The sequence below is a fragment of the Meriones unguiculatus genome, chromosome 5, assembly GCF_030254825.1.
Source record: "Meriones unguiculatus strain TT.TT164.6M chromosome 5, Bangor_MerUng_6.1, whole genome shotgun sequence".
NCBI classification, from domain to species: Eukaryota; Metazoa; Chordata; class Mammalia; order Rodentia; family Muridae; genus Meriones; species Meriones unguiculatus.
Window position 1 is genome coordinate 39,907,969 of NC_083353.1, and position 125,937 is coordinate 40,033,905.

Below are 125,937 nucleotides of genomic sequence, written 5' to 3' on the forward strand. Positions count from 1 at the left end.
ATACAAAGCCAAGTGCAACAGAGGTAGGGCCTGGAGAATCCCTTACCTTGCTTACCAGCCAGTCTACACAAATTAGGGTGATCAATGAGAGACCCTGACTAAACACCTAAGGTAAAGGTGGCTTAGCAGCTAATAATGCTTTCTACTCTTGCAGAGGACCAGCATCTGATTCGCAGCACTTGTGCTTGGCTGCTCATGACCACGTGTAACTCCAACTCCAGAGGATCCAGTACTCTGTTCTGGCTTCCCTGGGTACCGGAATTCACATGCACAGATGCACACATATACACATAAATAAATACTAAAATAAATATTTTAAAAAACATAAAGTGGAGAGCCAGGTGTGGCGGCTGAAGTCCCAGCACTCCAGAAGCAGAGGCAGGTTGGTTTCCGAGTTCCAGGACAGTCAAGCTACAGAGATGAACCCCGTTTTAATAAACAGAATAAAACAAAACAAAACTAAAGCAAAACAAAAAACAAAAAAGATGGAGAGCAATTGAGGATGACACCTAGATCATGCTCTCCACATACGTGCGTGTGCGTACAAACACATTACACCCATACACACCACATGCACGTATTCACACACATACATAAACGATGGTTTTATAGGGGACGGAGAGATAACTCAGTGGTTAAGAGTGCTTGCTGCTCTTGCGGAGGGCCTGTGCTCAGTTCTGAGCACCAAACAGGGGCTCAAAATATCTGTAATTTTAGTCCCAGGATATCTAGGCTCTGGGACATGTGTTGCACATTCATACATGCAAGCAAAACACACATACATAGGAAATGAAAATAACAATAAAACAAATCTTAAAAAAAGAAGACTGTGCTATCCGGTTGTGGTTGTGCAAGCCTTAATCCCTGAACTAGGAGGTAGAGGGCAGGTAGATTTCTGAGACTTGGAGGCCAGCCAGGTCTACATAGTGAGTTCCAAGTCAATGAGAACTACATAGTGGGATCCTGTCAAAAACAAAACAAAAGTCAACCAACCAACAAACAAAAAAGATAGAGCTCTATACTTGATATATTTTTATTAATATATGCTTATCTCAAGTCTGTTGGTTAAAATATATAACAGAAACCAGCTGTGACTGCTATACCTCATGAAATGGGGAGATGAGTTTGGTTATTCATCGGGGTTACAGTTAAATGTGCAACAATATATTTAACATCAGAGGATACCTTAAAATGTCACTGATTCTTTCTTGCAAGCAGAAGCCCTCTCCGCTCCACCCCACCTGATCTTACCTGTTCTTGGGCAGTTTGAATCCCTTTTCTTTCTTTCCTTCCTGGTTTCCTTGCAAGTAGGTGCTAATCCTTAGATCATGTCTCCTTTTCCTTTCTCTCATTAAATCTAAATCTTCAAGTTGAATCAAACTGTCTCATCTCCCAGGGGGCCAATTATGAAGCCAATTCCTATTTAGCAAATAAAATGCAAGATTTTTTTTTTTTTTTGCTAATTTATTTCAGCAGACATGGATAACGCACGTGGACACGAAATCCAAAATAATTAGCAATGTGCTTTTTAAAAAGTAGTTTACAAATGTTTAATAGGTTTTATGTTTATGTTTATATGTACGTGTATACGTCTGAGTAGGTATATATGCATATGTGAAGGCAGGTGCCCTGGAGTTAGAGGTGCTTGTGAGTTACCTGATATGGGTACGTGAAGCTGAACCTGGGTTCTTGGCAAGAAAAACAAATGCTCTTAACGGCTGAGCCAGCTGTCCAGTGCCAGCAACACACTTTTAGGTTGTCTTCAATTGATTTAGCTTTAGAGGGTCTGACTGCTTGGTTGTAGTGCTAGCTTAGGCCATGTGTAGTGGAGAAATGAGTGTGTATGTGTCCCTTACCCCTTTCCTAATGATCTTACCCAAGAAGGCTCTGAAAATGTTCCTTTTTTCTGGGCTTACAAAAGTGGAAATAAGGGCTGGCGAGATGACTGAGCAGCTAAGGGCACATTTGCTGTTCTTTGAGAGCCCTGGGTTTGGTTCCAGCGCCTATACATGGTAGCTCACAAATGTTTAGAACTCTAGTTCCAGGAGACCGGATGCCAGCTTTTTATCTCTACAGGCACCAGGCAGAAGAGTGGTGCACAGACAAACATGTAAACTAATCATACACATAAAATAAAAATAAATATATCTAAAAAATTGAAATGGAAGAAAAGGGGAATCAAGGTATGCTATTGAACTCTTTGGATTTGCTGTACAGATGAGCGTATCACAAGAAGCGGGCTCTTCACCTGGAGAAGGGGGTCCTGACTACCTGATGGCTTTGTGTTTAAAGTACTAATCAAAATAGTTGAGCCACAGAAAACTTTGGGGTGATTCCTTTCCTGTCAGCACCGAGGGCCAAATGGACAACTTGATGAGGTTGTACTTAAATGATAAAACTTGAAAAAGGAGGAGGAGGAAGAAGAGGAAGAGGAGGAGAGCCTGTATATGAAGAGTCCTGATTAATAAAACAGAACAACAGAAAGTTACGGCTTCTCCTCTCTTTCCCATTTCTGAGTCAGGACTTTGAATGAAAGTGATCTGGTCTCCTGATGTCACTTAGAAACACACAGCAAGTCTTACTCGCTGTCTTTCCCAAAGGGACACGTACCTACTCACCATGGTAACAGAACCTGGAAAAAGAGAAATAAGCAGACCTCCCAGGGATTGTCGCTGGCTCTAAAGCAACGCTGCTCCCCGTGCTGAGTCTGAGCTCACTGTGGCACATTCTTTGCGGTGGACTCAGGAGAGCCTGGTGATTGCTCTCGGGTTGACATTGTGTGTGTAAAGGTTTGTATACAGGTGGGTGCAAGTGTCCAGAGGTCAACATCAGGTGTCTTCCTCACTCGTTGTCTGTCTTATTTTTCTCTTTTATTTATGTTTATTTTTTATGGGTATGAGTGTTCTCCCTGCATGTACATATGTGCACCATGCGCATTCCTGGAGCCCTTGGAGGCTCCCCTGGACCTGGAGTTACAGGTAGCTGTGAGCCACCATGTAGGTACTGGGAACCGAACCCTCTGCAAGAGCAGCCGAGTGCTCTTAACTGTGGAGCCATTTCTCCAGCCCCTCTGTCTGATTTTTTGAGAGAAGTTTTCTCATTGAACTTGGAGCTCAGCTAGACTGGCTGGCTGGTGATCCCAGATATACTCCTGTCTGCTCTTCCCCAGCCCTAGGAGTACAGGTACTTGCTGCAACACCTGGCTTACACATGGGCCTGAAAATCCAACTCAAGTCCCGGTGCTTGTGGAGCATGCCCTTTACTCACTGAGCCATCTCCCCAGGTCCTTGACATTCTTCTCACAGAGGACCAATGGTCAAACACATGGCTGTGATTTTTTTTTTTTAAATAGTTTTTGAGTTTTACAGCTCAAGTAGAGATATCCAGCTACTGACAGAAAAATACAGCCTGTTCCCTGACCTTAAAATTGTCTATTGTGGTAGAAAGGGCTTACTGGAAGTATTTAGTAATTCCCTTTCCTACTGCAATTATAAATTAAAGAGAGTTTTTGTTTGTTTTCTGAGACGTCTCATTATGTAGACCTGATTAGCTTGGAACTTCCTATATAAAAAAAGTACTGGCTTGGAACTTGGAGAGATCTTCTGCTTCCCAAGTGCTGGAATTAAAGGCACGAACCCCCACTTGTGCTTCTAGAGAATACCATGTGGGTTGGTGGACTGAGTGAGGAAGATTTTTTCCTTTGTGTAGGTTGACATTATCTAATCGGCTGGGACCCTGGGTAGAACTCTTTGGTGGAGCCCAGATTATTTTTGTTTGTGTTGTTTGTCGAGACAGAGTTTCTCTGTGTATCCCTGGCTGTCCTGGAACTCACTTTGTAGACCAGGCTGGCCATGAACTCATAGATCTGCCTCTAGAGTGCTGGGATTAAACCAACGCCTGGCTAGTGCAGTCCAGATTCTTTATGCTTTTGCTCTTGAACCACAGAACTCCAGAATCAGAATCTTGAATCTTTACTCTTCAAATTGAAAGCTAGCCAGGTGTCGAGGCCTGTAATCCCATCACCAAGGGAGGCAGAGGAAGGTGGATCTCTGTGAATTTGAGGCCAGCCTGGTCTACAAAGCAAATCCAGGACAGCCAAGGTTCACAGAGAAACCCTGTCTCAAAACAAACAAACAAACAAACAAACAAACAAATTATATATAAGATTTGTTGGACTAGCTGGGCATGGTGGCACACATCTTTAGCCCCAGCACTAAGGGAGGCAGAGGCAGGCAGATAGCTGTGAGTTTGAGGCCAGCCTAGTCTAGTCTACAAAGCAAGTACAGGACAGCCAAAGCTACACAGAGAAATCCTGTCTCAAAAAAAAAAAAAAAAAAAAAAAAAAAAAAAAGGTTTGCTGCATTGTCTTTGAATTTTGCCACATTTTTTTTGTCTCTCAGTCTCTGGGTTGATTTAGTTTCTAACATGGAAAAAACAAGGGCTCATATGAACTGAAAGTTGAAACTGACACTAATGATCTACTTTTCATGCACCTGGCTTAATAGGCCAGAAAGGGGCTTTCTGTTTGGCAAAGGTAATTGATTCTGATTATCAAAGGGAACTAGAGAGAGTATTACAAAATGGAGTGAGGAGAGAATGTATCTGGAGAGAGCTGGTTTATGGGTTAAGAGCACTTGTTTTTGCAGTGTCCTGGGACCCAGATGGTGGCTCACAACCACCTGTAACTCCAGGTCTAAGGGACACCACACTCTCCTGGTACCTGAGGAGATCAAAGGAGGGTGTGGAATCCCTTACAAGTGGTGCACATACATAAATGTACATATGCAGTTATTGTGTTGCTCCTTACACTGTACATATAAACTGTGGGTATGTAATTGTCTCTTTTGAGTTACACAGCTTTACGTTCCTTGTTAATTTCATTCTTTTTCATAAACATGGTTTAGTTACATGATGCTGATGTCTTCAAACAGCTTTTTATTCAAAATGTCCAGACTGAATTAACTGAGAGGTTCTGCTTTGCAAGGTATGTGAGCTACATTGCTTCTTTCCGATACATTTCTTTTTCAATTGTGTTGACTAGAGAAAGCCAGGCATGGTGGCCAAGCCTATAGTCCTAGCACTAGAGAAGCTAAGAAAGGAGGATCCCCACAGGTTTGAGGTCAGCTACATAGTTCCAAGAGAACGTGGGCTGCAGAGTGAGATCCTATTGCAAACAAACAAGCAAGCAAACTGACCATGCTAGTCACTTCCATTACTTGTTTTTCTTTCTTTCTATGTCTGCAGGCGCTAGTTTTTCGAATGCTACTTTATTTTGGGGGTTCTTTAAAGCTTATACCTCCCTTCCAACCCCTAACCCCAGATAGAGGAAAAAAGAAGGTTATAGGGAAAGCAGACATAGACGTTTTTACTTCTTCCTGCTGGGTAGGGTTGTAGGATTCTTGTGGGGGTAATACCAATATTTGTTGTCAGGAAATCCAGAAGTCCAGCTAACCAGCAAATAGCAAATCAGCAAGTAGTCCTCTGCCTCCTGCAAGACACCACACCTTCTTCCTCTGGGCTGTCACTGTCATATTTATATTCTCAAAATCCTCAAACTTCAACTAATCCCAGCTGGCAAAGACCACACTCCAAATGAGACAATTAACAGGTGTGGACAAACTAAAATCCCACACTTGGGATTATTACAAAACATGTTTATATATCATAAACCAAAATGTTTCACAACATACATCTTTTTTGTTTGTTTGTTTTTGAGACAGGGTTTCTCTGTGTAGCCTTGGCTGTCCTGGACTTGCTTTGTAGACCAGGCTGGCCTCAAACTCACAGAGATCTGCCTGCCTCTCCCTTCCTGAGTGCTGGGATTAGAGGTGTGTACCACCAAAAGTAGCCACTTCTATTACTTATAACCAAAGAAGAGTGCTAAGTGAGTTCCAAACAAAAGGTCTTGAAAATGTGGACTATCTGGAATTGATCGTCAGTCTTGAGAAGACCAGGTCTCAGTTACTTTTCTGCTGCTGTGATAAAATATCTTGACAAGAGCAACTTAAGGGAGGAAGGATTTAATTTGGTTTGCAATTTGAGGGCATAGTCCATCATGGTGGGAAAGTTCTGGCAGCAGGACCTTAAGACAACTAGTCATATCACATCCATAGTCATGAGCAGAGAGAAATGAATGTATGCATGTGTGCTTGATTGCTCTAAGTTCATTTTTCTACTTTTATCCAGTTCTGGACCTCTTGCCTAGGAGATGACATCACCCATAGTGGGCAGGGTCTTCCCACATTAATTAACTTCCCACATTAATTAACTCTCACAAGCAAGCCAGGAAGCATATATGTATTCTTTTTTCTCTGTTCTAGACTGTGGATGAGGTGTGACCTGCTGCCTTAGCTTTCCTGCTATGAGGGACTACAAATAGTCTGAGATTATGAGCTAAAATAAACCCTTTCTTCCTAAATTACTTTTTGCTAGGTATTTTATCACAGTAATATAAATTAAAACAAATGGGAATTTACTGAATACTTCATTTTGCCTTCATTGATCTATCATAAATTTCTTTTATGTTTTTCTAAATTTTCTGATTATATTTTTGTATGCATTTATCAGCCTATTTTTCCAAACACATAGATATACACACATATGTCATATACATAAATAGTAAAAATTTTCTATATATGCCATATATAATTATAATTTTTGAAGCTGTTAGTGGATTTCTTTAGCCATTTGTGGCAATGATCCATCATACATGAGGGTTTGCCACCTGGAATCAACTGGCAGTTATAATCAGCTTCCCTTCACCCACATAAACACCTGGAGATGCACTTCATCAGCCCCCAGTTGCTAGCTGGTAGCAGAAGTCAAAAGTTCTCCAGTGGGCAGGCAGCTAAAGGATTCCAAGGAAAGCCAAATTTGTTCCAGTATTCTTTTTATCATCTTTTGACCAGTCAATTCAATCTGCACTCTGTTCTTTTCATTTGACAGTGTTTGCTGAGCATCTCCTTACATTCCAGAGACTGTTCCAGACACTAGGCACACTGTTGTGGCTTTTTCTGGGGAGTCACGAACAAATGTCTGTGATGGTTTAAATTAGAAATGTCTAATTCAATGTCTCAGTCATTTTACTTGGTTCCCAGTTGGAGACGCCTTAGGCTTAGGAGGTGCAGATTTGCTGTTGGCAGCCTGTCATGCAGGGTGGAGGTGGGGGTGGGCACTCGCCTTTACCTAAGTCATCTTACCCCCTTCTTTTTTAAAGACTTTCTTTCTTTCCTTCCTTCTTTCCTTCCTTCCTTCCTTCCTTCCTTCCTTCCTTCCTTCCTTCCCTCCCTCCCTCGCTCCCTCCCTCCCTCCTTCCTTTTTCTCTCTCTCTCTCTTTCTTCTTTCTTCTTTTGAGACATGGCTTCTCTGTATCACCGGCTGTCTTGAAACTCCTTAAGTAGACCAAGGTGGCCTTGAACTCAAGAGATCCATTTGTCTGTGTCTCTAGAGTGCTGGGATTAAAGGCGTGTGCCACCCAATTGAGGGGAGTTGGTTTGCTCCCTCCACTTTTATTTGGGTTCTGGGAATCCTGCTCAGGTGTTTAGGCTTATATTGAAGATGCCTTACTGGTAGAACCATCTTGGCAGTCCTTTAGAGGGTCTTTTAACTTCAATTTATAGATGCTCTGTCTCACACCACTGCATGTGTTAAAGTCAGATCCCAGCTCCTTTTTGTTTTTTAGCAGTAAGCTGTCACTTAAGGCACTAACCCTTTAAGAATCTGTAACTTGCAGCCGGGTACATGCCTGCAGAGGCCAGCCTGGTCTACAAAGCGAGTCCAGGACAGCCAAGGCTACACAGAGAAACCCTGTCTCGAAAAACCAACAACCAGAAAAACCCTTGTAACCTGCGAACGTGATAACAGGTTTATTCTAGGGCAAGAGACAAAAAAAATTAGTGGTGAATTGCGGAGGGCTCCTAGCGCGGCCAGAGCCCGGTCTAGGTTTATTGTGAGCATACAGTGAGCAGAGCCCCGCCTCTTCCGCGGTCTTCCCGCGCGCCCCGCGGGGCGTCCCTAGCAACGCGCGCGCTCAGTCGCAGCCCCGCCCCGTGAGAGGTGGTGGCGGCAAGCGCGCCTGCGCGCGGCCGCAACCGCCAGTCAGCTCGCTTCCCCTCCCTCCCCGCGCCCCTCCCCTCTCCTCCTCCTCCACAGCCGCCTGGTGCGAGACGCCAATATGGAGCCCGAGGACTTGCCGTGGCCCGGCGAGCTGGAGGAGGAGGAGGAGGAGGAGGATGAGGATGGGGAGGTGTTGAAGAACGAGTTAGGGGCTGCGACCGAGGGGGCGGAGGAGGCCCGGACCTCTGAGGAGACCACGGGAATGGAAGAGTTTAACGAGGCGGAGCCCGAAGTGGACTTGGATTTTAACTGCGAGTCCCAGCCGCTGGAGAGCACGGACGAAGAGGAGGACGAGATGGCTAAAGCCTGGTTGGAGGCTCAGCCTGTCCAAGCTACTAGACTTGTCCCTCCGCCCCCGCCCCCGCGGCACCTGTACCCTGCTCTGCTGAAGCACCAGGACCAGGCGAAGGTAAGGGGCGCCGCTGCAGCCGGGGTCCGGGCTGTGCGGAGGAGCGGGGCTGAGGGCCAAGTGCCGGCCGAGGTGCTTCATCTGCTGAAATTGGTCCAGGATCTCAGGGCCTGCTCCCTGCGGGACTGGACACCAAACTCTTTGCAGTCTCGGGTTCTTCCTGCCTGTGACATCTCTGGTGTCTCTCCCGCCTCTTAGTGAGTCCGTTTTTGTTTTTTTGTTTTTGCTTTTTGCAGTAGGGCAGATATGACAGATGCACTGGGAGCCAGTACTGCCAGGGCGTGCAGTTAGAAAGGCTTTTTTGGCAGGAGTTGGGAGCTTGGGGGGTGGGGGAGGCTAGGGATAGCTAGCTAGTGGAGAGACATTTAGCACCCCAGTTTTATTGAAGTACAAGAAGCCCCCCCACCCTCCCGGGAGGAATCAGTGTAGGTTTTGCGTGAGCTCTTGAGAAGCTTCCCGCCCGTTGTGTGTCTCTGAGAATGCATTTGTAGCATTTAATGGGTGGAACTTAGAATGGAAGTAGCTTGTGAGGCAGCTCTACCCTAGAAAATTAGAAAGCAAGGTTAAAAACCAAATGGAGGAAGAGAGTTTACAGAGAGATCCGGCCAAGATCATTTTGAAACTAACCATGCTCTAAATGCTTTTTAACTATCTGGAACTGCGTTGTTCCTGACGGCGACGTGTGGCTCTTTACATGTTAATTAGTTAGTAAGAAGTAAGACTAGAAGGGCTGGTGGTGTGTTTAAGTGGTGGAGGTCTTGCCTAGTGTGTTCAAGGTTCTGAGTTCAAGCCCTAGTACTTGGGGTGGGGGCGGGGGAGAAAGAATAAAATTAGGAATTCAGTGCCCCTGTTTTAATCGCTTCTCAAATGCTTAATGGCCATGCTCAGTTAGTGGTTGTCACAGTGGATATAGTTACAGAACGATTCCATTGATCACAGTGATAGTGTGTGCCGTGGTGGCTGAAGAGCAGTGCCTGATGTTTGCTTGCTAGACTTTGCAGGGGGTGTTTAATTCACTCAGTTCATGCTTGAAGCATTCATCTTGTACTTGATGAAAAGGAAATCTTGACAAACCAAACTGCTGCCTTTCTGGTGTTATTCTAAAGAGAGAGGCAGATAAAATTCACATGGTCTCTAAGTAAAACTGGTGTGTGCTAAAATGCTGTGAATGCATAAAATAGGTAACCTGGATTTGCCAGTGAAGGTTGGGGGGTTACCTTGAAGACTATAAAGCTAACTAAATAAGGATTTTAAAAAAGTCTAGATGAGGAAGGCACTCATTTTCACATTTTACATTTGTTTTTATTTTTATTTTTGTAGGACTAGGATTGAACCTGGGCCTCTGGGCACGCTGGGCAAATATTCTATCTACCACTGGGCCACATTGTTTAAAGCATGCCATTTTCAAGGTCAAGTCTGGACTACAAGGTTTTATATGTTATGCCAGGGATTTCGAGGCATTCTCCCCGGAATTTGAGAAGACAGTAAAATGTTCTAAAGAAATTTATGAATAGATTTGTGCTTTAGCAAGATAACTAGTAGTAGCTAATGCTAGTAGGGGGAGATTTAAAGCAGCCTGAATAAGTGAAAGACACTAATTAGAGGGTCAGACAAAAAGTTTTTTAGAACAAGGAAGTGAGTAGCATGTACTTTTTAATTCTAGGGTTTAGTTTTTTTGGTGTTTGGTTTTTTAAGACAGGATTTCATTGTGTAGCCTTGGCTTCCTGGAACTTGCTCTGTAGACCAGGCTGGCCTCAAACTTATAGAGGTTTGCCTGTCTCTGCCTCCGAGTGCTGGAATTAGAGATGAGCACCGTCATGACCAGCTAATTCCAGCATTTAGAAAAGTGGGCCTCAACCTTTCTAATGCTGCCACCGTTTAATACAGTTCTTTATGTTGTGGTGACCCTCAACCATAAAATTATTTCATTGCTACTTCATAACTGTAATTTTGCTACTGTTGGTTGGCTAGTTGGTTGGCTGATAGGTTGGTTTTTGGAGACAGGATTTGACAATTTTGCTGCTGTTGTGAATTGTAATGTAAATTCAGGGTATTTGATATGCAACCCCCAAGGGGTTGAGGCCCACAGGTTGAGAACTGCTAATTTAGAGTCAAAGGTGGGTGGTTCTCTTGAGTTCCAGACCAGCCTGGGTCTGTATACAACAGGGAAATTGATGAGAAAAGTAGGTTGTTTCAATATATATTTGTCATGCCGTGGACAGTGTTGACAGACTGGTATACATGGTGCTGTGAATTCACTGAGACAAAAAGCCACAAGTGGAAAATTTAGGCTCTTTCGTGGGAGACTTTTCTGGCATTGTTTCAGTGTCATGATGCCATGGTTGTTTAGGTCTTATCTAGTGGGACCCCGTGTGGGCTTTTTTTTTCAACTGGTTATCTGTGCAGGGCAGGTATGGGTCACTCAGGGTCAAATTTCTGATGGTCTAATGTACTCATTCAAGAGTGGAGACAGTCCTGTCAGTATGCCCTGAGACAGATTGCAGCCAGGGCTTGTTAAACCAGCTCTTTCTGAAGGCAGCAGGGGCTTTGCTTTGAAGCCTGGCCTGTTTTGGGGGCCAAAACAAACCTGCCTTGCTCTGAGATTAGACTGATTCAGTTTAACCATCCATCCCAGAACAGCATGGACATTTAGAAAGCAAAATCGTCACACTTCATTATGGATTGGATGTGGAAAAGGTGTGAGCAGGTGTTAGGTTAGTGAGTAAATGCTTGTGCTGATTTTGAGATGTAACCAGGTCTTTGTTGGCCTTGAGCAGGGGATGGATTGGCTAGGTGAGTGCTAAGATCGAGTTTGGTTTTGAAGAGTAGAGAAGTGGGCCAGACTAGAAAATTTAAGTAGTACATTATCTACATCTAGACCATAGAGAAAGCCACTGTGCATTTGAAGAACTCTCCTAACTTAGTTTGTTCTGACTTCTTATTTTAATAACTGAATATTTAAATTGTCCAGTTGTGGTGGAAAAATATTGCCTCTTAGCGCTCAAGGTGTCTTTCTCCTTCCCTGGAAGTTTGGTTTTGTTTTTGAGACAGGGTTTCACTATGTAGCTCTGGCTGGCCTGGAACTTGCTGTGTTGATCAGGCTGGTTGAACTCTTAAAGAGTTCTGACTGCCTCTACTTCCCAAGTGCTGGGAATGAAGGTGTGGTTATTATGCTCAGTTCTGCTTACATCAGTTATTTACATTAGAGAATATATGACGGTATAGGTTGCCCTTCTTTTGTTTGTTTGCTTTCTGAAGTTGATTTTGAATCCTGATCATGATGCATGTTAGGCAAACTCTGCTGTTGTTGTAAATAAAATAATGAGTGTTGGGCTATATAAAGTTTATTATTAGCTGTAAGATTATCACGGTGGTATTATCTAACCCGCTGTTACAAATGATAAGACAGACACATGTTAGATTTTATAATTGCCTTGTTTACCTTAAACAAGGTAATTACACTGTCTCAATATGCTCACCATCCATTGCTGTCCACCTTGATCCGCATCTGGTCTACTTTCCATCCGTAATCCCATGGTATTTGTTTGTATTTGTTGGGCCTTTCCACGCCATTATTGGAGTCTTTCTCCCAGGCATGTGGTTTCTTCTCCATGCTAACCCATTAAGGCATCCTCTTTCCTCCTCTCTTTCCATCTTTCTCTCCTGAACCTAAAAGCCCAGGAACCTCAGCCACACCTACCCCATTCTGCCCTGCCCAGGTATAGGCTGTTTAATCAATCAAGTATAATGACTTAGGCAAGTTTACACAACAGGGATAGGTATAACCAGATCTTGAGTAACATGTGTCAGACCAACCTCCAAAACTCTGCCTCATAGCCCTGCTCTCCCAGATCCCCCTCCCCACAACAGTGTCTCACTAGGTAGTCCTGGGTATCCTGGAACTTGCTCTGTAGACCATGTTATGTTGGCCTGGTCTGCCTGCCTCTGCCTCCTGAGTGCTGAGATTAAAGGCATGTGCCACCACTGGCTGTCTGTCTATTTTCCTTTTTTAAACAGGTAAGTTTATTGATATATAAATAAAATATGGAAAAGTAAACTGTTATACTCAGATGAGCTTCATCAGATGAGTTTTAAAAAATAGTCTTGTAAATACCACTATGCTTGAGACATACAGCATTGCTGTTATGTACAAAAGTTTCTGAGTGCTGTTTTAATCATTGCCTTCTCCAGTTCTTGACCTTGCAGTAAGCACCTGTAGTTGGTGGGTGGGCCTTTTCAAAATTACAGTGTGTAGACTTTTAAAATTTGATTTCTTTCCTTCTGAAATTAGCCCATGTTGCATATATCAACTCTTTAATTTTTATTGTTGAATAATATTCTTTCAAGTTTTTGAGTAAACATCATAAAATAAAATGATTTTATTTTAAAATAAAAAATAAAATGATTTTATTTCTGTTGAGTAAATACCTAGGAATAGATTAGCTGAATTATGTACTTTACCAGAATATGCTGGTATTATTTTCTGAAGTACCTGTTCTATTTTGCCTTAAGGAATACTATAGCTAGGCTTGGAAATATTTGTTCAGCTTTTTTAAAAATTATCCCAGTATAGTACCATATATTTGTCATATAGTAGCAAATATATTGATTTAACAATGAGAACTTAGGACCTAGCACAAGCGTCAGTGACTACCTTGGTACTAGGAGATGAGAGTGATTAGAAGAGACCTTCAGGAGGTTAATGTGGGGAGAAGGGACAAGTTTCGTTCTCCACTGTGGTGAGGACCTTGTTTAGTATGCTGTGAGTAAACAGTAGTCTAAGGATTAGTGTGCTGACTCAGTTAATGACCAAAATCCTTTCCTTTAAAATTGTTTCAGGGAGCAGAATCTTGGCATTGTCTTCCTCAAGAAAGGGACTCTTCCAAAACCGTGGATACATATCAGACTGGGACTAGTAGAAGAGAGGGAACGGAAGAAATACAATTCTCTCTGGAGGAAGGTGAATTGGCTCAGTCACAGCTTCCAGTAAAGGAACTCTTTTGTTCTCCATTGCAAAGTATGTTTTTTTTAACATTTTATTTTATTTCACGTGTATGGGCGTTTACCCTACCTGTGTGTCTGTGCACCATGTTTGTGTCTAGGGCCCGTGGAGTCTGGAAGAGGATGTCTGATTTCCTGGAACTGGAATTATGGATGCTGGGAATCAAATCTAGATTCTCTTGAAGGGCAGCCAGTGCTCTTAACTGCCAAGCTGTCTCTCCAGACCCAGTGCCTCTGTGTCTTTAACCAGAGGTAATAGCTTATATTTTTGTTTTATTTTTTTAGTTTTTTTAAAGACCAGGCTGCCTGCTTCTGCCTCTTGAGTGTTGGTGTTAAAGGCGTGTACCACCACTACCTGGCAGTAGCTTATATTTCTAAAAACTGTGTGTATATGCGTGCTTGTTAGTTTATTCCTAACAATCCGTGTTAGTTCAGGGTTTCACGTGAGGATCTCTGTGGATCTATACTCAGAAGAATAAGTTGGTTCTGGTTTTCCACACTGCCTGGTTGGCTTAGCTATATTAAATATGCTACAGATCCTCATTTTAGCATGCCCCATTGCTAATAGAAGGCCGAAAGGTGATTGCTCGTGGGTATTTGTTGTTAGTCTTCCGTAGCACAGTTGCTCTTGGGAAAAGCACTTGTTATCTTTGGTTGGTGGTCTCTCATCAATGGAGTCTCAGTCTTTCCTCACAGATAAAATGTTTGTCTGTCTTAGTTTGCTTTCTATTTCTGCCTCCTTTTCTGTGAAGAACTTGGCATAACTAGACGACAGTAGTACTATGGGATTAGTGTTACTATAGTCTTCAGAGCAGGAGTCAAAAACTGTAGCCCATAGGCCTTAGAACCCTTTTGTATAAAATTTAAGAATGCTTATTTTTCTTTTCTTCTCTCTCTCTTTTCTTTTCTCTCTTCTCTTCTCTTCTCTTCTCTTTTCTTTCAGTTGTTCTCAGAAAATGTCTTGTGGTATATCCCATCCTGCTGAGAACTCTAGATCTTCCTAGTTCAACCTCCCGAGTGCTGGGATATATGTGTGTACCAAGCATGGAAACATTTTTTGTTTTTTACTTTTATTGTGGTGCTCTGTATTTAACCCAGGGCTTTGCACATGCTTGGCAAATACTTTACTACTAAGTTAAAGTCTCTGCTATATGAATTTTTAAAAGATTGTGAAAGCAAAATATATGTGACAGTTCATATGTTATCAACAGGCCTAAAATATTTATGCTCTACCCTTGACCAAATATACTTGCTTACTTGTAGCTTAGAGGTTAAAATGAAGACAGGTGAAATATGAGATGCTGCATTTAACTTAATGTAAGATCATCCTTAAAAAAGTAATATACTAGCAACAGAAAATAAGTCTGCTATAGCAAAATGTCAAGGGAAATTCTATGATAGAAAGATTCCAGCATTTAATGATAGACTATATAATGTAGTTTCTAGTATCCTAATGTATTGTACAGCTGCAGTTTTCCCTTTTACAGTAGATAAAATAGGACATTTAAAGCTACTGGTTCTTGCATCTTATGGCCAGTGGACATGCCATTTCTGCTCTTCTGTCCTGCTGGCAACATGTATCCTAATGTGAGGAAACAGTTGAGAGCAGTATAAGGCATTGCTGATTAGCTGTACAGCCTTTCTTTCAACTACACACATATACATGACATGCTTGAAAATTAATTATTTGGGCTTGAGAGACGGCTCAGAGGTTAAGGGTAAGAGCACTGGCTGCTCTTCCAGATGTCCTGAGTTCAATTCCCATCTATAATGAGATCTAGCGCCCTCTTCTGGCAAGCAAGTATACATGCAGACAGAACATTGTATACAAACTAAATAAATCTTTTTTTAAAAAAGACAAGTAACTGTTTAATTCTGGCTTGCTCCTTCAGAAATTGGATTTTCTACTTACCTGATTTATCTCTCAAACTCCACTCACATATCTTTAAATATTTAAAGAGATAATCAAATGGTGCTTCTAACTAATTACTTATGATTTCTTGATTACATATATATTTATGATAATAAAGATTTCTGATCTTTTCTAGCTCCTACCATTTGCCTGAAAATTTCATGATTTCCTTGTTTTTAATTGCTGAGTTGTTTTCCATACTAACTCATATGTACCACAATTTCTATATCCATTTCTCAAATGAGGGACATCTGGGTTGTTTCCAGCTTCGGCTATTACAAATAAAGCTGCTATGAACATGGTTGAGCAAATGTCCTTGTTGTATACTTGAGCATTTTTTGGATATATGCTTAGGAGTGGTAGAGCTGTATCTTGAGGAAGCGTTATTCCTAATTGTGAAAGCGCCAGATTGATTTCCAAAGTGGTTGTACAAGTTTACATTCCCACCAGCAATGGAGTAGGGTTCCTCTTTCTCCACATCCTCTCCAGCGTGTGTTTTCACTTGAGTTTTTGGTCTTCGCCATTCTGATGGGTGTAAGGTAAAAATCTCAGGGTCGTTTTGATTTGTATTTCCCTGATGACTGAGGATGTTGAGCATTTCTCTAGGTGTTTCTCTGCCATTCAGTGTACCTCTGTCGCTGCATCTCATTTTTAAAATTTTTAAAATTTTTAAAATTTTTTTATTTTTTATTAATTATAGTTTATTCACTTTGTATCCCAGCTGTAGCTCCCTCCCCAATCTCCTTCCAATTCCACCCTCCCTCTTCTTTTCCTATGCCCCTCCCCCAGTCCAGTTATAGGGGAGGTCCGTGGGCTACTTCTGTACCCCATTTTTTAATTGGGTTATTTGATTTGTTGCTCTTTAACTTCTTAAGTTCTTTATACATTCTGGATATTAGCCCTCTGTCAGATATAGGGTTGGTGAAGATCCTTTCCCAACCTGTAGGCTGTTGTTTTGTTCTGACGACAGTGTCCTTTGCTTTAGGGTATCAAAACATACACTGAGACTTATAGCCAAAGTTTGGGCAGAGTGCAGGGAATCTTATGAAAGAAGGGGGAGCTAAGACCTGGAGGGGACAGGAGCTCCACAAGGACAGCAACAGAACCATTTTATCTGGGAACAGGGGTCTTTTGTGAGACCGATGCTCCAAACAAGGATCATGCATGGAGATAACCTAGAGCCCCTGCACAAATGTAGCCCAATGGCAGGCTATTTGATCGCCTCCCCCTGAGGGGGGGGGGAGCAGCCTTACCAGTCCACAGAGGAAGACAATGAAGCCAGTCCTGAAGAGATCTGATAGACTAGCATCAGAAGGAAGGTGAAGAGGACCTCTCCCCTATAATTGGACTAGGGGAGGGGCATAGGAGAAGATTCAGGAGGGAGGGAGGGAGGGTAGGATTGAAAGGGGGAGTGGGGGAGGGGCCTACAACTGGGATACAAAGTGAATAAACTGTAATTAATAAAAATAAAAAAAATTTCTGTAAGTTCTGGAACTTGGTCAGGGATAACTACTTTTTAATTTTATTGTTTTTTTTTTCCATATTATTTTATGTGTATGTATGTTTTGTTTGCATGTATGTTTGTGTACCACCCAAGTGACCAGTGCTGGAGGAGGCCAGAACAGCGTGTCAGATCCCTTGGGACTGGAGTTTCAGATGATTATAAGTCACCAATTGGGTGCTGAGAATCAAACTTAGGTCCTCTGGAAAGGCAGCAGCCAGTGCTCTGTTTTTTGTCTTGTTTTGTTTTGTTTTGTTTTGGTTTTCAAGACAGAGTTTCTCTGTGTAGCCTTGGCTGTCTTGGAACTCTTATGTAGACCATGCTGGTCTTGATCTCAGAAATCTACTTCTGCCTTCCGAGTGCTGGGATTTAAGGCATGAGCCACTACTGCCTGGCTACAACCAGTGCTCTTAACCATTGGGCCATCTCTCCAGTACTTCTAGCTAACTTTTAAAAAAGATCAACAGATCATTGAAATGACGAGTGTTCCATGAAAATAATTTCTGCCCAGTTTGTAGGCTGCTCTTGATTTTTCCAGGGATGAAGACCATATGTTTTAAAGGTTTAAAAGTGATTTTCTAATGCAGTGGCAAAGATGAACCATATTAAATATTCTCTTACTTAAAAGGCTTTTCTTTGTGTGTGGGTGTTTCAAATGTATACTGTGCATGTGCATGCCAGACTACAACATCTGGGATTGTTCCTCAGGAGACATTCATTCACTTACTTGTCTGAAACTCAGTGATTTGACTCACTCACTGGTTGGCTAGCAAACCCCAAAGATCTGCCTGGTTTTATCTTTTCAGTACTGGGATGCAAATGTGCACTATCATGCCTGACTTTTTTACATCAATTCATAGAATTGAACTCAGGTTTTCATGTTTGAGCATGAACACTTTACTAACTAAAACTGTATTATATATACTATCCTTTTTGGTTTTTCAAGACAGGGTATCTCTGTGTAGTCCTGGCTGGCCTGGATTCGCTTTGTAGACCAAGCTGGCCTAGAACTCACAGAGATCCACCTTCCTCTGCCAATGCACCTGGCTTCCATATCTTATTTTTAACCAATTCGGTAAATAGTTTTAATTTGAATACCTACTAAGAGTAACCAGATACTTTGCTTGTCACTGAGGATACAGCTGTGATATCGCAGCTTTGTGGAGTTTGAACCAAGCAAGTGTGTCAAGAGCAGTGAGAGTACTAAGGGTACTAAGTGAGGGACCATAGCACCACTGTGAGCAACAGTACTGTGTATAAGAATACCACTGTGAGCAAACATTCTTTGAGGGCACCCCAGGGAGAAGGCTGGTGCCAGGGTAGTAGTTGAAATCAAGAAAGTGTGCTGTAGCAATCATTAATTCCATGTTGAAAAGCAGTTTTCTTTTACCAACACATCACTAAAATCAATTTTAGTAGGTTAATGTTTCAGAAATAAAGTTCTGTTTCTATGAATATCTAATTTTTGGTTTGTAATTTTGTGTTATAGGGAATACAGATTTTATGCTAGTTTATACATATTTAAAGACATAAGAATGACTTAAGTTTGGCATCGTGGCACATACCTTTAGTCCTAGCACTTAGGAGGGAGAGGCAGATGCAGAGGAAGGCAGATCTCTGTGTTTGAGAACCCCCTGATTTACATAGAGAATTCTAGGACAGGCAGGAGTAGGAGTACACAGAGAAACCCTGTCTTGAACAAAACAACTCCCCCAGTGCCACCTCCCCCCACTGATTTGGGAATTGGCAACAAATAAAGAATTACTTAGGTAGGAAACCATAATGGTTTTTTTTCTTTAAAGCTATTTTACAAACTCTTTAGGTAACATACCTATTTTATACATTTTAGAAACAGAAATCCAAAGAGCATTTGTGTTTGTGATATCTTTTCATACTAGAGCTAAAACAGAAAACTTAAATGTTTGTTTAAAACTGCCTACCTATTGCTTATATATTAATATCATACATAGTTTTATAGACAACCATTTTGTAAGACAAAAATATTTTTTTAAAAGGAAGGCCTTGTTTCAATAATATATTGAAAATAATTTTGGTCCTTATCACATCCTAAGAGTGGGGCCTACTTTGGTATAATGGCTTTATTTTTTATATTACTTAAGATTGAGGAGCTAACAAGATGACTCAGCAGGCAGAGGCACCTGCGGCCAAACCCGATGACTAAGTTTGATTCTTCTCACATAGTGAAAGGAGAGAAATGATTACTGCAAGTTGTCTCCTGACTGTCATTTGAGCACCAATGCACACACACACCTTTCTACCCACCTAACCACTCACACAAAATAAAAATGTAATAGAAAAAAGACATGCTTTAATTGTTAATGAACACCTGAATTGTGTAGTAATTTGCAAAGAAGTTAGAATGTGACACTTAAGTAAGAAATTATTTAATAATAAGTTTTAAAATCATGTTTCCTTACCTGTAAGGTAGCTCTGGTAAGTGGTACTTATTCTTCAGTGTTGTCACGGATTAAAGAAAATGCTGTATGTTAAATGCTTGGGCTTTTCATGTTCCATAGATGGTTGCTGCTGCTGCTGTTATATTGCTATTGTAATGATGTAGAATTTTTTAGATGGTAGTATGTTTATGTGCATGAGTAAGCCAAACACTGTACTTTTCGATTGCTCATCTTTTTCCATTTGAAACTCTGCAGTGATACAGGATAATTTTGCAGCCCCTGATTTGCCTTTGCTGACGTATTTGACACAAGACAAGGAGTTGGAGCCTGATTCCTTGTTTCAACAAAATGAACTAGAATTTACACCTTTGAGGTATTGTGATTCATTTATTTGCCTTCTAAACTTCTGTTCTTTATTATAAGTTGTTATTAATGGCTTCAGGCTAAAGTGGATTGGTAGTAGGGGTTAGGTGTTCTTAGCACATTCTTATGTATTAAATTGGTGTGATATTTTACATTTAGAAACTTACCACTTAACTATAGTTCATTTAGAAATAATGTATGGTTTTCTGTAGACTTTTAGGCATACTTTTTTTTTATTTGCTTTTTTGAGTCAGGGTTTCTCTGTGTAGCCTGGGCTGTCCTGGACCATGCTGGCCTCACAAGAGATTCACCTGCCTCTGCCTCCCTGAGTGCTGGAATCAAAGGCATGCACCACCACACCTAGTTTAGGCATTTTTTTCTTTATCAGTACCCTGAGTTATTTCTAGGATATTAATTTGTCTGCACTTTCAGTTTGCTTAGCTGTTATTGAATCAGTCTAGTTAGCTTTCTTTATATTACATACAAATATCAAGTAAGATTTTTATATTTCAAATTGATGTCTTTTATAATAATCAAAATGGAAAGACATTCTATAATTCTTCAAAAACATATTGGAATTGTCCAAGGCTTTGTTTTCTGTTAAAACCAAAAGAAAATTCTACCTTAAACTCAAAATTCTAGATGTTTAGAAATAAACTTGTATACTCCCCTGCCATTATGCTATGTATTACTTTAGAATTACAGTTGCAAGGTTCTCTTTTCTCATTAGATTGTCAAAGTGATTAAGCTATGTTGTCTTTTGGGAATAGATCATAAGCACAATAACTGGTCAGTAAACAGGAATATAAGGTAGATGAGTATTAATTCACAGTAGGTAGCATGCATTAAAATAGTAAACCTTATTAAAAGGCTATTTCAAACTTTTAAACTTTTTGTAATGTTGAAATTGATTCTGTTTTAGGAGAATGCTGAGACAATATCAGGGTGGTTGTTCATTTACTGGTTGCAAAGTTTTTGTTTAATCTTTAGGTAAAGATTGAAGATTAGAACTTTTAAAAATATACTTTCACGTAAAACTGATTTTAGGTTTTTTTTTTGTGTGTGTGTGTGTGTGTTAGTATTTTTAATTTTTTTCTTTGTAACTTTGTATTTTCAGAGGTATTTCTGATAAGTCTGAAGATACTGAATGGCTTTCTCGACCATCAGAAGTTAGTGAAGCTTTAATCCAGGCCACCTCAGAAACATCTTCAGACTTATTTAACAGTTGCCTTAGTATATCACAACATCCACTCACAGGTAGCATAACTTTTGGGTCTCAGCGCTCTCTTTTTCTATCTGAACAAGAGAATAATGGAGGGATTGCGCCACCTAATGCTCGTGATGAACTGAAAAGCCCGAATGACTCTGATCATTATGATGCCCTGTATTCATATATGTCATGGCAGACAGAAAAGGACACTCAGCAGCCAGAAGACAACTTGGCTGAAAAAGACCTAGTTTCCACTTCAGCTTTGTCTGATGTTAGTGATGAAAGCATAGCTGCTAAAAGAAAGGACAGTTTTGATGCTTCTTGTTCTCGTGTTCAGTATTGGGGACTGGAAGCCTTACAACATACTGAAACATGTCTAGCCAGTGAAGATCAAGCTTCCTTCCCATTTGAAATTACTCCTCCTCCTAATAAAATGTCATACTCTTTCCTACGATCCATGTTGGAAAGAAGAAAAGCTTCCTTGACCTCTGTTCACCATCTTGAGAATGTTTGTTTAAGGGCTTCTGCTAAGGATGAAATGAGTCAAAAGAATGATGTTTTGGAGGGTTATGAAAGAAATGAAGATATGCAGAAAGAATTATCACAATTTTTTAAGCAAAAGGAGTCTAGAAATAGTTTGGCATTTTCTCAGGTGCATGTCAAATCTCCAGAGATAAAGTATACTGGGATGGTCACCATCCGTGATAGTCATGAACAAGTTTCAGAAGCAAATATACTCTCTAGAAGACTTCATACCTCTGAGCTGGAGGGTTCTAGTGGTCCTCTTCGGACAGTTAAATCCAACTTGGGTGATACATCAGAACAACGGTATTTTCAAGAGGAAAGAAACCAAAATGCAGCTTCTACTTTTGGTGAGAAAAATGTTGGTGCTACTGAAAATGTAGCCTTTGAGGCAGTTATTGCCTCAATTGAGCCTTCTAAGCAAGAGAGTCCTATAAATGAAATCCAAACTGACAACAGGAAACCATTAGCAGATGACAGCCAAGAGAGAGAATCCCCAAAACCAGATCTTTCCCAATTAAATTGTAACGATGAAAACTCTTTCATTGATAAGCTTAAGCGTCCAAAATTCCAGTCTACTCCTGGAGTGTTTGAATCAGCAGCTTCAAAACTATTCTTGCATAAAGAAGATGATGCTAGCTCCCTATATGGGCATCCAAATTTATCACCTCCTAATGCTCTTCAGGACATGCTCAGTAAACCGATTTCTGTCATTCCAGAGCTTAAGTTATCTACTTTAAATGAAAACGCTTACAGCCAGGCTGTTGGTCTTGAGCAAACACAATCAGCTTTATTTCAGTGCGCGCTAAACAATCTAAACCTTACAGAGAAGGTAGGACCTTCAAAAATTATTTTTGCAATGAAACTGTCAACTTCAGATTCTTGGGTTTTACAAGATTTAAAGCTGCAGACCTTTGAAGAAGTTGCAGATTCCTCAGACTTTAATTTGGGTAAGGATGTAAACTGTAGTAACTCCTTTGAGGGTCTCATTTGCTGCTGCATGTTGCAGCTTTTTAGTACCCTTGGCAACATATGATGCAAGTCGCACTTTGCTTTAACACTAATTGGTGATGCATCACTGATTAGAGTCAGCCAAGAGGTATTTCTGGAAGCTGATGAAGGCCAAGGTGAAATACCTTCACCTGTGGGGGCTGAGTCTAGTCACTATATACACAATTATGCAACATGAGTTTAAAAGTTTTTTTTTTTTTTTAATAGAGAGCCTGCAGGGGAAGGCTGAATCTGCTGTTTTTACTCTGTGTGGTGATGCTGAGTATTCCAGCCTGTATGGAAATCCTGGTGTATACAATGAAAGAATTGCTGAATTACAAAGAGAGGTGAGATATAATGAAGTGATAATTGTATAAATAAGTTTCTTTCCAGTACTGATTTAGGAAATGGTGTTTGTTTTTCACTTTTTACTATTTCCCAGACATGGGGCCTACAAGGCTTAACTGGTGAGTACTTGGAGCTTGCAGATTTAGTGAATTTGCTTGATGATCTTTGCGACAGCACCTTGTTTTGGCTGCCTACTTCACAACTGTCATCTGAGGAGAGCCATTTTGAAAAGCCTGTAAGTTACTTGGCATTTTTCATGGATAGGTAAAAGAATATTTTAGTTGAAAAAATATGGTAATGAAAATTAAGGGCTCATTTATCTTTTGTTACCAATTCTGACTCAATGTGGTCTTCATCTCATACCCAGAATATGAACTCTATCAAGTGTTGACGGAAAGATTGTTTCATAGCCCATAACACTTCACGAGTTCTTTGGTGTCTTAGAAAAGGACACATCTTGGAGGTCTATTTATTTTTATTTTTATTTTTTTTTATTCTTTGAGACAAGGTCTCTATGTAGGCCTGGCTGTCCTTGAGTTTGCTGTGTAGACCAGGCTGGCCTTGAACTCAGAGACAGCTCTTGCCTCTGCCTCCTGAGTGCTAGGAGTGAAGGCATCCACTATCACCGTTTTTTGTTTTTGGTTTTTGGTTTTTTTTTTTTTTTTGAGGCCAGGTTTCTCTGTGTAGCCTTGACTTGGCTCTCCTGGTGTGTACACGCTTATGCTGCTCATTTGAGGAGCCTGTTGGACCCCTTCAGAAGACTTACTATTTTGGATTCTACATACTGCAGTATCTGTCCCAGGGAAACAACAATGCTTGACATTTTCTTAAATACTTGAAGTCAAAGTTTTCAAGAACTTCTAAACAGAAATACTTGAGTATCTCAAGGCTGGTACACTGACAACCAGAGAAATCACTGTTGAATTGCTCAATGAATGTGTCCAAAGTCTCTTGCTAGCCTAACATGAAAAGAATACCTCAAGTTAGGAACCTAGAGCGCCAAGCTGGACATGGTGGCATACTCCTGTAATTCAGCACTCAGGGAGGCAGAGGCAAGAGGATAACTGAGTTCCAGGCCAGCCTGGTCTGCAAAGTACAGGACGGCCAAGGCTACAAAGTGAAACCCTGTCTCAGAAAAAAAAATAAAGAAAGAAGAAAAAAGAAAACTTCTTGGGTTTAATTTTGTGTTCTTCAGTATTCTAAGGTAGTCACTGTTTGAATTTTCAATCTGTTGAGAGTGGGGATTGAAATAATGGCTGATACTCTGCCCAAGTTCAGTGCTAAGAGGTTCACAGGTATACAGCAATTGGCTTGGTCCATTCAGTCAAATCAGATTAGTGTGAATTGTTTTCATCCACATTTTACAATGAATACTTCTGGGATTATGATTCTCAACATACAAAAATACCAATAAGAAAGTAACCTTATATTCTTAAATACTGTATCTTGAACTAACTGCCTTATACCTGTTAATGCTCCTCCTCAAGAGGTCTAGTTTTCTCTGGATTGCTTTTAATTAGGCTTTTAGATGATAGATGATAAATGTTTTCTGAGTTAGGCCCCTCATGTTATGTTATCTTATCTTATTTTATTTATTTAGAGACAGGATCTCTTTATGTAGCCTTGGCTGTCCTGAACTTGCTTTGTAGACCAGGCTGGCCCTGCACTCACAGAGATCCACTTGCCTCCTGAGTGCTGGGATTAAATGTGTGCACCACTACTGTCCAGCATGATTTTAAAGTGAGCATTGTACTCACCTCAAATTCTATTTGTTGGTATTAAAATAGCTTATACTTTCCCATATATCAGACTGATCCTATAGACTCTGCTTTTCTATGGAAATGTTATCATTTCTCTAGTTTCTTACTGATGATTTTTTTTTTTTTTTGTTAATTAAAAAATAGGAATTTCCAAAGGGTCTTGGGTTATTTTTCCACTGGTATCAGGTCACTTACAATCACTTCTAAGCAGAGTTCCAGAGATCCAACACCATCTTCCGGCCACTGAGAGCACATGCATTCATGGAATGAACATACATATGTACATATATACATACATACATGTATAAATTCATTTTTAAAAATAATAATAATTAAGGGGCTGCAGACCTAGCTTAGTGGTGGGGCATTTGCTTAGCATGCCCAAGGCCCTCAAGTTAGGAAGCTGGGTTTATTATCCAGCATCACACTCAGATTTAACAATAGGAAGTAAATCTTAAGATTTTCCTCTCATTTTTATATAGTTCCTCAGATCTGTTCTCATTCTTTCCATTCTATTTTATTGTCTCTTCACTTGGCTGTAGCCAACAGGCCATGAAGTTATCTGTATTTTTTCCTTTATTTGGAAAAAGTGGGAGAAAACTAATTCACTCTTGTGTATCTACCTATATCTTCCTCCCTTCTTCCTACTCTGCCTTCCCCCCACAATTTGTACGTAAAAGAAAAGATCTTTAAGGAATGGGATTCTTGCCTTAAAATTTTTGGGTTTCTCACCATTTATATTTTGGACTGTATATTCTTTGATCTAGAGAACCACTCAGTATTTTAGCCTGTTTTTTAGCATGTTTGGCCACTATTCATTAGGTACTACCAACTCTTATCTACCCTCTGTTCTCACCAGTTATGACAGTGAAAAATGTTTCTTGACATTGCTTGATTTTTCTTTGTAATGGACAGGATTTTCCCAAGTGAGAGCGTTTAGGCTTAGAAGAGCCTTTAGGGAAACAGTGGTAGAATATTAATTCCTTCACCTGGCTGCCAACTTCTTAAGAACTGAAAGCTCAACAAACAAAAAATATATGTAATGTATGCCTGTAATCCCTGTATATGAGAGGTGGAGACAGGAGCCACAATCAGGAATTCACAGCCAGCCTCAGCCATGTAGGGTGGAGTTTGATGTCAACCTGGGTGACATGAGATCCTGTCTCCAAATAGACAATCAGACAAAATAAAACTAAATAATATTATGCTTATGTGCATTTTTGGATTCTGTCCTGAGAGGGCACGACTAGACTAATCTTATGTCAACTTAATAGTGCTGTGTGTTTTTTCCTAAGTATCCTATGGATTTAGTGGAAATTTGTGTGCATTTATGCTTTAATGTCACCAGTTACTGATATGTGATACCCTGTAAAGCAGCATTTTAAACCACAGAACCACTGCTGTTGTCTTCACCAAACAAAATATGATCTCTATATGAATTCAGATGGCTTGAGAATATGAATCTCACTGTGTTGTTGTTTTTTGTTTTGTTTTGTTTTGTTTTATTTTGTTGGTTTTTCAAGACAGGCTATCTCTGTGTAGCCTTTGTCTGTCCTGGACTTACTCTGTAGACCAGGCTGGCCTTGAACTCATAGAGATTGACCTGCCTTTGCCTCCCGAGTACTGAGATGAGTCTCACTCTGTCTTTCTTTGCAATGCTAGAGCATGTCTGTCTGTGAACCACATGCATGCAGTGCCCTTGGAGAACAGAAGAGGGTATTGGGTCCTCAAGGACTAGAGTCAGTTGTGAGCTGCCATGTGGTTGCTAGGAATTAAACTCGGGAAGAGCAGCCAGCACTCTTAACTGATGCAATATTTCTTCAGCCCCAACTTGTTCTTAGCAAAGACCCTGGTTCTATTTTCAGTATCTACCTTGGGCTCATAACCATTTGTAACTGTAGTTCCAGTGGATCTAACAACTTCCTCTGACCTATGTACCAGGTGGACGTATATACACACAGGCAAAACATACATATAAATGAAATTAAGTAAAAAATTTAAAATAAAAACTATTAAGCCTCATAAGTTTCATTTTTTTTTTTTTAGCCAACTAAGTGTCAAATGAATAGAATCTTTTTTTTTTTCATTTCTCATTTCATAGGTAGACCGTTCTAATCTGGCCATTAGCGAGCCTTTTCCATCTCAAGAGCCATCCAGTGAGTCAGAATGTCATTCTTCCAATCTCAGAATGTTGAGGGTATCTCCTGACACTCTGCCAACAACTCTTACACGTTCAACAGGTATGTAGAAAATGAAGGCATTAAATGTCCTCTGTAGCTTATGAATATTATCTTGCTATGCCTTCCTAACAGTTTGGATGGATTAATGGATGCCCATATGTCTTATTCTGTGTTTTTATTACGTTGATAACACCGTGGCCAAAATCTGGGTGAGGAAAGGCCTTTGTTTATTTCATCTTACAATTCTCTGGCCATACTCCATAACTGAGGGAAGTCAAGGCAGGAACTGAAGCAGCAGTCTTGAAGGAGTGGTGCTTATTGCTTTGTTCCTCCTGGCTTGCTCAGTTTGTTTTCTTATACATCCCAGGATCAGTTGCTCAGGCCTAGCACCATCCACAGTGGGTTGCGCCCTCCCTTCCTACATCAATCATTAATCAAGAAAATGTCCCACAGCTTACCTAAATAAATAAATGTAGCTTGTGTTAAGTTGACAAAAAATTAACCAACACACCAGATAACTGGTAAAGTAATATTTCTACACATACTGTAAGGGTATCTGAGGAAGAGGTGTGAATAAGTGGACCAAATAAGGCTGACTGGACAGATCTTTTCAGTAATCCAGTTGTCTTTGTCTCTTCGGTACATGTGAACCTGGGCCTGGAAGGTTTCAAAGCCCACCCCAACTGACACACGAATTTCTCTACTCCTTCCACACCTTCTAATCCTTCCAGTCCTATCAGAGTGTTCCACTACCTGTTGATTAGGCATGCGAATATATGAGCTTATGGGGGCCATTCTTATTCAAACTACTACAACTAGTATTTGTGTGTACACACTAAATTTCAATATTAAAACAAATACTTTAAAACGATCTGATTGGCTGGATGGTGATTGTGCACACCTTTATTCCCAGCACTTGGTAGGCAGATGCAGGTGGGTCTTTATGAGTTCAAAGCCACCTGGCCTACAGACCAAGTTCCAGTTCCTGTATTGCCAATGCTATACAGAGAAACCCTGTGTTGAAAAACAAAAAAACGAAACAAAAAGTCCAATAGAATTCAGCAATGACAGTATCTGAGCCTGGACATTTTTGATCTCTCTCTGTCTCTGTCTCTCGTTTTTTTAAAGATTTATTTATTTTATGTATATGAGTGGTCTATCTCCATGTACACCTACATGCCGGAAGAGGGCATCCGATCTTATTATAGGTTGTGAACTACCATGAGGTGGCTGGGAATTGAACTCAGGATCTTTGGAAGAACAGCCACTGCTCCTAACTATCTTTTCAGCCTGGGCCTGGACATTTTTAGTTGACTTTTTTTTTTTTTAATCCTTTAGACTCATTGCTTGTTGTAGATCTGTTTAAGTTATTTATGTCTTCATTTAATTTTTGTAGTTTGCATGTGTAGTGGTTTGAATGAAAATGGCCCCTCATAGACTCATGTTTTTGAATTCTTGGTCCCCAGTTGTTAAAACTGTTTGGGAAGGATTAGGAGGTGTGTCTTTGTTGGATATGATATATTACTTTGGCTCTTAGGTTTGAAAAGTCCACACTGTTTCCAGTGATCTCTCTCTTGGCTTGGTGGTTGTATCTCAAGATGTTAGGTCTTAGCTACTACTCTGGGAGCTATGCCTGCCTTGCCTGCTACCATGTTCTCTGACGTGATAGTTGAGGATTCACCCTCTGAAACTGTAAGCTCCAGATTAAAATGTTTAATACAAAAAAGAAAATACTTTAATAGGTTACCTTGGTTCACGGTGTCCTTTATGGCAATAAAAAGTAAGAAAATATGTGCTTAGAAATTTATGCATTTTTTTTTTTTTAGATTTTTCAGTTTACAGGTTTACAGTTTACAGATTTTTCCAGAATACAGGTTTTCATATTAGTATGTTTTAGTGATCCTCTGAATTTTATCATTATCTGTTGCAACATATCCCCTTTTCATCTTTAATTTTATTAATTTAGGTATTCTTTCTTTTGGGTAGTTTGACCAAGGATTTGCCAACCTTCTTTATCTTGTCAAAGAACCACCTCTTTGTTTCACTGCCTCTTCTGTTCTTCATGTTTCCATTTCAATAATTTCTGTTCTGATCCTTATGCCTCGTTTTTATTTGTGTTTCATGTTTTTTTTATTTTAAAGCTCTGACCTTTTAGATGTAGGTATGTGTAGGTATGAGGTTCCTTCTTAGAGTGGCTTCATTGTATCTCACAGGTTTTTGTTTTTGCTTTTATTTAATTCTAGGACTTGTTTATATTTTCTGTAGTTTTTCTTGTTGGTTTCTAGCTTTTTTCCACTGTGGTCAGATGGAGTGTAAGAAATTATTTCAATTTTCATGTATTTGCTACGACTTGTTTTGCTATAGTATGGGGTTTTTGAAAAAAAAATTGAGGGACTACTAAGAAGTGTGTTTTGTGAAGTTTGGTGCATGTTCTGTTGAAGTCTTTTGATTTATAGTCCATTTAGCTTTTGTTTGGTTATATTTATTTATTTATTTATTTATTTATTTATTCTGATAACCTGTCTATTGGTGAGTGAAGTGACCCACTATTACTGTGTTTAGTTATTGTGTCAGAATTATGATAATGAGGGGTGTAATTTTCTTTTTGTTTCCTTGTAGTCAAATTTGGGCTTTTCCTAGTTTTTATTTTAAAAAGTTACTCATCTAGCAGAGTTTATTTTTAGTCTATGACCTTATGATTGTGCTTATCTCTCTTCAGTGTCAGACGCCTTAGTGGTCATTAGTCCCTTTACTTTATGTTTACCATAGAAAGTTTCTCCTTATTAAGGAAGGACAGTATTGCTGGTTAGAGTAATCTCAGTTGGCAGTTATCTTTCAGAACTTCACATACATTCCTCCATGTCATCCAGGCTGTTGGAATTTCTTCTGATAAATCTATTTCTCTGTTAGGTTTGCCTTTTGTGTGACTGGCACTTCTCTTGTGTAGCTTTTAATGTTCTTTCCTTAATTTATATACTTAGTGATTTAACTACAATATATCAATCATGTCAAGGTTCCTTTCTGGCCTTGTCTATTTGGTTTTCTAAATGCCTCTTGTATTTAGATGACCGCTTCTTTTTCTAGATGGGGATTTTTTGTTTGTTTCATTGAATGCATATATATTTATACATATATATATATATATTTGACTATATGTTGTACTTTTTCTGTGCCCATGATTTGTTAATTTAGCCTTTCAATAGTCTTGTGTGCCCTGCTCATACTTTCTTATTTTTATTATCGTCTAAATGTGCTACTTTATTTACCGGTCTTCAAGCTGGGATCCGTTCATTCATTTGATGTATATTTCCACAGTGTATGTGACTTTCAGAGCTTTTCATTTACAAATTTTCAATTTGACTTTTTCAGTATTTTTATCTTTTTATTGAGTTCATCTTTTATCTTATGACTTTCTTATTTTAGTTGGCTGGTTGGTTACTTGTATTCTCTTTGAATTCAGGAATTTGTTCAATGTTTTCTTCAATTTTGTTGGATATTCTCAAAATCTTTTTTGGGAATTCTTTGTTTTAGTCTTATCTGCTGTATTCTTATTGGAATTTATTACTGTGAAAATGGGAATTTTAGCGGAATCAGTCTCTTGGCTTTTCATGTTTCTTATATTCTGTATTGAAACTTGCATATGCAGAATTAGATAGGTTTCTTTTTTTTTTTAAGGTGGGTTTCTTTAGTCACAGTATTTTTTCAGTTGAAGTGTTTTTACTACTTATCATTAAATCACTGTAATAAGGATGAAGAATAGTTTCTCCTCAGAGGACTCAGGATCCATTACTCTTGTAGGTTAACCTTTAGCACATATGCTGTGGGTACTGGGCACAATCTTCAGCCCCTGCCAGCATAGACTACTAACTGTAGTGATACTGATTGGTAACACTATTATGAAGATGCAGTAATAGCCAAGGAAATCTGTCAAACTCTTAACTCCAGTAAGTTTTGGGAAATGGAATAAGGACAGTATAGTGCACACTAAGATATTATTTACTAATAGTAGGACAAGAAAGAAAACAGAGTAAGACCAGTGATTATTAGAACAATAGAAAAAATAGAAAAGAAAGAAAGGCATAAAATAACAGAAGAGAGGAGAATAAGGCAGCTCCAGTGAAAGGTAGACTGGGAAGACACACACACCTCAAGAAATACACTTAGGCAATTTCTCAGCCCTCAAGAGGCTCAGTCAGGGAGATCAGTAGCTTCAACCAACATGTGTCTCATGGGAGAGCCTGTCTCTAAAACAGAAGAAAATAGAAAGGGTGAGAAACAAAAAGGGGCAGGTCAAAGCTGATTTAAAACATTAGGTATTAAGTAAGGGAAGCTTAAAAAATGAGTGAAAGAATAAAAGAAAAATAAAAAAATTTAATTAGGTATTCTGTTGTGGTGGCACATGCCTTTAATCCCTGCACTTGGGAGGCAGAGGCAGGTGGATTTCTGTGAGTTCCAGGCTAGCCTGGTCTAGAAAGCAAGATCCAGGACAGCCAGGGCTAAACACAGAGAAACCTGTCTTGAAAAACAAAACAAAAAAAGGGAGGGAGATTGAGTGAAAATAGAAACAAATATTAACTAGAAAAAAATAACAATAGCAAAAACAAAAAATAAAGAGGACTGATTTCCCATCTCCCAGTTATGTCACTTGTCTGGGTAGAGGTACAGAATCTGTCTCAATGCTTTAAGCCACTTGGTGTGGGTTATAGTATTTGTTCTCCATGGCATCACTTTCCTGGTCTCATTTAATCTCTCTGATTCTGAGAAGAAAGAAACATTTGCAGAGCTAGCCTGCTAAGATTTGATGTTCTGAGAGTGGTATGTGAACCTTCTTCAATACCTCTTTAGCTTTTTGAAACTCCAGTTCATAGCACATTTATACTCTGGAATCTGTTGTTGTTGTTGTTTCTAAAATTTTATTTTAATGTGTCTGAGTGTTTTGTATGCATGTATAGTACCCTAGCCTGTACATACATGGTATTTTAAGAGGCTAAGAGGATGTTAGATCCCCTAGAACTGGAGTTACAGGATGTAGTGTGCTGCCATGTGACTGCTGGGAATTGAACCCAGACCCGGAGCTCTGCAAGAACTGCAACTGCTCTTAACTGCTGAGCCATCTCTCCAACCCTCTGAAAGGTATTGATGTATTTTTGTGTGTTAGTGTTAATACTCAGAACACCTGAGTTGGAACGATAGCGAGTAAGCAGCCCTTAGTCGCCTGTAGAAAGGAAGTCTGGAATGGCGACTCATGTTGTCTGTGAGAATGCAGACTTGCTTTATTACTCAGGCTGAAGACTGCTTCAGTTCATCATACACTGATCTGTCTCCTAAAAGACCTCTATGGTAATAAGCATTTGCTTTATGGGAAGAGTTCTTGAGCAAATCCTGACTAACTCACATTACCTTTCATACGTTGTGGTCTGTTACGGCTTTCTTCTGGCAGTCTCCTTCCCTTTCTGTAATCAGAGCTTCAATCAACCCAGTTCTGAAAATGATCTTTGTGAACTCAGGAGTTAAGTAGTAATGCTTAATGTGTTTATTTCTTTCTCTCAGGGTTGAGAGAGTAAAAAGCACCCTACAAGTATATCATCTGTTATCATGAATTCTTTGCCCATGCAAACACTTCCAAATATAATTATTAGACTTATAACTATGGATGCTTCTGACGTTTTGAAGCACATGTCTGTAATTTTGCACAGAGCTGGCAGGATTTCTTCTTTAGCACTGAGTCTCTTCATATTCTTTTAGCAGCATACTCTGAACCCCTCTTCAAGTTTCCTTTACTAATTTTTTCCTTTCTTCCCAGGTCTCATTATCTCATGGAAACCTCTATATCTAAGGTTTGGGCTGTGTCTTAACTCCTTGGCTTATTCATCTCATTTGCTTCCTTCATTGTGTTACTACTACTTGGAAATGATTGAAAGGGAGTAAAAAACTTAGATAAATTGGGAAATCCTTTGGGGAAATAAGATTTTGCTTTGTTGATCTGCTCTGGCTTATTAACTTCTTGAGACCTTCTCACAAAAATATTCATACCCAAATTTTCTTTTTAGGTTATAACCATATTGCATATTTTCTTTTGCTTTGAGTTTTCTTGAAGAGTTAATAATTTCTACTTCTACGTCTTTGCTTTACAACTTATTCCTAAACTTTCACCCAACATTAAGCTATCATTTGAAGCTCAACAGTGGCTTTAGAGAAGGGGAGTCAGTTGCAGTAGAGAGGGTCCATAAGTCAGAATTAGAATTGAAAGTTTAAAGTACTCAACAGCTCTAGACAGTGATATTGGGTCACTGTGAAGCATGTAGAAGTACAGGAATTCAGGTTTTACCTTGAGACCTGCTAAATCAAGAGTGCACATGCTAGCAGGAAACAGTCCTAGACTTAGAAGCACCATTATGTAGTTCTTTTAGAGAGAGAAAACTTCCCTTGTATGTAAACAATAGATAATAGAAGGTATTTAATAACATTCTTGCCAACATTTGATAAACCATGTTTTTACCAGTTTATTTATTGTGACTTTTGCTGTCATCATGTATAGTATGTCAAGTAGGAGTATTCTCTTGCTTTGTATTCTGTATTTGGAACAGTATGTGAACACATAGTAAACATATTTCTTTTTTTTAAATTTTTTATTTAACTTTTACTAATTACACTTTATTCACTTTGTATCCCCCCATAAGCCCCTCACTCCTCCCCTCCCGGTCCCACCCTCCCTTTCCCTTTTTCACGAATGCCCCCTCCCCAAGTCCACTGATAGGGGAGGTCTTCCTCTCCTTCTTTCTGATCTTAGTCTATCAGTTCTCATCAGGAGTGGCTGCATTGTCATCTTCTGTGGCCTGGTAAGGCTGCTCCCTGCTCAGGGGGAGGTGATCAAAGAGCAGGCCAATCAGAGGCAGTCCCTCTTCCCATTACTATGTAACCCACTTGGACACTGAACTGCCATGGGCTACATCTGTGCAGGGGTTCTAGGTTATCTCCATGAATAGTCCTTGGTTGGAGTATGAGTCTCTGGGAAGTTCCCTGTATTCAAATTTTCTTGTTTTGTTGCTCTCCTTGTGGAGTTCCTGTCCTCTCCAGCTCTTACTATTTCCCACTTCTTACATAAAATTCCACTCACTCTGCCCAACAGTTGGCCATCAGGCTCAGCATCTGCTTTGATAGTCTGCAGGGCAGAGCCTTTCTGAGGCCCTCTGTGGCAGGTTCCTAGGTTGTCCTGTTTTCTTCTTCTGGCTTTCAGAGGCCCTCTGTAGCAGGTTCCTAGGTTGTTTGCTGTTTTCTTCTTCTTCTAATGTCCATCCTCTTTGCCTTTCGGGATGGGGATTGAGCATTTTAGTCAGGGTCCTCTCTCTTGCTTAGTTTCTTTAGATGTACAGATTTTAGTGGGTTTATCCTATGTTGTATGTCTATATGAGTGAGTAGATACAGTGTGTGTCTTTTTACTTCTGGGACAACTCACTCAGGATGATCCTTTCCAGGTCCCATCATTTACCTGCAAATTTCATGATTTCCTTATTTTTCATTGCTGAGTAATACTCCATTGTATAGATGTACCACAATTTCTGCATCCATTCTTCAGTTGAGGGGCATCTGGGCTGTTTCCATCTTCTGGCTATTACAAATAAAGCTGCTACAAACATGGTTGAGCAAATATCCTTATTGTGTACTTGAGCCTCTTTTGGATATATGCCTAGGAGTGGTATGGCTGGATCTTGAGGAAGCGCTATTCCTAGTTGTCTGAGAAAGCGCCAGATTGATTTCCAGGTAAACATATTTCTTAAGTAAATTACTGGATGATTGCCCAACCCATCAGGCTTTTTACATTTGTGCTGTGATTTATTTAAATGGCTATTCAGACCCAACCTCATTTAAAATTATGTTTTAAACTGAACTAGAACGTTTCTGTTATCATAGAAAGTTTTGTTAGATTGTGTTGCTCGATGTCCACATTTCCTTTCTACCTACCTTGAGTCCATATTTATACAGAATGGTTCTATAATTATCAATAATTTCCTGTGCCACATAGTTCAAACTTCTTAGAGACGTGTAAGTTTCACTTATTTAAAAACTGAATATGAGAGAGGGAAAGCTCTGTGGTGCATGGCCTCCACTGCAGTTGAGGGCCAAAGGAATCACTTTAATTTAATTTTTAGATTTATTTTATTTTATGTGTATGGGTGTTTTGATTGCATTTTGGAACCATGTGCATGCCTGGTGTCTATGGAGGTCAGAAAAGAGGATAGTTACAGATGTTTCTGAGCTGTGTGGGTGCTGAGAATAGAACGGGGTCAGCCAGAGAAATCTTGAAGCTAAGCTAGCAGTTTGTTGTACCATGGATAGTAATTTTTTCCCCCGAAGGCCTGCAACTACTCATGATATAATAGCAAGCTCTTAGATTAAAAGTAGGGAGAAATCAAATCCAACACTTAACATTTTTCCATCCAACTGAAAGTTCTTAAAAACTCCCAAATTTTAAGACTCATAATATTTCATATATTAATGAAATCCTGTTATTTTATGCTATTAATCCTGTTGTTATCATTTTTACTTTAGTTTGCTTTATAGTTAATCTTTTCTTATATATGTCTCATTTAATGATTCTTTTCATAGAATTAATTTCTAATTATTTAAAGGCCTGAGATTTACTAAAGGTTCTTTCCTTTACTTATATTTGTGTACAAAAAAAGGGATTTTTAAAGTTACAAATTTTTATTTGTGTGTGTGTAGATGGGTATGCCCTGGCACGTGAATAGAGCTCAGAGGAAAACTTTTGGGTTTTTTTCCTTCCATCTTTACATGGGCTCCAGAGATTGAGGGCAGGTTGTCAGGCTTGTTCAGCAATTGCTTTACTTTCTGAGTCATCTCATTGGACCAAGAAAAAAATATATGTAGAGAAATCGGTATTTAAATAACATTAACAAATCATTATATTTTTGCTTTTGTTTCTTTTTAAAGGAGACATTTCTAAAGGAAGCAAAGCTACTCATTCCAAGTTGAAATCAGATATCACAGACACTCGTGGAGACTCAGACATTGGAACACACTTATCTTTGCCCCTTGAAGATTTCACTCGGTTTGCTGTAAGTTCTCGTGAAAGCACTGTTGGTCACCACAATTACACAGTCAGCCAGAAGGCATTGGCAGATAGTCATCTCCCTGAAGACAGTCTCAGTCTGAACATTTCAAATATCCCTTAATCAGCTGATCAGAAGGTATTATCAGAACCTTCTGCTTCTTACCCATATAGGGAAAAGCCCAGTAGGTTTTTCAGGTTTTATCTAATGGGCCAGTCCTTAGCAGTTCCCACTGTTACTGTAGCCAACGACTTGAAGATTGTGGCAGTAGCATTGCCCTCTTTGTACTCACAGAGAGAGAAGCCCAGTCTTTTCTCAAAGTAGATAGCTATATTTCCAGATAGCTATCCTACTGAGGAGCTCTGAAAGAGTTGTTTCTGGACTGGTTGACCAGAAATAGCAATAGTATCCTCCATTTCTCACTCACATAGAGAAAAGCCTGAAAAGTCTGTACTTTCTATCAGCAGGTTGTTCCAGAAGGCAGTCTATCTGAAGAGGCTCTCAAAGGTTCAGTTCATCTTGGACTAGCTACCCAAAGTACTGGAGTATCACCTGTAAGCTCTTCTTCCTATTCACAAAGAGAAAACCCCAGTCTTTCATATCAAGAGGGCTTGCCAGATGGTTATGAATTTGGTCAGGAACTGACAGTTTCAGCATTTCCTGGACAAGCTGATCAGAAGAATGGTTTTTCAGTAGTGACTCCTACTTTGTATTCACAAAGAGAAAAGCCTGGTATTTTCTATCAACAAGCCAGGACAGGTGGTTATTTACCTGAAGAGACTCCAGAGGCACCAGCTGCTCCTAGGCTGGGTGACCAGAAGAGTAGCTTTCCAACAGTAACTTCTTCTTACTTACAAAGTGACAAGCCTGGTGTTTTCTATGAACAGGCCTTGACAAGCAGTCATTTACCTGAAGACATTATAATATCTTCAGCTGCTCCTAGGCTGGGTGACCAGAAGAGTAGCTTTCCAACAGTAACTTCTTCTTACTTACAAAGTGTCAAGCCTGGTGTTTCCTATGAACAGGCCTTGACAAGAGGTCATTTACCTGAAGAGACTGTAAAATCTCCAGCTGCTCCTAGGCTGGGTGACCAGAAGAGTAGCTTTCCAACAGTAACTTCTTACTTACAAAGTGACAAGCCTGGTGTTTCCTATGAACAGGCTTTGACAAGCAGTCATTTACCTGAAGACATAAGATCTTCAGCTGTTCCTAGGCTGGGTGACCAGAAGAGTAGCTTTCCAACAGTAACTTCTTCTTACTTACAAAGTGACAAGCCTGGTGTTTCCTATGAACAGGCCTTGACAAGAGGTCATTTACCTGAAGAGACTATAAAATCTTCAGCTGCTCCTAGGCTGGGTGACCAGAAGAGTAGTTTTCCAACAGTAACTTCTTACTTACAAAGTGACAAGCCTGGTGTTTTCTATGAACAGGCCTTGACAAGCAGTCATTTACCTGAAGACATAAGATCTTCAGCTGCTCCTAGGCTGGGTGACCAGAAGAGTAGCTTTCCAACAGTAACTTCTTCTTACTTACAAAGTGACAAGCCTGGTGTTTCCTATGAACAGGCCTTGACAAGAGGTCATTTACCTGAAGAGACTTTAAAATCTTCAGCTGCTCCTAGGCTGGGTGACCAGAAGAGTAGCTTTCCAACAGTAACTTCTTCTTACTTACAAAGTGACAAGCCTGGTGTTTCCTATGAACAGAGTTTGACAAGCAGTCGTTTACCTGAAGACACTGTAAAATCTTCAGCTGCTCCTAGGCTGGGTGACCAGAAGAGTAGCTTTCCAACAGTAACTTCTTACTTAAAAAGTGACAAGCCTGGTGTTAATGAACAGAGTTTGACAAGCAGTCATTTACCTGAAAAGACTATAAAATCTTCAGCTGCTCCTAGGCTGGGTGACCAGAAGAGTAGCTTTCCAACAGTAACTTCTTACTTACAAAGTGACAAGCCTGGTGTTTCCTATGAACAGAGTTTGACAAGAGGTCATTTACCTGAAGACACTGTAAAATCTTCAGCTGCTCCTAGGCTGGGTGACCAGAAGAGTAGCTTTCCAACAGTAATTTCTTACTTACAAAGTGACAAGCCTAGTGTTTACTATGAACAGGCCTTGACAAGCAGGCATTTACCTGAAGAGACTATAAAATCTTCAGCTGCTCCTAGGCTGGGTGACCAGAAGAGTAGCTTTCCAACAGTAACTTCTTCTTACTTACAAAGTGTCAAGCCTAGTGTTTCCTATGAACAGGCCTTGACAAGAGGTCATTTACCTGAAGAGACTATAAAATCTCCAGCTGCTCCTAGGCTGGGTGACCAGAAGAGTAGCTTTCCAACAGTAACTTCTTACTTACAAAGTGACAAGCCTGGTGTTTCCTATGAACAGGCCTTGACAAGAGGTCATTTACCTGAAGAGACTGTAAAATCTTCAGCTGCTCCTAGGCTGGGTGACCAGAAGAGTAGCTTTCCAACAGTAACTTCTTCTTACTTACAAAGTGACAAGCCTGGTGTTTCCTATGAACAGGCCTTGACAAGAGGTCATTTACCTGAAGAGACTGTAAAATCTTCAGCTGCTCCTAGGCTGGGTGACCAGAAGAGTAGCTTTCCAACAGTAACTTCTTCTTACTTACAAAGTGACAAGCCTGGTGTTTTCTATGAACAGGCCTTGACAAGCAGTCATTTACCTGAAGACACTGTAAAATCTTCAGCTGCTCCTAGGCTGGGTGACCAGAAGAGTAGCTTTCCAACAGTAACTTCTTCTTACTTACAAAGTGACAAGCCTGGTGTTTTCTATGAACAGAGTTTGACAAGCAGTCATTTACCTGAAGAGACTATAAAATCTTCAGCTGCTCCTAGGCTGGGTGACCAGAAGAGTAGCTTTCCAACAATAACTTCTTACTTACAAAGTGACAAGCCTGGTGTTTCCTATGAACAGAGTTTGACCAGCAGTCGTTTACCTGAAGACACTATAAAATCTTCAGCTGCTCCTAGGCTGGGTGACCAGAAGAGTAGCTTTCCAACAGTAACTTCTTACTTACAAAGTGACAAGCCTAGTGTTTCCTATGAACAGGCCTTGACAAGAGGTCATTTACCTGAAGAGACTATAAAATCTCCAGCTGCTCCTAGGCTGGGTGACCAGAAGAGTAGCTTTCCAACAGTAACTTCTTACTTAAAAAGTGACAAGCCTGGTGTTTCCGATGAACAGGCCTTGACAAGCAGTCATTTACCTGAAGACATTATAAAATCTTCATCTGCTCTTAGGCAGACTGACCAGAAGTTTGATGTTCCAGCTTCAGCCTCTACTGGTACATATACTGATTTCTACCAACAGGAGTTGCCACAGAATCACTTAAGTGAAGAGTCTACACAAGGTTTAGCTCTTCCTGTGTCACCTGTCCAGAACATTGGGATAACTGCACTGCCATCTACTTCTCATCCACAAGGAGAAAAGCCTCATACCTTTTATCACCAGGCTTTGCCAGAAAGTTATTTGAGTCATCAGGCTTTCAAAACTTCTAAGTCACCTGATGAGCTATCTGGTATGTCAGCTCTAACCTCTGCTTCCTACTCATATAAAGAGAGGCCTAGTATTTCTCATATGCAGAAGTTTCCAGACAGCCACCTAACTGAAGAGACCCACAAAGTCTTGGGTACTACTGGATCAGTAGACCTGAAAACAGTGACACAAACAGTATCCTCTACTTCTGGTTCATCAAAAGAAACACCTAGTATTCTCTACCAGCAGGCCCTGCCAGGTGGTCTTTTGCCTGGAGAGTCTCTGAAAGTTTCAGCTGCTCCTAGACCACCTGACCAGAGCACTGGAGCGTCAACAGTATCTCCTAGTTCTTACCCCTCCACAGAAGAGTCCATTATTTTTTACCAGCCTGGCTTGCCAGGTAACCCTTTATCCACAGAGTCTTTCAAAGTTGCAGGGATTTCTGCACCAACTGAGCAGAGGACTGGTACACCAGCAGGACCCTCCGGTCCCTACCCAGTTGGGGAGAAGCCCATTATTTTCTACCAACAAGCCTTACCTGAGGAGATTCTGCAAGCTTCAGCTGTTCCTGGCTCATCTGCCCAGAACACTACGACATCAGCCATATCTTCAAGTTCCTACCCCTCTGGACAGGAGCCCCTCATTTTCTACCAACCTGGTTTGCTAGACAGTCCTCTAACTGCAGAGAAGTTAAAGGTGGCAGCTGTTTCTGGATCAGCTAAGCAGAAGACTGGTATATCAACAAGGCCTTCAAGTTCCCTTGCAGTTGGAGTTAGAGAGAAGTCTATTATTTTCTACCAACAGGCCTTGTCAGATGGTCATCTTCCTACAGAAGCTTCTGCAGGACCAGCTGATCTGAAGAGTGGGGAGCCATCAGTACATTCTACTTCCTATTCTTTTAGAGAAAAGCCCATTATTATCTACCGTCAGTCAGCTAGTCAACTAACTAAGGAAGGTCACAAAGCTTCGGTTGCTTCTGGACCAACTGATGAGAAGAGTGGGCCACCTGTCATCATTTCTTTTCCGTACTCAAATCCAGAGTATGAAAAAGTCCTGAATGCTTCTTCTCACCAAGAGTTGCCATATACTCATCTAACTGAAAACACTAAGAAAGGTTCAGTTGTTTCTGGACCAAATGACCAGAAGACTGGGATACTAACACCACCTTCTACTTCCCACTTATCCAGAGAGAAGCCTACCATATCTTACCAGCAAGAGGTTCCAGATCTTAGTGAAAAAGCTTTGAAAGTTTTAGGTGGTGTTGGACCTACTGCACAGAAAACTGAAACACCTTCTGTTCCCTTACTTAGAGAGAGGCCTAGTGTCTCTTACCAGCAGGATTTACCAGATCTTACTGAAGAAGCCTTGCAAATTTTAGGTGTTCCTGGAGTAGTGCCTTCTGTCTCTTACTCACATGATGAGATGCCCCTCATCTCTTACCAGCAGGAGTTAGCAGATCTTACTGAAATATCTTTGAAAGCAGCAGGCTCTGGCTCTACTGATCAGATGACGGGGTCACAGGTAGTCTTCCACTCAAGTAGAGAGAAGCTTAGTGGTTTTCATCAGCAGGAGTTGCCAAATACTGGTAGAGCTGCAGTAGGTGCTTTTGTTCATCCTGGACCAGCTGTCCAAAAGGCTGAGAAACCGACAGAACCTTTAAGCTACTACCCACAGACAGAGGCCAATGCTTTATCTCCACAGGAGTTTTTGGCCAGCCACCTAACAGAAGAGGCTGGCAAAGCATCAGCTGGTTCTGTGCACTCAGCACAGACGCCTGGGGCACCAACAGGACCTTCTAGTTCTTATGTCCATAGAGAAAAGTTCATTGATTTTTACCCAAAGGCCTCACTAGATCACAACCTAACTGAAAATTCTCTGAAGGCTTCAACTGTTCTTGAATTATCTGACCAGAACAGGAGACCTTCAATCTCCTTTGGTTCCTACTCACACAAGGATATTTCAGTTGCAGATCCACAGGACCAGAATACTGTGTCGCCAACAGTTACTCACAGGTTCTACATACATAGAGAGAAGCCTGCAGTTTCAACTGTGAACAGGCCAGATGACCAAAAGACTCCAGTACCAACAGCTGTTCATGATTCCTACGCTGAAAAAGTAAAACCAGTTAATATTGTTCAAAAACAGTTATCAGATAGAGATCAAAGTGGAGATATTCCGAAGATTTCAACTGTCTCTGAACCAACTGTTGTAAGCACAGCTTCACCAGCCCCTCTGTCCGGTTACTATTCTCACAGAGAGGAGTCGGATACGTTTTACCCACAAGAACTGTCAGACAGACATCTAACTGAAGATTCTCTGAAGGTTTCAAGTGGCCTTAGTCAAGCTGACCAGATTTCGGGTTCATCTACAGTTTCTTTTGGTACTTATTCACACAGTGAAAACCACCAGGTTGTGTCAGAACATGCCCAAAAGCTGATAGATCATTTGAATTCTCCTGAGTCTTGTCTCAGTACAAACAGTATACCCTTAAATTCACAAATTGATGATGGAGTTACCATGTGTAAGCCAGAATCTTCAGGTTTTGGCGATGTTGGCTATGAAGAAATCCGGGATATAGATCCTGGTTCCAAAACTCTTAAAGAAATTCGGACTCTTTTAATGGAGGCAGAAAATATAGCACTGAAACGATGCAATTTCCCTGCTCCCTTAGTCCCTTTCAGAGATGTTAACGATGTTTCATTTATACAATCCAAGAAGGTGGTTTGCTTCAAAGAACCCCCCACAACTGATGTTCGTGCCCAAAGGGGGCTGTTTACAGAGGAAGTCCCACACGTGGAGTATGAACAAAAGGACATTGGCACACAGACGAACCTTATGTGCCAGAGGGGTGTTGAAAATTGGGAGTTTATTAGTTCAACTACAATTAGAAGTCCTCTACAGGAAGCAGAAAGCACAGCTAGAGTGTCATTTGATGAAACTTTCAGGCCGTATGATGCTGCCAGGTCTGTAATGAGGTCTGAAACTGAAGGTTACAGAACAGGCATTGGGAATAAAATTATTATCCCTATGATGACAATCATAAAGAGTGACTCGAGTAGTGACGTAAGTGATGGTTGCTACTCATGGGACAGTAATTTACCGGAGACTTTAGAATCCGTTTCTGATGTTTTTCTAAACTTCATTCCATATACTTCAACCAAGACAAGCATACCAGATAGCAGAGAAGAGGAGGGGTTGTCAGAGAGTGAGGATTACTGTGGTAGTGTAGATTCATTGGGTGCACATGTGAAGTACCTTCTGCAGTGCGAATCCTCACTGAATCAAGCCAAACAGATACTTAAAAATGCAGAGGAGGAAGAGAGTCGGGTCCGAGCCCAAGCCCGAGGTAAGAACTAGCTGTCATACAGGCGTGTTCGTGGTTGTGAACATTATAGCGTAGCAATTTAAAATGAGACATTTGGAATTCTAAATAAGATATATGATCAGTAGTGCTAGTCTGAGTTTATGGGGACACAGATGTTTTTAATTTGCTCTTCTGTAAGTTATTTTGTATACTAAAGCTATATATGCTTTCTGTTTGCTTTTTAATGAAATTTTTGGAGCTGATTTAAGGTCTAGGGAAAATACTTATCAAGGTTTTTAGTACTAGTTAGAGGTGTGTGTCTAAAAGAGGATATCTTTAATCTCTTATAGAATCTTTGTAAAAGAGATATAACAATCTTTAAGACATAAGGAAATGTGTTTTGGGTTTTAACTTACAAGTGGTTCAGGACTGGCTTGGAATCTTGAGGTTAACTGCCTGTGCTATTTCTTGTACATTTTGATCATGTCAACATCTCCCTAGTATTGTTTGTTAACTTAAAGTATTGGATATCATAGAAGCATTAGTAACTATAGCAGGTACCAAGGGGAGATAAAGAGACTTTTTGATTAGAAGAAAAATTCAGATTAATGATTTAAATACTATATGTAGAGTGGCTTCTTTTAGAGATATATCTGTAGAGGTTGGTTTAAAAAAAAAACTCAGACTTTAGTTTATGTATGGTGGCACATACCTGTAATTCTCTGCTCTGGCAGGTGGGTAGACTTTTCAGTGAAATTGCCTCTTAGGAACTAGTGTGTCACATAACTTGACCACATGCTCAGCTTTTTGGTATACAGTAAGGGGCAGGTATTGCTGAGTTTTTCTTTTTTCTTTCCTTTCCTTTTTTTTTTTTTTTTTTTTTTTTTATTAATTTGTGTAGCAATTGAAAAATTACCGGTTTCACAGTTTTTTAATCTCAACTGTTTGTGATTTTTCTCCAGCCTGGAATCTAAAGCTTAATTTAGAACGTGATTATGGATACTCCATTTCAGAATTAAATGAAGATGACAGGAGGAAAGTAGAAGAGATAAAGGCAAAGTTGTTTGGTCATGGAAGAGCAACTCACTTGTCTGAGGTATAAAAGAAACCTAGAAATGAAAACTGAAACTGTGAAAGGGCAGTAAAAATTAGAGCTCCTCCTTGGCATTGATGACCCCAGATGAGTTGCTGATAATCTTGGGGTAAAGTGTTAGAGTCTTAATTTTCTAAAAGTTAAGATTGACAGACTAGATTCTGTAAGTTTTGATTTAATTCCAAATTTATTATAGTAAAAGAATCGAGTTGTTTTGCCAATGCATTTTTACAATTGAAATATTAAATGTCTCCTTTACCTCCTTAAATTCAGAAGTTGGAAGTTGTTTCAGAAGTATATGTTCTTTAAAGAAGAAAGTAGTTTTATGTAAACGGCTTTCTTTTTATGTTTTTGTTTGTTTGTTTGGTTGGTTGGTTGGTTTTTTTGAGACAGGGTTTCTCTGTGTAGCCTTGGCTGTTTTAGACTCATTTTGTAGACCAGGCTGGCCTCAAACTCACAGAGATCCGACTGCCTCTGTCTTCCTGAGTGGTGGGATCACAGGTGTGTGTCACTACACCCTGCTCAGCTTTCTTTTTAATAGGGTTTATTTTTCTTCTTTAGTGAACTATTTCTTGAATGAAAGCACTTATCTAAAGAGAATTTATTCTGGTGTTTCCTCTCCAGCTTGAGAAATAGAACATTAACAGATGCCACTGAGCTGGATATGGTAACATGCACTTTAATTCCCATATTTGGAGGCTAAGGACAGAGGATGGCAAGTTCAAAGAAAGCCTAGGCTATTTAGCAAGATTACATTTCAAAAACCAAACCAAACCAATACTCCTCCACAAATGCCATTGTTTGGCTCTCCTTTCCTACCCTTGTCTTTATTTCTTATCCTGACATGTATTGGTTCTCTGCTTGCTCTTCAGTGTGCTTTTGAATTTTATATAGACATGATACGGGGCTGGAGAAATGCCTCAGTGTTTAAGAGCATTTGTCCTTGAAGAGGATCAGGGTTCAGTTCCCAGCACCCAGAATCACAGCTATCTATAACGCCAGTTCCAGGAATCTGACATCGTCTTCTGGCCCCCGAAGTTACCAGCATGTGTTACCCATACATACATGCAGGCAAAACACTCATATACGTAGAAAAGAATCAGCAGATGTTTTCATTCCTTATGAGTGATAATTTTCCATTCTGTACATATACCACATTTTTTTCTCCATCCATATTGGACACTTAGTTTGATACCATTTCTTAGCCATTAACAGTAGCTTTTATAAAAAGAGCCTCTAATATCTGTCAATATGTTGGCTTATCATAAGATTTTAGGAAGAATAGTTTAAAAATAATGTTTGACAGGTACTAAAGCATTATGAATTTAGAAATAATTGACATATATTCATTTTGTGGGGGTGCCACAGCATGCCTGTGAAGGTCAGAGGAGAGCTTGTAAGAGTCGTCTGTTCTTTTCTCCCGTGTCGGTTCTGGGCATTGAACTGAGTCAGGCTTGGCAGGAAGTCATGTTGCCATCCTGGAATCTAAAGAGCTTTTAAAGTGAAAAGATCACTATGACATTTGTTTATTATGGAAACTTGAAAGCTGCCACAGGAAGAGGTAGGCCATAGAGTGGTAATGAAAAGAAGCCACAGGAGGAAGTAGGCCAAGAGAAAGAGAAACACATTTTAGATGATTATCAGTCGGTAATGATTCTCAGTTTTGAAACTGGAGGACATTTATATTTTTCAAGTTAGGGCATTTATATCCCAGTGATGTGTTTAGAGGTTTCAGGGTAATTAGAAGCCACAGATTAAAAAATGGCAACTTAGCCAGTTGCAGTGGCACACACCTGTAATCCCAGCACCCAGGGAGGCAGAGGCAGGTGGATCTCTGTGAGTTCAAGGCCAGCCTACAAAGTGAGTCCACGACAGCCAAGGCTATACAGAAAAACCCTGTCTCGAAAACCAACCAAACAAACAAACAAAACCAACCTTGGTGTACTTAATTGAGTTAAAAAAAAAAAAAAACCCAAATATTGTTTTAAGTTGTACATGCAGAAATAGTCTAGAGAGTGCATGTGACCTGCTACATCCAGTTTCTTCAGTGATCATGTCCTACAAAGTTTTTGTTTTGTTTTGTTATGTTTGTTTGTCCTGGAACTCATTTTGTAGACCAGACTGGCCTTAAGTTGACAGAGATCTGCCTGCTTTCCTCTGCTTCTCAAGTGCTGTGATTAAAGGCGTGCACCACTATGCCAAGCCAATATCTTGCAGAGTTTTAATGATTTGCCCCAGTCATGATGTTGGCTTTAATACAATCAGGATACTAAAATCTGATTTTCACAAACTAAGGCTGCCCTGTCATAGCTACATCCATGCATCTTTCCTCCTACCTCTTCTGTAACATTTGCCAACCCCTGTTCTAGTCCCTTTTTCTGTACTTTGTAATCTCAAGAATGTCATTAAATGAAGTCATATAGCATGCAGCTTTTTATGTTGACCTTTTTTATTCAGAATATTTGAATTAAGGACAATTCTTTAGAGACTCATTGGGATGTCACTTTTATTAATAGCTTAATCTTTGTGTTGCCCACAGTTTGTTTAAATATTCACTTGTAAAAAACATTTTAGTGAGTTCTCAATTTTAGGCTTTATAAACAGAGTTGTAACTAACACTTACGTTGCTTTGTATGTGAATGTGCATTTGTTTCTGAGGTTTCAATGTCCAGGAGTTCAACTTGGGCTCGTGGTAGCCACATCATTTAAGGATAAGTGATCCACTTGCAGCATTTGGTATTGTCATTGTAACTGTAGCTATTCTGATAGGTTTGTAGTAAAACTTTAAAAATTATATTATAGTTTATAGGGGGACACAAAGTGAATAAAGTGTAATTAATAAAAGTTAAAAAAACCCAAAAAAATATATCTATGTCTATATATTATATAACATATAAAATACAGATTGTGTATGTGCATGTGAGTATACCTGTATGAGTTTATGTATATATGCATGCAGGTGCCCGTGGAGGCTAGAGAATGTTGTATCCCCTGGAGCTAGTCTGATGTGGGTGCTGGGAATTGAACCTGGGTCCTCTGCAAGAGCAGTAAGTGCTCTTAACCACTGAAACATCTGTCTAGCCCCTAGAGTAACGTTTTACTGTGAATTTGTTTGTTTGATTTTGGTGGGGTTTTTTTTTTTGTTGTTGTTGTTTTGTTTTGAGACAGGGTCTTACTATGTAGCTCTGACTGTCCTGGAACTCACTGTGTAGACCAGCCTGGAACTTACAGAGATCTTGTCTCCCAAGCATTTATTGTGATTTTGACTTACATTTTCTAATCTTTTTTGTTGTTGAACATTGTTTTAATTTTCTTTTTCCTCATCTTTATGTTCTGTTTATTGACATAACTATGTTACCCTCTTTGTTTGTTTGTATGTGTGTTATGCTGGGCATCAAACCTACACCATCAGACATGGTAGGGAAGCACTTTACCACTGAACTACACCCACAGAGTTCTTGTGTGTGTGTTTGTCATCTTCATCATCATCATCATTATTATTGGTTTTTCAAGACAGGGTTTCTCTGCATAACTGTGGCTGTCCTAGAACTTATTCTGTAGACCAGGCTGGCCTTCAACACAGAGATCCATCTGCCTCTGCCTCCTGAGTGCTAGAATTAAAGGCTTGTATCTCCACGCCCTGCTATTTTTATTATACGTGTCTACATGTAGGCATTTGTACATGAATGTAGGTGCCCTTGGAGGCCAGAGGTATTGAATGCCTGGAGCTGAATTTACAGGTAGTTGTGACTTGCCTGATGTAAATACTGGGAACTGAACATAGGCCCTCAGGAAGGGCAGCGAGAGCTCTTAACTACTGAGCCATCTCTCTCGTCCCAAGTAGAACATTTTAAAAGAGTTTCCTAAGTGTTCTTCATTACCATGAACCATTTTATTATGTGAAGTTTCTTTTTTTATTCCTTCTCTTCCTTTGACCTGTGTTATAGACAAATAAGATGACCATAATGGTCATTTTTAGCTTGGATATAAAACGAATCAGTATATGACTATTGGGTTACTTTAGGGTTACTCTAAGTGGGAACCTATTTTTATTTTCTAGGGCTTGCAGAGTCCACGGGGAATAGGATGTGTGCCCGAAGCTGTATGTAGTCACATTGTTATTGAGAGCCGTGGGAAAGAATGTTTCAGGACTCTGACTGCTGAACAACCACGACCAGACAGCCGCCGTTGTGTTTTCCGGTCTGTTGAACCTGCAGACTTGATTAGAGGACAACGGAGCCCATCATCATGGAGAGGCAGGCACATCAACCTTTCCAGATCGATAGATCAGAGCAATTCCCATTTCCAAGTTTGGAATTCCTTTCAGTTACAAAATCATTCCCCATTTCAAAAACTTGCACCCAGTGACATCAAAATTAGCAAGGGTCTTGGAATGTCATTCCATGCAAACATGGACTCCCAGCCATCAGGATTAGTAGAACCTACTTGTGTGCCAGCTAAAGAAATGGATTTTCCTTCCTCATCACAAATGCTGCCCCCTGACCCCAAGAAGCAGTTTACTACCTCCATCACTTTTTCTTCTCATGTACACTCTAAGTGCATTTCCAGTCCCTCTGTTTTTAAGGTTGATGTTACTGCAGGTAGCCAGAGTATTGGACCGTCAGCCTCAGGGGTATTTAAGCCTCATATCCCTGAAGAGTACATTTCTCCTAGAACTCTTAAACAGAAAACCTTTTTCCCTTCATCACTTAAAAGACATAGTCATTCACCAGTGACTGTAGGTAGTAGGCAAGGGCAAAATTTACCTCTTGGTTTTGAGCATTTTCATCAAAAAGAAGAACTCTTAGAAAAATCAGATTTTAAAGTCAGCCGTTCTGAATCTTGTGTCAGTACAAATTACAGCAGTTTCAGGGGAGTTCAGTTTTCTGGTAAGGATACCGTCATTAACCAGGACAAACTAAGTCCCACACTAGAGGTAAAAGAGAAGAAGGTAACTATAACTCCTGATCTTCCTTCTTGCATTTTTCTTGAACAACGAGAACTCTTTGAGCAAAGCAAAGCCCCCCATCATGAAATAAGAGAAGACCTCTCTTTCTTTCCTAAGTGCCAGGATTATATAGTTGCAGACCTTCCTTCTGATTTTCTTGATGAGCAGCAATGTGATGCCCCAGATGTAGATGGCCACATGAGAGCACAGCAGTACCCCCTTTCTCAAGGTCAGGATTGCTCAGTAGAAAAGATTGAGCACGTACCTCAGTCATACTTTTCTAATATGGTAAATATTGAAGCCAAGGTCAGTAATATCTCCCAGTCAGCCCCTGACCACTGCACAGATCCATGTTCTCCATCAAATAGAAAAGCACTTTCATGTGTTCGTATAACTCTTTGTCCCAAGACTTCTTCCAAGTTGGATAGTGGAACCTTAGATGAAAGGTTTCATTCATTGGATCCTGCTTCTAAAACAAGGACTAATAGTGAGTGTAATGCTGATCTGCGAATTATATCATCAAGGTCATTGGAACCAACCTCCAAATTACTGACCTGTAAACCTGTAGCACAGGATCAAGAATCTTTAGATTTTCTAGGACCTAAATCTCCACTGGACTTGCAAGTCACACAGTCTTCTCTTCCAGATAGTAAGACTATTTTTCAGGACTTGAAAGCCAAAACTTCTCAGACTAGCCAGATAGTAACCTCAAGGCAAACACAAGTGAACATTTCAGATTTGGAAGAATATTCCAAACCAGAGGGGACTCCAGTATCTGCAGATGGGTGAGTCATTGTGATAACAGGCAAACTGATGGAATTTGTAACAAGATTTTAAATAGTTAAGCGAACAGAAAGACTTTGGGGTGGGGGTGAGGGCAGTGTGATTTCTTCATAGGAGATTGAATCTAACTGGTCTGGTAGAACTCTTTTAAGACGTATGTAAGTAAGTAAATGTGTGTAGGAAGGTAATGTAAATAATAGAACATGTGAAAAGTTTTTTTGCAAGACTTGATGTCAGATGTAAGAAATGGAAAACGTTGAAAAGAACCTTTGGTCACCCAGTGGTACAGTTTACCACCTCCCCCCCACCCCAGACAGTGTTTCTTTGTATATACACAGGCTGTCCTGGACCCCCTGTGTAGACCAGGCTGCCAGCAAACTCACAGAGATCCGCCTGCCTATGCCTCTCAAGCACTGGCATCACGGGTGTGCATCACCACGCCTGGCTTACTATTTATATTTATTTTGGAGATGCACTTAAGATTTCCTTAGAGGTTGTAACATAAGTGGGGAGAGATTTATTTTGGTCATGGTTTTAGAGGGGTCAGCTGATATTTGTTTGCTTCAACATAATCATGGCTACAAGATGATGAGGAGACCCTTGAAAAAAATGCCCATAGTGCTCTAATTTCTCCAGCTATTTCTCATCTTGAATAGTTCTACCATCTCATTTTTTTTTTCCTTTCTTGTTTGTTTGTTTTGGTTTTTTGAGACAGGGCTTCTCAGTGTCTCCATCTTTGGCTGTCCTAGACTTGCTTTATAGACCAGGCTGGCCTCAATCTAACAAAGATCCACCTGCCTCTGCCACTGGGCATGTGCCACTATGCCTGGCCCTCTCATTTTGAACCCATCAGTAGTTTAAGCTATTCTTAGATCAGAGTTGTCATGATCTAATTAACTCTGTAAATACCTCAGACACATCCAGTCATTTCTCAGTCCAGTTAAGTTCATGGTTATGATTAACCTTATTTCCTTGCATGTTCTCTGTGTACTTCTCTCCTCCCTTTCTAGCTCGATTTTTCTATTATATTTATTATTTAAAAGAGAAATTTTAAAAAGTCCCATAACTTTATAGTGTTGACTGTTTTGGCACATAAACACTTTAGTCAGCCCAACAGTGATGTGTATCATTATGATGTTCCTGGATATGAAGCCTCCTTCACCTTGTGTTACAGGAATAGAAACTAAATTCATGGTCAGACTAATTAGATTTGTCTTACCAGCCTAATATTAGTAATTCATCACCGATTATAGTTTTACCTTTATAAGTCTGTTGTATTTGGCATTTAATATTTACTATTGAAATGTCTTTTAGTAAAGCTGTGGTTAATCCTAAATAGCTACATAACCAAATCACCCAGAGACTGGGATTTATTTAATTAACCTAGATCACAATGCTGGGCAATAGTTATTCCATCCTAAACCTTCAAGCCCACATAGTTTCCTACTGTTTAGATTTTACCCTTTATACTTGCTTTTAGTGATATCTTAGGTCTGGTTCATCTCTGAGATCTCTCCTCCATCCTCTGCTCTCCCAGCTTCTGCCCTCTTCTCTGCTCTTCTGCCTCCCATTCCTTCCTGTACTCTGGCTCCTTCTCTCTCCCTCCTACTCCTTCCTCTCCATTGCTCAACATTGTCGCTGGTTGTTTAATTTTGGCATGTTTACACAAAGTTGAGACAGGTGATGCTTAGAATAAGTATCACAATGCAATGTCCGGGAGAGAAGTGGGGGAGAGAAATCAGAATTTGAATGAACAAGGGCAAGGTGTATACATTCCAAAAGAACATTATACCAACATAAGTCTTCTATCGCTAAAGAGAAAATCACCTGTGTGTTGAGAAGGTATGGTTGAGAAGGCTTGGAAAAGAGAAAGGGGAAGTGTTTATTCAAAATCTACCGGTATGAGTGACATTGGTTCACAATCTCATTTAGTCTTCAAGACAACTTAATTTTATTGTCTGGGAAACTAAGACATTGTTCCTTGTGCCAAATGACACTGGTGGGAAAAGAATGGCCCAGTAGCAGTTCATTGAAGCAAAGCAAGCACTTGTTTCCCTGCATAGTGTGTCTTGTACATTCTTGAACACTAATTGCAACTTACTTTCATCCATAATTTTGGGCAAATCATTTAATATCTTTGACACTCCAGTGAGATGATGTAGAAGGAAGGGAATCGAGAAGTTGAAAGGTTCTTTACAAAGCTGAAGTGATTAAGGACTAAATTTGGGTAAAAAAAAAAAAATCAAGGTGTCAACCTCTGGGTTGAATATTAGACCTCCTAGGAAGTGATGGATTTTATTTTCATGTTTAGAAATTAAAAGTATAGCAGTTGTGTGCAGTATTCATTGTACACATCGAGGTTTAAATGTCAACTTCATGGTCAGTGTTTACAGTGCTTAGACTTATAAATCTCATTAACTCAATTTTTTGAGTTTTAAATCTTGAAAGTTAGAGAAATTGTGTTTGTGGTCTACGGGGGGTTAGAGCTGCTAGAAAAGTGCCCTGAAAGCACAAAGAGCTGAGTTCGAGCTCTAGTACCCATAGACTAGAAAAAGCCAGACCTCGGGTTGGGCATGTGTAATCCCAGCATTGTGGTTGCAGAGACAGATATATCTTACATCTTGTAAATAGTTTAAACACTGTGCTCCATAAGAAAAAAAAAAAGTTGTTTTTGTTTTGTTTTGGAGAAATGGTTGATTCCAGCCTAGAGTGGGAGTCAAGGGCAAAGCTCTGAAATCACTCTCAGGAACTGAATAACTTAAGTGCTGATTTACAAACTGAAGTATGAAAGAGATATTCCTGAGTCTATACAGATTTAAATAATTAAAAAGAAAAATAAATGATCGGAAGAGGAGCAATACTTCTTACAGAGAAACATCATCAGGGTTAGAGGTTTATTTTGGCTGGAATTATGACTGCGGGAATATTTGAGGGCCCTTGTTCTATCTCAGTAGACCAGGGAGAAGAGAGACTTGGGCCAGAAGTGGGCGTGGCTACAACTGCCAATACCCACTCCCTAGCAACCCACTTCTACCATGTGGATACAGTGCCCACAAAACTCGGAAGAAGGTGCCGGATCCCTGGAGTTGCAGATAGGTGTGAACCATGTAGGTGCTATGAACCTAAGTTGGGTCCTCTGGCAGATCAGTAGGTGTTTCAACCACTGAAATCTCTCCCATCCTCCTTACAGACATCTTTACATTTTTTTTCATGGTTGATTGGTTACCCTGGCAGAAACGAGATGGATTCATATTCATAATTATTGTTTTCTTCACACCAAGAGAATTTGAAAGGTTTATTAATCATTCACACAAAAAATTCTCAGGGAGATCTGGCCATTAGCAGATCTGGGTTAGCTTGAACAAAGCAAGTGGGTTGGGCTAATAGTAGCTAGAAGAGAAGACAGGCATGAAGGACCTAAGTTTCCTGTTGTTCCAAAGGAAGCAACCTATGTAGCTAAGGTACCAAAGTGGGAAAGGAGGGAAACTATTATTGTGCATGTTGTAGAGATTGCACTCTACATCCTTCATTCATGGTAGCCTGTGCTGATGTGGTTGCCAGATATTTAAAGATTTTTGCAACTGTGCTTATGGGAAATATTCACTTGTAATTTTCCAACCTTGAACTGACTTGATGAAAGTATTGGTAGTCTATGAAAATTTAGAATTAGTTTTGTACATTTGGTAGAACCCATTAATGAAATTGTCATGGATGGTAGTTTTTATTACTAGTTCCATTTGCTTAATGCATAGGACTATACTGTTTTTTTTTTTTTTCTGGTGTCAGTTTTGAGAAAGTGCTTTATAAAAATTTTGTTTATTCTAAGTCAACATGGCATTAGCTTTTTTTTTTTTTTCTTATACTGGCTATCTCTGTTTGGCCATTATTAAGGGTTTAAAATACAGGTTTTTGCTAAGCCTCTTTAGTGTGTTTTCATTAATTTCTACTTTTATCTTTTGTCTTCTATTTTGTATCTTAATTTGTTTTTTCTACCTTCTTGAGAATAAATAGTTAATAATATATTCATCATTTTTTGTTAATTTTCTTCATTCTTTTTAAATAAGTTTGTTGTTGTTTTTCCAAAACAGGATTTCTCTGTGTAGCCATGGCTGTCCTAGACTCACTTTGTAGACCTCCCTGAGTGCTGGGATTACAGGCATGTGCCACTGCATCTGGCTGTTTAAATATTTTTATAGAGAGTTTTTAATGTAGATTTCAGTTTCTTCTTTGTCCCATTGACTGGTGCTATGTGTTTCTTAAGTGGATTGTATTCATGGCAATTACTCTGAATGACTTCACTGTATATACGAGTCCAGAATTGCCTCATGATAGTTTTCTTTTTACCAGTGTATAGTTGAAAAGATTGTGTTCTGATACTGCTGTGTAGAGTAGAGAACAGCTGGGGTTAGCTGGTCAGATGAGCTGTTGAATCTGTTTTGCTGTATTTGTCTACTTGTTAATCAGCACGTGAGAGGAACATATTACATGTTAACATGTAACCACACTTCAGGTATGAATTTTTTAATTTCTTCCTTTGATTTTTCTTTTCTTTCTTTCTTTTTATTTATTTATTTATTTCTTTCTTTCTTCTTTCTTTCTTTCTTTCTTTCCTTTTTTTTTTTTTTTGAGTTGAAAGTTGTGTGAAAGTTGTAAGTTTTTCTTATACTTAGTCTTCTGGGAAGGAGCTGTTGACCTGCCCCGTCACTTAATATGACATGTTTTCATTTCATAAAAGATTTTCTACATGTTGACAGTGAAAACATCCAGGTGAGGAAATTGATGCTGCTTCATTACAGGTGTCATTCTGACTTCTGTACTTCGCCTACTAATATCTTTTATAGCAGAAGAGACAATTAAAAGTTACATGTTATGAATGAAGAAATAGGCACTTGTATGTTGCTGCTAAGTATTTCTGGTCTTTATCTGTTTTTCATTAATGTCCTTTTCCTGTTCCATAGACTCATTTGGTATTTTGCATTTTGTTCAGTTGTTCCTGTGATCTGAATGCTTCCATCATTGAAACAAACAAACACACAAAACAAAAACAACAACAACAACAAAACCGTATTGAACCTTATTCCTTGATAAGATTATTGGAGGTGGGGACTCTGGGAGATGATATCAAATCATGAGTGAAAGTAGTGTCTTATAAAGGGTTCCTGGAGAGCTGCCTACATCTTTATGCCATACAGTGGCATGGCAAGTAGAGAGCAGGCCTCTTACTGTGTGAAAAATTAAATTTAAAAGATTAAGACCTGGACATAAGGCTTAAAAAAACCTTTGAAACTACTGTAGCAAATGTAGAGGAAGTATTTGAAGGCATAGGCTTGTGTAGGCTTTGACGTTCTGAATAGTACTCCAGTGGCTTAGGAGGTCAGAGCAAGAGTTGAGAGACTACATTTCATCAAGTTAAAAAGCTTCTGTAGAGCAAAGGAAATACCAGCCACAGTGAAAAGACAACATGCAGAATGGGAGAAAACCTTTGCCAGCTATTCGTCTGACCAGGACTACTATCTGGAAAATAGTAGGCACTAAAAAAGTAAGCATCAAAACTCAATCAGTAAATGGGCAAATGAGCAGTTCTCTAAAGAGTAAATAAATGAAAAAAATACTTGGTATCTTTAGCCACCAGGATATGCAAATTAAAACTATACTGAGATTCTATCTCACTCTAGTCAGAGGAGCTAATATCAGGAAATCAAACAAATGCTGGCAAGGATGTGGGGCCAGGGAAGGAACTCTTTCATAGTGTTGGTGGGAATATACATTTTATGACAGCTGCTGTGGAAGGTAGTGTGACAATTCCTCAAAATCTAGAACTGTAATACCATTATGGTTCAACTCTGCCAGTTCTGGGAATATACCTGAGGACTCTTGAGTTAGTTTACCACTGAAGACACCTGCAAATATTTGTTCTAACTGTTCTACTGAGACATCTCCAGTAGTCAGGTCACAGAATCAGACCAGATGTCCAGGAGATAAATGAATAAAGAAAACATTCGGAGTTCTATTCAGCTATAAAGAAAAATGAAGCTATGTCATTTGCAGAAAAATGAGTAGCGTTAGAGACTATTAAGCTATGTTTGAAGCAAGCCACACTCAAAATCACAAATATTACATAAAACATTTTCTCATACACAGACTTGACATTTTAAAACAATATTGAAGAATATTGAAAGACATTTTAGGCATTATTGATGCCATTTCCTCTGATGAGCCAGAGTGCAGGGACTTTGGGGACATAATAATTTCAAAGAAGACATTTTGGGTTCTTGTGGATCTTCTGTGCTCATTGCTCAGTGCTGCTTCACAGGTTCTTCCTTCTCATACTCTATGTCACTGTACTCCTGAGCCATCTCAGGTGTGGCTTTAGGGCCCACATATTGTATGTTCTATACCTAGCAACACTGTGGTGATGTGATTTAGCAAGCCACTGAAGTCCATTGTTTGTCGAGTCATGGTGAGACTGGAGGACAGAGCTTCTGTTGAAGATTATTCCTGAGATTTAAGATTTAGGACTTGCTTGGGACCTATTTCTCCCATTCTCTTTTTCCCTTTTGGAATGAGAGTGTCATATGCTGGTTCAACTGTTGTATTCTGGAAGGACATACTATGTTGTATGTCATTGATTTACAGCTGGAGAACATTTTGTTTTGAGATAAGTTGTACATTGAATCTGCCTCTGATGAAGATGGTATTTAGATAACATTCTTCAGAGTTGTTGCTGCAATGAGTTAAGACTGTTGGGATGGAAAGACTGTATTTTGGATGTGAGGACATGAATTTTGGGAACTGAGACCAGAATGCGATGGTCTAAATACTTAGTCTAAATACTTCTCCAAAATTTACATGTTAAAATCTAATCCCCAGTAGGACAGTGTTTGGAGCTAAGGCTCAAGGAAGCATTTAGGTTGTGAGAGTGAGTGCCTCAGGAATAAGATTAGTGCCTTTACCCAAAGTTCTCCCTCCTGATAGCTGTCTAGTCCCTCCCGCCATGCACGAGCATGTAAGAAGGAACAACTATGAACCAGAAAAGAGGTCCTTACTAGACGAAGACTCTGTCGCTGCTTCATCAGCCTTCTCAGGCTCCGCAATGGTGATCAGGAAATTCTTTTGAAAGGCCGCACAGTCTGTGGATTTCGCTATGACAATGCAAGTGTCGCTTAGCTTTCTGTGGTATATGACAATCCTTTTTTCCTTCCTTGTTTTTAATGAACTTGGAAATTTTTAAGAATACTAGACATTTGCTAAATAGATCCTCCATTCCAGTTTGCTTGATGTTTTTTGTTTGTTTGTTTGTTTATTTGTTTATGATAAGACTGAAGTTTTAAATTTTGGGGAAAGCGTATCACAGGTGAAATTCACCCTCACATCACAGGGAAATTTATACCCACAAGTCATCATTGTGATGTTAGCCTTGATCACTGGGGTGGTTGGCTTTCTCACTACTTAGGCAGTATTTCTTGAAATCTAGCCACTAGGTCAAGCTTATACTTGGGGTTTGGAAATGGGAGTTAAGCTTTACCATCTTTGGTAAGAGGTGTTTACATGTTCTATAGAATTCTTCATAAGCAAAACTGGCCGTTCTTCCTAGATGTTTGTTTATTCAGTCATTCATTTACTTTGATTTAACATAAATTCCCAATCTTGATTATACTCTCTCTTTCTCTCTCTCTCTCTCTCTCTCTCTCTCTCTCTCTCTCTTTCTCATACTCTCTCTCTCCCTCACCTCCTTACCCTCTACACCGTTCTCTATTTAGAACTTGTGGTTTCACCATTGGCTGGCTCTTTGACCACCTGCCCCTGAGTGGGGGGCAGCTTTACCAGGCCACAGAGGAAGACAGTGCAGCTAGTCCTGATGAGATCTGATAGGCTAGGGTCAGATGGAAGGGAGGAGGTCCTCCCCTATCAGTGGACTTTTAGAGGGGCAGGGAGGAGATGAGGGAGGGAGGGTGGGATTGGGAGGGAATAAGGGAGGGGCTACAGCACGGATATAAATTGAATAATTAATATAAAAATAAAATTGTAAACAAGCAAAAAAATATAAACTTATTGTGGGAAGAGTTTATTTCATGTTTATCTTTGTCCTCTGGGCAATTTAGTAGTACAGTTTTTTAGTATTTGTCAAATTAAATATAAATAATGTGTTAATTTCTACCAAGAAGTACTGTTTTCTCAGTAAAAATATATAATGGTATTATAAATTAAAATTAAAAGTAGATTTTGGGCTGGGTGTTGTTGGTGCATACCTTTAAGTTCCAGCATTTGGGAGGCAGACAGATCTCTGAATTAGAGGCCAGCCTGGTCTACAGAGTGAGTTCCAGCATAGCTAAGGCTACACATATGCACACATATACACACACACACACAAACACACAAACTTTGTCTTAAATATTTTGGAATAAATAATAAACATTCTTGATCACTTTTAAGTGTATATCTAAAAAGTATATATCTAACCAAATGAAGGGTACTGTGGAAAGCACTATGTTTACAGTTGTCTAATTACTTAAATATTTCTTGCCAAAGATATGAGCTGTTTTGTCCTTTTTTGTTGTCATTAGTTTACAAGAACAGAGTAAGGCTCCCTTTCTTACGTCCTCTGGGAAGTTATCGTCTGATGCAGTCACTCAGATAACAACAGAAAGTCCAGGGAAGACCACATTTTCATCTGAAATTTTTATTAATGCTGATGATCTTGGACAGGAAGTTCTAGGCCCTGTGGTCCAAAAGTTATCCAAGTTTGCCTCATCATCCTCAGTGCAGCAAATCACAGCTTCTCATGACAAAGACGGTAAGAGAATGTGACTGAGTTTTACATCATTACCCAACTTTTGTGTGTAATTATCTTAGAAATGTTTCTGTCTTTCTCATTGTTAAACCTAATTTTAATATAATCATTATGCTCCACAATTAGTATATCTAGTTTTTGTTTGTATACCTCTGAAAAGAATAAGATATTCATCTCAATTTTAAATAGAGTTAATAAGATAAGGTGGAATTCATGCTACATATGTCTGGCTGTCCTGGAACTCAATCTGTAGACCAAGTTTATCGACAGAGATCCACCTGTCTCTGCCTTCCGATTTCTGGGATTAAAGGTTTGTACCACCACCTCCCAGCTGGCTGGCTGACTTTTGTCCAGTGATTTTTGTAAAAATACAGTTAGTCGGCTAGAGATTAAGTGGGCTCAGCGGTTAAGAGCACTGGCTGTTCTCCCGAAGGTTCTGAGTTCAACTCCAAGTAACCACATGGTGGCTCACAGCCTTCTGTATTGAGATCTGGCGCCCTCTGCTGGCCTGCTGAGGCATAATACTATATAAATCTTTTTTTAAAGTTAGTATGTAAGAACTATGTTTAAGGCAGGCAATTGAGTTATTGGCATTTGGCTCATAGTAATGTGACGTGAGACTTTAATAGTGCATAGTAATGCACAGTTAAACACAAAAGTGTTTTTATTATTGTTTGTTTGTTTTTTGATGCAGGGTTTCTCTATGTAACAAGCCCTAGCTGTCCTGGACTTGCTTTGTAGACCAGGCTGGCTTCGAATTCACAGAGATCTCCCTGCCTCTGCCTCTCAAGTGCTGGGATTAAAGGCATGTGCCACCATGCCCAGCCTGAGAGTATTTCTTGCTTATGCAATAACTACCTGTTATTCAGATTGATCACTAATCTTACTGTATAGAAATGTGAACACATACGTGCACACATGCTGTGTACCCCCACACATGCGAACATGAACATACACATGTATATATAACCACAGGCACACACACATGAAGAGAAAAAAAATCTGTATGGGTGCTGGTGATCTAGCTCAGCAATAGTGTCTGTGTAAGCCTAATATGCACCAGGTCCTAGACGAGTCCATGGCACTACCAAATATAATTACATTTACACATACTCACATACAGGTATGTATGTATTTTTACAGTTTAAAATAACAAGAATTTCCTTCACATCTCAGGCTTGTTAGCTAGTTGGGACCTTGGCAGAGTTTGGCTCCAGGTGGCAAAAGTCGTCTAGGTGTGCCTCCAAGTGCCTGTTTCTGAGATTCAGGCTATGGGGTAATTGCTGTCTTGCCTTAGAATATGTTGCTTTCATGACCGTGGCAGAAGCACAAGAAGGGAGACCCAACTGAGAAAAAATTTTAAACCTACATTTATATCAGAGGTCTCTGTATGAACAGGATAAAATTAATATTATTGTAAAATAGAAAATCTGAATTCTACCTTTACTTATTTATGATAATGAGTATGTAAACAGAAGAATACCATGGATAGGGTCTATATTAAACTGATGGTCTTTGAATAGGCAGACCTTGTGTTTTTTACTTGGAGGTATGTATTTTGATGTATACCTTATAACTTGTTAAAATACGAGATAATTTGCTTGTATAGTTTAATTAGCTGTGCTATGTATCTCCCATCTCTAGAATTCTGGCTCCTATTGAAAGCAAAGATGAATTTCTGTTTACTTCATTCATATATTCCAAGAAATGTGAGCACTGGCTGGCAGGTGACGGGTACTTGGTATGTGTTTGGAGAGTGAGTGTTTTCTTACTAACAGTTCTGATCTTTACTCCTCAGTCCAGCCTCAAGTGTTGCCTTATAAGCCATCTGGTACTTCGAGGATGTACTATGTTCAACAATTAGAAACAGCTCCTTCATATTTGGATTCCAAGTCAGATACCACTGTTGAGAGCTCACATTCAGGTATTACGCAAAAATTATTCAAGATTTTATTTTTAGAAATACTGTTGGCTGGTTGATTTTAGTGAAATATGGAGGTTTTCATGCCTTAACTGACCTCTGATTCATAATAAGTGAGTTATATGAAACTTTGTTTAAGAGAAAAAGAGAAGGCTAAAATGAAGTTGGCAGTGGCTTAGAGCCCCTTTATAATAAGCACAGAGCCAAGGACTTCCAAGATTTAATGACTTAAGTTGTTTAAGGCAGTCCAGTCTTCATGCAGGCATTAGCTCTCCAGGATGCTGATCAAATACTTTAATGGCCATGCACAAGTGGAGTCTTTACAGCCTGGACTCAGGAGTTACTAAACAATCTTCTGAGATCTTTTGAGGTGGGAGTAGAATCTGACTAACAATTGCTATATTATTTAAGTGTTCAAATTTGCTACAAACATTATAAAGGAAAAACACAAGATATAGTATGTTCCATACACAGGAAAAAAGTGCCTGAGGAATCCCAGAAGTTGTACTTACTGGACAAATACTTAGCTATTTAAAATATATTCAGTGATTTAAATGAAACAACTTATGAAGAACTAAAGGAAAAGTATGGGAACATTGCCTCCCCAGATAGAGAATGTTATAAATAGAAAGAAATTATAAGAAGGGGCCATGTTATAATTCTGGACTTGAAAAGCATAGTTGGAAAACTTATTTTTCTAGAGGAGCTCAACAGAAGATGGGCAGAAGAAATAAAGAACGTAAAGGTAAGTCCAGTGAGATGACTTAGTGGAAGAACCAGAAAAGAAAAGAAGAAATAAATCTCAGCATTCTGTTGGACACCATTAAGTTACCAATATGTACACAATGGAGGAAGCAACGTGTAATAGAAATGATGTGCCTTCTTAGTAAGAAGGCACTTAGAAATGAAGGAAAGCGTTTTGCTGAAGCATATGGCTAACTGAGGCTAAAATCCAAGAGTTGTCATTGAATAGTATATTTTATTAATGTATGTACACTTTAGACTCTTCTACTGATAATCATGCTTATTAAGTATTTTTCGGGTCCCTGCCCCAGGTTACACTTAAAACAGTTTGAATAGAGATAGGAGACTGCAAGTCTGGTCATTTAGGCAGATATTTACACAGCAAAGTTATTACATACTTCCAGAACTATCTTAAGTACACCAGTGTTCTTTTTTCAAATAGTTGTCACCCAGAGTTATCTTGTCTACATGGCAGAATTATGTCTTTCCTTTTAAGAGCACAGGGGACTTAACAACAGAACTGGACTGGTCCTCTTGAGCTTCTCTTTAGAGCAGAGGTTCTCAACCTTCCTAGTGCTATGACCTTTTAATACAGTTCCCCATTTTGTGACCCCAACCATAAAATTATTTTTGCTGCTACTTTATAACTGTAATTTTGCTACTGTTATGAATTGTAAGGTAATATTTTTGGAGACAGAGGTTAGCCAAAGGAGCTGAGACTCATAGGTTAAGAGCCCTTTGCCTTAGCGGCAAGTCTTTGCTGTGAGTGGCTGGCCTACACGAATGAATGAACACCTGTGTCCTCGCCTCCTAGACACTGCGCATCTCAGAGGCCTAGTCAGCACACTCGTAATCTCCACAATGTTACTTTGGAGGCTAAATTCCACTTGTATAACTTTTGTTTTGAGACAGGGTTTTTCTGTGTAGCCTTGGCTTTCCTAAACTCACTTTGTAGACCTGGCTGCCCTTGAACTCATAGTGGCTCGCCTGCCTCTGCTTTCTGAGTGCTGGTATTAAAGGTGTATGCTACCATCGCCTGACTCTACTTGTATATAACTCAAGAAAATCTATTAGTAAGTCCTTTATAATACCAATCCTATCAGTTTCAGCTTCTTCTAAATCAAAAGGAAAAGAGAGAAGAGTAAAAGAATATTTAAACATGTAATGATGCCAAATTTCTTAAATTTGGTGACAACTGAAAAACTTAAAAGAGCTCCGAGGAGAAACACAGGACAACATGTAGATGTGTACTAGTCAAACTTTCAAAAGCCGCAACAGAGAGAGGTTTGAAAGTATTCAGAGAAAAGTAACTCCTTATGGCTAGTCTTCTTACCAAGACTCAACAGATAATATCCAGAAATCCTGAGCTCAGGAGGAAATGGAATGACTTCCTCAAAGAGTTGATAGATAGGGGGTAGAGGGAGGAAGGGACAAACAGACAACAAACCTTAAAAAAACAAAACAAACAAAAAACAGACAGCAGGAAAACTCTACACTTCAACCAAGATTCAATATCCAGCAAAACTACTCTGTAAAACAAAGTCTACACAGGAGTGATTTAAATTTTTTATAACATTCGCATTTACCCAATTACTTGTTATAAATTAAAGTGCAAATGGTAATTTCTAAGACAGTTCTAAGAAACTAATAAATGCACAGTAATATATATATATATATATTTTTTTAAACACAAAAGAGTGCTAGGAGATAAATCAAGGAACAGACCTAGACATAAAGATTTATTAAACAGGAAAAATGGTAGACTTAAGTTCTACATTATCCATAATTAAATATTAGTGAGTTAAACCATAAGACAGATATGAGTAGAGTAGATAAGACATGATCCAGCTGTGATTTGTCTACAGAATGCTCATTTTAAATTCAGAAACAAATAGGAGAAAAGTAAGAAGATGGGAAAAAATTATGCCGTGGAATAGCTGTAAAATAATAAGTGAAGTGGACCTTAATAAAGGCTGCTTCTAAAAGGCAAAGACACTTTCTACTTAAAAAAGGATCAGTAGTCCAAGAAATAACGTGTATGTACCTAACAATATGAGAAAATGTCAGATTAAAAAAAAAAAACTAACATAATTGAAGGGAGGAGTGAATGATAAATAGTTCAGACCACTCACAAAAGGTCATGTAGTATATGAGTTGATGCAAATAGAATGTGTAAAATAGATAAAGCTTGTGTAGACTGAATTTGTGGTTGCTGGGGTGATGGGGAAGAATAGGGATTCTTTGTGGAGTAATGAGAATGTTACAGAATTAGATTATCAGTGTTCATTGTGAATGCATTAAGTTCTTCATAATCATACAACTTTGTTATATGAATAATAACTCAATTAAATTTCCTTTTGGTTTTTGAGACAGGGTTTCTCCATATAGCCTTGGCTGTTCTGGAACTAACTCTGTAGACCAGTCTGTCCTCAAACTCCAAAAGATCCACCTGCCTCTGCCTCCCAAATGCTGTGATTAAAGGCATTACCTGGCAATTTTTTTCTAATACGTATGAGTGGTGTATGCCTTTAATCCCAGCACTTGGGAGGCAAAGGCAGGCAAGGCCAGCCTGGTCTACAGAGTTACAGGACATCCAGGGTTACACAGAGAAACCCTGTCTTGAAAAACAAAACTAAAACTAAAAACCAAACCAAAAGCAAACATTTGCGTTTTGCCTACATGTGTGTACCCATACACACTAATGTGCCTGAGTGTGTTTGGGTGCATGGATGTGTGAGGAGGCCATAAGAGGGTCCCCTAAAACTGAATTTAGGTATAATTGGGAGCCTCCATGTGATGTTGGGAATCTAACCCAGGTCCTCTGCAAGAGCGACAAGTGCTTTACCACTGAACCATCTTTCCAGCCCAGTATCTCAAATTTTTAAAAGCAGGGGGCAGGAATGAATAAAAGAAAAACTTCCTAAAACTTTAAAGATTTAATTTCACATTTAAAATAAAATTTTTAAATAAACAAAAGGTTAAAATTAACATGAAAGAAATTGAGTTGGTGATGTGGTCAACTTGAAACTGTCTAAAAATACAAAAAAGGAAAAACAAAATTGGAACATGAGGAAATAAGATCCATTAGGAACACAGTGTTACCACCAAACCAGGAAGTTTGTTGTAGACAGCACAGTAATGTGAGCAAAAGTAATACTTGAGGCCTAATTGGACCTTGAGCTTGCTTGGAGGTTCCAGCAGGGGAGCACAGCTACTCTCTGCCCTTGACCGAAGACCTGGTCCTTCTCTATTCAGGGAAGGTCATCCTGAGGGTGCAGCTTGGGAGGGACACACATGGAGCAGTGAGCGAGGAAGGGGACACCTGCCTAGCCAGCCAGACCAGCAGAACCAACCCTGTTCAATAGGGTGACAGATATCACAACCAGATTGCTCTCACATCCTCAAGGCCTAATTGGAAAATTTTTTTCTTTCTTAAAAAAATTAATCAAAAGAACATACTATATAGATTGAAACATCTGTTATAATCCTAACCAAAATCAATAGCAAGAGACTGAAGTGTTACATATTTTAGCCTAAAAATCTTGTAATATGTAAGTTGTTATGGGTTTAGGAATAGCTGCACAGTGACTACTAGAACACCAGACTCAGATTGATGAAGCTTATTGAATGTTAAACAAAGACTGGTCAGTGGTACAATCTGGGAGACTGTGACACCATTCCATTTCTAAGGTATGTTTTCTATAAGAAAAATCGTAACTTGCTAACAACCAAGTAACCGGGTGGGAAGCAAGGGGGTGGGGCAGCCTTACATCATTTTGACTAGCTAAACATCATTGATTTTGTTCCAAGTACATTATATCTAGGTAGCTTGGCAAAACACTTTAAGCTGACTGGCTTGGGGACTTTGCAGTTCCTCATTGTTCCAGGAGAAAGATGCATAACAGGGTTTTGTGGTTTTAAGTAGAACATATATTATTAATTCAAATAGAACAATCTACAAATATTGAATTGTAAGTAAAAGGCTGCTGTGGAAAACAGCATGGTAGTTTTTCAGAACTCTAAACACTTTACCATATGTTCAAGCAATTCTGCTTATAAGTATATCCTTCAAAAAATAAAGAAAACTGGATCTCAAAGAATCACCTAGGTGTACCCATGCTTACAGAGCCAAAAGGTAGATCCCATATGTCAGTTACCATGAGTGGATAGGCATTGTAGGGTGGACTTAGAGTGTTACGTGGCGTTTGTAAAGCAGTGGCATTCTGATACATGCTGTATTTGTTCTTGTATTAGTGAATATTAAACCTATGAACATGTTCTAGTCAGATGCCATGCTAGGTATAGCAATTAACAGGTGTGCATAAGAGCCCTGGGTTTAATTCCTGAACTTCTGAGCTATGTACCCACCTTGGTTTTCTTTTTAACTTTTTATTTTCAGATAGTATCTCACTGAGTTGCTTAAGCTGGCTTTGAACTTAGTCTATAGCCAGACAGTCTTTAAACTTGTGATCCTCTTGCCTTAGCCTCCCAAGTAGCCTTAATGAGAAGTCTGAGTTGCTTCTGGGTTGTTTTAAAATGTTCATAGTTTCTACAAATTTAGTTCAAAGACTGAATATGAACAGACTCTTACAAAATAATCACAAATGAGTCAACAGTCTACAGCATCACTTTGAAATACTGTTCTGCTGAGCATGGAAGAACAGTTGGTTTCTATAAGCTGGAATAAGGAAAGCAGATTGCTAAGCATGTTACTTTCCTTGTAAGGGTTAAAGAAGAGCCTTGTTTTGTTCCCCTACTTAGGCTGACTTGACTCTTTTCAACTGGTTGGTGAAAATCTGTTATTTTGAAAGCTGATCTCTTCAGGATCTTGCTTTTTTTAAGTTTCAATTTGCTTGCATGTCACTTGCACAAATGATTCCATTTTGGTCTGCTCTGCTGAGTCCTAGTACAGGAACTAACAGGAAGAAAGCAGGATAGTGGATAAATACGATTGACAATAGGTCATACAGTAGCTTGTAAGCAATTTAAAAGCATTTGTGTTTTGCTGTTAGTAGGCACCTTTGGTTTGATTTATGTTTGTAAATTTTATCCTTGTTTTTATAGAGAGAAATGACTGGTAGGTGGAGATTCAGAGTCAAAATGTTAGTGGAGACTTCAGTTAGTTAGAAAGCTTTGCAGTGGGGCTGGAGAGATGGCTCAGAGGTTAAGAGCACTGGCTGTTCTTCCAGAAGTCTGGAGTTCAATTCCCAGCAACCACATGGTGGCTTACAACCATCTAGAATGAGGTCTGGTGCCCTCTTCTGGCATGCAGGCATACATAATAAATAAATAAATCTTTTTTAAAAAAAGAAAGCTTTCAAGTACTCAGTACCAGAGAAGGCAACTTCTAGGATTGAATTGGCATCACAGAGATGGAGTATGTAGACAAAGGGAACTGAGTTTTAGAAAATACTTCCTCTGGACTTGGTGTTAGAATGCTGCAAGTATAGGATAAAACGATGGGGAAAAATGACTTCTAGTTTTCCACAATGAACAACTGGGTAAGTAGGAATGCTATTGATTAAGGTGGAGATTGAGGAAGAAGTACATGGGAAGATGATATAAGTATCTTCTTTGGGCATGTGATTAAAGAGATCTTCTAATATATGTATACAGCCACATAGAGATGGCAAATGGGACCACAGGAAGTGATACTACTTGCATTGTAGATGAATGCTTTTATGAAGATACATAGATGAACACAAAGGGTCCCAATCTCTAGTTACTGTCCTGGAAGAAGTATGTTAACTGTTTCTGCCCCAGACACAAATCTACACCCCAATGTATTCCAAAACTGCACAGATGTTGGAAAATAAGCGATGCTTTCCATTGTATGCATACTTGTCTGTACTCTTCTGCAGCTGCTGCAGCTGCCTCTCAGCTCTGCTGGCATTCATTCTCTTGCTCATCCGCTGCAACTGTCAGAAATTATCTGTTCTTCTCAATCCAACTGACATGTCACCACTCTTGGGGAGAATGACCAACAATTAGAGTGGGGTTGAGCCAGAGTATAGTAACTTATATAAAGAAGGGACAGGATGTTAATTTTCATTAACTGCTAGAATTTGAAGCATAAAAGAAAGCTCTTGGCCAGTGATAAGTATTCAGTGTGTGTGTGTGTGTGTGTGTATGTGTGTGTGTGTGTGTGTGTGTGTGTGTAGTCATGTAGTTCTGGAATTCACTGTGAAAACTAGGCTGACCTCGAACTCAGAGATTTGCCTGTCTCTGTCTCTCAAGTGCTGGAATTAAAGGCATATGTTGCTAGGCTTGGCTTAAGCATTTATTTTTCACAAGCCATTCCTTGGTAGTTACAGTACACCTAGGAAGAATAAAGGTGGGGTTCTAGAGGAACTCTAGCACTGGAGACTTGGTAGAATAAAGGATAATAGGACTGGCCAGAGAGCTAAGAGGCGGGAACAGAAAACGATAACCATGTAAGCTGAGAAGATCCAGGTCATCTGTAGACTTGAGCCAAAAGACTTGATAGGAAACTTGTAGGCTTGTAGGCTGTTCTGGGAACCCTTTGTGGCTTATTTATATTGCATTGAATTGATGAGACTGGTACTTGGTCAGCACTTACTGTCATATACATAGTGTTACTATCACATATATATTAATTACACAATAATTAGGAGCCAGGAAATATACAAAGTGTGGCATCCTGGGGTAGAAAGACAAACCATTTTAAAGCATTCTGTAGTTAACTATAAGCTGTAGTTACTACAAGCCTTTATATGTCCAGAAATGTTTTTTGACTATCAGGTAGGACATGAATAACAGATCATTTCTCTTGCTAGTATATATAGGAATGTTGAAACACATTTAAAAGAAAGTTTAATTCTTTCAAATCCTTGTCACATAAATTACTTCTTTTAGTTTTCTCTATTTTTTTAATTTCTTTTTTTAATTTTATGGTTCTGGGGATTGAACTCAGGACCTCACATAGACTAGGCATATATATGCGCTTACCTCTGTTTTGTATTGTTAGACAAATCTTCCTTAGTCAAAACTTACAAATTACTTCATGATTAAAAATAATCTTCATTGATACTACATTTCATGTACAGAAAAACTTATGGTCTTGGATTAGGATTTCATATGCTGCTATGTTTAAATAAATAACTTTACTTACTGTATCCTGTTGTCCAGCCTGACCACAGTGTGTATTATTCATATACTTGCCTTCATGTGTGTTTGTATAGTAACTGCTATCTAATGTGTCTTTTGTGTCTTTGTATCCATACCAGAAAACATCCCCAATCATTTTCCTTTTCAAAAGTTTTCCTGAGCTGGCAGTAGTCCCATGAACTAATCGCTGTTTCACTTTTTGTGTCAGGTCTTCGGTCATTTGCTTCCTTGCCTGGTAATTTTGCCATTTATTCTGCCTGTGTCTGAGTTTCAGTTTGACTGACTCCTTCTAATTAGCCTGCAGCATTCCAGAATTGTCATGGTGCTCTTTTCATAGCAGTGGTCTAAGGGAAGAAAAAGTCTTTCTTGTCTTCAAAACTATTTTAGTGTTAATTGTAATATTTTCTCGTTTTCCTGTAGGGTCCAATGATGCTGTTGCCCCAGACTTTCCACCTCAAGTGCTAGGCACAAGAGATGATGACCTCTCTGGCACTGTGAACATTAGACACACAGAAGGGATCTATAGCAAGAGGACTGCAGCAAAGGGGAAGACTCCCTCTCAGAAAGGTAACAAGGGACAATGCATGTTTTGCAATGTGTTTCTTGAATCTTTTTATTTGAAGTGGGAATATTGTTTATTAATTTTCTAGTTTGTTATGGAAACCTATGCCTTACCACTACACAGGAAAGTAAAATGCTAGAATATTTTAAAGTGCTTCAGAGGGATTGTAAACTTCATTTTCAACATAAATAAAGTGCATTCCAGCTGTTGAAACAAAACACAAAATCAAGCTTATTTTAGCCACTAAATATTAGAAAATCTTGATTAAAATTCTCATGAATTTATCTCGGTCAGACATTGCAGAGTGGCATTTCAGGCAAGATTTGATAAAAGAATCAGCAGTTAACATGTTTGAATTTTTACTTTGCTACCAATGTGTGAAAATTCAATTTCGGGCTTATTGGGGGAAAAAATCAGAATGTCTGATTGTCCTTAGCTCACATTCCTCGTGACAGTAGTCACCTTCAGCCGAGCCCTGGCTCCTGCCTGCAGATAGGACATACTTTCTCCTGTTTCCTGCAGTCCCCATCCCACTCACACATCTGGGCTGTCTGCTCAAAGTGCTGAGTTTTCAGTTTTTTCTCTAGATAGAAGACAGCCATTTTCTAAAAGTACAATATATTTAAAATTGCAGGAAGATCACTAGTTCCAGCAAGACGCTGTTCCAAAACAAAACATAGAAGCATAGATTAATAGGTAAGTAGATGGACAGATAGCTAGATCTTCTATAAGAAAATAGAGGAGTATGCCTTCCTTAGAAAAGGAATTTTTTTCTCCTCTCCTCTCCTCTCTTCTCTTCTCTTCTCTTCTCTTCTCTTCTCTTCTCTTCTCTTCTCTTCTCTTCTCTTCTCTTTCTTCTCTTCTCTTCTCTTCTCTTCTCTCTTCTCTCTTCTCTCTTCTCTCTTCTTTTTTTCTTTTCTTTTCTTGACAGGGTTTCTCTGTGTACCCTTGGTGGTCTTGAACTCACAAAGATCCGCCTGCCTCTGCCTCTCTGAGTGCTGGGATTAAAAGCATGTGCCACCATTCCTGGCTCAGAAAAGGGAAATTTTCATTAAACTGGATTCCTCTCCCCAAAACAAAACTTTCAATTCAATAGAAATTGGGCAAAAGAATTGAAGTTATTCTCTAAAAGAGAGTATGTAATACTAAATAATTGTATGTAAAATTTTTTATTTTGTTGATAATCTGGGAATGCAAATTAAAACAGCAGTAGCTTTTGCTTTTTCTTCTGCCTCCTGAATGCTGAGACTAAAGGTATGCGCCTTAGCAGTAGCTTTCTATACTTATTAGAATGGCTGAAAGAAAAATGCTATGACATTAAGAGTGGAGAATAAAAACTCATTCACTGCCAGTGGAAAGTGTAAATTAATACCTTGACTGCGTGTATGTTGCTGGGCTTTGAATCTAGGGCTTCACATAGTCTTAAACATGCATTCTACCACTGAGCTATACCCTTAGCCCACACATGTTCTTTAAGCCATATTTGTAATAGTTCCAAATTGAAAACCACCAAAGTGTTCAATATTTGTTTAGTAGAATAGATAACTTTTAATATTAATACTATTGAATACTTGCTAGCACAGAGAATAGTGAATGAATATATATATATGTTCATGTAATAAACTTTACAAACATAGTGAAGCGAAGAAAGGAAAACTCATGTTGTATTATCCATTTATACAAAATTCAAACACCCCTGATGAATTTGTTGTATTTAAAATTGGGAATTAATCTGGTTTCTTTTCAGATTGTATAAATCTTAAAATCAAATGTTGGAGGAAATGGTAAGGAAGAATAAAGGATCTATGTACGCTTCTATTCAGATTTTATTTCGTGACGTGGAAAAGGCAGTAATTAGTAATAATTAGTAATAATTCCTGCATTTTTATGCAAATGTTTTCTAGGACAGTAAAATCTTTAAGAAGCTATGCAAAAGATTGGGCTATTAGAAATGGGCTGAAAGTACATGAAATACTACCATAGAGAAAATTCTTAAATTACATTGAAATTTATTAAGAATGGCCATGGTGGCACATGCCTTTAATTCCAGGCCTCGGGAGGCAGAGTCAGGTGGATCTTTGTGAGTTTGAGGCCAGCCTGGTTCTACAGAGTGACTTCCAGGACAGCCAAGGCTACACAGAGAAACACTGTCTCAAAAAAAAAAAAGACTAAAACCAACAAATACGAAATTTATTAAGAAACTAGATAATTTGAGAATTGTATAATACTAATAATTGAATTGTCAGTTGTCATTAAATTAATCTCTGAATGCATAAGAGAGCTTGCTGTACCAGCCATCAAAACTGTATAGGTTGTTTGTTATTTATATTATTATTATTATTTATAAAGGATTAAACAGAAATGTAGGAGATAGCCATATTGGTAAGACTTCAGGGGTATAGAGTTTGACATTTCTAGAAGACGGAATCAGCAAACTTCTGATCCTCTTCCTCTTACAATCCTTCTAATCCATTTGTTGGGATCCCTGACCCTTCAGTACAGGAGTTGAATTGTAGATGGATCAGTTGTAGCTTTCTTATAATGGTCTCTGTCGTAAAGAGGAGTTTTCTTTATGAGGGGTAAAAACTATATGTACCAATGGGTATAATAAAGACAATAAAAATAACCATACTCACATGGAAGGAAAGCTTATGAGGAGGCCTCAACCCTAGACAAAGAACTACAGGCAAATAAGGAATGTTGAGAGCTGGAGAAATAGTGTTCAACAGAGAAGAGAACACCAATTGGTTGTCCAGTACTAAATGGTAATCCCTGAAAACATACACATACAAGTAACATAAGGCTGAGTAGGTTGTATTTATGTATTTACGTATACATACACACCCATACCCATACACACACCCTACTTCCCAGGAGGGGGTTTGGAGAGGGAAAGGGAAGGGAGAAATGTTGTAATTATATTATAATCTCAAAAGATTTTTGTAAAAATAAAAAACATAACAGAATGTGACCTAGAAACAAACTTAATATGGAAACTTATGAGGGATGGTGTGCCAATCCATGAAGTTTGAGAATGAGCATCAATAGTGTTATATATCAATAGTTCAGTGTTATCCGATAATTGATAACATGTAAGAAAAATCAGATAAATCCTGACTTCACACTGTATAAAAAAATGTATGACAGCCATATGTGATTAAAAAAAAAAAAGAAAACTTTTAGAATTTACATCCCTTTGTGACCAAAAAATAGTTCAGAATTTCATCCTTTCTTTGAGACAAGGTTTCATATAGACTGCACTAATTTTGAATCTGCTCTGTAGCTCAGTGTAGCCTCCACCTTCTGATAGTCTTGACTCCAACTCCACCACCTCCCTGCAAGCATCACAGACACATGCCACAATTCCTAGTTCGTGTTGTACTGGAGATCAACCCTAAGAAATGCATGCTGCTAGGCAAACACTCCAACAACTGAGCTGTGTCTCCAATCCAGAATTTTATAAGCAAGTCACATGAAAGATAGATCCAAAGGGGAAAAATGAAGTTATTAACCATGAAAAGCTTGGTACCTAAAAGATACAGACTATTAAATGACAAGACATAGATTGGAAACAAGATATTTTCAGTTTGTAAAAATCAATGGGAAATGTTACAGGAATGCTCACTCTTCTGCTTTTTGGTATAAAAAATAAAACAAATAGTCATATGTTGATCAGTAGATGAGTTCAAACAAAAGAATATTGTATATATTGTTAGACTCATATTAATATGGCTAAATCTCAGTCATTGAATGAGAAGCTCCTGAAGATACAGCATTGTATTTTTTATGTAAGAGACATTTAAGATAAGATTGTAAATTATTAGTAGAGATTACTAAAATTATTACTGTTGTTTAATATTACTGTAATGCTATGAAAAGACAGAGAGAAACTCAAGTTCAGTATACAAGCTGCTACTAAGAAGGGGAATAGCATCAGGGAACCATGTCTATAATGTTTTATTTTAAGCCAAGTTTTCAGTACATTGTTAGGCTCCTAGTGTGCCTAAAATATTAAAAATGCCAGAGAATTAGATGAAAAAATTTTGGACTAAAGTAATAGCAATAAGAAAAAAATTGATTTGAAAGAAAAGAAATTGTGGGTAAACTAAGCCAAGGCTGATTTGTTGTTGTTGTTGTGTGTTTCATAATCTGCTTACTTTCTGATTTCGTTGTTGAGAAATAGAGATAAGAGAGGATATATGACCAAGGAGGTAAAAAGAAAACATAAACTATTAGACAGGTTTAAGTTATAGCTACACGAGATTTAGAGAATGCTGTGTGTAAGATATAGATGGTGTATTTTTCTTGACATTATGACGTATTAGCTCTGCAATTGATTAAAACTTTGAAAAGGCGAAAGAGCTTCAAGGAGTTGTTTAAATCTATCTACATTTTTATTTTGAAAACATAGTTTGATTTATATTTTTGTGGTTGTATCAGACTAGTAATATTTAAAGTGTTACTTTATTTAAACTGATGTTGGATAGATAGATGTGGCAAACTTTCTAATTCATATTAGTTGTCAAAAACAGAGCCTAAGAGTTTTTTCCCCCTCATTTACAAAGGGCTTGGGGTCTGTGTTTGGGGGAGGTGGATAGGAGGGCTCCTTGCCTTTTGCTTATTTTCTTCTCCTTCTCTCTGGGATCAATGGTGTCCTTATCCAGAGGCCCCGGTTCAAGTGCCTGTAACTGGGGATGAAACTGTCTCGGATAGAAAACAGAAGGAGATCATCAGTAGAGGGGTTGTGATCAAAATGGCAAGACCTGAAGAAAGAACTTCCCTGCAGAAGGACCCTGCAGGTAGCTAGACTGGATTGTATTGGCTTTGGTTTCCTCTGCTCTCCTAAAAGGCCTGAAGGTCACAGGCAGCAGTGTGCACTCCACTCTCTGTGTGACTCCATTCCCCATCCTGCGATGAGGGGTTGCGAGCGGCTGTTTTGGTTGACTTTGGAATGAATAAAGTTGACATTTTTAAAACTCTTCAAGATATTTCTAGAGAACGTATGACTATAATATTACAAAGTAATTTTATTGTCAGAAATAGGCTTAATGGGCCATTTCCCTTTTCAGTAATTTATTTCAACATTCCTCTGCATGATATGTATATAAGTCCTGCAAAGTAGATGGGTTTTTTGTTTTGTTTTGTTTTTTGGTAACCATGATCCAAGCAGTTAAATTTTTAGGATTGTCTGGAACTGTTTTCCTTGTTTATATTCTTGTTTTTGTCTTTTCCTTATTATTTATAGAAATTAGTCCTGCATTTGATAGACAGTTAAATTTCCCCCTAAGTTTTGGTTTTTCGGCATGCAAAGTGTATGTTAATCATTTGAATATAAACTTTCTTTCCCTCAGTCTCTCCTCCTTTTTTATTTTTTGTTTCTTTTTTATTTATTATTTATTATAATTCCTCCTTTCTTACTTTGCATACAGATACCAAGTCACTATTATGAAACTCTTACCATGCTTAGACTATGCCTATAAGGTCTTGTTTTATCAAATTTTGTAGTTGCTTTTAATTGTTTTACACTTACATTTTAGAGAATATTTTAAAAATAAATAGCGGTGGTCCCAGTTGTTGAATTTATTAAACTATGCTGTACATTTTAACTGAGTTAAAGTAGTCTGACATAGATTACCATTGTCATATTAAAACTATTTACTTTTTAGAAATTCAACTTGTTTACTTTGGAACTAATGTGGTTATTACACTTCAATAGGATTATGCTGAAATTGCTTGTAGTAGCATATTTAATTTAGGATTAGCTTTGTTTAAAAACCACCCCAAAATATAACAGGATTTAAAGAAGACAGAGAAACATTTCTCTTTCTGTATTGTTGACATTTCTGACCTTCGCTCTAGGGAAAGAGAAGGCCTGTTGTTTAGGGGAGATTCTCAGAAGTTACACTCCTATTTCATCTTAGATGCCAGCCTGAGTCAGGTGACACATCAAGGTACATTGCCAAGGAGGCCAAGCCTTTATTCTGGTGATGTGCTCAGCTACTGTAGTGGAAAAAGAAAATGTGTCAGAGGGCCGCTGGTATTTCTGCTGCAGTTATGAACTAGAGACGTATTTTAAAGCAGAAAACACTTCTCTTTTTTACATACTTTTTTTCTTAAGATTTTAGATTTGTATTTTGGGAAATACTGTAAGATTTTACCACTTTTTTATTGTTGCTAAATGAATGTTACTGAAACCATTTTGATTATTAATCTCCTGATACACTTAAGTCTCCATTGTCCTTGGGAATAAAATCTAATCTTTTTTAGCAGTCTTCCAGAATGTTAGGACCAGCTCCAAAATAAGCCAGCTCTAGTTTTCCCCTCTTTTGCTTATAGATACTGTAATCTGTAGATGTTTGGTGGCTTTCCTGATTCCACTCTTGTGTTGTGCAGACACCTTTGCTGTTAGTGACTTCTGATTTGTATTTCAAAATGTTTTTCATCTTGAGAGAAGATGAGAACATCCAAGTTAGTTGTCTAGAGTTTTCTATGGTAATGCTTGCTAGAATTACTATTTTCTTTGTTTGAGTGCTTAATATGTCTTCATCTGTCTCTTCATCTGAGGTGATTTTTTTTAAAGTTTTTTAATAGACACTGTGTTTTTTAATTGATTTTATTTTGTGTATATGGGTGGTGCTTGAGTACCTGGTGCTCACGGAAGTCAGGAGAGGGTGTCAGATTGCCTTGAACTGGTATTGTTTGTGGTTGTGGGCTGGAAACTGAACTCAGGTTTTCTGCAAGAGTAACAAGTGGTTGTAACCACTGGGCCGTTGTCTCCAGCCCCTGATGGTGACTCTTTAGTTCTTTATGGCTTTAGTGTAAATTTTTTTTTTTACGGTTTTCTAAACAATGTGGTGCGATGTTTGTTTTCCAGCACCACTTAATGATGTCTTTCATACATTAGATGATTAGAGGGTTTTTGGAGCGGATGTCTTGTGTTTCTTAATGCATTCATTTTGTTCTCTTAGGTTCCAGTAGTAGCACTGTACAAGTCAGAAAAACTAAAAACCTGCCAGACACTAAATCCACTAAACAGAAGGAAGAGATCCATGTTAAGAGGACCATCCCTCAGGAACTCTGCCCAGAGGACAGATCCTTAGAGATAGATATTTCAGGTAATACAGTGGATATTAGCATGTGTGCCTGAGTGCTAGTGTCTGCATTTCTGTTTCATTCTGACAAAAACAAGACCCTTTTCTGTTTCAGTTACATCATTTCAATACTGCTTTGTATGTGTGGATATATGTATGGATTTGTAAAATAAGTGTTAATTCTGGGGAAGTATACGTAGAAGCTGTATTACATGTAAATACATTCAGTTCTCCATATTCAGTTTAGCCAACTCTGTGCAGAAAACATTTGAGAAAAATGTCTTCATTCCTCATCTCATTACTTTGCACAGATAGCACAGGATAATGTCTACTGGCTGGGCATTTACCTGGTTTCTGGTATCAAAGATAGAAATGCCGATTGCTGCACATGCCAAGGTGCATGCAAGTGTCTCCCTGTTTCGTGAAGCACTCGGGTCTGGGAGAGGCTCGGGAACCAGTGCTACCATACCCTGTGTGTGGGATGACTATACCCCTAAGGCTGCTGCTGCTGCAAGTGTAGTATTATGTCTTAGTACTGAAACATGGAAACCTAAAGCTATTCTAGAAGACGGAAAAACAAGGATAACATATATAACAGTTTAGTCAAATTAAATCAATTTATGTTTGTCTTTGGTCCCAATATTATGATAAAAGAGAAGAGCATACTGAACATAAATCATTACTGTTCAGTTGTCAAATTTTACCTGTTAGAAGATGAGCATTTCCATTTAAGGGAAATGAGCAACAGGGTGAGTCTACTGACACTGTCCTGAAAAGTTTCCATCAGCTACTCACATTTAGAAGTATGAAGTCATTTTTACCAAGGGTGTAACTACTATGCAGTGGGGAAAAGATACTCTTTTCAACTTACAGTATACAAAAACTGGGTAACCACATTAAAAGAATGAAGTGAAATCATTACATAAAAATTACATCAGGAAGTATTAGATATATAAACAGAAGGACCTGAACTCGTAAAACTAGTGGAAGACATAAAAGAAAAGTTCCAGGAAACTATTTGGTAATCAGTTCTTTGACATGATAGTAGAAGCGTATATGGACAAGTGAAACTGAAGCAAGCAGGAATGGAAATAGATTAGCAACAGAATTGGTAAAATAGTCACAGTGCATTTGTCTGTTGAGAGTTAAACCCAGAATGTGTAAGGAACATGTGTGCCTTGAAAACAAAAAAACAATCCTGACTTTAAAATGGACAAGGAATTAAGCATATAGTTCTCCAAAGAAAATACAGACATGACCCAAGAGAATATGAAATGACACTCAGTAACTTAAGACATTCCGTTCAGAACCGCAAGGAATGGACAGCTCACACCAGGAGAATGGCCACTGTCAAAGGAAAGCTTTCCAAAGAATTCCAGCTTTTGGGAAAAATAGGGAAAATCTGGAATTTATGCACCACTAGCAGGAATGTAAAATGGTATAGTTGTTCTGGAGAACAATGCTTATTCACCTGCAAAATATTAAGAATTATCCTATAAATGTAACAGTCCCACTTTGGGGCATATATTCAAAAGAATTCAAAGCAAGATCTCAAACTTCCCAAAGATGTTTATCATAGTTATTCATTATAACCAAGAGGTAGGAGTGATCCAGCTGTCCATCAGATAATTGGATAAGAAAAAAAGCACATTATTGGTCAATAAAGATCTTTCATAGAGTGGTATAGGCCTATAATCTGGAAACAGAAGCAGGATTACAAATTAGAAACCACTGTGGTCTACATAGTGAATTCAAAGTCATTATGGAATATATAATTAGACCTTGTCTCAAACAAAATAATAAAAAAGAAAATGTGTTACATATTTAAAGATGGTAATTATGCAGCCTTAATGAGGAAATTGTCATGTGCTACAACATGAATGAACCTTATAAGGTCATACACTAAGCAAAATAGCCAACCACCAAGGCACAGTTATTTTTTTTTTTATTCTACTGATATAAAATATCTCAAGTAGACAAAAAAATCATAGGAAAAGAGAGTAGAAAGGTGGTTGCCAGCCACATGGTGGTGCACACCTTTAATCCCAGCGCTTGCAGAGGCAGAGGCAGGTGGATCCCTGTGAGATCGAGGCCAGCCTGGTTTACAAAGTGAGTGCAGGCCAGCCAGGGCTATACGGAGAAACCCTGTCTTGAAAAACCAACCAACCAAACAAACAAAAAAAATAGTTGCCAAGTGCTAGGGGTGGGAAGAAGATAACCAGAGAATAGTATTACCCAAACTGATCTTGACCTTGTTATTTTATGTCTCAGTTTCCTAAGTACCTGGAATTACAGGCTTCTGGCTTATTTTTGTAATAATGTTCTTTTATTATTCTTGTAATAATGTTATTCTTGTAATATTATTCTTGTAATAATGTTCTACAAAAGTTTTCAATTTTGATAAAATGTGGATATTCATTTATCACATATAACACTAGCTGTTTAAACATTATTTTCTCATCAGATGATCCTGAATCTTTTACCAAAAATCAACTGACTATAGATGTATAATTTTATTTCAGGACTGTCAATAGTATCTGTTAGTCTATGCTTTGATCCTTGTGATAGTACCTGTCTGTCTTGATTACTGTTGATTTATGGTAAGGTTTGACCTAGAGATGTGTTAGACCTTCACCTTCGTTTTACTTTTCAGGATCACGTTGTCCCCTCTGGATTCCTTAAAATTGCACATAAATTTTAGAATCATTTTGTCAGTTTCTACAAAAGAACAAACTGGGATTCTGATGGGGATTGTATTGGCTCCATAGAGCAATCTAAAGAATGTCACTGTTTGATATTTTCTTTTACTGTATGAATGAGGTGTTTCACACTTATTTAAATATTTAATTTCATAGCAATGCTTTGGAGTTTTCAGAATATGTATTTTGTGGTTCTTTTATTATATTCTTTTGTAAGTGTTTTATTTTTATGCTATTATGATTAGAATCATAGTTTTTAGAATTTGGATATAAAGTGTTGAAGGCACCCTGCTGGTTGAGGTTGTAGTTCTTGTCTAGACAGCCATTCTGATTTAAAGGCAGGACTCCTTCTTTCCCAGCAGGGTGCCTTCCTCTCTGCCTGACTTCATCTGGAGAGTGTCTTTAGACACAGACTCCCCTAACCACATTTGATATATGACCTCTGACACAGCTCCCTGCTAGCTCTCCCTTCCTTGAGCCTACATGATAGTTAGGCACTGTGTTTCCATTCATGTGATAGGGGTATGCTGTGTAATGCAAATCAAGCATCCTTAAAGTGCCTAGTTCCAACCAATTATGTATACCTGTTCTTGGAACCTCCCACCCACTCCCCAAGAGGTATATAACCTTTGTTTTCTGGAATTAACGTTGAATTAGCCATCAGCTGGTTCCCAAGCTGTGTGATCCCTGTGTGTGCTCACCACCCATTCCAGGCTTGCTTCTCGTCCCCTGCCCCTCCTGATTTTGTGGGCTGCTGGGAGACAGCCAGGAGGACAGGCAGGAGGACCACAGAGTTTAATAATTTTATATTCATTTATAAGTCACCATATTTTTATAGAGAACCTAATTTTCTTTCTTTCAGTGGTTGTATATGTTTGTATATGTGTATGCATATGCATACATATATTGCTGGAGCCCAACAGCAGAGTCAAACGGTTGTTGAGTCAGGAGTGAGGATTAAAATTAATAAACTAACACACAATACACGGGACCTTTCCGAGATGCTCTAACGGAAACTAGACTAGCCACTTTGCTTTATTTCAGACTGCTTTTAAGCCAGAGTCAAAGCAGCTCAGCACAATGAGTTAAATCCACAAGGAGGTGAAACCAGAGGGGTGATTTTGACAAGCTATCCCACCTGCTGTCACAAACAAAAGGAGATGGACTTGGAAATTCTTTACTAACTCCAGTGAAAGCCTGGTAAAACCAGTCTTTCTGCTGAGATTTAAATATCAAAGCAGCTGCTAGAACAGCGGCTCCCAGCAATATCTGCATACACATTACATAAAATTTATATAAACTGTAGTCAGACTGGTAATTAGAACCACTTTGGTATCAGTTTCTTTTCTATTGCTGTGGTAAAACAAGACCAAGGCAACTTACATAAAGAAGGGTTCATTTGGGCTTCTCGTTCCAGAGGGATAGGAGTCCATCATCATCATGGTGATGAAGTGTGGTGTACCAGGCAGGTATGGCAACTGGAGCAGCAAACTAAGAGCTCATATCTTAAAACTGCAAGCATGAAGCTAGAGAGCGGAGTGGGAATGATATAAGGCTTTGAAGCTTCAAAGCCTGCCCCCCCAGGGATATGCTTTGCCTAATAAGGCCACACCTTCTAAGCCTCCCAAACAGTGCCTCCATCTGAGGACCAAATAGGCAAATAACTGAGCCTCCAGGGGACATTCTCAAAACACTAGAATACATTCACATAGCTATATTTGTTGAATATTTCTTGTTACACGTTTATGTTTGTGCTAGAATTGGTTATTTTATTTTCAGTTTACTTACCGTACATAAAATTCAAATTGTAAACACATTTTTATCTTGAAACCTTGTCTAATCTGTTTTATTAGTATATTGTTTTTATGTATTTCTTGGTGAAGGCTAGAATAGAATTCAGTTAAGGACATTTAAAAGTTAAGGCGACTGTACATCTAAGTGATATATATGTGATACCTAGATATGAATCTGGAATTGAGAGAAATCATGGCTTGAAACTTAAGTCTGAGAGTAGATATGGACAGTGAGTGGAGACTATGATGATCGTCTTGAAAGGGAAAGTAGCTCTCTGAGTAGACCATGGGCCATGGGCACATCACTGGTAATAATCAGTGGTGTGGCTAAACTCAAGAGAGATTGGAAGAGAATATTGATTTGGGAAAGAGCTAGAGAACAGGGAAATGGATATTTTCTACTTTAATAGCTTGACAGAGGAATGAGCCAGTACAAGGATTTTGTGAATGTCGCTGCCATGATTTTGAATGGTCCAGTAATCAGGGATGAACTTTTAATAGCAGTTCAGAGAAGCACGTTCAGACTAGTTAACTGTGGTATATTACTGCATTCAACAACACCTATTTTGATATGGAATGATGATTGCCCAAAAGTGAGGCTTAAAAACATTTTTTTTTTACTCTACCCACTTAACGCTGATGGTGAAATGCCAGTTGATCCTTTGTTTTTGTTTTTGTTTTTTTAAGCTGGAAATACCCATTTAAGTCTAGTATTAGGATGAAAAGTTTTTACAACAGAGAACACATGTAAAAAGTAGCATATATAGAACAGGTGCTGTATACATAAGGCAACTCATAGTATAAAGAACTAAAGGGCTGTTTTTGAGGTTACATAGCTTTATCACATGATGACAGTTCACTCCAGATTTTTATTTTATTTTATTTATTTTGAGACAAAGTTGTCTTGGCTGCCCTAGAACTCACTGTGTAGACCAGGCTGGCCTTAAACACACAGAGGTACAGTGCCTTCTGTATTCCCCAATGCTTGGACCACTTGTGTTTAGTCTTTGATACGGAACCACACAGTTAGGCCAGGCTAGCCTTGAACTGGTTGTGTAACAGAGGATGACCTGGAACTCTTGATCCTATTGTTTCAACATTCTGAGTGCTGGGGTTATCAGTGCAGTTTATACCATGCTGGGAATTGAACCCAGGACTTTGCATGCTGAGCAAGCACTCTTTCAGCTGAGGTCCAGCCCCAGCTCTGTTGCACGATGGTGGAGTTTACCCAGAATTCTTAGCTTTTTGACTCCTGCCAGTCTGATTGTTAAGCACATGTTCTATGTCTAAAGGAAAAACAACAGTATTTATAAAGGGAATTGAAATATTTCTAAATTCTTTCAAAATCTTTTTCTTTTTATTCTTTCTAGACTCTGAGTGTCATTCAGCATTTGAGAATACCACTCACTCTGTCTTCAGATCAGCCAAGTTTTACTTCCATCATCCAGTGCATCTGCCCCACGAGCAAGATCTCTGCCATGAGTCTTCAGGAAGAAGTGTTTTCATGCAGCATTCTTGGAAGGATTTCTTTCACCATCATTCAGAACACAGCTGCCTTCCTCCTTCTGACCCATGTGTGGACAAGACCAAGATGGATTACACCAGAATTAAGAGCCTCAGCATCAATTTGAACTTGGGAGACAATGAAAAGATGCATACTGTCAAGCATCAGGCCAAAGATCCAAAAGGCAAAAGACAGACAGATGACCAAAAAAAAGATCAGAAGGTCACCCCAGAGCTAACAACACAGTGCACTGCAAATTTGAATGAGCTCTGGAACAAGTACCAGGAGCGACAGAAGCAGCAGAAACCGCCCGGCGTTTGCGAGAAGAAAGAACTCTCTTTAGTGGAACGACTCGATCGTTTGGCTAAAATGCTTCAGAATCCCATCACACATTCACTACACGCCTCAGAAAGTACACAAGATGAAAGCAGAGGGGACCAAGGAGTGAGGGGGTGGACTGGGAAGAGGCAACAGAAAAGCAAGCAGCAGAGAAAGTGGTGTAAAAGCGAAGAGTGGGATCAGAATGCAGGTGAACATAGGAAAAGCAGAGTGCTTTCTCCTTATCCTACTGGGAAATCCAGTCAGATTAAGATTGAGCGGATTAAATTAGATAAGTACATCCTGAGAAAACAGCCAGATTTTAATTATGTAAGCAATACCTCCTCGGATTCTAGACCCTCAGAGGACAGTGAGTTCCTCACAGATAGTCCCAACATTTTTTCCAGCACTACTTCTCCCGTGGACTCGGATGTATTGACCCAAACTGATAGGGATGTGACTTTAAACGAAAGGAGCAGCTCCATATCCACCATTGATACAGCCCGGTTGATACAAGCTTTTGGCCATGAAAGACTGTATTTGTCACCCAGGCGTATTAAATTATATAACAGTGTCACTGATCAACAAAGGAGAAACCTTCAGGCGCAGTGCAAGAACAGCAGGATGGCAGTGAACACAGGCTGTCCCCAAATGACTTCTGAGAACCCCAGAAGGAAGCACATCCAGGTACAGCGCTACAAATTCCATCTGGCACTGTGACTGCCTTTTTTGTGGACTTTTTGGTTAATCTCTTCACCACAGGTGGAAAAAAAAAAGTCATCCGCCCTTTCCTCACTATAACGTTTCTTCCCAGCTGGAAAAGAGTGAGAAAGTGTAGCACAGCGCTATTGTTTGTTGTCATTCTTTCCACCAACACACCAGTCACCCTTTAGATACAGAGCTTTGCACTAGATGTTTTTCAGATCTGTGACGTAAAAGGAAGCCCCTGACACGGGAGCTGCAAGCTTAGCATGGCCTCTGCATGGCCCAGGGGGGTTGTCTCTTTTTTATTCTTTTCTTCTGTCCTGTGAGAAGGACAGGCTTGCCTTTAAACACCTACACTCACACACAAATAATACAGCATGACTTTTTTTGTTAAGTAAATGAAGCACTAAGATGATATAAAAATTGGAAATGGGGTAAGCCAAACATGACTTAAAATAAATAACTAAATGAAGAACTAAGAGATGGAAGGACAAGTTGAAGCCAGAGGGGGATAAATACACTGGGTAGATGTGTTTACAAGAAATAAGCTACAAGTTTGGTGTTACATGTTCTAGAAGACAAGCTATAATCACATAACATTATATTATAAAAGCAAGTCAGAATTTCAAAATTACTAGTTATTTCCATTACAAATACTAAGTGAAGTTTCTTCCTCTGTCTTCATAAAGAAGACATTACAGAGTAACTGCCCTCCAGTCCCCTTGTGGTACGTGCCACAGCAGGCAGAGGCTTTTAGGGCCACATTTCTTCCATAACAGAGTTGGTAAAGGCAGGTGCTCTACCCAAGAGTGAAATTAGAGCCATGAACTTGATGGTGCATACCTGCTATCTCAGCACTCAGGATGCTGAAGCAGGGGGTATCATGAATTTGAGGCCAGCCTCAGCTACCAGTGTAAACCTGTCTCAAAAAAACAAAGTAAAATGGAGAGAAGGGCTCTTCAGGGGAGAGATGCTCTATCCACTGGGGTAGGGAAAGTAGAATTTATTTTACGCAAGCTTTCAAATTTTCTATTTTTGTATATTTTATATGGTTAGTGAAATAATTTATAAATAAATACCTATTTTGGCAATTTGTGCTCAAAATATTTTGTCAGTAGAGGACTGCATGGCGATGGTTGGTCCAGAGGGAAGGAGATAGGAGATGCTCAGTTTACCATAAGCGGTATTTCTCATGATCAAGCTTGTGATAGATATAAAGTGACAGTGATCACATACGTTAATTGATGGGTTTGTTTTAAGTAAGAAAAAACTGGAGACAACACTGGAAAGAGGGGGAAGGATCCAAGTAGAAGGTTTATGTGTAACCACGTAACACAAAGTTTACACTTTTGAGCTGGGCATTGTGGTACATATCTGCATTTGAAGTACTCAGGAAGCTGAGACAGGAAGATTGCTGTGAGTTTGAGGCTGTCCTGAGAAACTTAATAAGATCCTGTCTTGAGTCCAGATGGTTTTCTTTTTTCCACTTAATTAAATGACATTTGGCGCTTAGCATGACAATCCATCCCTACCCTCCCCTCTAGCCCTTGGCAGCCAGTAATCTGGGGGCTTGCCTGGTCTGGCCATTCCGCACAGACACAACCATACAGCATGTGATTCTTGTCAGGTTCTCCTGCCCCTAAGGACTGAATATGGGACATCATCCTTTCAAGGCAAGCGCTTTACAACTAAGCTGCAGTTCCAGCCTTTTTTCTTTTTTTTTTCAAGGCTTATCTAAGTCAAAGCACAAACAGTAGTTCAGTTTTTCATGTTTGATAATATTCTGTTGTATGTGTATACAATATACTGTTTTTTATCTATACATCCAGTGGTAGACTTTTGAACTCTTCAGCCACTGTGAGCAGGGCTGATCCTGGAATCCCAGTGTAGTTCTTTGAGGTACACTGAAGAGTGGAAATACCAAATCATATGGTGGCAATTCTTTTGTCTTAAGGAACTGCCCACCTGGTAACCACAATGGCTGTCCGTTATGCTCCTGCAGGCCTCCTCCTCTGTTGCTGTATGACTTCACAGTCTCACCATAACTGTACAAGGGTTTCCATTTCAACATACCCTTGCCAGGCCTTTTTTTATTTTATTAATGTTATCTCCTAGCTGTGCTATTAAGTGTAAGGTGGTTTCTCCCTGTGGTTTTGATTTACATTCCTGTAGTGATTAGCCATGTTGAACATTGTTGTATATGCATTTTAGCATTTGTATATCTTTGGAGAAATGCCTTTTTTTTTTTTTTAAGTCCTTTGACCCTTAGGAAATTAGCTGCTTGGCCTTTTTTTTTTGTACTGGAGTTGTTAGACCTTACTAAGTGTGTGGAGATATATATATATATATATATATATATATTATCATTCTGTAGCTGCCTCTTATACCATCACTTTTGTTGATTGTATCTTTTGACAGATAGCAGTTTTAATAGTCCAGCATGTGCTCTTTGTTACCTGTGTTTTTAGGGTCATATTCAGGAAATTATTGCCAATTTTGTGGTAAGATTTTTGTCTTTAGCCTGGCGTTTTATATTTAGAAATTCAGTATTTTGAGTTAATTTTGTATATGGTATACAGAGAAGGTCTGCTTTTATTCTTTGGCATGTTCGGGTCTAGTTCTAGCAAGATCATTGGTAGACTATTTTCCTCATTTGTAATTTAGCACTATCATTAGAAATCATGTGAGGTTTGTGTGTGTATGTATAAATGGAAAGTTGTCTGTGTGTCTGTCTGTCCACATTTGGATACTCTATTCTATTCCATTGGTTTGTTTCCCTTATGCTAGTACCTCAGTTTGGATACAGTATATCTTCATCATAATTTTTAATAGAAAGAATTGCCCTATTTTCAAGATTGTTTTGACCACTCAGTCCTTTAAGAGTATACAGTTGTAAATATTTTATTCTTTCAATGTTATTGTAAGTATAATTGTTTTAATTTCATTTTTGGATTATTTGTTGATGTATAGATGCATAGCTAATATTTACATGTTGATCTTGTACCTCTCAGCATTGCTGAAATAATTTGTTAACACTTAATTTTCTTGTAGAGGATATAGAATTTCCTGTCATTTGCAAATAGAGACAGTCTTTCTTTTCAGTTTGGATGGTTTTAACTTTCTACCTGACTTACTGAGTACTTCCAGTAGAGTGTTAAATGGTAAAAGCAGGTACCCTTGTTCATGTTCTCAGGAGGAAGACTTTCTTTCAATCTTTCACAGTTGAGAATGTGTTACTGTGGAGTTTTCTCTTGGGACTTTTATTATATTGTGGAAGTTCCTTTTTGCTGGTTTAGATTTTATTTTTATTATAAAAAGATTTTGGTTTTAGTTAAATTTGGCATCTATTGATATGATCACCTCCTTCCCCTTGTCTTAATACTATGGTATATATTAACTGATAATCACATGTTAAGCCAAACTTGAATTCCTGGTGTAATTTCCATTTTGCCATGTTATGCAATCCTTTTCAAGTGCTGTAGGATTCAGTTTGCTAGACTTTTGAGGAAGACTTTTGGATCTATATTCATATGGCGTGCAGTTTTCTTGTGATGTATTTGCTTCTGTTGTTATCAAGATAATGCCAGCTTTGTGGAATGAGTTTGTTATTCTGCTGTGTTTTGATGATCAGTATTAGGATTAATGCTGTGGTTAATGTTAATTCTTTATGTAGCTTTGTATTCAAAGAAAACTGCCTGTTTCCTGGGATTAGAGACCTATGCCACCACACCTGACTATATTTGGGTTTGTTTTTTTTTTATAATCATACAGAAAAGTAGAAAGTTTTAAATTGGAAATATAGTTATGCTGTCTCTTTAATTTACTGTCAGTTGGCTTTAGGAGTGTTTCTTTAGTTGAGTTGTGTGGGTTTTCTACAAAGCCTAATTGCAAATCTTGTAATGGGTTTGTGATTTGAAAACTTTTTTGCTGTTGTTGTTGTTGTTGTTGAAACAGACACTTTCTGTGGAGCCCTGTCTGCTCTGGAACTCACTGAGTAGACCAGTTTAGCTGGCCTGGAACTCAAGAGCTCTTCCTTCCTCTGCCCACCAAGTGCTGAGATTTAAGGGCGTGTGCCACCACTCTGAGCTTGTTCTTACCCTTCTCTGCATTGCTCTCCAGACTGCTGACTTCCCTTTCTGTGTAGCAAAGTCCTTTTACTGTACTCGTCACGTGTGCACTTCAATGTCCTGTCTGAAAGAGTCAACCCAAAGTCACACACAAAAATACCCTTTAGTTTAGTTTTCTTCTAGTGGGTCTATAACTTTAGCTTTCATCTAGTTTATGTCAGCTTCAGCTACTTTTTAAAGACTTTCATCCACCAAGTATTTGGATGCCCTTGCAAGATGTATTTTCTAATAAGATGACATAAAACTTGTCTGTGGGCTGATGTTTGTTATTATTTTATGCATGTAACTTTTGTCTGCATGTAAGTATGTGCACCACATGGGTGTGCCTGGTGCCCATGGAAGTCAGAAGAGGCATCAGATCTCCTAGAACTAGAGTTGCAGATGGTTGTGAGTCCACATGCAGGTGCTGGAAATCAACCCCCAATCCTCTGCAAGAACAAAAGGTGCCCTTAACCACTGAGCCATCTCTCTAGTCCCACATTCCCACAAAAAAACTTATTTTTGCATTGATAGGTGAGCGGAGAAAGTAGATTTCCAAGTCTCATTAATTTTCATTTTCTGCATGAAGGATCATCTGACCCTCAAGTTTTGTCATATGAATCCTCTCAGAAGTGTGGTGACAGAGAAGGATGAGAGAAGAGCAGTGTAGTTTCCATGCCATTTCTATGTTCTCCTCTTTTTCATCATCTTCATCATGTTTTTTTAATATGCATGTTTCATTGTGTAATACAAAACTGATCTCAAGTTTATAATCTTCCAACCACAGTTTCCCAAATTCCCAGCAGGTAGACAGTACTGTGCCTGGTAGGAAAACAAAATGAAACAAAAAACTTTAGTGCTAAGGATTTTGATTGAATTAAATGTACTCATGGCCTCCCTTTAAAAAAAATTTCCCGGTATCCATTCTCATTTCTATCGTGTAACTGCCCTTTTGGAAATATATTTTGAGTCACATGGGTTTTTACAAATACTTGTGTGTTTGTAGGTGTGTGTGTGTGTATGTACATGTTCATTTCAGTTTGTATAAAAAGCTTGCCACTGTTTTGATTTTTATGTTCATAATCTCAGAATCCATTGACATCTAATCATAGGTATATCTAATCCAGGTGTCTAATCACTGCATAATAATCCATGGAGTGTGTGTGCATTTACATGAGTTCTGCTGGACCCTCAGCCCAGCCGTCCAGCATCCAAAACAAGCAAATCCTGTCTCTCTGTGAGTCTTTTTGCATGTATACTGAAAATGGGATTATTGGATCAGGAGACACAAATGCTTAATCTCATATAAGAGTACAAAATTTCTTCTTTTAGTCTTTATTCCTGCCTGAACTTTATAAAAATTTCCATTTCTACTTTCTGGCTGGTAATATCTGGTCTTCATTTGAAAATAAGAAATACAGATTTCTATATTATGTAAAGATGTGTGTGTGTGTGTGTGTGTGTGTTGTATGTGTGTGTGTTTTGTTGTCTTCTTGAGTAAATTCTACTTGTCTTTGAGTGTCTGTCATATCCCCAACACTGTGGGTATGGCACAGTGGCACACTTTTCAAGTCTAAAAAAGGCTTTTAAGGGATTTGCTTTATTTTCAACTTTAACACATTGACTTGTACAGCCAAACACAGTTCTGATATGGAATGTGACCAGAGGTGTGAGATGCTCTTTGAGATTTACAAACACTTGAAGAAAGGATGGGAGATTGTGGTACAATCTTGTATTAACAAGCTTGTTTTAAGATAGCTCTGTAGGTTGGGCATGGTCGTGCACACCTTTAATCCAGCATTTGAGAGGCAGAGATAGGTGGATCTCTGAGCTCAAGGCCAGTTTGGTCTACAAAGAGAGTTCCAGGATAGCTGTGCTATACAGAGAAACCCTGTCTTGGGGGGAGGAGGAGACATATCTCTGTAAAACTCCATTCTCAAAACACAGCATCCATAGTTAATTCCAGACACCTGCAGAATATTTATCAGCAGTTATTGTACATTAGGCAAATGGTAACAAATTTCAGAGTAGCTTTATAAGTAAGTTCATATTCTTTTACTACAACACAGTAAAACTAGGCTGAACCAGTGTAATTTTTAAATTAAATATGAGAGGAAAAAATTGCCTTAGATTTCAAAGTAGTAATGGTATGTCAAAACTTGGCATTTGTGGCTAAGTCTGTGGTAAGAAGGCACATCCACCATGGGAATCCATTCCCAGGACTGACTAATCAAAAGCAGATCTTTTAAAAGGACAGTAGTTCCTTCTCTGGCTATTCTTGCCACAGAAGGAAATAATATCTAGACTACTGATAATGGAGACACAAGCACAGACAAAAGGGACGTTTCTTATATTAATGTACAAAGTGGCTTTGCCTGCATATATGTCTTTGCATCATATGGATGACAAAGATAATCTTTTAAAATATTATTTTGCATTGTTTTAGGCAGATATATTTTAGAATCTAAATGGATAATGATTGAGGAAAGTGTAACTGACCATCTACCTAGTTAGCTAATAAAAATTGTATAGCTATCTATAATCTATACCGTACTCCCTCCTGTCTGTAAACATACACCCTCCACATGTGGAGTTCCCATTCAGCTGGTCTGAGAGAGTGTGCTATGTTATCTCCAGGTCCACTCTGAGGACTTGGCTTTTTAATGTCTGCTGACACACTGAAGTATGTTTTTAAAAATTTTTAGTTTCAGTCTGGATAGTTGCATGAGCAAAAAATAAATTTATATTGTTTATTAAAAAAATTTAGTTTCAGATTTGGCATTTATGCTTATGTTGTCTTTTTATTAGCCTCTTTCATTTTTCTCTGAAAATTTTTTTGATTTTTAAACATTAGTTGGACTGTAATTGTGTTGTTATACACATTGTTTTTTTATTCATTCTTGACCAGGAAGCTCTTCCCAATCTCCAGATTATAAACACAGACTTCCTACTTTAAAAACATGTAGGAATAGGGAAGCAGTACATTTAAGCTGTTAATGTGCATACAGTTTATTTTATGCACATTTCTAAATAGTCAATTATCAATAGATTTCTCTTAATAAGTAATATAAAGTTACTAAGAAAACCTGGTGTCCTTTTGTTAAGCTAGACTGTCAATCATTAAGACTTAGTAATTGAGTAGCATATGGTTCTTTTGAAATTTTAATACAAAAAAATGGAAATGGGGGGGCGTGATCACAATGGGAAGATCTGAAGAGGACATTAACTCTGAATGAAGTATGAAGTTTTATTTCCTAAATCTAAAGTTGCGTCAGAGCCTCCAAGTAAACCTAATGGATGAGGTGCAGCTGCTACATCAGTAAAAATGTCCAGTCACCTTGAGTGAGCATGATCCCTGGCAATATTTAGAGCCAGAGGGGAAAGTATTTAAGGGAGTACAAATTTAAAAAGGCCACTTTCAGACTGTAGTGTTTTCAGCTTGATAGAAAACCTTTGGAATCCCTGCTCTCCTGCTCTGCCACTCTGCATGGCCGTCGTGACCACAGGTAGACATACCCCACTTGTTGATGGAGGAGTTTAGTGCTGGTTCACTGTTGCCCTGCTTCTGGGAAGCTTTCCTGCCCTCAACCCTGATGACCTCCATAGCATGTTAACCATCATGGTAGCTACAGCTTGAATGTTGATGTCACCCTCAGCTGTTCTCCTGTCATCAGTCTTCACTCATGGATACCAGAGAAAACAAAATCCCAAGAACTTATTCAGATACAATGCCTGTTTAACCTTCTGGTGAAGTTTTACACACACACATACGCTCACATGCTCACACACTCTCATTTGTTTTGAACTAATAGTGTCTTTCTGCATAGCCCTAGCTGTCTAGAACTCACCATGTAGACCTGCCTGGCCTCAAATTTACAGAGATCTGGCTGCTAAGTGCTAGGATTAAAGGTGTGCTCTACCACACCTGGTATTTTTCATAATTTCTTCATCTGCTGAAATTAGACCCTAAACCTTTGTAACTTTTGTCTCTAGGCACATAATTATGTCACCCTTAATGGATCAGTAAATTTTACTAGACTGTAATTATCAGTTGATCTGGACATTTCTAAAAACCTTTTAACAAGAAAAGCTGTATCTAGTGACATGAAGTCCCTCTTGTTTTGACTGACTGACTATAGTGTATTTCTGGCATTACCATCAATCCATTCCTCAGAAGGAGAAACCTTTCAGGTGCCTAGCTGAGTGAAGGCTATTGATACTAAACTTCCTGCATCATAACAAATGTGCTCTCCCAAAGCTTAATTTTTATAGTAAGAGTAATTCTCTCATTTTAGATAGAGCCTCATGTAGCCCAGGCTGCCCTTTAACTTGCTGTGTACCCAAAGATGACTTTGAACTCCTGATTCTTTTGCTTCTACATCCCAAGTGCTGGAATACAGGTATACTCCATCACACCAGCCAGTTAGGTTGTCTGTTTATTGACTGGTATGAGTAATTTAAAAAACATTAGAAGTAATTTTAGACTTTTAAAAGGCTTAAAGAAGCTAAGGGGCTTAGTGACAAATGCCTGTAATCCCAGCACTTGGGAGGCTTGGATAGGCAGACGAGAAACTCAGTACACAGCAAGTTAAAGGCCAGCCCGGGCTGCACGAGCTTGTGTCTCCGTAAATACATAGTTAATGTAAAGGCTGCCTTTCAGGAGCTTTCTGATGTCTAATCAATAAATGTGGGAATGGTTCTTATCTAGTACTTTTTAAACATAAAAGGAACTACAAAAGTCTAGAAACACTCCTGAAATGGTGGCATTTTTTTCGCTGTGTAAAGCCAGGCATCAGCAGGTGAGTTTGCTCTCATGATAAACATTAGGAAGAAGCAGCCAGCTAAAATATGTTTTCTTCCAAGATGGCTCACAACAGAAAGTTTACACCATGGTAGCTGGTATCATTTAACTTGGAAATACTTAAATCTCCATGTGGAACTCCATTTTGGAAAACAGCCAATCCACACATACCTGGAGGTTGATCAGGTGCCTGTAGCCCTCTGTAGGCAAAGGGATGTGGTCTGTTGCAGGCCAGCAGCATCTGCCAGTGAATTTTTTAAAATGTATCGCATGGTGGATCCCAAAACCAGCTGAACACAAGTGCAGGTCTTTGCATGGTGTTTTGGAACCTGGGTAGAAGTCAGCATTCCTGCAGCATTGCTGACTGGCCGCATGCCTTGGGCTTTGCTCTAGGGAGTGAGGTGCATGCCACCCAGTGCCATAGCACACATTCTTTTTTCTTTTTTTTCTTTTCATAGTTCCAGGGTTTCTTTTAAAAACAAACCTTTCAATACTAAAGTCTCGCCTCGAAGGACAATTACTTTTAAAAGACTGATATTTTATTTTTACGTGATATGCGCTAGAAATACAGTCCAGAATAAACATTATTTTTGTTAATAAACTTAGAAGAGCCATCATGAGGTGATCTTAGGAAATTTCCTTCCACTCTTAAGGTCATCTTCATTATTTTTATGACCAAACACTGCACTCTATTGAATGCCACATTTTATTTAATATTCAGCTCATAGATATTGGTTTTCTAATTTAAAGGCTGCCTTTCAGGATCTTTCTGATGTCTAATCAATAAATGTGGGAATGGTTCTTATCTAGTACTTTTTAAACATAAAAAGAACTACAAAAGTCTAGAAACACTCCTGAAATGGTGGCATTTTTTTTTTGCCTGTTTTTGCAATTTTTTTGCCTATTTTCAACAAAGCTGTATGAGCATGTACATGTTTTTAATGTGTTGGCCTGTTTCCCTTTCTCTTGAGAATATACCTAGGGGTGGAATTGTTGATCTGATGAACTGCCAGACTTTCAAGTGCCTTTACCAGTTCACATTCCCATAAGCAGTGTAAATGTTCCAGTTTCTCAGCATTCCAAGTTCATATTTGTTTTGTTTCATTTGACTTTTAACCACCATAGAGGGTCAAATAAATACATTTTGTTGGGAGGAATAAATGTAAATGTGGGGTTTTCCTGACTTTTTGCATTTACAACTGGTCTTTGGAACCGGATCTTGGAAATGCAGGAGGCATTTGGTCCTATCCATTGCTGTCATACCTGGAATGAAGCAGGTCATACCAAACGTCAGCAGCTCCTCTGCACCATCTCCTTAAAGGGCAAACCAATACATGTCTTACACTCTTAATTATCAATGGTTTTTACTATTAAGATTGCAAATCCACTTGCTTTGGGAATTCTGGCATGGGAAATAGGTCTAGCTTTCTCCTTCATAGCTCCCTGATCACAAAGGTTTTCCTTTAGGTGTCCACTGTAACCATTTCTCACAGATCTGTGTGGAAGAACTTTTCACTTCAATTTCCAAGTACAGCAGCTTTCTTGGGGATACATTTGTGGGTATCCTACTTTAAAACTTGGACCTTTGAACTAAGCATGTTGATGAAATCAGTTTATCACTTTTATAGGGCTAAAACATTTCTTCAACCTAAACTCATTACATCTTTATTGCCACACTCACCACTTCAAGCCTTTGTTTTGTTGATTCTCTTTTGAAGTGGTAATACACCCCAATGAAACATTAGGAATAATGTAGCATTTGATGAGTGTCCTTCCTACTCTCGTTCCCAGGCATCAACTCACCAGAGGCAACTAGTGTTGTTTCTACTGCAAGTGAGTTGTGCAGTCATCAGCGTACCCACTTTTAGACTATTTCTATCACTCTAGAAAGCTCCTTGGTTTTGTTTACAATTTTTCCTTAGTCCCAGCCTTAGGGACCCTTACCTGCCCATTCTGCAACAGTTTACATAGTCACTGACGATGCAGCTTCTGCATTGAGTTGCTTGCTTTCATGTGATGTTTTCAAGGTTTACTATGCTATCAATGATTTCTCCTTCTGAGTAGTGGTTTGTTTTTGTTTTTGTTTTTAAACCACATCAGATCTATTAGTGAACATTTAGATTGCTTTTAGTTATCGGAATACAACTATGGCCGTTTATTGGGAAGTTTTATGTAAGCATTTCTTTTAGATGTAAAATAGTTTGTGATAAATTTTTAATGTTTTAAGAAAATGCTTGTGTTTTTTCTTTTTGGTTTTTCAAGACAGGTTTTCTCTGTGTAGCCCTGGCTGTCCTGGAACTTGATCTCTAGACCAGGCTGGCCTTGAACTCAGAGATCTGCGTGCCTCTGCCTCTCTGGAATCAAATGTGTGTGTCACATTGGCCAGCCCTTTTTGGTATTGTGTGTGTGCGTGTGTGTGTGTGTGGTTTCCCCGTAGTAGCTATGCTCTTTTAAATGCCCACGTGCAGTGTGGTGAGCATCCCAGTCCTCCCACATCTTTACAAAACTTGTCATTACTCACGTTTTGGCCTGACCATACTAAGTGACGCGAAGGCACTGCATTGTGACATTATCTGGGTATTCTGGCAACTAGATAGTGAAGATCGTTTTGTGTGCTTGTCTTTGGTGATAAGTGAATTCACATCTTTTGTCCACTTTTAAACTAGGTCATCTGTCTTCCTGTTCTGCTCATAAGAGTTTTATTTGTTTGGGGTCACTTGTTAGCCTTTTGGGTAAGATCAAGGATGGCATCTATTCCTTTCTGCTCTGTGCTCTTATTGTAAGTCTTATCAGGTGTATAACTTGAGGAAAGTTTCTCCCATTCTGGCACTTCTGTTTATTTTAAAAACAAAATTTGAAGTTCACATGGTGAATAATGAAGTTTTGTTTAACATTTTATTTATTAATTATGTAGGTCTGCATCTATGCTCAGTGCATTTTTGTGCATGTGATGTGTCTAAAGTCATCTTTTGTATGTGAAGATTCTTTTGTTCTAAATCCTAGCTGACCATAACCATAAGAGTTTATTATCAGTCTTTCTGTGTTGACTGTTGTCTGCACCTAGTTTTCACCTCAGTTTACACTGTCTTAATTACTTTAACATTTTTAAATCAAGAAATGTAATTTTTTTCCTGCTCTTTTTTTTTCCTAATAATTTTTGGTTCTTATGATCCTTTGCCTTTCCATGAAAGCTTGAGACCAGCTCATACATTTTTTCAGGAAGGTTCATTAAGGATTTTTTTGGGTTTATGGAGAACCTACAAATTACTTTGGGGAGACTTACTAGCAGTTTTTGCATTGTCTAAGTCACGTATGAGTGTCTCACAATTAATTTAGATTTATAATTCTCCCATAAATACGTTATAGTTTTTGCTGTTTTGAGTGAAGTGTTCAATACAGTTTTCAGATATCTCAATGCTAGAATATAGAAATGACCTTTCCCTCACTGCTCTTACATCCAAGAGCCTGGCAGAACTTATGAATTGCAGTAGCTTCTAAATTCTTTAGGCAGGACCATGTCACTTGCGAATAAAAAGTTTTACTTCTTCTTTTCCAGGCTAGATTCTTTCCTTTCAAATATTTTACATATATATATATATATATATATATATATATATATATATATATATATATATATACACACACACACACACACAGCATAAGCATTCTATTTAAAACAAACAAACAAACAAAATTGGTGGCATATTTTGTTTTTATCCTTAAATTTCTGTCTTGAAAGCCAGCCCATTTTGGAACCTACTGTGCTTTGGCTACACAGGTGTGGTATGTTACCTGTCATTGTATTGACTTTACTGCCCCTTTTGTACTTGTGCATTTTTGCTTTTTAACAAACATCATAGCATTCTGAAAGTTTTACACTAGTTGAGTTTTTGTCTTTTTTTTTTTGTAGCCTCCCATCAACCATCAAACCTTTTTTGTTTGTTTGTTTTGAAGATGGTATCTCCCGTTCTTGCCCAGACTAGGCTTGAACTTGGGATCCTCTCACTGTAATGTGAAGAGCTGAGATTTTATCTTTTCTAGTATTTCTTTTGTTGATTTTTGTAGTTCTTTTTTTTTTCATGTTTGCCTTTATTCATTTGTTTTGAGACAAGGCCTCACTGTGTCAGTCAGGCTAGCCTCAGACAGGACACAGTCCTCCTCCTGCAGCCCCCCAGTTGTGGTTATAGGTAAGAGCCAGCAAGTCAGCCCTTTCTACACTTCCTGTAACTTCAGGAATAAAAAAATTTAGTTCCATTGTAAGTGAGGAAACTGGTACAAAGAGACAGTTTTGTGTCTTGAGAGACAGAAGGCAGGACCTAACATTGGCTCAGGTCTTAGGAGTCTAGGCCTAGTGCTGGCTTTGTGTGTCTCTGCTGCCCCCAATCCTATATCAGATTCTTTTTACAATTCTGTCTACACAGTGTTCCTGCCTTTGATTTATATAATTATCTCTACTAAACATTCTTTTATTTGATTTGGGCCAAAGCTCAAAAGTTCCTTGTGAGCTTTTCCACCACTGAGGCACTCTGTATGTCTTATTATATAGAAATTCTACTTTCCAAATCTCCAAGTCATTGACACAAAAAAAGTCAAGAATGGCTGCAGCTGTACCTAGAGACTTAGGACATGCCCTGGGGATTTGTGCAGTGCAAAATGTACATTCAGGCAGGCTTCTGAATGTTGAAATAATGCTAGGGTAAGGGTGGACTAACTGACTATGGTCTACCAGTATGTATTGTCATTTCAACCCTTAGGACTCTATCTAGTTCTCAAACATGCTGTCCTTTTGTTGAGATATAAGTATACTAGACATGCTGCCACTCAATGGCTCTGTCTACCAGGAGGACAGCTAACTTGGCAGGCCAGTTTTTGTCGTCTTTATCATGCTTGGGCATTTGCTCACCTTTGGCTTTCACATTCCTGTGGATTATCATATTGATGATCAATTCTAAATTTGACAGGTCAGTGATGTTAAACTCACCAGTTTACAATTTTTACCTTTCTGAAAATCAAACTGTTTCCTGCCTTCAAGTGTTTCCCTTTTTCCAGGATTCTGGGCTAAGTTTCCAGAGGCCTTAGTTTAGCTCATTCAAAGGAATAGATACTTTGCTTGAGCTGCAACATGCCCCTATCAAACTTGCTTATGAAAATGTCCTTTGACACTTACCAAAAATGAAGGCCAAACCTCTCCTTAGAGATGGTCTTCTTCTCCTCCCTAGGATTCTCTCTCCCCCCAGGACATTTTATGATGAGCAGGCTTAAGAAACACTCTTGGGCTGGAACGATGTCTCACTGGAGAACACCTGCTGTGCCATCATGCCAAGCAGTGTTCAGGTCCCAGCACCTGTCCAACAAGCTGAATCCCTTATATGCCTATAGTCCCAGGTCTGAGGGAAGCCAAGCAGGATTGCTGGAACTTCCTGGCTACCGATCTAGCTGTGGATATGTGAGCCCAAGGTTCAGAGAGACACCTTGCCTCAGAGGAATAGATTGAGACTGATGGAGGAGGATGCTGATGCCCTCTTCTGGCCCCCATGTTTGTGTACTTGCTTACAGACAGTTACTACTTTTTAAAATTTATTTATTTTTATTAATTACAGTTTATTCACTTTTTATCCCAGCTGTAGCCCCCTCCCAATCCCACCTCTTTCTTCTCCTCCCATGCTCCTTCCCTAGTCCACTGATAGGGGAGGTCCTCCTCCCCTTCCATCTGATCCTAGTCTATCAGGTCTCATCAGGACTGGCTGCATCCTCTTTTTCTGTGGCCTGGTAAGGCTTCTCTCCCCTCAGGGGGAGATGACCAAACAGCCAAACACTGAGTCCCTGTTCCCATTACTAGGGAACCCAATGTAGCTGCCATGGGCTACATCTGTGCAGGGGTTCTAGGTTATCTTCATGGATAGTCCTTGGTTGGAGTATCAGTCTCAGAAAAGACCCCTGTGCCCAGATTTTTTGGTTCTGTTGCTCTCCTTGTGGAGCTCCTGTCTCCTTCAGGTCTTTCTATCTCCCCCATCTTTCATAAGATTCCCTGCATTCTGCCCAAAGTTTGGCTATGAGTCTCAGCATCTGTTTTGATACCTTGCTGGGTAGTGTCTTTCAGAGTCTTTATGTGGTAGGCTCCTGTTCTGTTCCCTGTTTTCTCCCTCTTTTGGTGTCTATCCTGTTTGCCTTTCTGAATAAGAATTGAGCATCTTACCCAGGGTCCTCATTCTTGATTAGCTTCTTTAGGTGTACAGATTTTAGTATGATTATCCTATGTTATATCTCTAATATCCACTTATAAGTGAGTATATACCATGTGTGTCTTTCTTCTGGGATACCTTACTCAGGATGATCTTTTCTAGTTCCCACCATTTGCCTGCAAATTTCATGATTTCTTTGTTTTTAATTGTTTTTAATTTCTTTGTTTTAAATTCCATGTGTAAACTTACCACAATTTCTGTATCCATTCCTCTGTTGGGACATCTGGGTTGTTTCCAGCTTCTTATTATGAATAAAGCTGCTATGGACATGGTTGAGCAAATTTCCTTGTTGTATACTTGAGCATATTTTGGATATATGCCTAGGAGTGGTATAGCAGGATCTTGAGGTAGCACTATACCTAATTGTCTGAGAAAGTTTCAGATTGATTTCCAAAGTGGTTGGAGGAGGATGCTGATGCCCTGTTCTGGCCTCCATGTTTGTATACTTGCTTACAGACAATTATTCCTTTTTTTTTTTTTTTTTAAGAAACAGTTTTATGGAGTATTCAGTTACATTTTGAACTTTTCCTCACCTACCAGTGTCAGCTTTCATCTCTTAACCTTCAGTGCAACTCATTTGAGATTTCTTAAGAGGCACTGCAGCTCTTTGGTATCTGCCTGCCATATAAGAAGTCTGAATCTGCCCTGATTGAGGGCTCCTCTGTGGACTTTATCACTTTAGTCAACATCTTTTTTAGCTTCAGAATTACCTACATGTGTCAGCCAAGAATTTCATTTTGGAGATGTGTCCAGCTAAAGGTTAGCTACCAACTTCTTCAGTTCTCTCAAATCCCAGGGAAATGCCCAGCTATCTTTGTATTGCAGTTGCCTGGGCCTTCCAGCAGCATTCTCCCCATCACAGAGACACAGTCCCATCACTCATAAGCTGCTTTCAGCTGTGTCTCACCAGTTTGAAGAGAGAAGGCTTCGGGGGCTTGCAGGCTCGCATGCCCATGGGTAACTATACCTCTGGCTGCAGATCACTCTGAGAGAGTCTCTTTTCACTTTTCCAGGTGACAAACCATATGATTTCTTCTGACTCCGTTTCAACTGCTGGTAGTTTCCTGAGCTTGGATTCTACTCTTTCCAATGAGGAAAATGTGCACGTGTTAGACAAGGGTGTGCAAGCTGGTAAATCTTTTGAATTTAACTTTTGCATTGATTCAGTAATGCCTCTTCAACATATTTAACTCAGATAAAGGGTACAAACAGCATAATTCATACTTCACTCATGATAAAAGCTATAAAGATTAAAAGTACCTGCCTGTTGAGATGCAATTTTCCTGTATTAATTGCAAAGAAAATCCAAGTTTATAAGCAAGAGTTTAGGGAAACGAGTGTCTTCATAGCAGAGGTGCAACTAATTCACAAGTCCTGTGAAAAGCAGTTTGGCAGTTCTTATCAAATTCACTTTGACCCAGCGTTTTTGCTTTTGGAATTTGGCCAATAGATAGATACACTTAAATATGTGTAAAATAGTAATTGTAAAAACTAGTGTTGTTATAGTAGAAATTTAAAATCAACTTTGATAGCCATCCGTAATGGTGGAATTAATTATTGTAGTTTCATACAAACATTATTGTATATTATATAAAGAAGTTTTATATAGAATGAGGAAGCTCTGTCTACGGGCTGGAGAGATAGTCAAGAGCACTGGTTGCTCTTGCAGAGGGCCGTGATTCACTTCCCAGTACACGGATAGAGGTTCACAAATACCTGTGATTCCAGTTCTAGGGAATCCAGTGCCTCCGCAGGCACTGTACACACATGTACACACATGGCGCAGACATACCTGCAGACAGAACCCTCAAAAACTTACTTTGCCAATACAAAGGCATACATAATTTAAAAGAAAACTCAAGGTACAGAACAGTGACAATTTACTGCTGTGCATTTTGTAAAAACAAAGGAGAAAAGAGAATGGCTCAAGTGAGTAAGTTTTCTGAGGTCCAGAGTTGTAAACAAAGGCTGGAGAGCAGGCGAGGAGGATTTGAAGCATGCTTGAAGAGAGTTTTTGATTTTGTAAAGTCAGTCTCTTTTTTCTCTTCCTTCAAGTCTTGAGCTCAGTATTATCACCTTTTCCTTACCGGGTGATTGGCAGCAGGTCCGGAAAGTACTTACTGTCTTGCTCCCTTCGTGTCGGAGTTGAAGACCTAAACTCATAAATCAGCATTTCTTCTTTCTCTCTCATAGTTAAACCCACTTAGGAATTAACCCTCTCACTCCCCTTTTTCTGCACCTGTCTCCACCGCCTTTTTCCTCTCTTCCTCTCCTTTGCCCTCCCCTCCGTGCAGCATATCTTTGAGTTGCTAACAAGGGCTCACCCCCTGACTGGAGTAAGCCTGCCAGCCAGGCAGCCAGGCTTTGAGTGTGCTCCCAGAAACATCTGTCTTTCCCCTCAGGTAAATTGGAGATTGTGACTGGTGCCAAAAAACACACTCGGGATGTTGGGGTGACTTTCCCAAGCCCGGCTTCTGGTGAGGCCAGATTGGAAGAGGACAGTGGTGTGACTTCCTGGCCAATAGAAAAAGCCAAAGAGAAAAAGTTCCTTACCCACTATCTGCGGGCCAGAAACTTAGGGAAGAAGCAGCCAAGTCCCCATGAAGGTCAGTTTCTGACTCCAGGTAGCAGGGAAATGCAGAGCCATGTCCCAGAGTCTTGCAACACTGAGATCCCTTGCTTTTGAGGACTCTATGTTGACTCCACCCGCCACTGACCACCACATTGCCATGTTTTGAAAGTAACTAGAACTTCATTTCGAGAGTCCTACTGTGGTTAAGAACAACTCAAGGGTTGTCATCCCCGACAGAGGAGTCCCTTTTAAGTCAGTATCACATACATGTCTTTGATATAGTTGGGCAGTTATTAAAAAAATAATAAAACTTTTCAGTTTCTTCTTGAAAATATTTCCTGTAGGAGTCTCCTGGTTTGTTCCTGTGGAAAATGTAAAGTCTGGATCTAAGAAGGAAAATCTGCACAAGATTTACAGCCCTGGCATCTCTTGGTTTGAACCAGTAACCAAAACCAAACCCTGGAGGGAGCCACTAAGAGAACAAAACTGGCAGGAGCCATGCCTGATGAGTCATGGGGTTCAGGGAGGCCCAGATGGAGGAGGTGGCCCGGTTTCTCTTAGGCCATTTGTGAGAGTCACCCTGCAGGTGGGTACAGTAACTTCAGGTTGACTGTAGCCACACGTGTGTGGAGATGTGTGGCTGGCATGCTGGGGGTTTAGTTGTTCAGTCATCCTCAGGATCTGAGGCGAAGGGAGGGTTCTGATAGGACATTGCTCGCTGTGTGCAGGGTTCTCCATGTGCGATATCAAGCCTAGTGTTTGGATCAACACTGCATTGTCGTAGGACCTTACCATTTAGCCACAAACTCACCCTTGAGCTCTAACCCCTTGGTGGCTAAAGAAAATACTTAATGATGAATTTGAAGGGAATGAACTGACTTCTGTCTCATAAACATTTGGAAGAGTTGCAAGTGACCCCACTTTAGTTCTCAGCTTTTCCCAAAGGCATTTTTGTGCTTCCTTTGATTTTTCCTGGGGCCCCTTCCCTTAGGCTCTCTAAACCTCTGGGGCAGGTGCTGTTTTTTTCTGAGCACTTGGGGCATGTCATTAATATGAGGCTTTTTCTCACCCTTAGGAAGCACTTCAGCTTCACAGACCTGACTTCATCTCCCACTCTCGGGAGCGGATGAAGCGCCTGAAGTTTCTAGTCCAGGAGAGGAAGCTACAGAACCTGCTCCAGAGCGAACGGGAGTCTCTGTTCAACACTGTGCAGCCCCTGCCCAGGAGAGGTACACCCTCATGTCACTTTGAGAGTGGCTGCTGCTGTGTGAGGAACACTGCTAGCTGCCAGTCCTCGGCAAGGATGCCAAATGTGGCTTTGCTTGCTGAGACTTCTGTCTCCTCACTAACTGGCCCAGCCTAGCTTTTCACACTTGGGTGACCCCAGTAAGCCAGCTCTGCAGGCCTTCTCACCGCATCCATGCTACCATAAAGATGGCTCTTTTGCAAACTAGTTTGCGTTCATAGTTTCAGAGTGTGATAGGAGAATAATAATAGTCCACAGACCTGAGGTCTGCCCAGCACTGTTCTCACACTGTATTAGGGCACTGTATTAAGACTCACTTCGCCATTTAAGTGAATAGCTCACCCAAATTCCACTCTGCTTAGTGAAAGCCCAGCTTTGCAGCCAAGGTCTGTTCTCGTAGTCGTGGAACTGAGTGGCAGTAGAATAACACAAGACAGCTGTGAACGTGTCAAGCACTACCTGCAGCTGCCTCACCTATCAACTACTCTGGGCCTGCCACAGTGGGTTTAGGTTGCCGTCGCCGTCCCTCTAGTGCAGTTCAGGCTTGGGCCTTGCCCTTGATCTTTACACATGTGCATGTATTGCCAGCCCAGGTCAGGGCCCAGGGCCCAGCAGCTTCTTGGCACAGCTATATGCGCATTGCCTCTCCTTACACTCACTATCTGCAAATGAACCTCTTCTCTTGTCTAGTCCACCTGGCCATCCAGAAGACCAAGCCTATTGGAAAGAATGAAATGATTCAAAGGACCAAGCGGTAAGCCCGAAAGAATAAGAGTAATTACGCAGCTATAGGCCAACCACCAGGTGATCAGGAGCTCTGCTTCCCAGCCCCCAGATAAGGTTGCATGCTCAATTGGAAGCATGTGAGGTTAGCTGTGAAGTTGGTTCTCACAACACACATAAGCAAGAGAAAAATACAAGATAGTCTTCAAAAGGGCAAGGGGAATGCGTGGGATGAGCTTGTCTTTATTAGAAATCTGGATGAAACTAGAAGATACTTTGAAATAAAAGTAAATATTTATTTTGGGCCACCTTCTTTATCTTAGCAATATCATTTCTAGGAGTTTTTCCAACAGAATAAGAAGTAATGGATTGCTCTCCACGATATTAAATAAAGCTTAAGAATGTGGGTTCCAGAGGCCTGTTTAGTTTCAGTCCACCGCTGCAGTGGCAGTCTTTAAAAGTCTTTGCTTCCAGAGCTGTGTAGACCTGTGCATGGATAAAATATTCCTGGAAATTCCAAAAGACTTGATAATAGTGGTTACCTTTGGGAAACAAGAACTGAATGGTTGGGGTGCAGGGGTAAGGGGTGTTATTGTTGTAGTAGGATTTCTTTACTTTTTGTGGTACAAGACTGTAATCCCTGCACTCAGGGAGGCAGAGGCAGGTGGATCTTGGAGTTCAAGTCTGGTCTGCAAAGCAAGTCTAGGACAGTCAGGGCTACACAGAGAAACTCTGTCTCGAAAAAACAAAACAAATTATTTATTATTTTGTGTATATGAGTGTTTTGTCTGCTTATATGTAAGTATATCACATGCATGCGGTGCCCTCAGAGGCCAGAAGAGGGAGTTGGATTTCCTGGAGCTGGAGTTAAGACATTTGTGAACTGCCACATCATTGCTAGAAATTGAACCTGCAAGAGCAGCTGGTACTCTTAACCATTTCTCCAGACCGCTTTCTACAAAGAGACTTTTTTAATCTTGATCCATTGCAGGCAGTTGATTGTGAGAATGCCATTGAAAAACTAAGTTACAAGTTACATTTCTAGGGCTCACTAGGAGATGGCTTTAATAAGAAGTCATGTAGTTGTGTGGCGCTTCTGAAGGGATGGGTTGTTTGGTTTTTGGTTTTTTTGTTTTTGTTTTTATTGACATAGGTTTGTTTGAGACAAACAAACAAATGTATATGGCCTTAGTTGGCTTGGAACTTGCTCTGTAGACCAGGTTGGCCTGGAACTCATAGAGATTCTCCTGTCCCTGCCTGTGCTTCTTGAGTGCTGGGATTACCACTCTTGGCACTGCTTTCTAGCCATTGGTGTAGAGAGAGTCATTGTGTACCTTTGTGCCTGATAACCTTGCTGCTTTCTATCTTTCCACTCATGCCATTTCTAAGGATTTATGAGCAGCTTCCAGAAGTGAAGAAGAAGAGAGAAGAGGAGAAGAGGAAATCAGACTATAAATCCTACCGGCTGCGAGCTCAGCTCTATAAAATGGTTGGTTGAGTTGACGCTGTCCTTGGAGGGATGGATCAGGCTCATCAGCGGAGGGAAATAGAAACAGCCTGACTCACGCTTTTGAGAGGCAGAGTGACTGAGAGCTGCGATTTCACACACCAGGTAGTAGTTAGCCTTCAAATCAGAGTGAGCTGTGAGCCACCCTTTCTGTGTCTGCAAGTACACCAGACTTCACACAGGCAGTTAAGCCCTCATAGCTGAACTGCACAAAGTACCAGACTTATGATCCCTTACAGTGAGTCTCTAGAACTATGTAAACACACTGGACGGTGTCCCTGAGTCATCAGGGAGTGAGGGCTAGAGAGTGGAGCCTCTAGGGCAAATTTTATTAGATGCCACACTGGCTACTTGCGGGAAGGGTCCTGTCCTTCACAGTTTCTGTTTTCCTTACTGTAGTTTAGAGGAATGTGAACGTCACAAGCTGAATACCAGACCAGACTATTTTGAGTTTTGAAGACTGTGTCTGGAGCACCCAGAAGCCTGGGCATTGTGGGGGAGACCCCAGGCACTGCATGGCCTGCCTGCCGTGTTAGCATCACTCAGGCCCTTGCTGTGCTGGTCAGCCTGTTGGCATTCTGGATTATCTGTTTCCATGGAGAAGTGATAGGTATGCTTATAGACCATCTTTCTAAAATGCTTCAGGAAACACTTTTTTCCTGATAGCCACTGTCAGTAGGTAAGATTCACAAGGTTTAGGGACAGTCGTCTAAGACTCCTCAGCAGTGTGCTAAGATGAGGATGACCAACCACCTGTGCTGGTAACCACATCTGACTTCTTTCCTGTGTTTTCTTCCACAGAGAATAACCAATCAACTCCTGGGGAGAAAAGTGCCTTGGGACTGACATAAGACTACTTTCCTCAGAGCCTAAGAATAGTTTTTTATGAGTCCAAAGAAGCTAATTTATACTTTAAATGAGTGTGATTTAATAAAGCTTTGTGTTTGTCTATGTGTGATTTAGTAACTGTGGGGTCTGGGGCAGCAGCAGAGAAGCTGGTGGTTTGGAAGCAGACCTCCCTTCTCCACTGAGACCTTGCCCACAGGCTGTGTGTAGGCATACTTAAATTTTTTTATATGTTTCTTATATCTTTTTCTCCATACTCTACTCCAATCCCTTAACACTCCAACACCAGGTAGGAGAGGGAAAGGGTTAGTGGGAGAGGGGCACAGTTCTCTTAACTGCTTCCTGCTGGTCAGTCATTGCGTGTGTTGGAGCCAGTCTAATTCTCATTTCAGGAGACCTCCAACTTCTTGTCTCACAACAGCAATCAGGAGCAGCAAGGGGGAAGCAAGAACAGCCTTGTTCTTTCCTTACTCCACACTCTCCAGAGTCCTCAGATTTGAACTATCTGCAGCTGGCAAAAGCGCCTCTCAGAGCCCAGATGAAGCTAATAGTCTGTTTCTGTGGACCATCTGAATCAGTCCCACATCCCACACCTGCGACCAAAACAAAATCATTTTTGTATCCACAACAGCCATGCTTCACACCGGAACTCCGAGTTCTAGAAGAGGGAGCCTCTGTTTGTATGCGCTTTTATACCTTTAGAAAATAAACCGCTGCTGATTGACTCATAGTGAAACAAGCAGCAAAAGGTAATTTCTCTCCCATGTGAAGCGGAGCAGGGAGCTGGCAGATGTGCCCTGCTGTGTGGAGGGACGTGGGCTCACAGAATGGAGTCACAGCGTGCTGTGGTGATGTGTGCTGCTCACTGTGGGCTTGTTTGGGATGTTTGGTCCATGGCCACACATCACCTGCCCAGAAGGCTCCCAGCCTTTGGCAGGTCTTCCTCCACTGGCTCATTTGTGGAATTGAAGCCTCAGACCACCCCTCATCTCACATGAAACTATTCACAATGTAGAACAACTTCTAGAAAAGAAGTATCAATAAATGATTCCCACAATGCTGTTAATCTAGTGCCTGGGAACAACACAGACCTGGAAACCAGCTAAAGCCCAAAGCTGAGGAACAAAGGTGCTGTAAAGTCAGCAGCCGCCTCCCACCTCTACAAGGGTAGGTCCAGCCAGACCAGGGGACATCTCAGACGACTTTCTGAGATGGCATGAGAGCAGGTCCTATCCTCAGTGCCCTGTGAGTAGTCAAGTTGTGCAGCCCAGACTCGTGCTTGTACCCAGAAAGATCCCAAGTCAGGTGCTCAGTCACCTGTGAAATGTCAGCAGCTCTGAAACCCTTTCAGCTCCAAAATGCTATGACTTTGTTCTTTGTGGATATTTGGAATAGAAATAGAAAGCAATGGTTGTCTCAAACCCCAGTTTGCAAGGCAACTTAGACAGGATGGAAATAATGAATGTGATTCCTCGGGCCCAGCATTGAATTGTTCTGAGCATTCATTCGGGTCTGGTACCCGGGAGTGCACAAAACCAGGGGGAGCTGGAGCCTCCCTGCTCCTGTACGCAGAGGTCTTTTGTAGCCCTGTACTCATACTACCTGTGGTCCCCCTCTGCTCCCAGACCACAAGATGGTTTCCATCTGTGCTATGTATTTGCAAAAGGAAGGGTTCCCACCTCAGGCTTTACTCCTAGGGCCATCAGACAGCCCTGCTCTCCCTCTGCCAGCATACACCCTGACAGTGCTGGCACACCTCTTACTCTGCTGGAAGCCCAGGCCAGGCCTGCACACCTGCTGCTGCTTCTAACTTCGGTGGATTTGCTCTAGAGTTGCTTGGCCACTGCTTACAGAGCCCAGCTTTGGAATCTAGGAGATACACCTTGGGTATGTCTTAAGAGGCATTTCCAGAGAAGTTTAAGTGAGGAGGGATATCCCACCCTGCCAGAGCCAGCCGGGCAGAGTCAAATGGTTCTTGAGTTGGGAGTGAGGATTAAAATTAATAAAATAAACACACAGCACACAGGAAACTTTTTAAAGGTCCAGACTCGACAGCCACAGCAAAAGGCAGGCTGCTGCAGCAAGTCTCAAGTCTGCCTCCTCCTCTGCCTCCAGCCTTCTGACCACTTTATTTTTTGAGGAGTTACTTTCAGCCAGTAAAACATCTCAGAACAATAGGTTAATTTGCACAAGGAGCCTGAGGAAGAAGTGTAACCCTCATAAGCTATCCCACCTGTGGTCACAAACAAAAGGAGATGGACTTGCAAGTTCTCCTCTGCCATTAGTAAAGGCCTCCTAAAAATATCAAAGCAGGCCTCTGCTGAGTCACAGCTCCCGACACCACCCCAGATGTGGATGACACACACAACGTCTGAGGGACTGGAGTTCCAGCTGCATAAAAAGGAAGTGAGTTGAGCACCATAGGCCCTCTTTCTCTGCTTTCCGTCTGTGGACTTGTGTGACCAGCCCCGCACATGCTTCTGCCATCACAGCCAAGGCTGCACTCCCCACCATGCCTTCCACGGTACACTGTACCCTCAGATTTTGAACCAAGCAAACTCCTGACATTGCTTCTTCTCAGCTATTTGATCACAGAAATAAGACAATTACTAATATCCCAAGTAGTATTCCCGGTGCTGGGGCCTGGGAGTAGGGACTGTGCACATGCGTGTAGATACTTTACACTTGTTCTCAGCCTTGCTGTTGAGCAGGCAGCACACAAGCCATGACTGAAATCCTTTATAGAAGGGCAGGTGGGGTGTTCTGCACAGCGGACCCACAGACTTCTCTCTTTAATAGGAGTATGGTTTTTTATTATTATTATTATTAAAAAGAAAACCTACACTAGAGCTTGTTGGATGGCCCAATCAGTAAAATGCTTGCCATATAGCACGAGGACCCAAGTTCAACCCCCATCACCTATATAAAAACCTGAGGCAGTGTTTGTTGTAATCCCAGTTCCTGGGAGATGACAGGCATATCCCAGGAGCTTGATGGCCAACCCACCTAGATTAGCTCCGGGTTCAGTGAGAAGTGGGGGTCTGGAGAGATGGCTCAGTGGCCAGGAACACTAGATGCCCTTCTAGAAACCCGTGTTTCAGTCCCAGCACCCATGTGGCAGCTCAACCATCTGTAACTCCAGTCTCAGAGAATCCAACACCTGGTCTCCAAGAGCACTGCCTGTCCATGGTGGGCAAACATACATATAGGCAAACACCCATATGCATAAAAATTAAGTTAAAAATATTTTTTAGTCTTACAAACGTTTATTAAGCAAGTTTCATATGAAAACATACATGACTTGATGATACATCATAGTCAAACACCCCTTGAGGAGTGAACTCCACTGAACAGCTATTTAGACTTCTGGCATCAATATGACCATCAATCACAAGATTCTTTGAGATCAAAGTACCATGGTATTCCTTGTACACGTCTAGCATCATTTAACTTCCTCATAAATGTCACCTCTGGCAGGTGGGCCTTGCTCATGGCAGAAGTGAGTGGCCTCACACTTAGCACCTGGCATAAGTTTTAAAAAGTGAAGTGGGGAGCAATTAAGGAAGATACCTGACATGACCTCTGGCCCCCACGTGCTCACACAAATGCATAGGCACCTTCACATACATGTACACACACACAAAGGTGCATGCACACATAACCCCAATTAAAAAATGCTTAAAGGTTAAAAGCAAAACCAAAGTTTTTGGAAGAAAATACTGAAGAATTTCCCTAAGAATTTAAGTGTGCACCACATGTATATGAGGTATTTGTGAAAGCCAGAAGTGGATGTTGAATTCTGTAGAAGTGGAGTTACGGTAACTGTCAATGGGAGAAACAGCTCACCTCAAAAGAATAAAGGGAACACTTTATCCTAAAGCATGTATGAGTGACCATGGTCCAGGAACACAGATTCAGATTATCCCAAAATTCTGTGTTCCAATGTGGAAGCAGTTTTGTGTTTCATGAAGTTTGTATAGTCTTACAGAAAGGAAGAAGTCCTAAGGCAAGCTTGAAGTACATTGGTGGGTACACCAGAGAGGAAGGTACAGTGAGATGGGGGAAGCTATTCCATAGGCCTAAGATGCTCTCTGATGGCATCCTTAGCTTTTGGGTTGGTGGAAGCTAGTGTTGTGCTACAGCGATAGAGTCTAAAAAGTTTTTAAACTAGTGTCACAAGATGTAAGCTCCAATATGGAGTGGGCCAAGGAATGGCTGTTTCAGAAGGGCTAAAACTAGCCCAAGATAAGGTAACTAGTCTCTGAACCTGCAAAATTCCAGTTTCACCAGTACTGGAATGCCAATTTTTCAGAATTTCTTCCCAGAAGTGTTTTAATTCCCAGCCAGACACAGCTTCTTTTCAGGTATCTTCATTTCACAATTGTGAGCTGCCATGTGGGTGCTGGGCACCCAGTCCAGGTCCTCTGTCAGAACAAGTGCTCTTCATCACAGAGCCATCTCTCCAGAACCTTCCTGAAGAATGTAAAGAGAAATATCTTAAGGAACAAAGTACTACCCATAAAAAGGTTGATAAATGTGGTAGCTAAAATGTTATCAGTTATAACGGGAGAAAGCACACACGCACGGGGGAGAAGATAATTGGAGCATGGGTAACCAACAAAAGACTTGTATGCAGAATATATAAAGAGCCTATATGAGTCAACTTTCAAGATTGGCAATGTAGGAAATGAGCTAAATAACAGGCACAGGCAATTTCACAGAAGAACAAACATCTGAATCCTAAATATGGAAGGTTATCCTGCTTTGGGCAAATGTACACTAAAAATACACACACACACACACACACGCACACACAAATCCTTTTTGGGCAGTGGGCTGGCAAGTCTGACATGCAAGAGTTGGCCAAAAAAAGGGGTCAAGTGGAGTTCAAGTACAGCTTGAAGAAATTTTCGTTCACTTAGAACAACTGAGTCCTGGGACAATGCACCCCACTACTCATCCAGAAAGGCTAACGGTGGCGTCTTCATATCCTTGCAATGAGCAGGAGCAACTCCCATCTCTCACAGGAGAGTAGGTCATGACAAGTGCTATAAAGAATTCTAGGTTAGAGAATTATCCACCATGTGAACATTAGAAACCATGTAGAATATATTCAAAAGCTGGGACGTGAATAGGAGAATCCTTAGTTTGAGGTGATCCTGGGCTACAAGGATAGATAGATTGTCAATAGATTAAATAAAGTTAAACAAGCTAAGGTAAATATTGCCTAGGGACATGTGGACCCAAGTAATTTTGAGAGAGAGAGAGAGAGAGATTTTTATTGATATTATATATGATATGAGAAAAGATGAGATGAGATGGGAGCCAAGGGGAGGTGGGCGCATGGCTCAAGGGTTAAGAGCACTTGGTGTTCTTGCAGAGCACCTAGATTTGGTTCTCAACACCCACATGGCAACTCACAACCATCTATGACTTCATCTGTTAGGGTTCCAATATCCTCTTCTAGCCTCCATACACATGATACATATACACACACCCAGGAAAAACACTCACACACATAAAAATAAACTTAAAAATAGATCTTAAAGACACATAATAAAGCTTGAATGGTTAAATTAAGGCACCATGCATATGGTGAATGCCTTTACAGGGAAGAGGAAATGCTAAATCAGGACATCCAAGGGACCATAAATCAAGAAAAACAATGCAAAAAGACAAAAACATACTCTTGATCAGTGAGAACAACAATCTAAAAGCTTCTGAAAGGAAAACAAGATAGAAATAAGAAAGGGAGGAAAAGAGGCAGAACAGGAAGGAGGGGGAGAGGAAAGAAGATGAGGAAGGTGTGTATGGGCTAGTCGGGGAACGGGTGGCTGTGTAACTGTCCCAGACAGAGAATGGGCACAGCTCTTACACTGGAAAGAACCCAGTTCAAACTGCTTGGCATGGGGGCACATGCCTGCAATCTCAGGCTGGAGCAGGAAGGAAGCAAGTTTGAGGAGAAGGATCCGCTGCTCTTGTCCTCCTACTCACCTTTCTGTCTGTCACCAGGGAGGCAAGGGCTGCAGATTCAGCTTCATCCACCCACTCTGGAACCCCACATATCCACCAGACATCAAGTTCAAACATATCCCGGTTGCCCAGCCGTCACCCAAACTACCAACTACCTCTGCACACCTCCAAGGCAAGGACTCCGTGCTCCCCACAGCCACTCCCACTCCCTCCTCAGAATGCCCCCCAACCCATGCACCATTTGAGTTCCTCGCGCAACCATCTTTTGGCCAAACCATACCTTTCTGAAGGAGCCACAAGGTTTAGGTTTTGTTAAGTTGAGGCTTCTCTGCCTTCCTGTTTCCTAGTGTGCACAGCCGAGGGCACACTTATCTGATTCTGCTCATCTCTGTGCGGTGGGTGCTTGTGGCGGCCTATGCCCCTCTCTCTTTCACACAGGGCTGAGCTAAGATGCAACAGAGAGGGGATGTTAGTTCGTCAGAGAAGAGCCCCACCTTAACCTTCTCCTGCAATGCCTGGCCAGACAGCCCCCGGAAACCTTATCAAGCTAATTTTAAAGCTCTAGCCTTCTACCTGGCCATGATTCTCTATTAGCTCTATTGATCCTAAAATGAAATTGTTATATATATGAAAACATCTCACTGTGTTGCTAAAGCTGACCTCAGACTCACTGTCCCCATGCCTTCTACAGCCATACTGGTAAGTTTTAAACTAAGTCCTCTCCACTGAATGCCGTCATATTGATTTTGTTCAAAAGATTAACCAGGGTTGGACAGAGAACTCGGCAATGAAAAACACTTGTTCCTCTTCCAGAGGATCTGGGTTCAATTCCCAGAACCTCATGTGATGGCTCACAACAGTTCTAGATCTGACACTCCACTCTGACCTTCATTTAACACAAAAACCACAGCTCTCATCTTAAAGGAATAAGAGGTAGTTTATTCTGGAGCTATTTGGGATGACCATGGCCTTGGAAACACCAATTTAAATGATCCCAAATGCTATTTTCCAAAGGGAAAACAGTTTCATGAAACTGTACTTTTCCAGAACAAAGAAAGTTTAAAATACACAGGTGGGTATATCAGAGAAGCAGGTATGGTGTGATGGGGAAAGCTCAAGTACAGGCCTGAGACATTCTGAAAACATTCCTAGCCTTTGGGTTGGAGGAAGCTAGTGGTCTGGTAAGTTAACAGATTCTAAAAGGTTGCTTTTGTTGTTTTTTAATCTATTAGTCACATGATATTAGTTCCAAATAAGGGGGCAAGGGATGGCTGTTCTGAGGACCAAGACTAGCCCCAAGGTAAGGAAACTAGCTTTAGACCTTCAATATCTACTGAAGTTGTAATCTGTCAACCAGCCTGCAGACACAGCTTCTTTTCAGTTTTCATTCACAGCACTCATTGCTGCGCTTATATACATGCAGGCAAAACACCCTTACACATAAAGTAAAATAAATAAATTATTAATAAAAATGGTTAACCAACTGCATGCAAAAAGTAGCTTCCAGATGCACCCCCTCCCAACTCTAATGGCTTTAGTTTAAAATTCACGTCTCTATTTTAAGTGTGGTTTTCTTTTTCATAGACTTAGCATTGTTTTCCTGTTTCCAAAACAAATGAATTCTTGTCAAACAGTAGAAACAATGGCAGAGTATGCTAACAGATAAATGGATAAATAAAATATGGCTCATATATTCACAGGCCAGGCATTAATAGTTAGCCCTTTCTGCATGTATATTTGTGTACATTTTATATGCACACAGGTTTGTGTATTTGTGTGTGTATGTGTGTGTGCACATGTGCACATGCACATATGGAAGCCAGAAGTTAACAATGGCTATTTGCAGTGGTTTGAATGAAAATGGCCCCCACAGGCTTATATATTTGAATGCTTGGTCCTTAGCTGGTGGAACTGCTTGGGAAGGATTAGGAGGTGTGACCTTATTGGAGGTGTGTCACTGGCTGGTGGGCTTTAAGATTCCAAAAGCCCATGTCATTCCCAGTTTTCTGTCTTTCTTTCTCTACCTCCTACATTTTGGGTCAGTGTGTAAGCTCTCAACCACTGCTCTAGTGCCATGCCTGCCTGTCTGCTTCTATGCTCCCTGTCATGATAGTCATGGGCTCTCGCCCTAGTGAACTGTAAGTAAGCCCTCCAATAAGCTCTTCTAGAACAGCCTTGGTCATGGTGTTTTGTCACAACAATAGAAGAAATAAGGCCCAACTGGGCTGTTTTCCTATCTAGCTTGCTCTTAGGATCCCTTGTCTCTGCCTCTTCCAAACTGAAATACAGTTGGTTCACCATGGCCACTCAGCCTTTAGGTGGGTGCTAACAATTCAAATTCTGTTCTTCAAGCCAAAAAACAAGGTAGAGAGACAGGCATGGTGATGCACAACTATCATTCCAGTGTTTGGAAGGCAAAAGCAGAGCTCAGGGCCAGCCTGGTCTACATAGCCAGCTCCAGGACATCCAAGGCTACATGTATATGCCTGGCATGTACCCAGCCCTAGATTTAATTTCCAATAACACACACACACACACACACACACACACACACATACACATAGAAATTCTGATACATTATATAACATATAGGGACCTCAAAAACATTACTAAAGTGAATTCAAAGAATCCAGACACAAAACGGCAAGCACTCTGTGATTCCACTCAGATGGAATACAGACAAAGCACATTCACAAAGGTAGCAGAAAGTAGACATGAACAAGGGCTCAGGGGGAGGTGATGGAGTTATTGTCCAGTGTCCACAGATGAAGAGTAGACAGTAGGGATGATTGCTCAACACTGTGAGTGCGATTAGCACCCCCAAACTACACACTTAAAAATGCCTTAGCAGCGGTGTGGGCAAAGGAGAAATGCCTTCCCCACTCATCCCTTGCCACCTGAGGCTGTCAGGTAGACGATCTGGCCCTGAACTCATTAGAGCTGGAGAGTTAGACCTGCCTCTCACCAGCTGTAGCAGTCAGGAGAGCTGACCCTGCACCTCACCTGGGCAGCACAGTATAGCTGGCCCTGGTGGCAAAGGCACTGGTGACCCTGCTCCCTGCTGGCTGAGGCATTGGGTGAGCTAGCTGAGGCAGTCCTGGAGAGCTTGCCCCTGTGGTGTGGGCACGGAAGAGCTTGTGGGCTGACCAACTTAGCTACCACCCAAGCCCAGACCCAGAACTTTGAGTTGGCCCAGCCCAACATCTACCCTATCGATGATCTGCTGGAGCATCTAAAAAGACCAGTCCTTCAGATTCAAAGCTGCAGGACCTCTATGACACAGGGCAACAACAGGCTATTCGAGAGGAGCCCCCATGAGGATCCAGAATTGATGGTGTAGCAGAAGCCAGAGGCCTCGAAACACACCAGTGACTCATTTTCAAGTAAAGATGTGTGGACAAAAGGGTAGGTACCATGTGACACGCTGGCACTCTACAGCTTCCATAACAAGATTTTGTTTTATTCTATCTTTTCTTGGAGAGGTTGCATGAACAGAGGCAGATATGAAGATACTGGGAGATGAGTAGGATTGGAGTGCATGATGTGAAATTTACAAAGAATCAATAAAAAGTTTAAAAATTCTTCTTAGTAGCTCTCTACCCTTCCATGTTTCAGAGATATCCACATCTTCTCGTGCAGTGCCAGCCTTACCCCTTAGACAAGATGGTGAAGGTCAGAATGAATGGATTCGGCCTTATTGGGCACCTGGTTACCAAAGCTGCCTGCTCATCTGGCAAAGTCAAGATGGTTGGCATCAATGACCCCTTCATCAACCTCAACTACATGGTCTACATGTTCCAGTATGACTCTACTCATGGCAAGTTCAACGGCACAGTCAAGGCTGAGAACAGAAAGCTTGTCATAGATGGGAAGCCGTCACCATCTTCCAGGAGTGAGATCCCACTAACATCAAATGGGGTGTGGTTGTGCTGAGTATGTTGTGGAGTCTACTGGTGTCTTCACCACCATGGAAAAGGCCAGGGCCCACTTGAAGGGTGGGGCCAAAATGATTATCATCTCCTCCCTTTCTGCCAATACCCCCATGTTTGTAATGGGCATGAACCATGAGAAGTATGATAACTCACTCAAGATTGTCAGCAGTGCTTTCTGTAACACCACTGCTTAGCCTCCCTGGCCAAGGTCATCAGTGACAACTTTAGCATCATGGAAGGACTCATGACCACAGTCCATGCTATTACTGCCACTCAAAAGACTGTGGATAGCCCCTCTAGAAAGCTGTGGTGTGATGGCCGTGGGGCTGCCCAGAACATCATCCATGCATGTACTGGTGCTGCAGAGGCTGTGGGCAAGGTTATCCCAGAGCTGAACGGGAATTTCATGGGCATGGCCTTTTGTGTTCCTACCCCAACATGTCTGTCATGGATCTGACATGCTGACTAGAGAAACCTGCCATGTATGACGACATCAAGAAGATGGTGAAGCAGGCATCCGAGGGCCCACTAACGGGCATCCTGGGCTAGGCTGAGGACAAGGTTGTCTCCTGTGACTTCAACAGTGACTCCCCCTCTTCCACCTCTGATGCTGGGGCTGGCATTTCTCTCAATGACAACTTCGTAAAGCTCATTCCTGGTATGACAATGAATACAACTACAGCAACATGGTGATGTCCCTCATGGCCTACTGGCCTCCAAGGAGTAAGAAGCCCTGGACTACCCCCCGCAGCAAAGGCACAAAAACAAAAGAGAGGCCCTTGGCTGCTGAGGAGTCCCTGTCCCAGCTCAGCTCCTGACACTGAGCATCTCCTTCACAGTTTCCATCTCAGACCCCCAGATTAACAGGAGAGTCCTAGGGATCACTACTGTCTTTATTGAATACATCAATAAAGTTCACCACACCCACAAAATTGTCTTAGCAGGTAAAGGCTGTACCACCAAGTCTGACAACATGACTTTGTTCCCCTGACCCACAGTTGTGGAAGGAGATAACTGACTCCCATAAGTTGTTCTGACTTCAACACAAGCATGCATTTATACACATCCTCTCTCATACACAGAGAAGATAGATAGATAGATAGATAGATAGATAGATAGATAGATAGATAGATAATAGACAGATAGATAAATACAGGCAGAGTGATGCATGTCTTTAATCCCAGCAGAGGCAGGCAGAGCTCTGTGAATTCAAAGCCAGCCTGGTCTACACAGAGAAACCTTGTCTTGTGGAGAGCTGAGACTCAGATGCCACCAGATGGCTCTGACATTCCGCCCTCAAAACTGTAAACAACCTCCAGTACGCATGCGCAGTAAGCAAGCACGCTAAGCACGCCAAGCCGGAGTCATCAGACGGGGTAAAGAGTGAGCAGCCAATCAGGGTATTGACACGTCACTTAGGTGCGACCAGGGCTTATATAAACAGCGCCACATCGGGGCTCTCTCTCTCTCTCTCCTTTCCTCCTTTCATCGCTTAACTGTAATAAAGGCTTGTTGCACAAGGATTCTTGTGTCCGAGTGAGCTCTTGCTTGCGAGACGATCACACGGCTTCCAACATTGTCTCAAAACCCATCCCCAAATGTAAAAAACAAAACAAAACAAATTGTGTGTTATATACATTTACCACAATTTTTAAAAATGAGAGGAAATCAGGCAGGTACATTAAGTCTGAAGGAGGCCTGGCTGACAGGCTTCAATTGTGTATGCTCTTGTCCTCAACTGCATGTGTATGTGCCCAGGTGAATACATGTGTCCAGAAAGCAAACAAAATTTAAAAAAAAATAGAGTATGCTTTAACCAATAACATATTAAATAATAGGAAATGTTTTTACTTAGAGAGGTTTCATTTGGCTCACAGTTTGACAGCACAGTTCATGATCAAGGGAAGACATGAGGCAGGAGCGTGAAGCAGCTGGTTACATTACATCTACAGCTAGGAAACAGTGACAAATGCTCAGAAATGTTAACATTTACCATTCTCAGAATAAAACTGTGTCCTTCAAATTGAAGAAAGTATTTATTGGCTGAAAAAAACAGGAAGTCTGGGATCAGCAACCCAGGTTTTCTCACTGCCGGATCCAAGTCACTAACCTCCACAATTATCTTTGTCCACACCCTCATCCCTTCCTAAGTTTTGGAAGCACACCAGTCCCCTATCTCATGCATGCACTAATCCTTGTACAAACCATGAGCCCATGTTTTTCTGCTCCGTGGAATCCCCAAAATTCAAGAGTTTACTTGAATTTCTTCCCATCCCAATTCTAATAGAAGCACCCCTCCACTCATACCTTCACACTTTTGGGTTCCTAGGACAAGTGTCAAGCATCATTAGTGCTACTCCCTTGCAAAACACGGTGTCAGACTGGCCGAGAAGACCCTCAGAGGCTCTGGCACCAGGGGGTTGAGGTTTAGAGTGGTACATTCCTCATTCCCGTGGCCATATAACAGCAGGTGACACAGCAGCTCCTCTACCCCCATAGAACTTCCAGGAAAGGGCTGGCCAACCAAGCCTGTAAAGTGATCTGAGTTTGACCCCCCCAAGCCACCGGCTCCCCAGTATCCATATAAAAAGCTGGGTGTGTAGGGGCTTGTATCTGTAACCCTAGCAATGGGGAATGAAGATGAATGGACCTCAGGGATTGCTGGCCAGCCAGACCAGCTAAAATCAGCAAGCTTCAGCCAGTGAGAAACACTGTCTCAAAAAAACATTTGAGGTTGAGTTCTGGCCTCTTTGCACAAGCACACACACACAGCACATGTGTGTTTACATGCATGCATATGCCTTCCTTGACAGCATTACTACCTCTGAACTTTAGAATTTTATCCACAGCTATAGGGTTTTCAAATTATTTTCAAATTATTGGGGGAAGACCTTTACAAAGTTTAAAGTTAACCATTTTGTTTTTAAAATTATTATTATTAAGATAGGCTTTCATTATGTGGCTCTGGCTGGCCCGGAATTTGCTATGTAGACGAGGCTGGCTTTGAGCTACCTCCTGCCTCTCAAGGCATGCACACACCTGGAGTCAACCATTTTAAAACACACAAGTCGGTGGCATTTGATAACGTTTGCACTGCTATCCAGATGTTGTCAAAACCCCAAGACATCAAGGCTTACAGGAGCACATGATCAGGCACTTAGGGAAACCAGGAGTCCTGGGGCAAGGTGGAGAGAACTGAAGGGGTGATATGTGGGGGCCCTACTGATCCTGCAGCTCTTCTTGGCTATGTCCAGCCTCCCTCAGGACATGATCCGGTCCAGTCAGCTAGCAAAGGGTGGGAACAATTTTTGAAATACCCTGTGTTCTGTCCCCAGCGTGTGCAGAGGCGGTTGAGCACGCACAGTGTTGCCTTATTAGCTGCTCACAGGGCCAAATCCCGCTCCTCACCTCTGTAACTGCAATCACACCGCCAGGGTTCAGAAAAGGCCTTCACTTCTTTATGCTTTTGCTTTGGTTATCTCCGTAAAAACCTCGAACCCCGCCTAACCTAGCCTGCTAGAACAAGGTAATAATGCTTTGGCCAACCCAAAGACCCTGAGAGCTGTCCTTCCAAGCTCAGTAGATGATCAAAAGAGTCATAAGCTAGATGAATTTTTTTTTTACTTTGTGTTGCTTTTATACATTACCTTGGTGTTAGGTAAAGGACATCCCAGATGGATAACAGAGAGCAGCCACTGACACCCTCCCACCACACACACAAACAGATTTACTCGGGTGTTCTTGAGAGTGAGGGTTACTGTAAGGTTATGGGACAAGCTAAGCAAATAAAGACAATTAGGTGTATGACAGATCTTATATATGAAAGAGGTTTATTAGGTGGATATGAAGAGAGGGGAGAGGGAGGGAAGGGCAAGCAGGACATAATGGGGAGAACGAGGGGGGGATGCCCCGATAGAAAAAGGAACCAAGAGAGCAAGAGAAGAGAGGACCAAGAGTGAGACCACATGGCCAGCTGGTCTCTTTAAGGAACAAGGTAACCACGCTTTCCAGGTGTGGCCACCTGGCAGGAGACACATGATGACATAAGTTGCTAGGCAACCCAAAAGCAGATTTTGTTCCCAAATCCTAACGGTTAGTGTTTTGCCCCTGAAGTGTCTAGGTTTGCTTGTCACCACTCCAGAAGCAGTCAGATCCTGCCTGAGGTACACAAGAGAGGGCTCACAGGCCCCCTTCCAGAGCAGAGGTGAGGCTATACTTGAAGTGTATCATTGGAGATTTTCTCAGTCTTGAGACATTAGTGAAGAAGGACTCACCGGTCTTCTGGAAGGCCATGCCCTGATAGAGAGCCAGGGCTGCGTACTGCAGCATACTGGTGGTAAGGACCACTTCACTGAAGCCCCGTGCTTCCGCAAATCGGAGGACAGTCCTGACCATAGCTTTCCCTATCCCCTGTCTGCGGTGCTCCGAGGACACAGAAAGGTGATATAGCCGCAGCTGCTTCTTTGGCAGGAGAGGATCTTCCACTGGCCGGGCAGCCACCATGCCCACTATCTGACCTCCAGACTCGGCCACCCAGAAGCAGGAGTCATGAGAACTCAGGTAGGTCGTAGTGATGTCAGCCATGTCTGTGTGCAAACATGTGACCATATACTTTTCCCACGTGTATTTTGCAAGGAGCCACAGGGAAACAAAGAGGGAAAGGCTGGACAGAAGAACCAGAAACCAGGAGCCTGAGGCCAAGAATAGAGTAAGAGGGACCCCAAGTAAGAGCAGAAGGGTTCCGGGCAGCATCAGCATGTGGCAGAAGGTGGCGGGGATGTGCTCCTCCATGCCGCTGGAGAACAAGTCCACCATGCTCTTGTGGTCATTGTCCTGGTATTTGCGGATGTGGTAAGGAGCCATGGGAGACTTCTGGATGTCAGGTCTCAAAGGCCAAAGACACAGCTCTGACTGTATGTTTCCCTGTGATCCTGCAGAAGAAAGAAGAAACCATGCAGTTCCCCCAGCCAAGTTCCCAGCTTGCCAGTAGCCTGCTCAAGTATCTGAGTGTGGGAATGTGTGTGTGTGTGTCTGTGGGAGCCCTTACAGGAAGAAAGCAAAAGGCCTGACGCACTAGTTGGGGTGCTAATTTCTCTCCCTATCTAAATGTGACACTGGCTCTGCACTTAATCTCTCTGGACCTGTTTCTTCATCTGCAGAACAGGACAAAGAAACACTTGCCTCCTAGGGTCTCCCAGAAGCATGGTGGCCCCCTTCTCTCCTATCTTCCTGGCCCATTACTGAATTTCTTGGAGCATGGAGCTAGCACCCGGTGGCAGCCAGTCTTCATGTCCCAACCCCTTTGATCTCTCTCTCTCTCTCTCTCTCTCTCTCTCTCTCTCTCTCTCTCTTTCATCTGTACATTGCAAATGCAAAATTTCCAAGAACAAGTTTCAACAAAGCCACTGCCCCTTAACTCTCAACATTTAGACTTTTGAGAAAAGCCAACCAAGAAGGCCCCATTACTCCAGACAAATGTAGAGACCCTCTAACCTTGTCCCCAAGACTGCTTACCTGCTTGCTCAGAGCTAAGGGTCTAGTTCAGCCTTAGTGCCATGCTTGTGACTGATAGTCAAGCTAGTCTGTGATCTACCCTTTATTAAAGTAGCAGACTTGGTAGAAACCTCATTGGTTGGAAGCTGGATGTTTGATAATCATAAACCACAGAATCAAGTAGCTCAGCTGTGAAGTGAGACATTCAGGTCCAGTCAACTTTGTGACCCTCACAGAATGAGCCTGGAAGGGAATCAGGATCTCAGATGGTTCAGGGGTCATAACTCTCATGGTAGAGGCCCAGCACCTCATGTCTGGATCCACTCCCAGATGCAGCTCTCTCCAGTACTCTCAGCCCTCCTTGAGGCCCACTCTGGTTTCTGCTCCCCTGTTCTGCTGAACCCAGGGATTCTGACCCTCCTCCTGAGCTTGCTTGTCACAAGCTGGAGTACACACATACTGGCTCAAGAACAAGAGCTGCCATTGCTGGACTTCTCACTGCCCAAGCTGCACCTGGCCCTGGTGCTCTTTACTGTCTTACCCCTCTCTTCCTTAGCCACTGTGCTGATGCAACTGCCATGCTGAGTCTTCAGGCCCCAGCCACTCAGAGAGGCACCCTTCTGTGTAAAAATGTCCCCGTAAAAGAGATGTCCCACCTATGCCCGCAGCTCATGTCTTTCTGCACAGGGTAAAGCCAGTATTTGTCTGCAGTGTTTAGATGGGGGAGTGGGAAGACTAAACTAGGAGTGCCTTCCCTCTTATTCACGGGTAGAAGTGACAGGCAGAGGCTGATTCTCCAAATACAAGTCAAGTTCAGTGGACAATCTCGGGGCACTGCACTAGTGTATGTGTGTTAAGGACACAGGGCTTTCCAATGGCTGGTGCAAATAAAGGGGGGAAGTTGCATAACATTCTTACATAACCTTTCTTGGCAGCAAAGGTGGAAATCGAGAGGGATCAAGGAGCACCACTCCCACAGTGAACGGGGCAGAGGCAGTACAAGGTTGCGGTGACCTTTTGGCAAGGTGTGACTCTAGTTGGGTCTTTGGTGAGCATCACTAGCTTCAGGGCACTCATCCTGGAGATCTGTCCTCCATGACCAGCCAGCTTTCTTTGCTGAGTCATTCATCAGGTGAGGAACTGGTTGAAGGGAGTCTGGGTGGAGACAACCCGCATAACATCCCTGGAATTTACCAACACATTCCTGTCTTTGTGCACAGGTCAGCAGAGTAGAGGACATTCACAGCGATGCGGGCCTGTCCTTCCTCAGGCCTTGCAGTCTGGCCCTCGGTCTCCATGCCCAGAGTGGAAGCTTCCAGAAAAATCCCTTCCAGGATTGGGACAGAATCTGTCTGGAAGAGACTGGCTGACCAGGCTTCCCTGCCTCCTGGGAGTTTTGGATTTTTTTTTAAGATACATTTATTTATTTATTTTACATGAGTGCTCTACCTGCATGTATACCTGCATGCTAGAAGAGGACATCAGATCCCAGGATAGATGGGTGGGACCCACCATGTGGTTGCTGGGAATTGAACTAAGGACCTCTGGAAGCACAGACAGTGCTCTTAACTGTTGAGCCCCAAATTTGGGATTTCTAAGCACAGCAGAAAGAGTGCAAAGGTCCTGTGCTTTCTTCATGCTGAGGGCAGCCTCACTGCCCATTCTGCTGAGTGCTGAGGCTGAGTTTGTAGTTTCAGATTGTCATGGACCCTCCTATCTCTAGCCAGATTCCACACCTCTGCTGAAGTTGCTGGTTTGTCTGTGCCAAATTTCTGAATTCATTTTCTTTATTGAATCTTTAGGGGCTATAATACTCAAAAGCTGAACCTGTTTGATTGTTTGCTGGTTCCCATTCCAAAGGTGAGTTCTTTTTCCATCTTGGAATTGTAGGTTCAATAAGGCTGAGTGTTGATTGAGCAAGAAAGGTGACTGCTTTGGCCAAGAGCAGAAGTGGGAGATGACCTCCCAAATCCATGTCTCTACCCACTGGGGATCTATAAGTTGAGAGTATAAAATAAAACTGAAGGGATAGATAAACTAGTGGAGAGATGAAAATTCATGTATTCTTTGGGGATGGGTGGAGATTTTTCTCAGAATTCACACACCACATCTATCCCCTCTTTATACAGTCCTTCCTTTTCCCAGTGTGGCAATGTCAAGTGTCTTGGGGTGGGTAGGGTGTCATCAGAATGTAGGTGCTTTACAGTGAAGTTACAGATGTCAGCTGGACACTTTGTCAGCCTTTTTAGACCCCAACAGAACCAGAGTTAATGACATCTGTAAAATGTGACAGTACCTTAAGCTATCTTAGAGTTTTCTCAGAGGTTTGATTTTTCTGGAAATGAATAAAGTTTTAGACAAGACACTAGAAAAAAGATCTCTTTTATTTCCAATAGTAACAAAAGAAAACTCCCCTAGTCGTGATGTTGGGCTGGTGTTACAGTTTAGATCTGGAAAGTTCCAAGACTCCCTGTACTAAAGCAGATGACCTTATTGGGAGGTGGCACATTCTTTAGAAGGTGGTACCTGTCAGGAGACTCAGTCAGTAGGGGCTGTGCTAGAACACTATCCCAGATCTAGTTTAGATCCATGGTGACAGAACAAAGAACTGAGGGCTGGAGATGTAGCTCAGTCAGAGGGAGCATTTACTACTTGTTCGTAGGACCTGGGTCCAATCTTTAGAAACCATATGGTTCCAACTGATCCTGCCAGTTCACTTCTCCTCAGTGTTGAAAGCTCTCCATGCTGTGGATGGACCTTGGCTTCAATTCTACTCAGGGAAGGCCCCTTTGGAAGAAATATAGATGTTACAATGAGACAACAGTTCAAATCCTACTTCTACCCCCAGTGCATAGATTCATCCCTCTGCCACCTGCTCATTTTTTTACAGTTGGGGGTCAAAGTAGCAACTCCCAGTCGGTCTGGACACTCTAACTGAATTTGTAGGATCACTGCACCACAGCTTGCTCTCTCTAATCTCATTGATCCTGGGTATAAATTTAGATTCTTCTAAGTTCTCTTCTTGTTTACTGAGAGGAAATCTATAAAATGTAATTTAACATCTTCACCATGTAAAACCTTGTAGCGTTTGGTCCACTGACAATGCTCTGATAGCTGACATTTATCAAGGGCTAAACATTCTCATCAAAGCAGGGGTTTTCTATTTGATTGATAGTTTGGATTACATAACCTTGTCTCTACATGTAGTTCTCCTCTTGCCTGAGGGCTGCTGGGAAGTCAGAGGGGGCAGGGGACGAAGAGAAGCAAGCCACTGCTGGTGAGAACCATACAGAGATCACACACCCAGGGAACAGCTGATGGCTAGTTCAACTTTACTTCCAGAGAACAAAGGCTATATATCCCTAGAGGAGTGGGTGGCAGGCTCCAAGAATAGGGGTACACACTTGGGTGGAACTAGGCACTTCAAGGATGCTTGATTTGCATTACACAGCATGCTCCTATCGTAAAATCAGAATGCCAGTGCTTAATTAACATATAAACTCAGGGAGGGGAGAACTAGCACGGAGCTGTGTCACAGGCCGTGTGGTTAGGGGAGTCTGCGCCTAGAGACACTTTCCAGATAAAGTCAGGCGGAGAGCAGGGGACCCTGCTGAGGGCTTGTAATGGCTGTAATGGCTTGTAAGGGCTTGTAATGGTCCAGGCAAGAACTGCAGCCTCAAGCATCAGGGTGCCTCCAACATCCACTGTGTGCAGCCCTTGATGCATCTGATTTTAGGCATATAGACGATCAATTATGTGTGTGCGTAAGATGGTAGTTAGGGAGTTCTCTCTAAAAGTTCACTTAAATGACACACTTTGTCTTATTGCATGTAAATTGACCCCCTCTCCCTTATGCTGTATCTCAGTTCCTCCTCCTAAGGCTGACTAGCAAGGTCCAACTACGAAATTATTGAAGTCTACGAATCAAAAGCCCCCTTTGGCTCACCTAATTATTTTGTTCAATTAAAATCAAACATCCCATCTTAACACAGGGTCTCCCTTTTTACCTTTCTTTCTTTTCTTTTTTCTTTTTCTTTTCTCTCTCTCTCTTTTTTAACACAGGGTTTTTCGGGATAGCCTTGACTGTCCTGGACTCACTTTGTAGACCAGGCTAGTCCCAAACTCAATGAGATATGCCTGCCTCTGCCTCCAAGAGTGCTGGTGTTATACCCAGTTCTCGAGCCCCCAAAAAATCTCCAGGAATTGACTCCGTTGCGAAACACATGAGGGTCTTTTTATTGAAAATTACAAGCTGCAGCTTGGGCCTACACAGCACCCACCACCGAAGCGGTGGGAACAGAGAGCCCCGTGCCCAGGTTAGTGGGGTGATTTATAGATTCTGGTCCATCCCAGCATGCCCAAGGCAGGGGCAATTCCTGCCTGGCAAGCATCTATTGGTCAAGGTGTTACATTTTGAATTGATTGGCTATAGGAAGGTCCCCAGACCATAATGACCTGGTGTCCCTCCCTAGGGGGATGGGCCAGTTTCCTAGTAACTGTTATCTCTAGTAGGTGGGGAAAGAATGCAGTAAGGCCGTCCTTCCCCTCAGGGCATCAACAGACTTCTCCACCCACATAGTTCAGCCTTTAATAATAGCTGCTAATTTTTAATCTTTTTGGTCTCTCACTGGGATTATAGGCAGCCCCCTTTTAACTTTATAAACTGTGATTTGCCTATGGGTCATGTCTGTCTCCTCTCTATCCAGAGACAGTCCTTTTTCCCATTCCCCAAACTTCAGGGACAAATACCCTTACCCCTAGCCACTTAGCCCTTTTCTCCTCTCTCTTTTGGTCCCTTCCCCTTCTCCCTATTCTCCCTAGTTCTCTATATCCTGTTTTGTTTGTTTGTTTGTTTGTTTGTTTTTCCCCCTTATACTTGTCCTCTGTCCCTCTGGGGCAAATCTCCTTTGTGTAGAAAACTGGGGTTCCCTATAGTCATAGACTCCAAGAAGGAGGCTATTGTTGTTTTATTGCTGTTAAATGGATGTTGTATGCTTATAAATTGCCTTCTAAACATTCCTGTTCATACACTTAGACTTCTGAGGCTGTCACCTATGGTTGTGGAAAGAAACTTTGTTGTTGTTGTGGCAGTGGTTACAGTGAGGACTCATAACCAGACAAACTACTGAGAATGAGCTTCTTTTGCTGTTGACATCTAGGTCACCTTGTATGTGGCTCCAGAAACATTATGGGAGAGTGAGCTGAAAGGAAGTACTGGAGGAAGGGATTAATGTTGTGTGACTGAAATACTCCCTTGTGAAGATGAAGGAAGGCTCATGAAATGCCCAAGGAGTCTGCAAGGTTCACAGTGCCCTCCCAGAGCTTATGCAAGCAGTGAACAGTTAGTGCTAGGAAGAAGACCACAAGGCAGGGTGTACTGAAGACTCTGGTGACGAAGCATGTATAAATCATCCCCATAGAGCTGGCTTCTAGTTACTATGCTCTCTGAGTCTTCTTTCTATGTGCGTGTCAGTAGAGAACCCCAGTAAATGCATCAAGGTAGACTGTGGTCTATCTGGGGGAGAGATGGTGGATTCATGTTTCCACAGAAGACATCAAACAACAGGAGCATCTTTGGCTCAGTGGAGCTCTGTCACTGAGGGACTGAGCTTCACATGGTGTTCCCACCTGCCGAGGACTCCTGCTCATCTCACAATGACAATTTTCCTTGTCCTGTTGTCCCTCTCTGCATATGTCATCTGGCTCCCAGCATCCTGATCCCCTATGTGCTATGGAAGACAAGTGCTATTTTCTTGCTATTGTCTATACATCGCAAAGTACAGGGAACCAGTTAGGGAAACTGGTATGATACAAATATTACAGGC

The 125,937-nt window shown here is 40.5% G+C and overlaps 2 protein-coding genes and 1 pseudogene across 8 annotated transcripts; 2 read left to right on the forward strand and 1 right to left on the reverse strand.

The window, feature by feature from the left end:
* Positions 1 to 8,151: 8,151 nt before the first annotated feature.
* Alms1 (ALMS1 centrosome and basal body associated protein) lies at positions 8,152 to 105,764 on the forward strand. 7 transcript variants are annotated; one of them, XM_060383640.1, is made up of 23 exons: positions 8,152 to 8,524; positions 13,364 to 13,541; positions 19,611 to 19,728; positions 20,836 to 22,400; positions 22,669 to 22,787; positions 26,650 to 26,788; positions 35,681 to 35,805; positions 36,264 to 42,633; positions 43,554 to 43,687; positions 47,745 to 49,417; positions 57,980 to 58,209; positions 60,005 to 60,130; positions 68,420 to 68,566; positions 73,226 to 73,360; positions 75,530 to 75,676; positions 81,515 to 82,653; positions 98,834 to 98,951; positions 100,223 to 100,426; positions 100,737 to 100,978; positions 101,468 to 101,621; positions 102,329 to 102,392; positions 103,751 to 103,850; positions 104,670 to 105,764. In XM_060383640.1, the coding sequence occupies exons 1-23, from the start codon at positions 8,174 to 8,176 to the stop codon at positions 104,712 to 104,714; spliced, it is 13,623 nt and encodes a 4,540-aa protein (XP_060239623.1). In that variant the 5' UTR covers positions 8,152 to 8,173; the 3' UTR covers positions 104,715 to 105,764. The 7 variants fall into 7 exon arrangements, with proteins under 7 accessions (XP_060239623.1, XP_060239624.1, XP_060239628.1 ...); XM_060383641.1 differs by having other exon boundaries at positions 36,267 to 42,633; XM_060383645.1 differs by having other exon boundaries at positions 20,836 to 21,800.
* An 8,586-nt stretch (positions 105,765 to 114,350) lies between these two features.
* On the forward strand, positions 114,351 to 115,168 carry LOC110547175 (glyceraldehyde-3-phosphate dehydrogenase-like; annotated as a pseudogene).
* Positions 115,169 to 118,421: 3,253 nt separating this feature from the next.
* On the reverse strand, positions 118,422 to 120,213 carry LOC110547154 (N-acetyltransferase family 8 member 3-like). Its single transcript, XM_021634504.2, has 2 exons — positions 120,134 to 120,213; positions 118,422 to 119,550 (listed from the first exon to the last, which is right to left on the reverse strand). The coding sequence occupies exon 2, from the start codon at positions 119,480 to 119,482 to the stop codon at positions 118,799 to 118,801; it is 684 nt and encodes a 227-aa protein (XP_021490179.1). The 5' UTR covers positions 119,483 to 119,550; positions 120,134 to 120,213; the 3' UTR covers positions 118,422 to 118,798.
* Positions 120,214 to 125,937: the final 5,724 nt, after the last annotated feature.

What these genes read in the sequence shown, in the direction of transcription:
- LOC110547154 (XM_021634504.2), bottom strand. Translation starts at nt 119,482, where the DNA reads ATGGCTCCTTACCACATCCGCAAATACCAGGACAATGACCACAAGAGC.
- Alms1 (XM_060383640.1), top strand. Translation starts at nt 8,174, where the DNA reads ATGGAGCCCGAGGACTTGCCGTGGCCCGGCGAGCTGGAGGAGGAGGAG. An exon ending in GGTCCGAGCCCAAGCCCGAG is followed by an intron (nt 42,634 to 43,553) that starts GTAAGAACTAGC and finishes ATTTTTCTCCAG; the next exon opens with CCTGGAATCTAAAGCTTAAT. An exon ending in ATGATTCAAAGGACCAAGCG is followed by an intron (nt 102,393 to 103,750) that starts GTAAGCCCGAAA and finishes GCCATTTCTAAG; the next exon opens with GATTTATGAGCAGCTTCCAG.